This window comes from Clinocottus analis, unplaced genomic scaffold, assembly GCF_023055335.1.
Source record: "Clinocottus analis isolate CAN_PGR_092001 unplaced genomic scaffold, fCliAna1.0.p SCAF_25, whole genome shotgun sequence".
Lineage (NCBI taxonomy): Eukaryota > Metazoa > Chordata > Actinopteri > Perciformes > Cottidae > Clinocottus > Clinocottus analis.
Window position 1 is genome coordinate 1,363,747 of NW_027175987.1, and position 117,118 is coordinate 1,480,864.

Below are 117,118 nucleotides of genomic sequence, written 5' to 3' on the forward strand. Positions count from 1 at the left end.
CAGACAATCACAAGGGCAGGAAGTGCAGAGACGCAGGGGACACAGGACTACAAAATAAAACATAAAACTCAAATCATGACAGTATTTGAAGTGTGTAAATAAATATATAAAATACCGTATATTTTGTTTAGTAGCCTAATCTTGTAGTTGTATAATACAGTTGCCCTCATTATTTTTATTTTAAGCTATTAGTCTGTTTGTACTTTCCTCATTTAACCCACTTCCCATGTAGTTTTCTGTGAATCAATTTACCTTTTGTCTCGTTATGCTGGTTAAACCACTGGTGTGAAGGACTTTACAATGCTCATAGTTAGCTAGCTCAAAACAAACATCCATCATCTTCTTTGTACGACATGTTCTTACTCTCAATGTTTAACAAAACAAAACAAAGTCGTGAACTACTTTTTTTGTCAGTTTTATTTTTGCCTGTCAACTGCTGTGTCTAGAAAGGAGCATATATATATATATATATATATATATATATATATATATATATATATATATATATATATATATATATATATATATATATATATATATATATATACACACACACACACATCCTTCCATGACTTCTTCTTCTTCTATGTTGTTTTTTAGAGGCGGTTTACATACAAGACAACATTCCCGCTCATTACTGGATGAAAAATAAGACTGAAGAGAGTCGCCATAGATGACTTTGGTCGACCTGTCAATCACAAGGTAGCCCGCGCTTAAGCATACCTTGCTTCATTTCATCGTCTGTTGTTCTTTGGTTTAATGGTGCTTGGCATCCCAAATGTTGCATTTCCGGCAACTCCTGAATTTAAACTACATTTCTTTTTAACATTTAACACTTGAAATGATGAAGGAACTTGCAAATGACACATGCAAATTGTGCAAATTGTTAACCGTACTTTGGTGTTCATTTTGACCTCTTAAATTTAAGATTTCAGCATACAATGTGGACCATTGTGAATGGATAATATTAAGATAACATTAATAAAAACTTCTTCTTACCCACTCTGCTATAAATTTGCTATTTTCCAGGTGGTTGGGCAAGCCTTAAAGCTTCTCTCAGCTGCTGCTGCACACCTTCCCCAGAGACCCAGAAATCTTCCAACTGCATTTTTAATTGGGTCATTTTTCTCAGATTCCTTTTTACTTTCACAGTGCGGTTAATTACTGTCACCAAAAAGGTCAAAAATGTCCAACTGAGCCACAAACCTTGCTGACTGATCTGTCCACCTTAACTCTGTGTCTTATCTTATATCTAATAATGATTGTTTGGCCATATGGCCGAGCCATACGTCAAAGATGCATGATTAAAGAAATCACACTCCTTGTAGTAACTTACAAACAAACCTCTTTTTCACTCCTAAAATATCTGCATCCATCAAGTGCACCTTTCTTTGCAGCTTGAAAACATGCCACTGGCTGTGTATCTATCAATCAAGTTTCTCTCTCTTTGACAAACTCACCACGACTATCAAGCCGGATCGTTTTATATCGATCAGTCAAACTTTGACCGCTTCCTTCTTCATCCATCTTGTCAGTTGCCACTGTGGGCGCTTCTTGACAAAGCTGCACACCCAGCCCTGTCTCTCACACCACACATCTTTAACACAATCATGTATGTTTCTCTCTCTCCTGTTCACTCTGACTCCGTTAATCCAGTTGTCCGGCAGCAAGAGATTTAGCACGTTTTCCCCAATCTAGGGTAACAATCTAGACACTATCACCAATTTCACTGCCCCCACTTTCATTAGAAAGACCCTCACGAGACGGCTCGACCTGTTTGTTTGCCGCTTTATATTTTTTTCAAACTAAAAGTGAGGCCCTGCGTAGAGTGTAACTTGAGTAAATGTCTCTGCAATAAAGGTCTCAATATAGATGCTGGTTCGGCTGCTTGAATCTTAATGTTTCAAACATGCTTTCTGTTGTCACAGTTGCATTATAATATGCAATGTAACCAGAGGTGGAAAGAAGAGGCCTACTGCAAATTTGTACTCAAGTAAAAGTACAGTCAATTTGTGTACTTTAAAGAAATGGTACACGTGTAAAAGTAGGCCAGTAAAAATGACATCAGAGTATACATTTTAATAAATGTGTGTGTGTGGAGAGGGAGATGATACATGCAAATACAGATTGCATCAAATGTCAAGTTGTATACGACTGTGGGACAACGTCATCAACAAGACCCTATACGTGCAAACCAACAGACACAACATATTATCAATTATAAATACAACTGTCTTTCTTTCATGTAGCCTCACAAGAATGAACCGGAATAAGTGAAGAAAAAAAAAAGAAAAAAAAAAAAATCACTGAAATTCAGGTATTAGCAGAGCAGTTTGAAACTTTCCCAAAGCATACATAAACAATATAAACTCCACAGCGGCTGCAGCTAAAATGACAGACTATAGTTGTTGAGTTGAAGCAGTGTGTTGTTGAACTCACCTGTCCCAAGTCCTCCAACGTGTTGAGCTGAATGCAGCTCTGACGTGCAGAAAGTCCTCCCTGAGGACCTCGCTGAAGGATGAATGTCTCTCAGTGGACACAGAAGTCATGCTAGGATTTAAGGCTGTGTCCAGACTTGGCGTAAAGCCAACTGTTCGGGTCACGCGCATCATAAGTGTTGTCAACACGTGTCACATAGCATGCTAGCTTGGCTCATTAAAACATTCATTAGGAAAGACGCAACATGTTTTTCTTTAACCATGACGAGCTGCAACGATGCTAATTATAGCCACCAGGTGCAAGCTTTTAATTTGGTCAGGTCATATTTTGTAAACAGCGCAAGCCCGCGCGTGAACGCAATCGTTAACGTCAAATCACTTCCGGGGTGTCTCCTTCTCGCGAGCTCTGCCCACCTGTGGGCGCAGACACACCTGCAGCTTCTTCTCCTGCTGCAGCTGCTGATTGGACTTTTCTCCTCAATCTCTTGTTATGTTGATTTTGACCCCACTTTGTCGAGGTTTCTAATGAAATCATAATGTGAAGTCATGATCCAGTGTTGTTCCCAGTAAACACAGGTATCCACTGACACACATGGACATTAAAGCTCTAAATGGTTATCAAATCTGCAGTTGGCTGTTCGTAGACTGCTTCTCACCTACTTTCAACAAAAACGCTTCAGAGTTCCCGTTTATTCAGACTATTTGTATTTGTTTTAAGACATGACTGGAGGAAAGATCTTTCCGATGTTTTCTTTTGTACATAAAGATTACATAAGAGTTCAAGATGTCATGGATTCCAGGATTGTGTGGCTTTGAAGAGCGAGAATATACCAGTCCAGTACTTGATTCACATATTGTTACAGACCTTTTCAACCTCACCACCCACACGCTGACGTGGCAAAGACGAGTCACCACTGAACCCGCTCACATGAAACTTGTGACTGATAAAGTTCAGAAACCAAAACTAAACTTTGGTTCATGGTCCTCCAAAATCAACAGATGATTTTTGTGACATTCAAGTCATTGAATTGCACACAATGAGACGTAGGTAATGTAAAATACGCCGAGTTAGAGGGTTTGAACGGATTATCATGACCTCAAAAAACAAAGCAGACCTTTAAATGACGACCATTAAATCCTGATGAAAAGATGTGTTCTTTGCTGGTGAGTTGTTTGTTTGGCCTCTGCTAAACCTCTACAGTCCTCGACCACCACGTTTCAACACCATGGTAACATAAAACGTGTGATTACTACACACACACATACACACACACAATTATACATAATTTCAATCACCCATCAATGTTCCCATTGCTTCGCAGGAAATAGTGTGAAGTGTGTCATCATTTCCTCTCTCGGCCAAATGAATCACATACTTGACGGGAGACGTTTCAGTGCTCTGTGCACTTTACTGCTGCCGTCTGCTCCAAGTACACAAGGTAAATTATTAAACAAATTAACAGCAGCAAGGACTCGCGCTAGATGCGACCTCACATGCGTGATGTGGTGTCTGGTTTTCGGTCGATGACACATCTCTCAGTGGCCCGTCAGAGATGCGGGTGACACATGTTGATTCCTCTCCAGAGAGCTGGCCTCCTCCTCTTCTCTTCTACATCATCTCTGAACTGAGAGCGAGTTTGAGGTGTGTAACATTTGAAGAGTGCTCACAAACTGGAAGGCTACATCATTTACAGTGATTTGTAGTCCACAAACATATCAAATAGATCAAATGCCATTTGTACGGAGTTTAACTTGGAGGTGGAACCATGGTGTCCATTTCAGTCTTCACAGGGAAGTAACATTTAAGAGCAGCAACAGCATGATGCGCGTTATACAATAATATATTCATATGCATCATTAACTAAAGTTTACATGGCAATAAAGGGATTCTTCTATAAGCTGGGCACCAGGTCAGCCTCTCAGGGTTTTATTCTTTAAAGCAGCTTTCAGGAGATTCTTTCTCATAAAAGACAAACATTTCTCAGATATTGATTTCAAAATAATGCAGACTTTTTGTTTGTGGTTGTTTGTTTGACCGAGAGGAGCAACAATCTTTTGCCGTCAGCGTGCAGACCTAAAACTTAAATAAATGAGTGGAGAATCATAACAAACATTAGTATGGTATCCATTCCTGGAAACTATACTAACACAAAAGTAACGTCCCATCATGGTGTGACTTTCATGACTTTGATTTTGGATGAAGTCGATAAGAAGTTCAATCAATCAATCAAATTTATTTTGATACATACAGCACCTTTCAAACAAAACTAAGACTAATGCACACCAAATTATTTAAAGTATAAAACACAACACTGAATAATTTGATCTTGGTAAAATAGTTAAATGCAAATAAAGTTAAATTATGGCAAAAATAAAATAAGAAAAAAATATGTATAAATCACGTAAGAAATTGTATTACATCTGAGTTAATGAAAAACAATAATTTAAAAAAAGACAGAATTTTAAAACCTCCGATAAAACCAGATTGAATAAAATCATAATAGTAATATGTTCTGCTACTCTTAAATTCTCTGGAAGGTAAAGGTCGAAGTGACTCATCGCAAAGTCAAACGCTAATTTGAGAGATCAGAGGTGTAAAAAACATTCTCGTCTACAGAGGTGTTGGATTTTAGAAAAAATAGCTATGGTCAAATGAGTCATTCTCGGGTGTGGGTGGTGTGCAAGCGTGACGAACACCCAGAGAGGGGATCAGACGTGAGTGTTGACCTCCACAGTGAGGGTGCCCACCCGTCACTGCGGATCAATACACAGTTACTCCGAGTTGTCGCCTTCATCCTTTGATGAAACTTTATCTGAGAGGTCTGATCCAAGATGGCGTGATGAGTGAATCACATGCCGTGGCCTTCATGGAGAATAACTCAAGCCTTATTGGAGAATTCATGTTGGAAGAATGATTTCCTGAGTTCCTGATGTGTGCAGATCATTGAAGCTTTGTATCTGACAAAACCACTTCTGTAACACAGGACTTCATGGTCCAACTACAAAAGAACGTACTTTAGAGAGCTCTATTCATGTTTTAATACTCATCAAAAATACCCCTCTTATAATTGTTTAATTTGTGTATGTTTTTACAGCTATCTCATTGAAAACCTCAGATCATATTAAAAAAATAAAGTTAAATTTACAGTTCAACTCCAGGACCGTGACACTCCAATGAAAGGTCCTTTCTTTGTTTGCACCCTGGAAGTTTAAGGTTTGCACATCACATGTGAAGTGAGATTTGAAGCATTGTTCTGCACAATACACAGTTTCAAGTGGAGGGGGACTTTTCAAAGTATGTAATTGCATTTAGATTTAGATCAATACAAGTGCATTGTGCGTCTTCCTGTTGCTCTCTACTTCCTCCTGAAGTGCATGCCAGTTTATATTTGTCTTTTCACCTGGTCTGCTACCAGTCAGATTATCACTGTGTGAATACACTTCACCTACTGAATGACAAAGGGGCAGAGTTCAGTTAAATATGTTACAATGATCACATTAAATTTAGTCATTAAGGCGTGGCGATTTGAGAGCCAGGATCAAGAAACACATCAGAACGTGAAGGCAACGCTATTTTTAATCTGCTCACGAATCTCATTTATTAAACTTGTGATGTGATGGATGCATATAAAATGTACAATAATCACTCTCCTCATACAGTATAAGCAGTATAGGTACATCATTAACTTGAGTGAATCATGACATCCTAACGTGTCATGTTGATGGAACATCCAGTAAAAAGGTTAACACGACAAAACCGTGGAAGAAAAACCCCAGATCAAAATATTAAAAATAACTTGCGACACAAAATGTCACAGTGACGAGGTCACAGGTGTAATGTCGGCGCTCAATTACCTTCTCAGACTCCCACCGTAACGGTTGAGTGACCAGATGAAAGAAGAGAGAAAAGAAACAGAACAGGGCAAAGACATCATCAAAGCAGATAACATAGCATGCTTTATAAACAGTGTGCTTCATTTTTTTAAAAATATAAAACAATACAAATACAAAAACGTCTAGCACAATTCCCAGACACAATGGTTTCCAAATTTACAGGATGAATTCAGTTAAGGACAATTAAAAGTATCTCTAGTTGTTTACATTTCCAAAAATGCAGACAGATCATGATGTCAAATCAGTCGCGGAACATATTCACTGTTCATTATTAATAATTCCATTTTATAAGTTTAATCCTTCTTCTATAGATGAACACAAACACCACATGAAGAAATACATGACTCCTCTTTATCTTTATCCCCTCATACCCCCACCGCTCCCTTTATCGTGTCATTTGAGTCATAACTCAAAATTAATTTTTCCCCTCCAACAAAACTGGATCCAGGTCAGCCCTTCAACACACCTTCACAGTTCCCTTTGGGGAAACTGAACGACTCGCTTGCCATTAAGTCTAAAGGTCGGAGAGGTCAAATCGTGTTGTGCTCTAATTAATAGTGAAAAAGTCACAACCATCTGCAGCCAGCAGGGGGCAGCAGAGTAACACTGCCAGATCTGCAGCAGTTAAGTGGACAGGAAGAGTGTATTGGCTCCCAAGTCTTAACCCTCAGATCAAGAGATACAGTCTGAATAGGATCAGTAGGTCACCTGCACTCCCACAATCTCCAAATTAAGTTTGAAGTTATAGTTGAAACCATCACAGATTGCTTTACAAGGCCCAACGATGACACATTTGCATTTACTGTACGTGTCGTGACTACAAATCAAGGTTATGGAACCAAAACATTGAATTACATTTTATTTTATTAAATCTCTGGCTCAGTTTCGTCTCGACCTTTGTTCCACTCTGAAAGTTTGTACTTTTTTTTATTTTTAATCACATTTGCATTCGCCCCCTGCGTGTCTCAAACACACCAAGACCCTGCAGTGAACCCGCTTAACTCCTCCCCCACCCGCTGGTCAGCCAAGCCTCACACTGACACTTACAGACAAAAATAGGCAAGCGAGCTGACCCCTGGTTTAAACGCCCTTCATGGTTTGTCTTGTGAACTTAGGGATCCGACAGCATGAGAAGGTGGACAGCATATCAATTGAAAAAGAGACTTTAAACTGGAGAACAACAGCAGAACAGAAAAACTGTATTAATCACTCAACAGTACTATAAACAACCACACGGTTTTGATTACAAAATATATATAATACATCTTATACAGCATATATCCTACCTATACAGTATGAGCTATTCAACAGCAGGATGAACACATTCACAAATGATGCACGTTTTTCAAAGTAAGAAGCCAACTCTGTACATGCGTTCATCTTTTACACACAGTCCTTTTCAGATCAAGAGTCTAGCTGGAGTCTTTGTACTGAATAAACAATGGAAAACCTAAAAGCAAGTGTGCATCTCCATGTACTGATTTGTCACCACACAAATGTGCATTTGAGTCATTTTAATTGTAGCTTAACCTTTAGTCCTGTTTTTGTTTTTGACCCTCTTTTGGTGGAGTCCAATGAGAAGAAACTTCTCTCCACCACATTACTTGGTGCTTAACGGTCAAATTGGCAGTGTTGCAGAGTCTCTTGGTGTCTTATTGTACTCTGTACAAACTCACCAGAGAGCCTCTATATTTATGTCACAATAGTGCCCTAGAGTCCTGACTTTAAATAAGTCTAAATATGCAGTATATAGCTGGAACTATTCAAATACATATTGGCAAGTCCTTGGCATTCGTTGAGCACCACTGGGTTATAATATAATCCTGGGTTTGGGCCGAAAACAACCTCAGATGGAGCAGAGAGATGAAGTCCTTTAAAGAGTTCCTCGTGGAGAAGAAGGATGGAATTGGCGAGACGTTTGTCGAGGTTAAAGACCTTTTGGTCTTTTAACAGTCTATTCGAGATTTGGAGACATCGTGATACTTTCAAAATCCAAAGTTTGCTCTGCATGACAACGTGAACACACAACAAAAGCAATATAAATATATCAAATTCATGCAGATTTTTTCCCTTTTCTCATATATACAACAGTTTTAATAACAAAACCCTGTCTTAATAAAATGTCCCGTGAATAACTGCATTTCCTGTTTTGCTAGGACAAAGGTCCTTGTCTGCATCTTGTCCCTCGAGCTTGTAAACAGTATCAGGGTAAGAATACTAATGAGAGAAACAGATCCCCCAAAAAATCAAATCATTTTCATGTTGAACTTGCGCGCCCCACCCTGTCCCCCACTGGCAGCGGGTCCATCCACCTTCCTGAAGGAATACTCCACTGAGAAATTGTTCTTGTGCTGCCCTCTCCCTCGACTCCACACAAACAGCAGAATGAAACAGAAGAGAACCACCCCCAGGAACATGATACAGCCCATAGCCGTGGATATGAGGATGGTCTTGAGGTCCAGAGTGAACTTCAAGAAGACCCTGGTGTCATTCAGATTCGTGTCATTCAGGTCCCCTGCGTAGTACGTGCGGTTAGCCATAAGGGCGGCATCGAGTGGCAGCCCGCTAACCGTAAGCGTGGCAAAGTAGGTGTCGTTTCCGCCGGCATTGCTGGCTATGCAGATGTAGGTTCCGCTGTCTGTTACCTGGGCATACCGTATTTCTAATGTGCCCTCTGGTAACACAGTTAGGCGTCCGCTGCTCTTTGTTGTGATGCGGCGGCGCTGAGGCGAGATCCAGAATATCATTGGTGCCGGCTCACCTTCTGCTCTGCAGATGAATGACACAACCTGCCCCTCGCGGGCAGTAACCTGCTGCAGTTTCCTGTTGCGGATTTTGGGCTTCTGGCAAGTGAAGTGATCAAAGAGAGCCGAGTCAGAGAAAGCGTTGAGGGCCCGTCCCTGCACCTCCACGGGCGTCATGCACACTGGGGAGGCGCCGTCAAAATTGAGGGTCTTCCGGCGCTGGAGGATCCAGAGCAAGCGGCAGTCGCAGGCCAGAGGGTTCCCGTCCAAACGCAGCGTCTCCAGAGTGTTGACAGACTGAAAGGCTCCCTCTTCCAGGGACACCAGGCCGTTCGTGGAGAGGTTAAGAAGACTGATTTGCCTGAGACCACCCAGCGCATACGGCTGCACGACCACCAGATTTGTGTTGACCAGATGCAGCTCCTTCAGCCTGACGAGGTCCCGTAAGGCCCAGGACTCCAACACGGAGATAGGGTTGTAGGAGAGGTTGAGGCTGGTGAGGTGAGCCAGACTGCGGAGGGCAGAAGTGGGCACAGAGGTGATGTTAGTGTGAGTTATCGACAGCCAAGATAAGTTAAGCCCCTGCAGACTGTGAGGGGAAATGTGCTCCAAAAAGGGCCAGTGATCGATCTCCAGGCCCTTCAGGTTTCCCAGTTTACGGAAGTTCTGGTCCTCTAAGGTGGAGATACTGAGGTAGCGGAGCCGCAGAGCCACTAGGTTGTGCAGATAAGACAAAGACTGGCCGGACACTGAAGTCAGGTTGCACCGCTCGATGGTCAGCTCCCTCAGCCCCACCAGACCCAGAAAGGCCTTGTTGGAAATATAAACTAAATCATTATCTCCGACTTCCAGGTTTTTCAGACTTTTCAGGTCTTGGAAAGTAAAGTCCAAAAGAATGACAATCTTATTCCCACTGAGGTCCAGCGACGTTAGGTTGGAGAGACGTGAGAAAGCCCCCATGGGGACCAGTTTCAATTGGTTGCCCCTCAGCGAAAGCGACTGGAGGTTCTGGAGACTAGAAAAAGCGTTCGGCTCCAGGACGCTAACCATGTTCTCGCTCAGGTCCAGCTTTTCAAGACGTGAATATGGAAGCAGGTCACCATGCTCCACCCAGCGAAGTTTATTCCCGCTTAGGTCCAGGATCCTGGTGTCGACCGGGATGCCGTCTGGCAGCGCGGACAGGCGTTTACCATAACAGGACACAGTCTTGAGTTTTGCAATGCAGTCACAACGCTGGGGACAGCCTTGGCTCTGGGTGGGTGACACCGTGATCATCAGTAGCAAGAACAGGAAAGGCAGGAGCCAGCCTACGTCCTGGCCCGGGCTCGCCCCCATGGCCCTCCTTTCCACGGCGTCCTCCTGCTCCCGAATCACTGAGCCAGACACCTGAGGAAAGAGAAAGAATGGGAAGAGGAAAAGAGGAGGAGTGGAGCGCAAAGAGGAGGGCAGGAAGAATGAGAGGAAGAGACAAAAAGAGATAGACAGTAAAACAAATTAATTGAACTCAATTCCCCTCCAACAGCAGCTATCAAGCACTCTAAATGAGTGGAATTACTATTATAAACTCTAATTGACCCGACACAGCAGCAAAATTAAAGCTAGAGCTCCAAGATAATCCTCAAAGGAGCCTGTATTCACTTGAAACTATTTCATTTACAACGGGCAACTGGGCCTTTGCAAGCACTCAGGTTAGTAAGAAATCCCCAAATAGCTATGTGTCAATATTATATCTGATGGTTGTTTTGCTCTTTAGTTTCTTCATGCATTGTAAGGGAAACTGGGAAATTGAAAATCTATTGTATTCATAAGACCTCATGTGAGACATCTTAAAATGCATGAAAAAGGAAAACAATGGCCGCCTCTCAAAAGCACAACACAGCACTGCAAAATGCACTCAAATGGTCCAGTGAGGAAGCAGAATATTAACAAATAAACTCTGTAGGGGAACGTACCAGGATGTAAACAGGCTGAATAAAATATGAAAGTGACACAGAACAATTGAAAACAGATTGGATCATATAGCACAGTATAGATGCCTGACAAGGTCAGTTGCCGGAGCAGAAGGCTACGACTCAGTGCATCACAATAGCTCAGTCCATCACATCATCTGCATAAGTCTCTGAAGCATGAGGCTTATCATGAGAGGAGCCTGACCTGCCTATGGGTTTCATGTGACACATACGGACACACACACAATTCCACCCCTCCGTCTGCTGGTGGATGTTGGCAGCAGTTGGTAATCCCTTTGTAAACCCATTGTGAAATACCAACGAGCGGGATGGAAAGTAACTCCAGAAAACATATTCCATAACGTCGCCATTGTGGACCGGTGAGGCTGATAGTGTGTTAAAACATATTGAAAGGCCGCTGTGCACTGTGACTGTAACTGGTTTACACATCAGGAGGTCGCCGACCAACAATGTGTGCAGGTTATGGCTCTAAAGTTACATGAAAAATGAGCTCAGTGGTACATTTGGCCCTAAAACACATAGAAACACTAAACACAGACATCACAAGAAACTCTTTCCTCTCTTCTGTCCTTATGTATCACCTTTTAAAATAAAGGAGAAAGTATTTTTACAATTTTTTAAGCCCACCTGCTACGGTAAGACATCACTTCATAACTCATTTAATGTCCCTAAACTCTCTACCTTTTCTATTTTACAATTCCTCCTGGCTCAGAGATGAATATTTCCATTAGAAAATCTGCCACTGAATGAAATTAACTGTCTGGAAAGTGAGCAGAACTGTCTGATAGCGGACTTAAAATGAGCAGAGCTTTGAGATATGAACATTTTCTACCATTAGACGTATCAAATAAAAAGATGCATGCTGTCAGCGTCCCACACATGCATGTAACTGTCAGACCTCGCAGTCTGACACGGAAGCCCCTCACACACTTTTTGTGTCACTCACTATGGTCTAATAAGGTCCACTAAGAGAAAAGAAACCTCTTCCTGCATCCAAAGACAGTCCTTGAGGTTATGCTCGTGCTTTATGGATGAAAAAACATGGCAACTCCGACATGGCTAAAGTTTGTACTTTGACAATATATAATTGCACTTCGATAACCCTCAAAGTGGCAGCTCCACACAGACACAAAGGTTGTTGTTTTTTTTTTTTTAAGAATCAAAATTGCTACAGCCAGAACCAGAAACGTTGTCTTTTGTATTTTACACATTCTTCTTCCTTGTAAAAAAACCCCAAAAAAACAGGCGCCCACAATACCCAGTGTCTGTCGATAGCTCAGTAACAGAACGTTGAGTTGCCGGCTTCAACCAGAGATAAGGGGCGGGAAAGCTCACTAGTTTCCTCTTTTTTGTGTGACATCAATATAGGCAATTTATCAGACTTTGACCATTTCCCTCTGGAGCCAACCAAGGCTTCATACAACGATTACGTTTACAAGACCTGGAAACTGACTTTACTTTAACTCACGCTAAAATCACTATCTGAGTATGTGCGTGGCATTCAATTAGCCTTAAAGTATCTTAATCATGTTTAGTTGGGTTTTCCCAAAAGTGTGTTCTATCATCGGTGAAAGAGGCACGACTCACATCTTGCATGGAGGAAATTGGCATAAAACTATGGTTACGACTCTCTTACCGCAGAGGAGCTCTCAGGAAGTAACGTTGTAGTTAAATGTTTGTAGAAACATGTTACTGCTTATTTGCACAAACATATGTTGAACCATAGTGCACATATTCACTATGAAGTATGCCATTTCTAACGCAGCATGTGTGTGTGTATCTTCTCTCATTAGGAAATAACTAATAATTACAATTTGTACTGTAAATATTCAACAGCATTTATCTCTATCTTTGTAATGAATGTCATAAAACTGCATGTGCACTCAAAGATTGCAGTGAAGTTTAAACCCCTTTTTTCCCCCATAAATAGCAGGTGGGCAGCGACTGAAAGAGCAACAACAAACCTCCCCCTCCTCCGACCTCCTACCAGCCCACATTTTTAAAATGTCAGTCACACGGGCCTCCTTTCCGAACCCATATCTGGTAGCAGTCGCTCACTAATGAACCCACAGGCCCCCGGCCAGCTGAGGCAACGCAGGTCAACAGCAGGTGGATAGAGCGATGTGCACAATGCAGTGTGCACAATGACACACAGATACACACAGAGCTGCTGCCGTCCAAGAGACTACTTTTACCTGCTGGTGAGCTGCAGTCCAAAAAAAACCAAAAAAACACCCGTTGTGATCTTTGATTACGCAGCAGGAGAACAACCTTCGGCGGCTGCAGGTGACCGAGAGCAGAGGTCCCGCTGACGCCAAGGAGCCGCTTCTCCCGAGAAGAGAGTGACTGAATAACCCCGTCGCTTTGTCCTCCTGCTGCAGCTCTACCTAACTGAACGTGGTTGGTTATGTAAAAGCTCGTCCGTGAAGTCACAGGGTGCTCATCTGGTCGGCATGTCTTGCAGGCAGAATCAATATGCGGCTCTGACATAAACTGCAAAGCTCAGATTGGCTTCAAAAGGAAAATACTGTAGGTGTCTAATGTTGTCATGGAGACGCCTGCACCGTCTCCCCGAACACCCCCCAAAACCCCTTTCCCCGGCTTCCTACTCTCTTCACAGTCTCTTATTTTCCATGCCAGGCTGAAACACACGTGGCCACGAGACTTTCTCGAATGTGTCGGCCATCAGCCACCTGGCAGCACAGCTGCTCATTGCTTTATCTTCCCTTCAGGAAATAGAGGTTGGTATTTTCCCCGCACATGACAGATAGCTAATATTTGCCGTGATTAGTGCCCGTGTGCCTTAATTCAACCGGCTGGGTCTCCGTGTTGAAATTCTCTTTACATGCTGGAAACAATCGATGAATCAAATGCTCTGACGAAAAAAACTGAATTCTGTATCTTCGGCTGCCAGATGACCGTAACATACTAGATGAATATGGTTTAATAACCAAACAGATGCATATGTTAAATCATTATTGTCAGTATATACACTGCACACATCCAGTAGCATTAGGAAAAAGCTCCGTTTTTTTTTATCTTATCATTTGGTTTCCAGGCAACATTTACTCGTCCAGTACTTTCTAATAGAAAATGTGCCTGAAGGCATGTTCTAAATGACTCAGTATGTATACACAGTTGTTGATTTTTGTCAAATAAGTTTGCATATGTTATGACTTAGTAAGGCTAAAAGCCTAAAAAGAGACATGGAGCATCATTGGGTAGTTTGCTGTGGCCTTCAAGTACATGAAAGTTTAACTGATTGTTTTATTTTTTAAAGTTACAGAACCAGGTCCAAATGGCTGATTGACCGTTTTCGCAGCAGACATTTGAACTTAAACACATAAACGATGGCTCCGTTCTATCCACATGTCCAAGTGAGCCACGACAATGTGACAGTGAGCCACCAGCACCCTGATACAGCTAAAATGTATTTTAGTTCATAATTCAAACCTGTGCGGCAATAAGATGACAAAATAGCAACAAAAAATTCTCTAAATGTAACAGTTATAATTTATCAGACGAATATCTCCCCCGGCTCCCAAAAACCGAGGCCCAATATAAATGTGATCTGTTAGTCGTGACATTAAAAAAACATGGATAAGTGAGAGCCAGAAACAACTTCCTGCTGACACGTCGCCAACTCACGGGACGTCCTCCAGAAAGAGACTCTCACTGGGCTGCCGTCACAGACAGCGACAGAACGGAGCGCAGATCAAAGCAGACGGCTTCACGCGGTTGTTGTCGGCTCCTGAGACGCTTACAACTGCGACTCACACTTGCGTTGTGATGCAAACTTTAAGGGCTGACACTTTTGCAACAAGGAACAAATTCATGTAGCCTGAAGCAGTCGAATACTTAAAAGGAGATGCGTCTGGCTTAAAAAGGTGCAGCGTGGAAGATCTGGTTTTTGAACCGACATTATCAACAGGAGGTCAAGAGGTTATCAAGAGGTTATGGTGCTGTAGTTTGTCAAATATCTTTATGTAAAGCGTTGCAGAGATATCTACTGCGACAATTTTCAGTACACCTCCAATGGTAGTGTTATGCAGTGATTGTCGCGGTATTAACAGCGAGCCGTCTTTAGTCACGAGCTGATGGAGACAACCGGGAATATGAGGTTATTACAATTTCATTAAAGAGAGGAGCTGCTGTTGATTTGATGTTTATGCTGCTAACTCACTTCCTGAATGGCCAGTCTCTTCCAGATTAAACGTTCGCAGAGCCAAAAGGACACTCCTGACCTCATAAAACCTCATACACATAATCCAGAAGTGATCAATGGCCACTTTTACAGCCCAAACCAAGATTTAAGGATCCATCCGTTTGGTTCCCCTCTTTTCATAACACCATCATGATGTCAAAATCAAAATTAGTTGTTTATGACCAACTATGTAAGTACGTAATGACATGTTGTGTTCAGCGCTAAATGACAAATGTTAGCATGCTCACACGCTAAACTAAGAGGGTGAACATGGTTATATTAGCATGCTGTTGACGATCACATTTAGCTCAAAGAAATGCTGTAAAGAAAGTCAAATACTGCATCCATTATGAAGAAACCAACATTGAACAGCTGTAAACTATTTGATTTTGCAGACCTAATTTCTTTCAAGCATCGAGAAGATAATTGGCCCTCTTTGTAAAGTCTCTTGACATTTGAATAGTGCTTTTATCAGTGAACTATTTGTGACATGATAGTGCACGCTGATGGCAAAAAAAAGAGACTAGACTGGTTTAATTGACTTGCTTTTACTGATATTGCCATTTTTAGTTAATTGCATGTTCTTTTTGTGACAAAATTAAACATAATAATTGATTGTTGTGTTCTTAATTACAGTTGTGGTCTAATAATGTCATTGCTTAAGTAGTATGCAACCGTGTAAAAATGACCGTCCTCCATTTCTCCCGGGTTGCCGGGTGTCCCCTCTCTGCAGCTGTAGTCAGCATGGCTCGCCCTGAGCTCAGAGACCGTAAAGTACAGACGGCAAAGAGTAAAACCTGGTACTTACAAAGAAGTGTAAAAAAAAAAGCCAGGTGCAAGTTAGAGCCACATTTAGACAGTAAGGTGGGCTGTGAAGATGGAGGGGCAAAGGCCCGGTAAACGTTCTGACATTTCTCTCGCCTCTTCACCACCTCTCCCTGCACACGCTACAGCATTTATCTGCAAGACGACCCTTACTCCAGACCTACTGTCCCTCTGCACTCTTTTTGTTAAAATTAGAGGCTTGAAAAGACAGAAAATTGCACTAATGGGCCTCATGCAAGCGCTGTCCGTCTCGGCTATTCAAAGCAATAGATAGTGAAGCCCCCACATGTTTCAACATGGGGACATTAGGATGGGATCAGACAGAGGGCACTGCGGCTGCTGGGACGAAATTGTACACATTAAACACGCACACATCCTCTAACGTATGCATAACGGTCCTCTAATAAGCTGAAAAGTGCTTGTGTGTGTGTGTGTGTGTGTGTGTGTGTATGTGTGTGTGTGTGTGTGTGTGTGTGTTTGGAGAGAGGAGAGATTTAAAGTCAGCCCAGCAACCCAGCAACTCTGGGCAAGTATGTGTGAAAATGCAGATTCACATATTAAAAAGATTTAGAAGATGATATTCTATACTTTTTAAATTAAAACAATTTAAAAAGACAATAAAGATTTAAAAAACTGTGCAATGTGGTTTTTAACAAATAGCTCAAACAGGAGGGAGTGCATTTTGGGGGGGAATATTTTCAGCCACAGATTAAAACCCATTTGGACTCAAAATAAAACTACAGTCCACTATGGCACTATGTATAGTGCCATAGTGGATACGCAGAAAACTCTTGGTTGTTGGATGTTGTTCATTCATGGCTTGTTGACAATAAGAAAAGTATAGAAGAGATTCACCACGATGTATCGCATCGTTCATAAGCACCTTCATTCCTGGACAGTTCTATTCAAGAACCTCGAAGTACAAGCTTATATATATGTATGTATATCTCTCTCTATAAATACAGCTCTGCACCGTGTACGTGTTACCTATAGCTGGAAAGGGCCGCGGAGAATCAACAGCGGCAGAACACAGGGTGAGACTGCCCGACCCATAATCATACTGCAGGTGTAGGAGACGGCTGACAAATGAGCAGCAGGCGCGTTTGAGAGTGTGTAGGTGTAGCCGAGCGCTCTCCAGAAAGGCACACAGGCTGAGGCATAACATCCACTGAAGCTCCTCAAATGGCTGCTCATTCTGATTTCCACCATGCCCACTCATCGCGCTTTACGTAAGCACAGACTGCGAGTTTGCGTGCATTTGTGTGTGTGTGTTCCCACCAGAAAAAAACATTGCTCGTGTACACCGAGGGAAGCCATTGTCAGTGTCCATCAATCCGTGTTGGGAGACCCTGCAGCCCCTGGCAGTGCACGGTCCAGGGAACACACACACACACATCCTCACACAGGCCATTACACACACTCACGCTCACCTGATGAGAGAGAAAGGCACAGAGAGAGAGAGAAAACACTGAGTTGCTTGTTCCCTTTTATGTCCCTGTAACTTCCACCTTGCATTCTGGTGATGGATGGTCGGTGCTGGCAGCGTCACGCAGCCCACCACGGGCAAGGACACCCAGTCGCTGCATGGAGACGAGACAGCCGGGGTGGCTGGCAGGAAGGATGAGCATATGTGTGCATTAACGTGCCAATATCAGATTGTTTCTTCCCAAAGACGATGTGCTAACCTGCTTCGTGCATCAGCAAACAGGCAAAAAAAACAAAAAAAAACTGAATCTGTGGACATTGAGGTGACACGAGAAGTCAGAAGAAGATGGATGATAACAGTCCACTTATTTAAAGTGGGTTTGTCCTCCGGCCCTGCAGAGTTAAACTGCAGCAGTCAACTGATCAGATATGTTGTAATTTCCATGACACCATAGTACCGCAGAGTCATTCAACACTGTTTTAAAAAGGTGCCAAATGGGATTTTAATTATAATAATGGCTCGCAATGAGATTCTTAAAATGCACTTCTGTCCTATGCGAAGCGTGAGCGGTGAAGCCAAAGGACACAAAGAGGTGATTAAGAATGTGCCCGACCATGTGCCATGAATCTTTAATGAGACAGAACTGTTTAAATGCTCATGGACATAAGGTGTCTATGAAAAGCAGATAAATAATTAAAGACGCAGGGCTGCAGGGTCGAGTCCTGCTGACGTAAAGACTCGAACCTGGAGCAGCAACAGCCACGTGCCCAAAAACATAGAGCGGAAAGCACATGCTACTCTAATGACTGATAAAAAAAAACCACCTCAGTCTTATGACAGTTACTCAAAACATTTGTGTTACATTTAATTTAAACCAAGGTCTAAAAAATAACGATGGATGTGACAAATGGTGACTCTCTGTCGAATTTTTCAAGCGACGACACAGACCTGTGTGTTACAGGTCCTGCATCTTTTGAGACACGGTAATATGCGCGACTACTATGCCGCGTGTCCACAACAGAGCGGCAGTATGAGAGCACTGCAGGGCGGAGGCCGTGAGTTCACCGTGTAATGTAATTTAAATGTAATGTAACCAGTGGGGCTCGCTCAAATACACCAAAAGCTATGTCAACAAAGAGCGGAGAAGCTCGACAACAACACACAGAGGGGCTTCCTCCCTCTCCACACCTCCTCCTAGATATGCTGCTATAGGCCGAGACTGCTGGGGACATCTTAGGATACACTGAGCTCCTCTCCTCCTCCTCTTCTTTCTCATCTCCCTACTCCTTTCTTCTCTTTCTTCTCTCCTTCTGGATAAATTATTGTCTTTCAAGCCACATTACTAACTCTACTCCTTTCCAGGAGCCTCGGTGCTTCCTCGCCTCAAGTTTCCATGGACCGTGGCTATCTGGAGCTGGATTATTGTACTGAAGTATGCATGTTTAATTCTCCTTATTTAGTCAAAAAGTGTTGATATCTGAATCAGTATCAAGCTGATGTTAAATGAAAGTCAGAGAGTTATACACCAGTTTAAATTGCATGTCCACAGATCAATAATCCACCTAATCCCTTTAGAGTAGTGCTTAATTGAATTACACCGGTAGATTTCAGGTTAATAAGAGAACAAGGTGTTTGACACACATTCCAGTATTGACCATACAGAGGCAAATTCATTCCTGAGGATACCAGCGTTGTCAATAACTGTAACCACAATGGACCAGAATGCTGGGTACCACCAGAGATCAATAAAAGAGAAGAAGAAGAAAAACACATCAACATCTGGCTTTGGTCTTTTGTGAGAAACAATCAGCATTCATTCTGGAGAGAAGTGACTCGGCAGTAGTCACAGGTGTTTATCGGTTCCAGCTCCAATCAGCAGGGATGGAAACATGACACCCGGGTGGACATGCTGATATACGGACGAGGCCCTCGTCTTCAAGCAGTGCTTGAACATTGTTCCACATTAGTCTGCACCGGGTTCAACATATATCAAAAAAGAGGTAACCACAGTAACATTTTCACTGGTCTTCGTGCTACTTTCATACTGTTAACTGCCAGTCGGTTTCCAGCGAGTTCGACAGCACTTGACAAGCAAAGAAACCCCTGAAAGACATTATCGTCTACGAGCAATAGGTAAGGAGACTATGGCTTATTTTTCAGCTGTTTTTTTCGGCATAAGAACACATTTTGGTGGAAGAAAAATGGTATATTATTCACACAGCACATGGCTAAATGGGAACAATCAAAAGCAAATTACATTTCATTTAGCTGACGCCTTTATCTAAAGCAACTTGCTCAATACACCGAAGACACAGCAACGGGGAGCACTTCAAGGTTAAGTGTCTTGCTCAAGGACACAACGTCAAGGACTAGCGGAGTCGGGGCTCGAACCACCGAGCCGGGCATGCGAAACACTGAGCCACTGTCGTCCCTTCTAAAATATCAACACAAAAGTGTTTTTTTTTTCTCCTCTCATCTTGTTCCTAAAATAAATCACGTCTCCTCGCGATGGGAATATTCTGTTGCTTGAACTTCCATAAACCACCGTTCTGACTGTATTACATCTGTCCGCGTATGCTGACCACAATGCGAGAGGACAGGTAATGCCACTTACTCACAACAACAGTAACACTAACAGGGTCTGACTTCTTTTTTCTTTTCTTTTTTTCATTTTTGCACTGAGGCATGTTCACAGCAGAAGGTTAAAATAAATGTTTGGGTTCCGACACAAAGCACACCCACAAAACCCAAACCCTCCCCAAGCGCAGTCAGCTTGAGTTAACACAACGGGAGCCGAGGCTCAAAAGAACATTAAGTTCGATGCCACGGCCCGTCACCGTAATGCAGGGTGACACATCTTCCTCCGGTCGCACACACACTCTCAGTGCTGCCAGTCGGGGCTTAAGAACCCTGAGCGGTGAGATCGTATCGACACACAACCTAACACACTTTCATTAGCGACGTTCTGTAACAGGAATGCATTACTGCGCTCCATCAACTTAGGCCTATTACATGGGTGGCAGACTTATTTATCCTGCGCTTGTTTATTTCATCCCTCATGAGAGTTGAGAGCTCACAGTGAAGAGACTAATGATGATTGCAAAAAAAATAAAAAATCCAATTACAGTAATTAATGATTCAGATTAAATATTTGATATTTTGGCACTGAATGCTTTCCATTAAGTCAACAGTCATGTTTCTATCAATACTTGTCCGAAAGTCCTGTTGAGTATTTAATCATTCTGGATGGAGCCAATAGCTTATAGCAAACGCCTGTACAGCCGAGGCTGTTTGGTCACATTCACACAAATGACCCTGCAGAGTAAAGATGTTCTTTCATCGTCTCAACACACCCGACGTGATAGACTAGAATGTAAAACCACTAACATTAACAAAGCCTGGTTCGCTGCTGATGGATGTTTCAAGTCTTTATGCTAAGAGTCTCCAGGTTCGAGCTTCATATTTACCAGACAGACATGAGAGTGGCATCAATCTTCTCATCCAACTCGCAGCAAGTAAGCAAATACCATGAAACTGTAATTAATAGCCTTTTATTTACTTTAACCACTGCACTCGACGGGTCTATATATTCAGGACAGGCTTTTAATTGCTTTCGCACAAACCTCTTGCTCAGCAAAGACGGGACATTATATAAAATTGAATATTCCAATGAATGAATATTACTTACTCACTTGCAAGTCATACATTTGATCTAGTTTTTTTTTTCCACACGGCACCCGAGGATTCAAGTCCCCCGGCATCCCGACACGACACCTCTCTTCATCTGTAACCCTGTTCATTAACGACACGCTGGCAAACTACACAGAGGCGTGTGGGGACGCTTTTATATTAAAGCCAGCGAGGTAACAAAAACCAGCATACCCAACCATATGGTACAGGAATATAAATCATATTGATTCTTTTGATTGGTGGACCCACACAGACTAAAGGACTATGTATAGTGGACACATACTCAGACTTTGTGACCTCAGGGACTTTCCCATGCCAGTAAATCTGAACGCTCTGTAATTTTTTTTTTACTGGTGCCAGTAAAATGAACTGAGCGTTTTAATTGTAGAGAATCTACTGAAACCAATCTAACGATGTGTAGCATGTACAGAGTGAGGGAAGTTATCTGCCGTCTAATTGAGACGTGTTTACTTGTCAAAACGTGTCGCCACATCAGGCGACTAACAGAGACGCTGGGTATTACACTGTATATCAACATCTCCAAAACTCTTCTATACACCAACACTCCTTCACAAAAATCACTTAATAATCACTCATTTGAAATGGCAGCCATGTAATGTTGGACCCAAAAAGAAAAGAAATGCGTGGAGTCATGTGGAGCGCTTGCTTTTGGACGGGGCGGTATGGAGATGTGGGTGTCACGGTGGAACGACAAACACCGGTCAGCCACCCGTTTGACAGCCAGCATGCCATATGGACGGGCTGCCAGTGGCATGTAGCGCATTAAATGTCCATCCTGTCTTTAAGCCCCCGTGATCAGAGAGTGTCCGTCAGCCAGCAGTCTGGCCCTCGCCTCTCGGCCTGCTAACCCGACTTCAGCAGGGATGAGAAGTGACAGACCACCAGGACAGAGAGGGCATAATTGGGGGAACGGACGGATTGTTTGCGCTCGGCGAACAGATCAAAATGTTCATTTGCCCTTGTCCAAATCTTTTGAGGCTATTTTTTTTTAAAGACGGGACATGAAACTGAATTTGCTATTAGGGCGCTGGCCTGATTGTGTCTGGCAGTAACTGATAAATTGATAGAATAACACAATCCCATTTGAAGGTGTCAGGCACTATTTAACGATGAGATTTGTGTCCTTGAAAGCGCAGTGATCAAATGCTGAATGTAATGACTCGGAAAGTACAGCTATTACTTTGTGACTCCCCTAACTTTAGAGTAAATGCTGTTTGTCAGCTCCTCTGCTTCAGTATGCATGGCACCTATTCAAGCTATTACTGTATATACTCGCTGTTATTCCCATTATGCTGCCTGGTGAAACAGAGAAGCAATTTCACACAGAAGAACACTTCCCAATTAGTTCAGACACAGAGCCGAATAATGACATTTCATCGTCTGGCATCAATATTTATGGCCAAATAAACTGCGTACTTTCAGCACAGTTATCCCATATAACAGCAAGTCAGAGGGAATAAAACATGAAGCTATTTCCAGTCTGAAACTAAATTAAACTAGAGATGGGATTTCCCATCCAAGCATGAACACAACCCTGTGTCAAAGGTTAATGAGAATCCTTTTCTGAAGGTCAAATCACCAGCTATGCTACGGCTTTAGCAGCCAACAGAGCCAACAGAGGAGTCCTGAATGTGACCTCATTTGTCTCGTAAACGCACAACTATAGCTGTTTATCGGTATCACAGAGGCACTTTGCAGTCTTCACTTCGATGTATGGGCATCAAGAGGTGGAGGTGAGTGTGATCAGTATCTCTGCTGGCATCCATTTCCTGCCCGCCTGGCCGGTCTGCCGTGTCACCAGCCATCACTTCAGCCCGGGCTCTTTCTCTGCCAACTGGCTCGACTCCACATCACTCACGCACTCCCTGCCACATCCAGAGAGGCAGAGACGGGACATATTCGGCCTGAATCACACATCGCACGCTTTTTATTCCTTCACACGCTCCGACACACACACACACACACTCGCAGATTAACGTGTTCCAATTGACACATGACAACGGATGAATGCACCAAGATACAGAAACAGACAGAGAGGCATGCAAATTCAAACAAACAAACAAAACACACACACACACACACACACTGTCCTCAATCTGCAGAGGAATGTGTGTGAGTTATAAATTGAAAGGTTAGTGTCTTGGGGACAGTGACCTTTCGAGAAAAAAAATCCTTTCGTTGACTAACATCCCTGGATGGAGAGCAGCTAACGATCCAGGTATACCAGAGGGTAATGAGAGCATTGCACATCACATACACTGTAAAAGATGTCAACTCACATTTTATATTTTGACTCCAAACACTTTTTCTTGTCCTTTTTCAGTCCCTCAAGGTTGAGAGACTTGTGGCAGCATCATAAGCCTAAATCTGCTGGAGCCTGCTCTAATCCTTCTTGATGCCCGCAGGCTCTCCGTGTCCTTCTCATTGGCTTCATTAAAAAGATCCCTGTCCTTTCTGCTTCCCTTTCACTGCCTGCCGCCTGCTGCCTGCGCCTCGACCAGGCCAATTACAACCCAGTTATCTGGAGTCAACGAGAATGTGAGAGGGGGCAAACATGCACTGCTCCTTCCTCTTCCTTACAGAGTCGAAGTGAAAAATGTTATCTCCGCACAGGGGGAGTCAAACGCAGGGGCAGCAACCGGAGCGCCCTTTGTGTAACTATATACAGCGCATTGAGCGTCCATAGAGATTCATTTCTCCAACTTTTTACATGATTGGCGGGGTTAGAGTTTCAGGCGGCAATCTAATACTGCCCTTGAGGTCCCTTGAGAAAGAAGTCTGACGAGCGAGGCGAGCCGGCGAGGCAGCAGGGGCAGCGGTGTGCAAATTGAAAGTAATCCTTAGGCCAGGCCGGCGGTGCTGCTGGATTCGCATCTATTCATAATTCATCACTCGACAGCAGCGAGGTGGGGAAAGTTCTGTCCGTGTAATAAACCAGGAAGAGACGTCTTTGAAAGGCACTGATGGAATCAGGCAGATCAGCCTCTGCTGAAGGTCCCAGGTGAGAACAGCACTTGTTAAAAGCAGCGAGACAGAGAGCAGATAGCTGGAGGTCCGCGTATTTCACAACATATTAGATCCTACAGCTGTCCATCCACACTGTTCAAGAGATTAACTGACTGAGCTACTGTCAGTTCGACGGGAACTGTCAAAATCCTAATGAGACAAAGTCCAGGCCTCGCAAGCAAAGACTTTTAGAACTGAGACTCCACATTTCCTCCAGTTGGAGGCATTTAAGCTTTTACCCGCATGGCCGCAAAGGATTTAAAATGCTCGGTCCTCTAGCGAGTGCATTCACCAAACCACATGCTAGAAATTGGGACAACTACAGTTGCGAATACGACACTGACAGATCATCACCGTGAAGGTTGATACAGCCAACTTGTTAGCAGCCAGTTGCCTATTGACACATCCAGCAAACACGTACAGCAACGTTATAGTTATCGTTCATTTATGGTTGAGTTTGTTTCCACTAGACGATTAAGGCCAATATTCACTCTTATTTTAGCTTTGTTTTGTTCTCCACCAATTCCTGAGGAAAGTATTTGCCGCGGCAAATGTTAAGCTATGTTCACCAGCTGGTCTCTGCTGTTGTCTAAAGAAAGATTTTATTTTTATAATAATTAACGAAAAGTGGATGATATATGTAATAAAAACTAGCGCCTCCTGTGCAACAGCTTGTCATTCAGTGATCGTTTACATTCATGACTGCGGTTTGGCTTTTAGTAAATAGCATGATTAGCTTACAGTGTGTTTTTAGGGTGGTAGATATGCCATGAAGCTTAACCTAAACAGTACGTTTTGGGCCAGAAAAACAAAAATCAATGAGCTAAAAAGAAGCTAAAATGCTCCATCAAGTGCAGAGTCGTCATGTGTGACAAATTCAAAGAATGAAACCAATTGACTCATCGTATTTAACGGCACATCTGAAGTCTGAGCATAACTGAAAATGTAACTCGCTCACGGGACACATGAAGTCCTTTAGCAGATCGATACTGACAGTTTTGGTGGACAGCGACAGTCTTCAGAGACGACTTGTGACGGCAGGCCAGATGACGGATCACACTCACTAAGCTCGACTAAAACAGACGTCATGAAAGTTAAAACGACTTCATGAAAGACGGCAAAAGTTGACACACGAAGGAAAAGTGTGTGAAAAGTCTCTGCAGACTCTTTTCACCTTCAGCGCACTTGTTCTGGAGCAGCCGCCCCAAGTTCACTGAAATGCTGAAACACGCACAGCTTGTCTAGTGACAACACATCCTGTCCACTGTGGAGGTGCCTTTCTTTGTCGGGCATGTCGGCCGTAGTTATGACACCAGAGTGACTTGAAGGTGAGCGGGAAACAGTGGAGGTGAAGAAGATTTAAAAGGGAATATTTTTCAAAGGACGGACCCAACGGGTGGCGGAGGGTGAATGTAATTTAATCCTGATGAACAATAAAACAATAAAACACAGGCTCAAACAGAGAGATGTGCACAGACGAACGGCCACTAGGGCCGGAGGCAAACAGGGTTTAAATACACTTGGAAGGTTCAGGTGATTAGACACAGGAGGAAACAATCAGGGACAGGGGAGACAAGCACAGGAAGTGAAGGGAACGGAGGACACAAGAGACAAAGAACTTCAAAATAAAACAGGAAACCAGAAACAAAAACCCAAGACCGTGACATATTTTGATATTTTTGGGAATACACTAATTTGCTTTATTGCTTTTCCGAAAGGATTGAGACCACTCTTGTGTCTGTGTGCCAAATAATCCGTTTGTCAGCAGAAAGGTAGCTTAGCTCGAAGACTGCAAACAATTAGCTTGGGTCTGGCTGAAAAAGATAACTTTAAAGCTCCCTGATTAACATATTTTCTGTTTAATGTTTTAGAAAATCAAAATAAAACATTACACATCGTAGGTTTTTTTAAGTAAATGTATGTGCTGGGCTATTTCTTGGGTTAGACCAGTAACTAGAAAAAAGACAGAATAAGCTTATTACCCAAAATGTTTAATTATTCTATCTCTATTGAGATAGAGAGAGACACTTTCTCGGGGGGCAGTCTTAAAACCAGTGTGAGAATATGATGGAAATGCAAACCTTTGAGTCTGTGAGCGGATGGCCGTGGTCAGAGTCGGGCCGGCAGACATGCTACCTCATGTGAAACAAAGCATCAAGACCCATCAGGAGCAGAAATTTGAAGCCGTCTTTTTCTGTGCCTTTCCCACTGCAACATGATGCCGGCCGGCATTCCTGACCTCTCCTTCGCCCCGCTCGTTTTCATCAGTTCTCACTGACTCTGAGCAGCACGGGCTCATCATATTCACTGAAAGGCAAGGAACCGTAACGCCAGTGTGTGTGTTGTCACCTCGTGTAGTCCGTCTCATTAAATCCCCTCTGCATCTGCAAAAGGAGATGCGTCTCTCCTGCATTTCCATAATGAGCACAAACTAAATCGATTCAAGTTATAAAAATGAATGTAGACGTCAAACTGCTTTCACAACGGGAAGATTATATTGTATTTATTGATAGCATTTCTAGATTCCCATCTGTTTCCTAAAATGCCATCAAACATTGAAATTGGATTTTTCATTTTTCTTCAAAAAGCAAGCTACGTTTTGTAATTCTGCATCAAGGTGAAAAAAGCAATATGTTCCCGGCCGATAACGATCCGTGTCCGACACGCAGCCAGGACGGCGGCCGGCCCGGGATTACAGCCTAATGACATGCTGATGAAATGTGCTGGGCCATCCAGCGCCGTCTATCTTATGTTCTGTTGTCCATATTTCAGGTCAGCCTGCTTGTGTGGCCTACTTCACTGTCACCACCCTCTAATCCGGTTTCCGTTGGGAACGGCCAAACTGCCCGGTCCGCTTCCCGTCCCTCCTCCACTTGACCACGTGTGAGAAAACACGTGGGAAAGCTGAAGTGAAATCTCTTTCTTTTGAACAGAGCGGCAAATAATCAAATCTTGCGACACACACACACTCGTGTGGCATGTGTTCTGTCTGATGATGGGAGAAGAGCGAGGCCGGGGATTCTGGCGTAATTATCCGAGAGTATTCATTAACAACAATGCGGGCACGGCATCTGCTCTCATGGCACAGACAGAGACGCGGAAAGAGTCTCGTTGGCACATCACAGCAGCTAATTGTTGATTCATCTTCAAACATCTCCATCACATTCAGCGCTCTTCACAGAAATGGCTGCTCAAATTCTGCGGGGATAATCATTCATTTGTTAAATCACAAATGTATCCGCTCGTCCCCATTTTCCTTTTTCTGCGGCGGTTAAATAACAAGGAGGGGTGGGGGGGTCTGCTTATAGCTATGAGCTGAAGCAGAAGACGTAGTCCTGTATCTGTGCCACGTCTTCTGAGAGATTAGCTCATACAACAACGAGCTTGTTGTCAAAGAGTCTGAAGAGAGGAAGAGGTGGCAGAGAAGAGCCGCATGAAGGTTCTGACCATCGGAAATGAGACGAAAGAGAAGAGGGACGCCTTCAAACATTTCTTAGACACAAGAAAGCAGGCGGCTATGCAAAATGAAGTTGAAAATGGGAGCGAAGGAAGAACAGAGAGATTCTTTTTAGCAGCGTGACAGATGAAAACAGAGAGAAAGAGATGCGAGATGATTTAGGGAAGGTGAAGAGGGATTATACATCCTGACAGAGCAATGGAAGGAGGAGGACCTTAGAAATGGATTTGTCAAAAGTGAGGCACTTCAGAGGAACATGGACTGTCACTGTGTGTGTGTGTGTGTGTGTGTGTGTGTGTGTATGTGTGTGTGTGTGTGTCGTCAGATGGGTGACAGCCGCACTCTCTTATCTCTCTGGAGTAAACCTCAACTCACGAGAGATTTCATCAATGAGTGAGCTGCTGCTGCTGTCCGTAGCACAACTCTGACTAATAGGAGCGCCTGAAAGGGGACAGGAAAGAAAATCACGAATATGCACACACAAATTCTGCTAAATGCTAAATTTGACATTAAAGCTGAGGCTCAGCAGAGTTAAAAGTGAACCTGGGCCAATGATACAGGGTGTCGACTTCTTTGACGAAGGCTTAGTGAGAGAAAACAGAAGGAAGGTGGTGGAAGGAGGAGCAAGAGCAGATTGAGGATCAAGAGAGGGAGGAGAGAGTGACTCAGCTGCTCTCCCTAAAGGACTCCAGGGGGAAGAGAGGGATGAAGAGGCACCAAAGAGGAGGGGTGTTGACGCTGCCGCTGCTCTTCACACAGAACCTCAAATTCTCTGAAATTAAAAGAGAAACCACGACAGGGACCTTAAATAACTCTTCAGGGGGAAATTTTACCCCCACAGCAAACTGCAAATGTCCACAATACCAGAGTAAGCGATGAACAATCTGTGTCCTTGAAGGGGGGGATCGCCGTACCACGCCATCTCACCAAGGCTGAGGCCGATTACGGCATCATGGCTATCTGACATGCGACGGGGCCTCTTTAAAGTCTCTAGGTACAGCTATGGGCATCGAGTAATTGGGCCCAGCCTGCACATTAAACATAGATCTGTTCTGACACCACACAGGAACTCAGCATCGGATGTGCTGGGATGAAACAGCATGCTGGATGGAGTCAGAAACACACACTGCACCGCACCGAGAAAAAAAAAAGAAAAAACAGAAAAGGCCTCGTGCGTGCAAACAGACACAACCGCAGCTTCATCCTGACGTACAAATTATTCACGGCCCCTTTTGGAACTGTTTACTCTGATGCGCAACGCAGCCTTCGAGATGCCGAGACAGTCGAGAGATGCATTGACAGTGGTTCTGATGAGAAGTTTCAGTGGAGACGAAAGCGAGAGGCAGTGGGAGGGCACAAAGAAGATTCTTTGAAAGAAAACTATGGGTGTACACTGCGGGACGGAGGGAAAGGAGAGCAGGCAGAGTTGTCTTTGGGAGAAACAAGGATAGGTTCTGACGGCGCGCGGCGGGCCGACTGTCACGCAGGCAGGATGATGATCAATGTTTTTCTCATAAAGAAAAAATCGAAAAAGATTAATAATTCATCCCTAACCTATGACGATAGGCATGTTAGCCCCCATGCAACAGCATCCCACCGCGTCGCTACTGGCTCCCATGAGACATGCCGAACCCTGATGTCCGGGAGAAGCTTGTTTTCTTTACATCAGAGAGAGCGGGAAGGAGACCAGTCAAACTGAGGGAATGTGACAGGAGAGCATTGAAAAGACACGGACAGATTTATGCACATGTGGAAAACAGAAAAAGAGGTATTCATAGACACATACTAAAGATCCGCAGATGATGATCTATGCAGACAAGGATAACCCTATGCATCTCGTAAACAGTATGCAGCCCGCCTCCGCAAATAAAAATGGGCCAAGCACGCACTGTGTTGCCACAGTTATTTCACCAGCGTAGCGCATAGCCTCTATAATGCCCCGAACAACAGAATAAAACCTGGCCACAGCTGGGAGTCAGTTCAAAGAAAAGATCCTCAGCAGAGCAGACAACTCTAACGAAACACCTCCGACAGGCAAACCGAATCCATATGCTTCTGCGGAGAGAGAGACAGAGAGAGAGGAAGAGCGCGAAGGAGGAAGAGGTCGGTTAAGTACAATCTCATCACACCCATCTGTCACAGTTGTTCATGGACACACATACAGCTGCAGATTTATTAGTTCAAATGATGGAGAAACAAAGCAAGGGAGAGATTTTCTTCCAGGCTTTGACATCCTTTTCAAAAGAGGAGCTGGAACAAGGCTTTTGTCTTCAAATATGTTTCCCCGTCTCTAGGCTTGCGGGAGACTGACTCACTTCTCACTTGGTGCATGACAGAGATGTGCTCACAAGTCTTTTTTCTCAAGTCCAAGACAAGTTTCATGTCTCTTACGGTTGGGATGAGTGTTCTGTTAACTGCTGCAGCATCGCTGTAAGGAATACAAAGCATGCTGTATCTATGAGCATACAGTACATTGATTAGATGTTTGGTATACTGTCACTTTAAATGGGCTATTTAACTGCAATGTAAAAAAAAAACCACAATAAAAACTGTGTTTTGCCCTTAAAATGTCTATAATATGGAATATAAATGTTACTCATGGAAACAGGAAAATATTGCCAACAGTATTTGGCATGTAATTATAACAACCGTAGTCTCTTTTTTAATTCTAGTTAGGAGTACAACTGTATTGTATACTTATATTAGCTCAAAAATATACTGTAATTCAACAAATCCCTTGAACCTTTTTAAATTTAATGACGCTCACAAGCCATTTTTTGCAACTTCAGACCTAAGTCCAAGTCCCAAATCCAAAGTCTCAATCTCTGCTGCATGAAAAATAAAATGCATCATGATTTTACTGCAATATCAAACCAAGCATATGCCATCTGCTTTCCTTCATTAGTTTGTCATCTTATCATCCAAATGCTCTTTTCAAAAGGTGACTGGTATTGATGAGGCACGCTCTCTAATTGAAATCATTACAGGCATCACCTTTCATTTTAATCAGTATCCACTACCGCCATGTTCAACATTTTCACAAAATATCCAGAGTGAAAAGCCTTTTGTTTCTCGTCAAACTAAAAGGTCACTTGAGAATAGCAACGCCGCTCAAATTAACATCCCAATAATGAGCTAACGTGTCACACCTTTCGTCAACCGGCAGATGGTCTGAACGCCTTCGAGCTACAAGCTCCAGGCGCTAATGAACACAGGAAGTACGACAGTACATTTCTAACCCCAGCGGGACCTCCGCGTCATTGAGACGTAAATTAAGTGGGAGTAAAATGTGACCCCTAAACAGTTTTAAAATGATGACGCAAATTATCTCTTGCATGCATTTAGCGAGTAGCCGTTAGCTCGCAGTAGTTAGTTAGCTACACGTCAGCTGGAGTTGCATGTGTGACGAAAACAACAAATAGCCCAGAACATAACCCGTAAAACAGCGACGTTTCCTTTTCACACTTTGTTGTTTTGTCTTAAACAGGATACAATTTGTGCACCGTAGAGGTGCTGGTGGGCGGATTTTGTTACTTTTGGACAGAGCCAGGCAATCTGTTTTCCCATTTCCAGTCTTTGTGCTAAACTAAGCTGCTAGCTGTAGCCACATATTTACCATATGAGAGTGCTGAGCTTCTCAACTCTCCTCCAGATCACAAATCATCGTAATTCACATAGTGGTGAACTACTCACAGATTGTGGTTAGATCAATGACCACGACTGACAAGTGGAGAGGGCTTACATCGGAGCTCTTAACTCTCCACTTCCATGCCTCCAAGTGACCAAACACCCATGCAAGCGCGCCAAAGAACAAAGACCCGTGGAGCAGCACATCAAGCTACAAACAGAGGGAGCCGATGAAGGGAAGTCAAACGGAAAGAGCCGCCTGACTGAGCGGTTCGCGCTCATCCCTCAGTTCCACGAGTCTCCACTTCAGGAAAATGATTTGATCAACTGATTATCTGATTCATGTTCAGCGGCTGAAAAAGAAGATAAAAGTCGGCTTTAGTTCTGGCGGGGTGATCCAACGAGCAGAAAGATAGAGGAGCATTGGGGGCTATGGGCTGATATGAAGATGCAAAGAAGCATGACTCTTTAATCTTCATTTATACCAACGGCTCACTGGCATATTCAAAATAGGTCCACCGAGTCTAAAGACCAATCTCTTCATGAAGAAGAGAGAGGAAAGGAGACAATACTGGAGAGAACTCCATAAGCAACAAACACAGAGGTTATTTTTGCACAAGGAATCACACTAATCTTGATTTGAATGCATCATCATCATCATCCCCACAAACGTCTGACTGAAAGCGTCAGCTGACGTGAGCACAATGTTAACTGTTCAGGACGACAGGACACATTAGAGGAATGATTAATTAATCATGTGCTTTATACCCTTGCACAGTGTTAAGTGCGTCTGACCACAACACGCAAAGTTCACAGTTGAGTCAGAGTCATCAGGACGTTTCGGGACAGAGGAGACTTTATGAAAAAAAGAAACGCTACTTTTGATCAACCAAGCAAAGCAAACTTAAATTGGGAGAGGCTGCCGATGTGAGGAGTGTGTCAGTGTGTGTGTGTGTGTGTGAGAGAGAGATTGAGAGAGAGTGTGTGCAGCTGCAGGCATTGGGATTTAAATCATATTTCCAATCACAGGATGTTTTTTTTGTCCAAATGCCACAGAGGACATGAGACATTTCAGTGCCGAGTTTAAATGAACCACGGTGAACGCGTGCGTGCCGTAGCTCCGGCGACACAACAAAAACACACCGCATGTCATGTGTTAATCCAATCTTGTAATTACATAATTGAAGAGAGCTGATTAAAGAGCCATCTCGTGTGCGAGGCCCATGGAGAGATGGAATGAAAGATGCATGTAACTTGAGTTAACCACATTGAGCCATACAGTATCTGCTTGGCTCAGCTGCTGCAAATGTGGTTAATAGGAGCTGGAAGGAAGCAAAGTGAATATAATATCTCTGGAATCCGTCCCTTGGTTTATATTAAGTAGAACATTCTTTTAGTGATTGAAAGTTCTTCTAAATTGACGTTTTCCTCCACAAGTGATATTCTTTTTCAAAATGATGGACTATATTTTTGACAAATTATAAATTAAGTTAATGGTGCGAGAGTTACGGGTGAAATAAACGTTTTAAAACATCTTAAGAAGCTCAGCAGCTGTCGCAATCTGGGTAGCTGTTCACTCGAAGCAGCGACACATTTTTCAGACCTGTCTGGAGAAGGAGACAAACAGCTTGAAGGAATTTGTTGAGCGGATGAAAAACAACCTTTCAATGTTTATTTTGAAGCGAGGTAAAGTTATATCTAATTGCATCATTCTATATTGATTCACTGATGCTGCAATGCTTTCGACTGAGGACAACTTTTAAGGCTCAAGAGTTGTTGTTGTGTACATGTGTGTCAGTGACGATAATGATGGTCGCTGCAGGACCACAAGCTAATGGGGCTGCATGTAATATATATATATATATATATATATATATATATATATATATATATATATATATATATATATATATATATATACTGCAGTATGAATGCCCTTTCCTCTGGTCACTTTCCCTGTAGCTTTACCGAGTCTGTTGAGTCATGAGCATCTTTTTTATGAACAGAATTTTAATGTTATTTTTTAAGGACCGCTTCTGCATCAGAGAAGGCATATGCTGTGAGACAATATTTATTTACATTTGCTCTTTAAATTAGCTCTTTAATGGAAGAGTCACATGTTATGGATTTAAACAATGAATCCGTCTCGCATGAAGTATTAAATATATCTTTTAAATCTCAGTATTCTTTAACTTTGGCCTATTTATATACATATTACATATTTGGTGTAGTTTATCTTACTCATTTATGTTGTGTGTTTTAAATGTATAAGTCTCATTGTAAAATATGGACCGTGCAGAATTAAATCATAATTACCTTTCTGGCACTTTAAGTATCTTTATTTAAGTGAAACACTGAAGAAACTTCAGGTCTCAGTTATTTAGTTCCAACCATCTGTTTTATTGAGGACAGTTATGAGTGTAACAATAACCAATTGGCGCTCTTCCAATTTCTCAGTTCGTGAATCCTTGATTCCTTCCCTCACCTTCTCTCCTTCTCAGTCCCTCCTACCTAAGATGTGAATGGAACAGGCGAGGAATGCATACAAGGAGAGAGGAGTCCAGACATTTAACAAGATGAGACATCCGAGCCTCAGAGCAGTCCTTTTAAAGCAACGTTGATTAAATGCGACACAGCTGCATCATCTCTTCACCGTCACACCTCTTTAAGATGTCACAGGCCTCCTCTCCAGGAGATGCATTTTAGGAATTGAGACACTCTTAAAGATGGCGCGCTGAGATCGATTTCCAGGTCACAGGCAGGAGAGAGGAGACAGAGCAAAACAGAGAAATGAAAAGAGCCCATGTGCAACAGTAGAGTCGTCTGACGCGAACCTCTCAGAAGGAGGAGTCGGTTATTTCGCTGTCTTGCCGTGTGGGTGTTGATTGAAGGAGATTATTCATGAGAAACTGCAGCACACTTCAACTTCAGTCAAAGTCAGTCAATCAACTTGTTGTGTCGGCGCTAACAAAGCGACGCAGTGTGTAATCTCTGGAAAGAATGGTACCTTCCTGAAGAGGGCACCGGCCAGAGCCTTGAACCCCATTTTCTCCAGCTCTCTCGGTCTACATGGTCGATCCATACGGGAGAATATTGTTTTACGGATGGACGGTCGCAGCTCTTCAAGCTGCCAGCAGCGATAGAAATACATAAAATGAAATGAGCCGAAGAGAACGACAAGTATATATAAAGTGCCCAAATACCCAGTTCATCCCATAGCTCGGTGTTGAAGACGCTCTGCGTTACATGACTTTAAATATCAGCTCACTCACACCAAAAGCCTGTAATTATGGATCTTTCAGCCGGCTTAAGTGTAGACGAACATAACAAGGACGTTCTCTGCTGCTTCACCTCAAGGAAATCTGAGGAGTCCTGAGGAGTATTGTGCAAACAAAATGACTTCATGCAAAAAGCAAAAGCTGTAGCGTAGTAACCGCTGCCTACCTACACTCATGGGACTCCTTGGCTTCCCTTTTAGTACTTATGTAACGCTCCGGTCATCCCATCACACATTCTTTCATCCAAAGACCTTCAGAAAACATCAAATATGCAGCATCCAAGGATCAAAAACTCCTCTTTCTCACCCCTCTGCTTCCTCTCTGTATCTCATCTCTCCGCGGCTGCAGTCCTCCTGAGCCGGTCCAGTAAAGTCACACGGGACCCATCATCGGCTTAAATGAGCCAATTTAGTTTAGATAAGACTTCTACGAAGCATCGAGGAAGAGTGAACTGAGGAAAAGGCGTTCAGATGGATTAGAAGAGACAGGCATCCTCGTTTCGGTAAAAAGAGCTTGGATGAGTGCTTGTGCTGGATGATACTGTCGCACTATGGCGGCGCATGTAATCTGCCATACAATCTATAAATAGGTTCTGCAACTAGAAATGTATGTACAATTGAGTAATTTTGAATTATAGACGTGCATTTTCTGAGGAGGCACTGGCATGAATTGCATCATCTTCAAACACATTCAGAGGAAGAGAAACGGGCTCCTCAGCACCAGAGCACTTGTATTAGTCTGCTGCATTGTACTGGGTTTGACGTATGGCTTTGGCTTTGATGCTGTTGGTTTTAAAAAAAGCATAAAAGCTCTGTAATTACTCGAGGCTCTGTTAGTGTCATTTAAATGAATGCCACTAATGGAGCCTACATTTCTCACATGTCAAGAGCGTGATTGTGAATACGTCCTTACATGAGGCCCTGCTTAAAATGTGCTGACAGTGATTCTAATTCGGCGAATATCTCGCGTGCGTTGACACACAGCCCTGGTTCTGGGAATGGGAAACAAAGAAAGCCACACAACTTCAGCCAATCAGCAACAGTTCCGTGCTCGTGCAAAAATAAAAATAAAAATCTTTTCAAGAATTGCTGAGTCTAAATTTAAAGCCCCGGAAAAACAGACTTCAATCGACTTTCACTAAGCAATCCTAAACGTCTTTTACAGCCGATTTGAATGTCACGCCGCTAATCGTTCTCTGAGGCAGTGACTGCCAATGAGGGGTTCTTATACCACAGGGTCCACTTCACCATTTGCCGGTGGTTACGTGGCGAGAGTGGAGAGTAGGTCAACTAATTTGATTTCATAGAAACGATGATGGGATTTAAAAAAGCATGTATCCATATTTTGAGTCAGCTATAAACATCTGGACACCACATGGTGCAGGTCAGAGTACGAGGAAGTACGAGTTAGCGGGTGAGCGGAGAAACAGTGAGCTGAAAGTAATGGATAGATGGTTGAAATAGCTAAAAGTACGGTATAAAAGTGGTCGTAATACAAACTTGAATTAACCCAAACATGCCCAGTTTGATTGCATAAAAAAGATATTGTAACATCCGTCTCTTATCCATGTTTAAAAAAAGAATTTCATACTTTAATACAATCTCCATCCATGAACACATTTCTCTCATACCGAGGCTTTCTGACAACAACACAGAGGTTGAACATCCACTGCTCAGGTCAGCCAGACTCTCTCGTCACAAAATGCCAAAGGAAGCAATTATGTTTGGAAATAAAATACTTGTAAGGCTCAAATATTCACTAAGCTCTGGATCGAGCTTACAGCCTCATCTGAATGTTCATAATGGCATTACTGCCGTCCAGGGGCGGGAGGACGGCCAGCGTCCACATCCCCGTGATCGCTCCAGCTGGACGTCCCAAACCAGGACAGCTGACACGGCCGCGGACTCACAGGGGCTCTGGCTCCTCTTCCTCCATCCTCGTCCTCCATCCTGTCCTTCCTCGTTGCTCTGCTCCGCTCCGCCCTTTCCGTAACAGCAGCAATGTCCTCGTACTGCTGACAGCGGCTGCTTCACCGCTTTTACTGCCCTCATAAATACTCCAGAGTTGAAAACAATAAGGCTCGGCGTCGGCGGTGTCGAGCTGAGGTAATGTCACTATTGAGCACGGCTGACAGCTTTATGTGCGGCAGAAAAGCATGGAAATGAGAAGGTAAGTGTAGAGGTGGTGATGGACGCCACTAACAGGCCTGATTGAGCAACGCACTCCGAGGGCCACACAGACCCATCAGCAGACATTTCATTACTGACACATCAATCTGTCAGAAGTGGCATCTCGGGAGCCATTAAGTGCTCTTGTAATTGCATTGACTTCAATGCTGTTTTTCTCTTGTTAATTGTTGGACGGGAGCAGCGACTGCGGCTCTCGACAAGCAGCTGGGAATCCATGAGACGACCACGACACCAGCTCAATCTCACCAGGCACAATCTCACCAGGCACAATGCGAAATGGGAACGAACTTGAAAGCACTTCATGCGCTTTTCATTAATCTACTATTTCATACAACTATGGCGGCCACGTAGACGAGCACAACCGATTTGGGGTTTAGTTGCTCACGAACACTTTAATCGGGCTACCGAGACAACCCGCTCTACCTCCTGAGCAACCTGAGATCCAGCCTCAGTCTTCTGCACACAAGAAGCGAGCAACACAGTGAGGATGCTGAAGTGTTTGGGTTTTAATTCCATAAATGTACAAGAGATGCAAGATTCATGTTTTCTGCATGGCTGTGATTGGTCCGAGCATTAACCAATCATCAGGTGGAGGGAGACCAACCGATTGGAGAGGCAAGTGACAGGATCAAGCGCTGCCGAAACTACCAGACAGCCACCAGGGGGCGGTCAAAGTGTTTTGGCCGCCATTCGCAGAAACATTTTCCTGAAGGTTGCAGCTGCAGCACAGCGTAAAAAGTAAGAAACTATGAATGCAATGTTTGTTTTATTTAAACGTCAACTTGGAGTACAAATATGATGTCCCAAAAATAATCGTGATAAATAATCGTGATCTCAATATTGATCAAAAGTACTCATGATTATCATTTTGGCAGTAATGCCATGCCCATGTCGTGATACTCTAAAAGTACTGCCTGCACTTCATGACATGAAGGGGTTTCCTGGTGGTTGAAGGGTTTAAGGTGTTGACCAAGAATTGCGATGACCCCCGGGGTCAAATCCTGCCAGCGACCTTTGTTGCATGTCACTCCCTGTTAATCTCTCCCTTAATCTCCTGTCACTTCCCTACTGTCAACTTTATCACACTGCACCCAAAATCTCCTCAGGAAAAAAAAAAACATGTGGAGAAGATTTCTATTTCAAATTGTTCTTGGAAACAGAAAGACAGTTGCACAATCACAATTATAATTTACATACAGGTATATTATGCTTTTGTAATGTATGCAAGGATTTGCCGGGACAGCGTTGAACCGTAGTGCTTGACAAACAAGGAACGAGATTAAAGGCAGACGCTTATTCAGACCGTCCTCAGAAAAACCCTGAACAGAGAACCGAACAGAGCCCCAACAGAGACGGAGCGGTGCTGAGCAAACGCAGGCAGAGAGGCTTAGACGTGTCAGGACGACGACAGGCACAGAGCCTCTCACACCGAGACGACTGCAGGGATCGATCAAAGGCTGCCTTCCCCCGATTCGGCTCCACGTTTAGATCATTAAAACCTAATTTGGAGCCGGGAACCAAAAGCACGCGTGCACACGCGCACAGGGTGGCTGCGCCTGCACGGACGCAAAACACCTCAAGGATGACAATGGAAAAGCACGGGCGGCGTGCGATAATGAGACCTGATGTCCGATCGAGTTAGAGAGCAAATCGATCAGCCGGGACTGCACCATGACAGTGTGAGAAGAGAGGCTGAAGGGGCGGAGGGGGGACTATAGTGTCCCGATGATCACAGGGTGAATCTCGTGCTTATCGGGTCATCGGCTTAAGTGAGCCTTGTGATCACTGAGATGTGGATGAGAGGGAAGAAGACACAGGCAGAGGACCACAACACATGAACCCCATGTTCAGGATCTCTTTACGCTCACATCGGCACATCAAGTGGACCACCAGATGATTGTGTGTGTGCGTGTGCGTGCGTGTGTGTGTGTGTGTGTGTGTGTGTGTGTGTGTGTGTGTGTGTGTGTGTGTGTGTGTGAAAGTTGCTCACCCAGGATTAGAACTTGCACTGCGCTCCTTCCACATCTGCCAGCCTGGAGGTGCTCTGATCACTGCTGGCCGTCTTCTCTGACTGGGTCTGTGCTTGGTAATGTTTCTCCTCCAGGCACTGTGCTTCCTCCTCCTTCTTCTTCTCCTCCTCCTCCTCCTCCTCCTGCTCCTCCTCCTCTTCCAGCAACAGCAGCAGTAGTTGCAGCTACAGCAGCTGGACAGGACTGCATTCACTCACCTTCCCTCCACTCGGCACTGCTGCTGAATTATCTACCGCCTCCCCAACGAAGTCTCTGGCTCCCCTCTTCTTTGTGCTAGAAGGCGGCAGCAGGAGCTCCTCTCACAGCCGGCTCCCAGCTCTGTGTCTCGGGGAAGCGTTGAGGGCTGCCACCGGCAGCGGCAGGCAGCTCGGACTGACGGTGCTCTCGTTATTGGATCGCATGTGTATGAGTGTCCTGGCATTTGTGTGTGTGGGATGTGGAGCGCAGTGTGTGTCAGAGTGTGTGTGTGTGTGTGTGTGTGTGTGTGTGTGTGTTGGTTTGAAAGAGGACCCGACTGCTGTGCTGTTCATAGAGGCTCATCTGCGCTGTTGCGCTCTCTCTCTCCCCCCTCTCTTTCTCTCTTTCTCTCTCTCTCTCCTCTCATACTCGGGCTGTTTTGTGCTGCATTCAAGTCCTGTGGAGAGAAAACGGAAGATCAGTTCCCTACTTAAGCTTTCAGGTGGTGGGTATACAATACTCTGCAGAGGCTGTATGGGAGTCCATATGGGGTAAAATGGATTTCATGACAGATTTTAAAATAAATACGTATCAATGTATCATGTGGTAATAGTGCTATAAATATTTTTTATTTAAACAGAATTATTAGGATTAAACATTATTTTCCTGATTCTATTAGTCTATTTCTATTTTTTTCCCATTTTGATTTCTCACTTTTAATCTGTTGACATGATCAGATAACTTTTTGGATAAGCAGGAACCAAAACCATTATCCTCATCTTTGCCTTAATCCCAAAAATCCGGTTGACGTTTAACTCATTACTGATTCATTCCCATTTGACCATCACCGGCAAATAAAGATGAAGGTTTATGAAACGTTAACCCAAAGAGCAAAGATTAACGATGCTGTCGGGTCACGCTGGGATTTTACTTGACTGACTCACACACATAACTCAACTCTCAGGTGTATTTAAACCTGTAGTCATTGATTTTGACCACATGTGAGCAACAAGACAAGTCATTAACACAAAGACATATTAACATCTCGTAAAGTGGCTGTGGTGAATGTTCGCAAACTGTTGCATTATATATCACAGACACAGAGAGACCATGAGTTGTGCTTCAGGGGAATCCATTTGGTCTCTTCCTGAGGGATATATCTGGCTATTTAGCTGCGAAAGGCTCCACTGTTTCCCCCCCCCAGCAGCTAGTCATTACCAACGTCTGTCAGGTAACTAACAGTTGGTTTCTAGATGTGTTTTCCACTGAAGACAGGAGCCTGCAGTGGTGACAGAGGAACATAACAGGTGTGGGCCCGTAAAAGCAAAAACAATGAGCTTGACAGAGCTAGATAATATGTTGAACCAACTTCCTCCTCAACCCACCACTTCAGTTTCTTTCACTCCCCAAAATGCCTTTACGCAACAATCAGAGAGAGAGATGTCTCGACATATGGACTTGATGATGTATCATTCATTTGGGAGAGGTTTTTTAATCTACCTATACGCATGGGGAGCAATTCAAACCACCGACACACTACCAGCTGAGCAACAGCTGCTCTCGTACAGTGAAACTGGAGAGAGGCTGGCGGGGAGCTGTGCCAGCTGGTTAAAACCGTTATAGGCCGTTGACGGGTGGATTGTATTTCATTTCATGGCGAGTGTATAGGGAGAAGCTTGCCCTATATGTTACTGAAGCCAAAACTATTTGTAAAGCCATTAAACATCCACTTTTTACATCCAACATCATAAAACATTCATATTTCAATACAATCTCCTGCATGAACACATTTTCTCACGCAACGAGTGGCGTCGGCACAAGAGTAAGCAGGTCAGCCGGCCTTTATCGTCACAAAACGCCAAAGGAAGCAATCATGTTTGGAAATAAAATACTTGTAAGGCCCAAATATTCCCTAAGCTCTGCGTCGAGGTTACAGCCTCATCTGAACATTCATAATGGCATTACTTGTTGTCCGTGGGCGGGAGGACGGCCAGCGTCCCCATGATCGCTCCAGCTGGACGTCCCAACCAGGACAGCTGACGCGCTCGCGTGCCTGCAGGTATTTGACAGCCAGCGGCTCTCGCTCCTCTCACTAAGCTTTCATAGAGGAAGAAAAAAAAAGTATATGGATGTTTTTTTTATCGAGCACATTAAGCACACCACACAAGAACAGTCAATAGGATCACATTACTGCATCAAGCATGGTATGAAATAAACAGGGTGTAGAGATATGTACAGTGTTAAGAAGCTCTTTTCCCCTCATCCTTGTTCCCTTAAGTGATAGGAAGCGCTTCAATGAAAAGGCTCTTTAGTGGACTTAGATGGCGACAAGGATGGGGAAGACTCACACTTCCTTCAGGCGCCCTCACACATCTTTTACATTTCCACCGCTGCTTTTTTAAGACAGCATAAATCGGTGCCCGGGGCAGTGCAGGAGTGTCGTATCCAGGTGAAAATGGAGGCTGTGCCATGTTTCATCCCATCCGCAGTCTGCGTTGCTGTGCTCAAAAGACACAATGGAGAATATACGGCGTGTGAACGCTACAGTGGCACTCACCAAGTAAAAAAGAAGAAGAAGAAGAAAAAAACGGAGGAAATACACAGTGCGGGATCTGAACGTCGCCGTTGCATTTTTAAGCGCACACTGCTGTGTTGCAATCGCCCGTTAGGTACAATAACCTTCATGAATGTCACACCCAATACCCCCCCCCCCTCCTCCCTGAACCATTTCCAGGTTACGGCTTTGCTGTGAGGTGGAGGATACTCTGTTGCGTTGCTGAGTAGCTCTGTAGCAGCTTAACAATAATACCACAGCACAGTTATCATCACAGCTTCCCTCCATGCTTCATGCTGGAGGGAAGCAGTGAAACCAAGTCCACTCCGGGTTCCAGTTGCTCCTCTGGCTTAATATTTTTCAAGGATTTCTGCAGAAGTATTGAGGGCGTGGGTTTTTAATAAACACACGATACGACATAAAGGCAATGCACTTGCCTACTGTGCAGGTTGAAGAGGCTGTACATCAACTCGAGGGCTCCACAGTCATTTGTCAAATGGAAAGTACTGCTTACCCTCGCGTTCTCTGTGTGGGTGTGAGGGGCCGAGTTAACACACACAAAAAGTCATCATCAGTCATAGTCCTGCGATTCAACGACTGTGGTACTCAGGCTGAGACCCAAAGCACGCAAGTAGGCTCACGTAAGCACTGTCGGTGAGAACAGTTGTGTAGTAACACACAGTACTTTGTGAGATGTACTATGTGTAGTTCACAGCATTGCACAGGGAAATATTGTGAAGGACCCCCCCCCCAAAAAAACCTGCTCATGTCTAAATTCTCATACGCTATAATGCGTGTAGTCCAAACGACTTGGTTTATTCCCACATCATTATATTCATAGATTTTACATTTTGCTGGAGATTTAACACCAAATAGGAAGCTATTTGGTGTTGAAGTCTGCTGTGGATAAAAGGCAGACAAGACAGATGAAAGGATGGAAATATGAAATGTCAGCTTGGCAGAAAGACTGTGTCAATAAAAATGGATATTTCTGAGTCCACGGCAGTTTGTAGTGTTTGAAAAATATCTTCCCTGAACATTATTAATGGTGCAGTGTTTGCAACTGGTGCAGCAGCACTTCAAGCAGCGACGGCAGTAAATCACAAATACAAAAAGGCAACAACGAAAATGAGTCATTAAGTTGAATACTAATTAGCAGTACAAAGTGTGTGTGTGCGTGTGTGTGTGTCAGCAGACATTTAATACACCGCCTCAAACATGCCCATCAATACTTTAACACCATCCACGCATCTAAATAGAACAAACATTATGAGCTTCAGAAAACAGTCATTTACTAAAATATTACAGTTTTAAACGTAAAACATCTCCCCACAGCACTTTGAGCAAAAGCCATTAGTGAAGATTTAACAAACCTCTGCATGTTTCATATCTGGCCCACTCGTACAGACAAAACAACAAGCTAATGGCTTTGGCCAAATTAAAGCAGTTTTGACCATTAACGCACGCCAATTCACTCAGAACACAACACAAAACAATGAGGTAGAGGCGCAGATTTGAGTGAATGGAGGACAAAGAGATGCACTGCAGTGGGATGTGCTGCACGCCTACTTTACATTTCCTGAAAAGTATTTCTGACAGAATTTCGGAGAGCGAGTGGGTGAGTGGGGGAGCGTTTGAGAGTATTTGGAGGAGCAACAGCAGCATATTAATATATGAAACGCTGCTCTCTTGTTGAGTAATTGTGACGCCACGGATTATTGGTTTCATGTTTCTTTTTGTATATCGTAGAAAACATCAAGATATGCGAGTGTTTAGTCTTTTTGGTTTGTAAGTTTTTAAAGTAAAGTGATTGTCACAGTTTTCATACACTTATGAGGTGGAAAGCGGTTCAAGCAAAAAGTGCTGTTCGCTTCTCAAAATGATTCATTTGAGCAACTTTTACAAGTCTGAAGAGGTTGTGTTCATTTCAACAAAAAACAAGGTGAGTTTGTAAGGTTGGACAATGACAACACAAACAATGTTTATTATTATTAATCAAACTTCTCAATACCTGGGCTTCGGGTATCTGCCGATACAGAGTAAGTGATCTGAGACTAGGGTTTAAAAATGAAAATTAATTTGGGAATATTTTGTGTTATTTGTTTATCGGTTTCTGGAAATTTTGCGCGATGGTTCTGGAGGTACTTGATTAAGTTGGTTGTGTTATCTACAAGAGTCTCACCCTCCAGTCATATTCAATTTATGCAAGTCCAAGACCGTTTAGGGATCCCAGAATGCAAAAATATTCAAATAAACCATTTAAGAAGAGGCAAATATAACACATTAATATTGCATGGGGGAAAAAAACTGCTTGTTTTTTGCCCCCAACTGCATTGTATTATCATAAAGTGGGCATGTTTGTAAAGTGGAGACTTGTGGGTACTCATAAAACTCATTTTCATTCAGATACAGTATATTGAGGTGAAAGGTCACGGTAAAGCTCCAAAAATCAGTATGCCTTCTGCAAAATACTGCCTCCCTATAGCTTCAAACCAGCTACAGCCTCTGAAAGACAGTGTGGCAGTCGGGATCGCCGGAAACGCTCAGGTTTCAGAAGTCATGTTCTCTCTAACATCGCACAACATACATCACAAAATCCCTTGGATATCATGGATAGTATTTGGGCTGCAGCGCGTTACAATAAATCAATAATAAGGTTTATTTTACCCTTGTCAACGTGCTAGACAACAAACTATACAAATATAGATTCAGGAACCAATCTCTCTTATAATAAGAGCATCCGTGTGTGTCATACCTGCTTTGCATGCACACCAATGTGTGTTCAGAAGTGTGTCCTGAAGCCTTACACCGGGTGCCGTGCTGGGTCACATCTGGCCTTTAGCTGCTGCTGGACTGGCCAGACCGCTGCGGCGGTGAACCACTGACGAGAAAAGCAATCAGAAGAGTGTGTGTGTCTGTGTGTGTGTCTGTGTGTGAGAGAGAGAGTAGGCATGCGAGCAGAGTGTTAAATCTCCACTGCAGCCGTGAAAAAAAGGCTATGTGAGTAATCACGGCTGCTCAGCTCGTTTCCCTGCTCCGGCCTCCCCGCGGCTGAGGCGAGCTCAGAGGTGGCGCATGTACTTCACTAACGGTGCAGACAGATTCAGGCAGCGAGGTGCATTCATCCCGCCACGGGCACGAAGATGAAGATGGACACAGACGCACACAGAGCAGGCACAGGAAAGTGTTTGTCTCTGCTGGTGTGGTGAGCTGAGGATTCCTCCTCTGTGCCGTCTGTGGTGGGATTAGGAGCACATGCGTCGCGAAGGCAGATATTAAGAGACAATGTCGAGTGTGAAACGCATTACACAGGACTCATCTCGTCTGGATACGAGCCGAAAACCAAATGAGACGTGAAGGAAAGGTTACGTACAAGCTGGAAACATGAGGCAATCAAGTATGGTGGCGACAAACAAATGTTTCATTAAGGTCTCTGCTAAATGTCACCTTTATGTCAAGTAGTTCAAGACAGTCACTCAATGTCCTGATCATCTCAATTTCTCCGTAAATAAATGTCTCTCTTTGTAGGATATGTGTGTGAAGAGGTTTTTTTTTTTTTTTCTTTTGACCTTTCTTCTTCACATGTGGATGTGTTGATTTGAAGCAGGGATGTTCATGCCGTAGCCAGGCAGAGGCAGGATGAGTAATACGCCGGTGTGCCAGTGTTTTCGTGACATATTATTGTGTGTGTGTGTGTGTGTGTGTGTGTGTGTGTGTGTCTGCATGCGTGCGTGTGTAGGCTGGACGGTCCCACATCCGCCGGCTCGGACAAAGGTTGGTGACTCACCGGAGCTCCGCCGAAGCAGGAAGAAAAACAAAGTGATATAGAGGAGGCAAGGGACTGGATTAGTGGTGACTCTTGGAAAGGATGGAGGGATGGAGGGAGGGAGGGATGAAGGTCTACGTGGAGCCCAAAGACCCAAAGGCAGAGGGGAAATGTGTGAGCAGAGAGCTGGAGGTGGAGGCAAAGACGGGACGTCTGCTTGCCGCCTGAGGACTGATCTGTGGGGAGAGAGAAGAGGATGAAGTGTATGAAGAGAGGAAGTGAGCAAAAGGGGAGGCTGGCAGCACCCACTGGGACTCTGAGGAAAGCAGCAAGGAGAAAGAGAGGAGACAGCTCGCAGGAACTCTGGAGACGAAAGACACACAGAATTTATTTGGGATGTGTCCGTAAATACAGAGACCGTGTGTGTGCGTGCGCACGATTACACACTTTCTTTTCTTACAACAGTGTTTACATAAACAGGAACCAAATGCTGCAGTGGGCCTCGAGCAGCTCCTGACCTCTTCCATTATGTCAGGCTGCTTTGCAAATCAGCACAGCCAGAACTAGAAAGGTAGCCCGCTTCTCTGTTTCCACTGGGAGTGAGCACGATGCTGATTAAACAGACTTCTTACCATCGAAACATCCTCCTGAAGGCACCCTGTGGCGTTTCGACTTCTTGCATTACATGAAAAATAGTAAATAAACTGTCGGTGGTTGTAATTTACACGAACGAGAAGGAAGATCAGAGGTCAAGGTAAACAATTAAAACACATGAAAACAAATGATTCATTAAGCAAATAAAACATGGTGCAAACACTTGTTTAGCGTGGCGTGTTTGGCTAATCGCTAACAGGACATTGCACACGCTGCTGTACTTCGCCGCCACGAAGCCGCCGCTCAGCTGCCAGACAGCTTGGCGAGTAAAGTGTGATATACGACAACTTGGACTCCATTGCTTTGTCTAATGTTACAGCACGGCTAGTTTTTGAGTTTGAGTGAATACAACCTGCGCTGTAAAGAGGTGTCAAACTGACTTCATTCACTCACACAATGCAGCGGCGCTCGGTGCAGACACAGCTGGCGGAGAACTGCTTTCTATTGCGAGCACTGAAATCGTTCTTCATGCCCACCGCGGCGCTGAAGCGATACTTCCTGGTCGTCGCATGGAACAAAACACTGGCAAATGTGAGCAACTCAATTTGGCCACCTGCTAAAGCCTCATATTAGCTTCTGCTAACAAATGTGGACGGGGTGGCGGGCTAACGGAAATTCAACATTAAAATGTATTTACATTGGTTACAATAACTGCTACGGACAAGCCTGCAGGGAATACAAATAAAAATGTTAAATTCCTCAAGAATGAAATCTGAACTGTCCACACTTTTTTTTTTTTTTTTACACACACACACACACACAGAGAGAGAGAGACTGCAAGCTGCATGTTTCTGGGTCAATATCCGTCGTGTTACAGTCGGAGGTCGGCTCTGCACTTGAGAGACGGCCCCTAGCCTTTAGTGTTGAGGGTCAAAGCCTCCCAAAGGGGATGTGGAATATCTCTCCAGCTCTGCACACATCACTGCATCATATGAATAACCCCAGCAGCTTCCTGCCACAGTCGGGGACACGCACGAGGCGTTCAAACACCCACAGCGACGAACCGGGCGCGGAACCAAGAGCGACACGAGGACACATTTGTGACAGACTTCTGATTAGACACAGACATTTAAATGGTATTTCCTGTTTCTTTTTTGTTCCCCACCCACCGCATAGGTGCATCAGTCTGTGCAGCCGACGGTGGCGGAGCTCGACAGATCCAGAGTCATGCAGGCAGCCTCAATGAAATGTTAAATAATTGATTGTTGCCTGGCAATAAGAAAGTAGCAGGTGTGAATGCTGTTCGTAGTATATGACGATGGCTCAGGCGGCGTATATGAATTCATTATTCAAGTCAAGGCTTCGGGACTTAACCAAACCCTGAAGATGAGAGTAAATTCCCCTGCTCGGTTAGCTAATTAAATCCCAGCAATTATTTATAACACAGATGTAGTTAAATAAATATTACATTTTAAACCAAGTGTGGTGATGGGTATATATATATATATATGCAATATACGGCAAGGGAAAGCTATACTGGGAAGTGTGAGGGAAAAGAGGAGCTGAAAATGTGTCTGAGGAAAGCCCAAAAACATAAATATAATAGGACACAAAACATGGCTGCACCCCAAGAATAATACAGTTGAGATTATCTGTCGGATAAAGCTTTTAGCCCCTAACGAGCCGAGGCAGCGAGCGAAGGCACAGGTTCAAAATCAGTCACGGATTTGTGTCTCAATGAAGCTGAGGCTGGCAGAAAGGAAGTGAAGGGGCTGCGAAGGAGCAGGAGGAAGAGGAGGAAGCAACATATAGTGAGCTGCAGGAAAGTGAAGATGACGGAAGCAACAGAATAAACAGCCCGAGTAAAGAGCAAAGCAATTTATATTTAATTACACAATGTCACGTCAAAAACTATCCATCCAGTGCTTTGACTGGCAGCTCCAGGTCATCATCATCCTTGTCTCTCTCCTCCTCTCTCTCTCTCTAACAAAAAACAAGTCTGAGCAGACTCCTGTGGCATTTATGAGTTTTAAAAATGGCTCCGCTATGAAAGATCCTCCATCTGCAGAGGGATCTGCATCGCGCAGCCTTCCCACACACCCCACTGACAGCTGCACAGCTGGAGCTTCCTTTACACACTACACGAGATCATGGATCACGTCAAATGAAAAAATGGGAATTCTTTCTTTTGTAATCGTGCAGCTCTTGGAGATGTAAAGCTCGTTTGTACGAAGAGAAGATGGCATGTGGTTGATTCGAAAGGGAAAAGACAACAAAACGCGTATTAGGTTGCGGTGGAGTTGCCTTTAATTACTTCTTTCGATATCTGACGCGCACGTTTGCGTTGTCGGGATGACACAATGGTTGTTTTGCCGGTGGCAACGCGGGCCGGTGTCATTATCAAAGCAACAAGCTTCACATTCTGCTTCGCGGGACTTCAGCGGTGCAGCTTGTGTTTCTCGCTGCCGACATTGATTGAATAATAACATTGTGTTGGCAAAAGAAAACCACCTGTAACATGAACGGAAAATCACGTGTTACTTCCACAATGCATCTCCTATACATCTGATGATGACCTCACTTTCTCAATCATGTGAATTTGAGACGCTTGACCTCAGCCAACACATATTCATCACAGCACGATTAGCACCATCTGCTCTCACTGATACGCATGACGTACACGCCTTCCACTGAGATTTACAGTTCAACACACACAACATTCCCACTGCACAAACACACCAACACACACATGGAAATCTGGCGTTGGTCTTTAGTGGGAAAGGTTACAATCTGCATTCATTTTGGAGACAAATTGGTATCCGTCACATGGATTTATTGGCTCCAGCTCAATGGGGATTTGGACCGATATGGTATTTGTATTTTTTGTTACTTTATATTTACCAGTTTCTATGACATTAAACAAAATCCACAGAAGAACATCCTGGATGACAGAAATAGAAACAATTCAAGAAATACTAAAATAGAAAAGTGTGCGGGTGTGTGTGTGTGTGTTTTGCAGTCTTTGATGCTAACTCTTCAGACCTGCAGGGAACACAAAACATCTCCTTACTTGTCTGTAGTCGACTTTTGTGTAGTTCACGAGTCCCTGCTTTAGTCCTGCGATAAGGGGTCACTTCTTCTATTCAGTATATTTCCTCTACAATGTCCAGTCACTGCCGGTAGTGGAGGGTCACATTTCAACCAGCTCCTGAGATTACAACTGAATTATCTCCATCTTCTAGAGCTGGTGGACGTGTGTCGTGCTCTGCACATAGAAAACCAAACGCTCTTCGACAGTTCAATGTTCAACTCTAATTCCCATTTCAATACTACACGTATTGAATTTCTTCCTAAGTGTGTGTATGCACCTGTCAGCACTTCAATCACTTCATTACCTTTTGCTGAAATTCCTTTTTTTTAAATTGCTGTATTGTAGAAATGTCTTAGCCTTAAGTACAGTTCCCCATTCAACATTTTTTTAAAAAGATTTTCCCTCTACGAGTGCACATAGCTGTTAATCATTTTTCTCTCCACTTCATCAATGTATCATCTATCTCTCCAGGTCTAAAGTTGACTATTTCCTTCCAATTTGTATTGCTTGACCATTTCAATCCATATTGTCAGTGATTCTTCTAAAATGGAATTTCCTTCTATTTCTTTTCTACACTTTACCGCCCAGCTCGGCATGAGGTTGACCCAGATTTAGCTCGATGCGTTTCCATCCAGCGTGCTACTCCCACGGACTCTCCAGTAGACAATGGAGCTCATTTGGCCAGTTAATTGTATTCTCTGAGATTTGGACGTGCTCGGCCTCCATTCTCTTTGTCAATTAGGAGTCTTAAATCTCACCCTGGGCCTTGCTCCCGCAACAGATAAACCGGGATAAACCATTTATCTGTAGACTGAGCCTCTGGGTTTCTAGTGATAAGAGGTACAGCAATCGTGGCAATACTCAAATTAAAGTCCAATACAGTTGTTGACCATTTTGAATGTCTTCCTGTAACCTATTGTTCATTATATTGTAGTTTGTTCCACATATCTTGTTTTATTCCTGAGTGACTAGCACACCTAAGTATTTTATTGGTTTTGCTTGCTGGAACTTCTTCGCATGTCGTTCAGGGAGAGTACTTGTGTTTTTGAGATATTCGACTTATAACCCAACACCAGACCGAAATCTTCCATAATGTTGTGTTTGGATTTTGGAGATAATAATCTCCGTGTTCCCGGAAGCTTGTTGCCACCAGGTGGCCTGTGAATTTTGTAAATCTCCCTTTTTCCATGTCCTCATTCACGACATTTGTTTTGAAGTTCTTTTATCCGATATGTCAAGCCTTCGTCCTCATCTTTCTGTTGTCGTTTCCCCAAAACATCGTACACACCCAACTCCTTACTCAACAAATCGGAATATAATTCTTTTTCAAAACGCAGATTCCCTCAAAAAATCCCTCCATAATCATCTAAATATCTTATTAAAATAATAATAATAATTCCTTCTAATATTACAAATCATATTATACTTGCAATACCAGGCAAAAATAACTGCAATTAGATATCTTTCAAAGCAACCGTGATATCGATTTCACGTTCTATATTTCTTCTATTCTCAATATAATAAGCTATTGATCGCTGGGAGCAATAACTATATGCGAGCACACGCATGCGGACGGGGAGTCCGGCAGTGCATTTAGGAACATCCCATGTTCCTCTTTGTTGGCCGGCCTGTGTGGCACTGGGGCAGCTAATGAGCAATGTGAAGTCCAGCCAAGCGCTCGATCTGCTGCCCACAACATCGTGGCAGAGCGAGTCTGGGCTCAGGGCCAAGACTCAAAGTGCCTGGCTGTCGGGGCCACGCTGTGTGGAGACGCTGTGGCTGCAGGCCGTAGGTGGGATCTCTGCCGTCCATTAAAACAAATAAAAATGGAGGATGTGAATAGACACGAGTGACAGTTGTGTGCCACTTTAAGCTTGAACGTGTGTGTTTAAGCTGGAGTGGACTGGAGGAGGGCGAGAGGTATCGATTACTTTTCAGCTTTTCGGGATTTAGACGTTGGTGCCCTTTAAGGCGTGTGTGTGTGTGTGCGTTTGTGTGTGTGTTCAGACAGAGCCATCTGTTCCAGTCTATATATTTAATGTATTATCCACTCTTACTGTCGGCACTGGAGTCTACAAGTTGAATTATGTGCCACCATGCCGGAAGAACTAACCGAGTTAAATTTAAAAAGGTTGAACCGAGAGAAGTAAATGTGCAGATTTTCGCCAACTCTTTCACAAGGACTCCTGAAAATCTGTATGTGCCTCTTCCTGCAGGCAGTCCTCTGATTAATTTACATCGCTGAAGTACAAACAAGAAGAGAGAGGGTTAGATTTACTCCCATTTTATCAGACGGTAATGACAGAACTGTCTGCAGCTGTCACCCAGAGAAACACACTCGCCTTGATTAATCCACCTCTTCCTCTTCTCTGTTCTTCGAATCCAATCTGTCTTTTTTTTCTTCTTCTTCAGTTTTAACAAATAGACTGTCCAATACAGACAGAGATAGAGAGAGGCTGGAGGACTCACAGAAGAAGAAAAAAAACCATGTCAGGGTCAGCTATTGATGAATCCCTGAAGGAAACAAGGTAGCCCGGGCTGCAGCGAGATGGGGAGGAAAAGAGATATCAGGAGGGTGAGACGGGGAGGGAAACGAGAGGGGGGGGGGGGTCACTTCACCGAGTAAGGCTGGTCGACTCCAAAAGTGAGCGTGGCCGAGGAACAGCGTGGAAAATGTGATCACAGTTTCAATTTGAAGCTGTCAGGAGTAAATAAAGAGTGTGTGGCTGGAAGGCGCAGAGGGCAGGATTACAGAGCCGCGCTCTGCTGCAACTCATTTCAACCTTTGCTACAAAAACACCCAAAGAGTGAGAGACTTTGCAATGCTTAATGCCAGCAGAAGGAAGGATAAGACCCTCAGCAAATATATGGATCCGCTGTATAAAATTCTTAATGCATTGTGGTGAAAAACTCTCGAGCTAAATGTGGATTATTACGCATCCTTTCACTGCTCGCGAATCTGTGTTTCCTCTTTTAGAGAATCAGCTGCAGATGTGATGTCACTCTCTGCAACCTCTTAGCCAAGACAAAAATAACTTCAACTCGGATGTAAAATATGCAGCCTGTGGAACGTGTCAGAGGGGATTATGGGAGCTTGGTTGTAGTAATATTGAGCAGGAAGTTAGAGTCCATCAGAGTGCTTAGTGAGGAGGTGGGAAAGAGAAAGTTGGAGAGAAAAGCCGAATTTTTGTCACAATTTCGGTCTTTCCTCGCAGCATGTTCGTGTCTCATACTCAAATCAGTGAGGCCAAGCGTGATATATAAATGCACATACAAAAGCAGACATTAACGCAGGGTTTGCAGGCCGCTGGAGGCAACAATTGCTCATAAAGACTCCCCTGAGCTTATTGAGGACAGAATGTTGCATCAAAATAAAAAGCTCGCAGAAATGGTGTCCCCAAATTATATTGCAGTACACCAACATCCACACAGAGCATAGTATCTTCAGCCTCTGGCCATATTTGCTCCACATGTGCAACAACCTTTTATTTCCTGTTGGTTTGGAAACATTGAACTGAAATCTTTACCCAGAGAACAATGAACTGCGGGCCGTAAAAACATAATGTAGGCCGTGCAAAAACATGCATTGCAGCAGAAATATCTCCCCGCTCCACTTCATCTGGGCCCTTGATTGCACTTCTGGTACCTTTATTAAATGATAAGTGGTTTACGTGTATGAGGTGTGTGTGTTGCTCATACATTTTGTGGCATCAGATCAGTGAGTTCACACAATAGCCTCCCACATCGTATGCAGATCGAGGCAGAGCAGGGGATAGTGGGTGGATTAGAAAGCTCTGGGGTTATGTTTCTCTTTGCTGTCGTTTCCAGCTGGTTTTTAAACAGCGCAGACAAGAAGAATCCAAATCACTGCACATGATACAAGCGAATGAACCGCGGAGGATACAATAAAAACCAATTAGATGAACTCAAAAGAAGATATTTTCCATGCCCTGGCTTTGCCGAAGTGAATTAAAAATGTTATCAGCAAGTGTACATTTCAGAAATTGGATTTCTTAAATTACTTTAAGAGAGCGGAGAGATCATGTTCTCCCTTTGGCCTCTGAAGTTCTGCTCATAACTTACACAATGTGCTGTTGTGGCGGATTTTTTTATATATATATATATATATATATATGCGCAGCACGTCTTGTGCAAACACACAATGTGCCTTCCCGATTTGCATAACACACGCATGTTACAGCAACTGCAGGGTGAAAATATCTGTGACGGGCAAATTTTTCCTGCTGACCACTGCTCTGTTTTGCTTTAGGCTTGTTAGCCAGGAGGGCAGATTAGGATTGGTGGCCAGTAGAGTTAAGCCGAGCACTGCAATGCTCACGCACACATCGCTGCGAATGTCAGGAAGCGAGGGGGAGAGTGTACAGAGATTACAGGGTGGAAAAAGATCCAAAGTCCACCCCTGTGAATCAAAAGTTATGCAATCACTGAAGGTGTAATAGACGGCATCACAGCAGGGCGCTGAGATAAATTAAACACGGCTTGATGAGTCAACTGGAGATTATTTCCAGCTACTATCAAAGGCGTACCAAAAGGCTACTCTTGGCCCTTGAGTACACGTTACAAGGATCAGAATGAAGACGAAAGACCACAAAAAAAGTGTTCAGATTGTACTCCCACTCTGTCACTACATTGTTTTCATCTCCTGCTTATTTTTAGACTCGTCAAGTGGCCTCTGCTTTGGTGCCTCCAGGTATCAGAGTGCTCCATGCCCGGCAGTTCATCAGTGCTGCTCACATGCCCCTGGCTATATTCTCCTGTTTTTTTTAATGTTACGTAAGTGGGCTGGAGCCAAGTAGCACATCTATTTGCCAGGTTCGGTGGTACAAAGATACTCTGATACCACTCTCCATCGCTGCATCTCTCTCTCTCTCTCTCTCTCTCTCTCGAAGAGACAGTTTTTCAAAGCGCACTCAAACCCTTGACAAGTCTCTGCTCACTCTGGATGCTTTCGTCTTTTTGTCTTTTTGTGTGTCGTGCCTCACTTCAAATTCAAACGCCGAGGCTTCTCTCCTAAAGCTCCGTCAGTGTGGGTGCGCAGGCAATGAAGAGGCCAAACAGGCGATGGCCCTCTGTGGCCTTTCACAGTCAAATCATTCACGCAGCTGAAAAAAACCTTTTGAAGGATCCGAGGTAGAAACTCGCCCTCGCCAATAGCCAGCGGGCAAACAGCCAAGGTGAGGAGAGCGGAAAGTCTAATAAACGATGGGGTATAGTTTCCAAAGAAATATGTGACAGAAAAAGAAGTCATTGGTGTGGAAATGTTATTTTCCGTGGACGAAGGCCCTTTGAGATGCCTCAACCTTGAAGTGCTGGTGAGTCTATGAGGGGTCCATGGTTTAACTGTCTGTTGGCTCCACAACCACCGATATCATCAACACTGACACGAGCCTGAGGAGGTCTGAGGGAAACATTAATACACCTCTTAAATCGATAACACACAGTGTGCACGCACCGGTACCTTTATGTCTCATTCACCATCCATTAGACTCAAAAACCAAGGTTCTCTTTTCTTTGTCTTGCTCCAAATTTTCAATATTGTTTTGAGAAAATCTGCAAAAGAAAGCGTCTTTCCATCCACTATCTTTATGCAAATGTAAGGGCATTGATTCATCCAGATAAGCAATAGGTGGAGGCAACTAGTCCAAAAACATGATGCAATTGCAGAAGTGGACGCGTCAAGATGTCGTAATTAACCAGGGTTCAATCAGACTTTAAACAGTGAAAATTAAGCTGCGTACCACTTCTTCCTTATAACAACGCACCTTGACCTTTAACTGTCTTACTTGTATATCTGCTGCAAACAAGCACTTAGGGTCATAATAACCAGAAAAGCATGCGAGCTTGCATCCTGCAAAACGCAACAGGATGTAGTAGAGCATCCTGGCGTTGCTGCATTTGACATACTTCATCTTTTCCTGGCGTACTATATATATGATGTTAGTATTAGAACACACAGACAATGAAGAAATCCTGCTGGAAAAAGATGACATTCCCGTTTGTTTCATGTACTGATGTGAGACAGGTTACATCAGATCAGTTTGGAGCGATGCGGAGACGGTTTGAGACTCATTTTTCTTCTCTTCATCGGAGCGCAAGCTCGAGTAGACATGGAAAACATGCACTTCATGTACATCATTATTTATTCCCGAAATCTGTTTCTATTGCACTGTGTTGCATTTTGCTTACTTATTCATCCCCAAACTTTTCTACCTCCGTCAAGTGTAGGAAAAAAACAAACTTGAAAATGAAAACAGGCAGATGGGCTATTGTTTGCTCTGCAGCCACGAGGGAAATTCATAATTGAAATGAGCTGAATCACTGATAGGAAGTCATCAGACGAGTTATCAGCACTGCTGCAGCCAGGGAGCACACCTTCTCCTTCAGTGTGTGCGCGTGTGTATCGGTGTATGCGTGTGTGTGTGTGTGTGTGTGTGAGTGCATGTGGGGATACATGCAGACACTGTAATAGGACTGCAGTTATTCTGTCAGAAAAGATGACAAATCCCATTAGTGCCGGTGGGCACATCAAAGATGCAGGTTCAGGATTTGACTTCCTTGCTGTGTCTGTGTGTGTGTGTGTGTGTGTGTGTCTCCCTGTGACTAAGGGGAAGCTTAACATTCTCTGCATGTTATCACTACTGTCACTCAGCTGTGCTTGGCACACACTCAAAAACATAATGGCAAACAAAACGACAGCAGACAGTGAACCACAGAGAACAACATACCGAAACCCCGGCGTCTGGGAGATGCAGAGCTACGAAAAAAAATGTGTAATTTCCGCAAGACACATCATGTTATCTAACCGCAAAATAAATACAGTTTTTTTTCTAAGCCAGAAAATCCGTATAGCTCCAGTAAAATCCTCTGCAGTGCCCCCCACACCCGCACACAGCGGTCTTCACCATCACAGCCCTCCATCCTTTTATTCATCTGTCCCAGATTCTGCCAGCGGCGTCACGAACACACAAAAAAGAAGAAATCTACTCATGTAAGAGAAACGTTTCACCACAACAAGAAAGAGCAACAAGATGTGGGTTAATTGGACAGCTGGTAATTGGAGCGCTTTCGTCTCTTTGCTGCCACAAACAGTAATCAGTGGGAACAGGGAAGTGGAGGATTGGGGGAGAATCTCAATGGCTTAGAAGCACTGGTGTGATGGAAAATTAGTAAGAAGTGTGGCCTTAAAAAAGACCAAAAAAATGCACATCAAAGAACCAGCTGGTCCGCACACTCGACTTTCAGCGTCAAACTGTGTTACACAGCAGACAACAGGGATACACATTATTTGTCACACCTCCGAATGAAGTTCTTTCACTGTTGTCTCAGGATCCCGTAATTTATGCTGATTAAGTCAAGATATTTACACGCTTCACAAAAGCTATTTCTTTTTTTTTTTTGTTTCCCAATGTCATATTTCATATAAAAAAATGTTATTCAAGCTGCTTAGCAGTCTATCACTGCATGTTTTTGTGTGTTTGGCTTTCCCAACAGAATACAGGATTTCCTTTCTCCAATGGTGGGCAGTACAGGGCTTAACTCAGGTAGCTGGTTGAGTTGGAGCTAATTTTTTTACTATTTTATATCATATAAAGTAAAAAATAATCAAAAAGATTACATTTTGTTGGCATATTAGAGTTAGAGGTTTCTTCAGAGGACATTTTAGATATATAGTCATCGTTCCAGAGAAACTGTCAACAGCCATAAAAAAACATTGCGGCCATGTTTTTAGATATAAAATGTTGAATAAACCAGGATATGAATTATATATGAACAAACCCCTCTGTAATCACCTTCAGAATATAGATAGAAATTAAACTGGAGTGTTTTGTGTATGTGAGTGCTACTGCAGATGTGTGGCTCAGAGTATGAGGAACAACTTATTTTGACATTTTGAGAAGATATTTATTTTAAAAATCCATTATATTTTTTAAACACTACAGGTAAACATGTAGAGCGAAATTTAACAGACGCCTGAGGGAGAAGCCTTGATTGTCCTGAGGAAATATTTAATGAGGAGACACAAGTGAAGACGCCTGAGTGGATGGACAGGAGTGGTAATGGTACATGAACCTGTACTTGTATAGCGCTTTTCTCATCTTCTAACCACTCAAAACATCATTCACCCATTCACACACTGATGGGAGGAGCTACCTGCCCACCAGGACTAACTGACATTCACACAATTTTGGGATTAAGTGTCCTAATTGTCTAGAATATTATGTATTAGTGTGTATTTAACTCAACCAGCTGCAACATTACAATAATACTTTAATGCTTAATGCTGGATGTCGTAATTTTACACTTATTGTATAATTATTACCATATAATGGCTGTATGATTGTCTGTCTATGATTTATGAAGAAGATGTATTGAGTGGCCTGTTGCTATTACTTTAAGACTTTTTATTGCCAGTTCACATCACAACATAATCTGCCGTGCTAGTAAAAAATTAAAAAGGTATTTAAATCTGGCGTAATGTTTTCAGTAATTTACTGCATTTGAGAAGCGCTAATAGAGGTCACAGAGCTTTGCTTTACATCGGTGAATGACCTGTGTTAGCGACCTCACGAATTTAACGAAAAAGCGACAGTTCTGTGGTCGCCGTGTGTGAACAGGTGGTTTCCCTGTTGGCCGGGTCAGAGGGAGCAGCTGCCTCCGCAGGGTCACATGAGGAATATGAAGCTGACGGAGAGGCACTCCAGTCACACCGCAGACACCGTGTAGCCTGGAGCGTTTGCACGCGTGGGCCTAAGAGCGTGACCTCGATGCACTGACCCCCAGAAACAACTGAGAAAGCGTTGCATGTTGCGCGATGAAACGGGTTGGTGAAGTGATTGTTTGGGATGAAAAGGCCTGCGGCGGGTTCGAGATTTAGAGGCGATGAGCACGGATGCAGGCACGACCTCCGTTGCAGTCGAAGATAACACGAGGTGGAAAGTGTCAAAGTGTCTTTACTCAAGAGCTGCAGACTGTCAGCACAGTTCTGGGGGGCTGACAGGTTGTTTTTTCCAGATTGAAAGGTTTTTATACTTTTTGAGCTTTGACTTTGAGACTTTTTTTCACTTTTACTTGTGACATGTTCTGCATTTTTATACTTTTAGGTGTTTCATGCTAGCAATGCTTAATCCAAACATATTTTACTTGTGATACTTACTCCTATCCCCCGTATAGAGGAACTTCATCCATAAAAAGAAACACTTCATAACGTAGGAAAGCAATTACTATTGAGAAAGATGGTAATAGCGGAACTTTACGAAACAAAGCTTCTGCCATCTGAAATTGTTCGATAGAAATATTAAATATTTTACTTTACATTTGCAGGATGTGGCAGACGGTCTCATCCAAAGCTGCTTATGCTGCTTAGTATTCATGATTAAGAAAGCAACAGATCAAATGAACACGAGCCCTTTTTCTAGTTTGATTTCAGTGAAAGCTTCTTCAGAAGTTCAACTTGCTCGCTGGACTAAAAAGCTTTCAAGTCATGCTCTTGAGAAAATGTCCATTTCACTTTCTTCAAAGTAAAATCTGGTACCAAAAAAGGTTTAATATCCGTCCATTATAGAAGAACAATTCTCCACACACTGCCATTAAGAAATAATGATCACTTTGTCGCTCCTGTCCGATAAAGTCTGTTTAAACCTGGACTCACATAACTCACAGCATGGCTGCATTTACAGACATTCAAATTTAAAAGCCCAGTATATCTATTACTAATATTGTATTCTTTACTGTTCTATTACTGTTTATTTATATATATATTTTTTTGGTATTTTTTTATTTACCGTATGTGTCTCTTGCTGCCGTAATCCTGCAATTTCCCCACTCGGGTCTAATAAAGGATTATCTTATTTTTTTTCTTAGTTCCAGTGGAGAAGGAACAATGAGTATTCAAATGCTTTATGTAAATTTCATTAATACGATAATAAAAGCGAAAGTATGTAAGAGTAATCAAGAAAATGCACTTAAAAATGATTCAAAGTAAAAGTATTCAATGTCCCCTGTGACTGTTATTCTATTACATGGCATTAATTAGGTTGTAATTAATCATTTCCGAATGAGTAAGAAGTTCTCATAACTCAAGTGACACCTTCACAGTGCTTGTTTTGAGCAAACCTCAAAATGATTCAAGTAATAGCAAATCCACCGATTGGTTTAGCTGGCAACATGAAATGTACAAATACATGTTTTCTCAATCGGCTATCAAGTTAATGTTTCAGTTGCACTCTTGGGTGTTTTAATTTATAACAAAACATCATTTATTTTAAGCTCTTTGTATGTATTTGATGCAAAAAGATGACAAATTTGAATGTAAAAGAGTAAAAAAATACAACATGTGTCGTAGAAGTATGAAGTCACGTGAAAAGAAAACCTCCAATGTGAACTGAGTACTCGATCGTAATCCAATCAATCTTCCTAACCACCACCAGAGGGCAACAACGAGCCAACAGGCTGAATATACACCTAAAGAAGAAACTTTACCTTTTGCTGCCTTGTGTTCAGACCGACATGATTGACATTTGACTTCTCCAACCACTCGTTCCTCCATGTTGTGCCTCCTCCTCTCTTCCAGCCTGTGACCCAGAAATCGCCCTCAGCGCGTCATGAAGGACGTCTCAATTCCTAAAATGTGTCTCGAGGAGAGAGGAGTCTTGCCCGAGGACGGAGCTATGAGCGAGGATGCACAGGTGTGTCCTTTTGAGGAAGTCTTTTCGGCACCTATGATGTCGAAAAGAGACGGGACACATTAGATGGAGAAGTGAATTGAATTAAAAGTAAATATGTATATATACATTGTCATGAACACTTTCAATATGAAAGCCAATTAAACGCTTTCATATTTAATTGGCTTCGCTTTAAAACGGCGGCTCCAAAGGCACGAAGGTTTATTTTTATTAAATGCCTGTTGCCTCGACTCCTCTTTCCTCTCCTCGACTCGCTTCCTTGCCATCCTCGGCTTGCATATCAGGTAGGAGGCACTAACACGACAGGAAAGGAGACGAGGAAAGGAATCGAGGAGGACTCACAAACTGAGAAATGAGGAGAGCGCCACGTCTGTCACATTCGGAGCGGCTTGTGTCAGAATTCCTCCAGCTGGTGCGAACAAATTGAACAAGAGACAGAAAAAAAGAAGAAGAAAAAAATGGTTCAGAGAAATCAGAAGCGCTGCGGCTCCTGAGTGTGAATAAAGGTTTACCAGCGACGTCGCAGAATATCTCAGGGCCGCGTCTGAGAATCAGCATCGTAAACGTGTGAATGGATTTGCTAGTCGGCATCAGCGGGAGCTGACTTTCTCACACTCACACACAGACACACACACAGACACACACACACACTGAGAGCGCTGCACAGCCTTATGTGAGTCGGCGACCTTCGCACAGACAAGGACAAACACAACCACAGATAGCAGCAAAGCCCTTAAATCCGGCTGGATTGATCAAGGAGCGCAGTGAGACGTAAAATACACTCATCCAGATGAGAAGCTGAGGTGATGACGCCGGGTAGCTCAGAGGGGACTCTGCGGATAAGCTGGCCCGTGATAGTTCAGGGCAACAGATTATTATATAAAACTATTTAAAAGGGCCTAAAACAAACATTAAGGAAACAAAGAGAAAAATAAATCACTGCTGTGTCAAAGCAAATTTATTTGAATCTGCCTCGAGGCACAGGTAGCAGTCGCTCATCCGCCAACAGCGCTGAAATCTACATCGATTACACAAGATCTGACTTCCTCGCCCGCTTCCTTTACTTCCGAAAACTTTTTTTTTTTTTCGACAGGCCTCACTGTCCTCTGCATCAAAGTGTGTGACTAACTGAGGGCTCCCATCTGTCCGCTTCACTTTTCACACCTCTTTTCCTGCTCTGTACCTCTCTGAACATGATGGATGCTCTTGAAAGCATCGGGGACAGCTGGTCGTTTAGTCTGGAGGTAAAGACAAAAAACACGCCGCGCGACTGTCGAGAGGGGCGCAGAGGGGGAAATGTGAGGCGGGGGTGGGAGGGGTGGGGGGGGTGGAGGGGGTTGGGGAAGTTTGAACGTTTTTTTTTGTTGGCTGACGATTACAGAGCCGCATTGAAATGCTGCAGATAATAGCCTGCGGGTCAAACTGGTGGCCCGGGGAGCATCCGACACCTGCTGCCATTCATTCAAGGTGACAATAAGCCGATGTCAAGTCCGAGTTGTGGTTCTGCAGCGTGTCCAGCCTCTGTGTGTGTGTGTGTGTGTGTGTGTCAGAGAGGATTTATAACAAGCTGTGCTGCATAGAGTTGCCTACATGGATTAGGTAAAATGTAATTTACAACAACAACAAAAGGCGGTGACATAATATGAAAGCCCCTGCTGCCTGCAGCATAACCCACCCAGCATCTGAACTGATCACCTCAACAAATCACTCCGCATGCAGCCAATCTGTTGCAGAACAACAAGACTTCCACCACATTCACCTCGAGAGGCAGGCGGCAGCGGCCTTTGTTCTGCAGCACACTTGGGACCGTGCATGGATATTTACCGCCACTTTCTCAGACACCGCGTTTCACCTTGCTTGTTCAAAAAGAAAGGAAAAAAAGGCAAAGACGGAGCTTGCTGAGGTTTAAAAAGCGGTCTCCAGCTGGCAACAAACACCAGAGATGGAGGTCGATGCTCTCCATCGCTGAGCAGCCTATACCCTTCAAACGCTCAGACAGCCATGAGAGCCCCAAGAGACCATCAGTTCCTGTTCTGTATCCAGCTCTCACTGCTGCTGCCCTTCCCACTCACTCACACACACACAAAGAGCATTTAATTCATACCAAAGGGCGCTCTGCTGCTTCAGTAAGGTGGCGGCTGCCTTTGCACCTGGGCGTCAGGGGGTGAAAAAACATCTGAGAGGGGAAGAAAGAAAGGAAAGACTCAAAGTTCACTGTCAAAGCAACTTCCAAGAGTTTTCAGGAATTAATTGAACGGAAAGGCCGCTGGATCTCGGCAGCAACAACTGAATCACTTCCCCGGATCTGCTCTTTTGAACTCTCCACGTGCCGTACAGAGCAACGCGGTTCGATGAAGCACATGTGTGTTGGTACTCAGAGGTGTTGACTTTGTTTTTTGCTTAACGTTGCCCTCATTTTTTAACACTTTCCCCTATGTGGCTTTGCTGTGGTTGCAACACACGCCAGCAATTCAAACACATTTAAAGTACACATATCAAACCAAACGCATATGATCCAGCGGGGTTATCGAAAGGCTTTTAAACAACTCTTTTTAAAAAGCCAGGATTACACACGTTTTAATTTTCATGCCCTGTTGTGCATGAGGTTCGTATAATGTGTATTAATTATTACTCTCCAGTATTTTGTATCGCTCTACAAGTGAGCCCACTTGATAATTAGATCTTAATCTCGATGGGACGTTTAACTATGGAAATTAAGAATTATCCTATTAAATATGTATTAATGTGCATACATTTCCAGAACAGAACATTTAATAAAGTCGTGCTCAAGTCTCAATTTGTTGACATGTTACAGATGGATCATGTTGGATATCTCTTTTCATCAATTCATAAATCAGAAAATACTATCAGATATAACATGTTGCATAAATCAGGATTTGAATGATAAATCAAACATCAGGAAAATATGGGGGGAAAAATAGTTGAGAAAAATGCCTTTAAAAGATATACTTATTGTAAAGTTTGTTACATTTTGCAACTACAGGTTAATATGGTAAAAATAAAGCGGAAGAAATATTCCCCTAGTGCCTAATATGGGTCTGAATCCATTTTTTTCCCTCAATTTGCAACGTAGGTCTTCCGTCTCCAAACGTAGAACCCGTGGTGATGTCACCGGGGTTAACGGACAAGAAGCAATTTTTTGTACTCATAACTTAGATATTAATTTGGAGTTCTAAGCTCCTTGATGCCAGCAACAGCTCAACACAATGTTAGTTTGATGCTACATCCTCAAGTGTACAATTTGCATCTAAACGGAGGAACAGATTAAACCGAGCGCAACGTTGGCTCATCTCTCACCACAATCTGTTCTGCTCCATCCACCGCGTTGCAGAGTGTGAGCCGATTGTTGGACGAGGACGAGTTCAAGCGCGCTCAAGAGGTTCACGGGGATCTTCACAGTAATCAGCCACCCACTCCTATAAACACGGATCAGACACTGGCTGCGTGTGTGTCAGGTGGACAGAAGAGGTGCGACTGGGCAGCACAAAAATGACACTGCACATCCTCTCCACTCTGCCCTCACCTGCAGCAGAGCCGGTGATGACACTCGTTTTCGGCTTGGATGAACTCGGGTCAAATAGCTGGAAGTCACATGCGCGAGTCAAAGATAGCCCCGGGGCCTTCACTGTGACAGCAATATAGGTGAATGTAAAAACTGTCACACAAATAGTATTAAAGCATGATGAGGTTTTTTTTTTAGCATGTCAAACTCAGAAATTTTACCATTATGAGGTCAGTCATTAAGGTTTGAATGATTTGTGCTCATTTCTCTTCAGATGAGCAACTCTTAACAAGTCACTTTTAATGTACACTGTTTTTGGCAAACAGCTTCAAAGCCAGCTAGCATTCTTGGTCAAGTACCAAAGTAAAAGTTTGAGAAACAAACTTGTAATCTTTAATGTCGCCATTTGCGTATTCTTTAGTCAAATATACAGAGGTGAAATTTAAGTCTGTAGCTCACAAAACTTGATGTTACCATTATATTTAGTTTATTGAGCCACGTTTAGCTTTTTTTTTAAATATATACTTGGCAGTGATCACGAGCCGCGTAAGCATATCGACACTAAACAAATCACACAAGCATTTATCAATTTCAGCGCACCATAAACTTTTATTCACAGGTTGGTGTCAAACTGCAAAACACATTTTAGAGCAACCTGAAGCAAGGCTTTAAGTTGAGCAATTTGTAAATGAACACTGGTTTTAAAAATTGTGACAAGGCACTGTAGCTCCAGCTGCATTTCAACAAACATACAAAAAAAAACTGATTATATTAACATTTATTCTTCACGCATCTGCTCAGTTGTGGAATAGAAAACTAGTTACTGCCATCTAGTGGGAGGTCACAGTAAAGGACATTACAAAAACACTGGGAAACAATTTCAATGACACATTAAACAGCAAGGCAAGAGATTCAAGACACCTCAACACCCTAAAAAAAAAAAAAGAAAAAAAAAGTTAGCCACCACATCTATTATCCCCATTATCTAAACAGAAGTTCTCTTTAAAACCATGTGCCTCAGTGGATCTTACCGTGTTCACGTCTTCAAAGACAAAGCTTTTCCCCTCGGTGGCCATGTCTTTGTCGGCAGGGTCACAGTGCTCTCCCGCGTCACTCTCAGTAGTACCGGACTGAGAGATGGTTGGCATCAGGAGACAGACGGTGTGATTTATAAGGTTTTAGTCAAATGATTTTGGATTAAAGTTGTATATAGCAAGTAGTCAGTATTATTAAGTGTCACATCAATCTCCATAATTCAAACAGATTCTCTTTAAAACCATGCGTCTGTCGATCTTACCGTGTTCACGTCTCCAACGGCGAGGCATTTCACCTCGAACTCCATGTCGCTCTCCGTGTTGTTTTGCGAGCAGTACTCTTCACTCTCAGTCTCGACAGTACTGGGCTGAGAGATGGTCATCATTAGGAGCACGACGACGTGCATAAATACGGTTTTATGCAAAGGCTTTTTAATTATAGTACATTGCAAGTGTTGAGTATTTTTTTAAGCGTGTACATATTCATTAGGAACTGAATATGTGGTCATGTACAGAAGATGAACCCTGAGTCGATGCTCATTTCCCTTTCAGATTAGAGACACAGGAGAGAGCGCGTCCTTGTACATTTAAAAAGAAAGTTAATTTTCAGCGCAGTGCGAAGTGGAGCAAACCGCGTACAAAGTCGGCTCAACCTGAGCACCTACCTCAAAATCGGGATCTTCCTCAAGGCCTTCGTCCTCAGCGAGCTCCTGATTGAGGAATGCCTGCACCCAGGTCTGAGTCTCCTCTTCGTCATCCTCATCATCATCTAACTCATCCTGCTTTCTCTTGCTGCCCTTTCCACAAGGTTTTGTAGGAGAGACTCTAATTTCTGTTGGGAAACAAAGCTCATTTCTAAATTACTACAATCACAATTCTGTACAAAGAGTATTGCTATGCTCCATGTTTATAAAAAAAAAGGTAAAGTTGTACTTTATTTTGTTGCATTTTAGTATTCAAGTTGGCAAACTTACAAGTTGGTTTCGGCACAAATTGATAAGAGCGACACAGTAGAGATTTTTGAATCTTTTTCAACCTACTGCATGGGCTGAGCAACAAGTGAAGTTTGTTTTACCCCTAGTCAGAAGTTGCTGCACTATACAATCTTTGACACGCCTATTGGGCTAAAGTTGGACTTTACCGTCACCTGAAAACAGATCATCCTCACCTAGAAAAGTTTAAGGAGATATGCATAGTGAACATCTTTGGCCCTTAGATTTTAGACCAACTTTGAAGTAGCCAGTGATTATTTCAAAACATCTGAAAACTGTTACCATAAGAATTTCTCTTTTTTTTTTTTTTTAAATCATAGACTTCTATAATACCTGGTGAGAGGGAGCACCCGATGCTGCTGGACATCGGGTAGCCCATGCTGCTCTGCACCCAGCGGGGCAGGACGGACAGCAGAATGCGGGTGATCTTGTGCAGGCGCTTGCGGCCGGAGAGGCTCTGGCGTGCGGGGCTGCAGACCGCGGGGCTGACGGTGACCCGCTCCTGAGGCTGCCGGAAGCCCAGCACCCACCAAAACCCGCGGTACGTGCGCATCTGTGAGCGAGAGACACGTCAGGCTGGCAGTAAAGCCAACAAGTTATATGCAAAAATATAAAAAACATTAAGCTAGCTGCTGCTCGTACCACGAGGCCGAAGGGCCAGAAGAGGCCGCGCAGCACGGCGCGAAACACACCGCCTCTCTTCACAACCACGGCGGCTTCCTACAGGGGGAGGACACGACGCAGGTGAAGACGAGCAGGGTCACTGTTGAGCATTTACGCGCCTTTGTGTTACTGCAGAAGACCCATCAGTCTTACCTCGGTGTTTTCTGGCTGCTCCAGCTCCACGATGTCTTGGCAGATTTCAGAAGTCATCCTGCTGCGGGTCAAAGCCTCGTGAACCGGCCGGCCGAGGGGTGAGGAAGTGAGGAAGTGAGGTGAGGAAGCGAAGTTGAGGGACTACACCAGTGCGCGCGTATGTATGTGTGTGTGTGCGGGTTTTGGTGGGTGAGATGTACCCTGAAGTCGCTACGGTTTAGCCAACCAGGAGGGACAGACGCACCTGGCGCAATTAGAGCGGAACAATTAACAAATCCCGCCAATCAACCGGCTGGAAGCCGCGAGTTGGTGGTCACGTGACCGTTTTTTTTTTTGTTTTAACATCAGAAGGTCAAATACAATCATATCATAAACTTCTGCAAACCACTGCTAATGCTGTGAGGCTACAGACCTCCTACCCATGTATTTATTGCAGATTTTCCACGGTGATGAGCGAGTGTCCTGCTGCACATCAGAGCAGTGAATGAACCATTAACAGAATATGTATGTACTATTTTAAAACAACAAAGCAAAATATATTTCCTTGTTCTAGTCTTTTTTGATGGTAAAATAATAATCTACTATCTAAATACTAATGCAAGATACCTTTTTTGCATTGCTCATAGCTTTTGCAAACTCCACGTTGCACCAATCAGAGCACTGCGTTAGACATTTTTTATTTGCCATGTTTTACATACTAAAATTGCTATAAAATCAGGCTATGAATGAAATATGAACTAACCCCTCCGTAAAAATCATTCAGAATATATACAGGAATTAAATTGGAAAGTTTATGTGATACATTTTATGACCTTTTAACTAGATATTGCCACAACTCTTTCAGAATTAATTTCTTACACCCATGGACGGATTAAGAAGCCACGACACAAAAAAAATCGTACGACATGTTCAGGTTGATGACCACATGACGGCGTGCGTTGGATATCTTCGGACTGTTAGACACACAATTGTGTGATAGGCTTTATTCACAATTATTTGACATTTTTTCAACCCAATTAATTAAGAACTAAAAATAATCAGCAGCTTCATTGCTCGTGAAAATATAATTAGCAACACGCCTGATGTTCTGAGAGGCCGGGAGATGCTGCGCCTCCGCTCCTTAGCATATGAAGAGGTTTAAGAGAGAGGCCCATCATTATGCTTCCATACTTGACAAGCTCCTTAATTGGGAACTATTTCCGGCCCTGGCTTTCGTCACATTTACGCATCCGTTGATGCGTTTGCACCAAAAAGTGGGAAGTGGCGCTGTATAAAAGCAGCCTCTCCTTCATCCTCTTGCTAATCTACAACCCAGCCTGTGTGCCACAGACAGTCAAGGACAGTCAGTGATGGCCAAGGACGCAGTCACGCGGACGTTCAGCATTGGATCTATTTGCAGTGGAACGGAAGCCTCCGCTGATTTCTCCACAGCAAGGAGACACAGCAGCGCAGGAGTCCGTGCACTCCTGTGGGCGACCAGCAGCGCGAGGTCCTTCGGGTGCTCTCTAGGATCGGATTTCCAGACGAGCCGGGAGAGCCTTTATCCGAATATCCTGACACCTGAAAGCATCCCTCAGTTCACTATACCAACTCTGTCTGTGCAGAGCAGCTCAAGATCATTGGACAAGGAGACGGGGGAGGATTCAGAAGAAGGCTTAGGGAGTTCTGGGACCGAGCGGGAGTCGTCTCTGTCTCCTTCATCTACCTCATCCTCACGCTTCAGTGTGCTTGTGTCAGACCGAAGGGCCGAGCGGAGCGTCTCAGACCCCTTCGCCCGGAGGCGAGCTCTTCAGAGGGAGGTGTCCTATCCTTGCACCGACGCCGAGGCCCAGCACTGCCTGGACCCTGCCAGCAAAGCCGCCCTCTCCCTGCCACACCTGACCAAAGTCACGACCTCGTACGGCTTCATCACCTTGAGCCAGAGCCCGCAGATGGCGAGCGAGGGGGCACTTCTCTACCAAGCCGGGCTGCGGCGCCTAAACAAGGACGAGGACGCCGCATGCTGCCTGAAAGACAAGAGGAAGTTGCCTCAAAAGTTAACGGACTCACAGAATCAAGAAACGTCAGTAAAGGCAGAGATGAAAGCTTCTCCTACCTCCCGCATCGGCGCTATAGTCTCATCACCTCCTCCCATGCCCAGGAAACCAGATGGCAAGCACAAACATCGCTTCTACCAGGTCATAAGGAAACACTTCACCGCCCGCCGTTAGGATCAAAATCAACTGCTTTAATACACCTTAAATTGTGCATTTATTATTTCAAAAACATGCAAATTGTCTTTCATGTCCTTTTGTCTTGTCAGTAGACAGAAATGTCAGATCAAGCTGTAAAAACTCATGAAAAATGTACCAATTGTCACTTAAAAAAATAAACCAACACAAACAGGCCGCTGCAATATTATGTGTATTATGTTTGAGTTTTTCTCCATCCCATTTTACTTCAAAGTTCCCGTTTCGGGAGAAGCTGTTCATTTTTTGGCAAAGAAGTCAAACTGCTGAGGAGCATGGAAGGTCATCTTTACAATAACGTCCAGAAAGTGAATATTTATAGTGGTGTTTAAGGTTAATTAATTCACCCAACGCTTTCAGGATCTTAAATGTCACTCGCTTTCAAGCTGTCTGTATTTAGCCCCCCGGTTGAAAACGTCTGTACGGCTTCCACTATTAGCCAGAAAGGCGGACCTGCATGAGTGTGAGCCCAATTTGCCCCTCAGGCTGAGAAACCAAGGCGTTCTTCCTCCTTAGCATATGAAGAGCTTCGGTGGAGAGGCCCTTAATGACGGTGGACTAATGCGTCCTCGCAGCCCGCGTCTTCAACTCTCCCACACACTGCGATCTAGTGGCTAAATATCATTGTGATGCAGAGTGCTTCTGCTCAAAGTGAATGAAAATACAACAACGAGTCCCACAAGAATAGATGGTCCCAGGTCATCTGAAATTATAATCACTCGCCGTGTTGTTTGTTTATGTGCATGACGTAGGTCATTTCACGTGAATGCTTTAAGCCAAATAAGGGTTTCCGCTTTCATTTTAGTCACTGACACAGTGGTTCACAACCTTTTTCTTTAAGGGACCAGTTTTCTCTCATTGAGTAAACTGAATAACCCTGAGTAAGTGACATATTTTATAGATATTTTATGTTACATTCAACGCATAACAATAACGGTGCAGAACAACTGATACATTGTACAGTGACAGTAACAGTGTGTAAAGATTTATGGGGTTTTATTGGCATAGATGTATTTTCATTGGAGTATAAAAAGCCTGAAAATAAGAATCGAAAGCATGAAACTCGTGAGCCATTTGTTTCTACACAAGGAGCTGGTCCTCTTCACAGTCCGCTTTGATGCACCGCCATGTTTCTACGGTAGCCCAGAATGGACAAACCAAAGCACTTTTTTTTATCTGAAAGATCTTAGTTCCCGACACATTTGTAAAAAAAAATAATAATAATTAAAAGGGTGAGCTGCGAAGTTTTCAGTTTAGTGCAATCTGCAACTCCACCACTAGATGCCGCTACAGGTCAACGTGAGGCGTTTGTGCGAAACGAATGAGTTAGTGTGAATATTGCATCAAAGATGAGTTCTCCTGTTATTTTTTTGGAACTTTCAAATATATTTTCCCCCCTCAAAGTCAACAAACAGCTCAGACTCTCTTTGAAAAGAGATGCATGTGATGTTAAAACATTCATGTTTGTAATTTTAGAACACACAGCAACATGCAGTGTCCATTAATTAAATCCATTAAAAATAAAGCAGGTAACATACTTTATTTCACTGTTTCTCAGTGTAATTCAACTTTAGTGACTGAAGAAATAACATGAGTCAAAATCCTGACTTTCACAATGAAAGGCTTTAAGACAAAGTAATATATATATGATGACTAATTGAGGCACAATTTCCTTGTATGACATATTTTAGAAGAAGAAAAAGTCCCTCTGCGGTGTTGTATTGACAGAGAGCTCAAACACAATGACAGGCTTCTTCATTACAATGAGCATCTGATTCATAACTCGCAGATGATTTTTAAAAAAAATGTCTTTGCCTTATTAGGCTGTTTAAGATTTGGAAGTACAGTTTGGTTCTCGTCACCGTCTGTCACAACACGACAACACTTGTCGTGTCATTGTGGTTTACAAAGAGATGGTGAGTCACAGGATGAGAGTCCTTCAGCAGCTTCCCCTCAAGAATAGACTCCACGTCGCCTGACAGCACACAAAAGGACTGAAATAAGGAATATTATAATATTACATTATAGACGCATTTGTTGGAGTTTTCTTTGTATCACTGACATCGCAGCTATCAGGATCTCCCAAAACGGTCACTTGGATCGTTCGTTGCCGTCATGTTATGAGTTCTTTGTTGATGATGAATTCAAGATGCTTCATAGGCTGTGTTTACACACATATTATATTGTTGTTTAGTTCTGATTGCCTTCCTGCAAAATTAAAGATCGTGATATTGATGATAATGTCTTCTTAATTACAGTTGGAGTCATTCAATTATTAAAGTGGGACGCAATCAACCAAGTCATTGCTTATTCTGACTTTTCGGCATCAAACCAATTCTCATCAGCAATACTGACCTCTGACCTCTCAGCTAAAGAGGCAGCCTGGGCAGAGATCGACGAAGCGTTTTTCATGATTGCAAAGCAAGTTATTATATAGTTGTCAACAATCCCCCACCCCACACACACTTGTGCAAAATATTGCCGCGTTAAATCATCTCGGTCTTTATCTGCTGAAATATGTGACCTTTCTTTTCAAGTCAGTGAAAAGCAAACACTCCCACACGCGAGCCCCTCTGGAAAGGGCGTTGCATGTGTAAAGGCTGAAACTGCATCATCCAAAAGAGAGAAGTTCATGCTGAGGCTACACACGGCGAATGTAGATCAACTGAGAAAAGAAGGAAACCAGAGTGCAAATTGAAGGGGCTTTGCTGTATAACTGCTCTTCCCCATCTCTGTCAAGTTGAGGTTAGCTCAGAGAGCAGCTCCTGCCCCCAGAACAGAAACCACTTTTCCGGTACCAACCTCAAAGCTCAGACTGAAAACAATTGGCGCAAAAGATAACGAGGGCAGAAAAAAACCCACTTTGAAACTGCACGCACACACACACACACACACACAAGAGAGAGAGAGAGAGAGACGCAGAGAGAAAAGGCGGCCGAGGGAGTAACTGAGACAAAAAGGAAGTATTTTGGAGAGGCACTGCGGTAGCCACCTGTGAGCTCCAGACACACACACACACTCATGCGCACACGCTCACACACACACACACACGGCGTTCAGTGACAGCAGTTAACTGCGAGAGACGTGGAGGAACAGGTTAGGAGCTTGAATCTTTGTCGGTTCCTGATGGCGTCGGGTCCGGGCAGCAGAGGGGAGGAACGGCCGCCAGCGCTGCCCGTCAAGCAGCACAGGTAAGACGCACAAACTGTCCCCTCGAGAAGTTCAGGATTATTCAGCAATATCTCCGATTCTCGGAATATTAATCCATCGTCACATGAGGCCGGATCAAAAAAGAAAAGATCATACTTCATTGGAATAAAAGTAGATTTCATGTGAATATAATCTATTTTGTAACGTCTCGAATCCCGCAGTGCATGTTTTTTTTTCGTAATTTTGTGCGTCTTTTCTGTCCTCCAGACTCTCCAGTGTGGAGTCGGACTGTGCGATGCTCAGCCCCGCTGGACTCCGGCATGAAAACTACGCGTCCGACGACGTCTTCCCCGAACCCACAGATTGCCAGGCAGCCCAGTGCCCCATCCACCAGCGCTACGGTGGGCTCACGGGAGAGGGGACGAGGGGAGGTTACGTCAAAAGCAAAACTGCTCGCGGCCTCTAAAATGTCACTGTGGAAAAAACAATTCCATTCAAATGTCATGTCGGCTAACGGTATCGTTTACTGTTCCCAATTCTGGAAACAACGTGTGAGCGGCGTCTTACTGCATAATGTGTGATTCTGCCTTCTCAGTTCGTCTTTCTTGTGAGAACTGAAAGAGAGGAAGTGACCATGTGAAACGTTTACTTTCACTCACACACATGTGATATTCAGACAGATTACAACTCCGTTGTGGATGCGGACTCCCCAAACTGTTGCACGCTCGTTCCTCATTCCTCGCATCTGACCTGAATCTCTTCCCCCTTGTGTTTGCTCAGATCCCTCCCGACACCAGGTGAGATTTTTCTCCGATGGCACCCCGCCGCCCGTCCCAAAGAAGAGGTTCGCTCGCGCCCTCTCCCTCCCCGGCAGCAAAGCGCCTCAACTCTCCCCCTTGTCTCCAGTGCCAAGACACCCTCAAAACTTTGACAACCCCCTGTACATGCTGGCACCCATACCCGACACCTATTTCCCCGATGAGCCAGAAGACTTTCAAGCAGTGAGCAGGAGCCCCGCCCCCTTACTGTCCTTCTCCCAGCTGTCCTTCGACACCCCGGACGAACACCTGTCCTACCTCTTCGGCGGCTTTGACGACCAGAGGGTGGTTTCTCAGGGGATTCAGCATCGACATCTTCTCTTTCTGAGGAGCACGGCGCAGAGCGTGGCGGCTGGGATCCTGCTGCAGGGGGAGGCCACGGAGAGGCACGCCGTCTCATACCAGCCTCAGGATTTCCTGCTGTGTGAGGGCAGCGAGCCAAAGCAGATCGCAGACACGGTTTACTACAGCCTGCACAGCCCCAAGCTCCCAGGAAGGACGCTCGGCTTAAGGGTGATGTAGAAGCTCCTCTAATCAGTCGACAGTGTTTTCCGCGTGATAATGCATGAGCTCAACATGTTCTGTGTCGTGTGCTACAGTCACTTGCAGCCCCTTGCGGGCAACAACAAAGTGGGCCGCGCTGTGCACATTGCACACAATGCAAACTTGATCTACATCAAGATTGGCAACCGTCAGACTGACTTGCGGTACCAGAAACACTTCCTCTAAACTGTCATCAGGTGTCACAAGTGCAACAGGAAGGCCCAAATAGTTATCTTGTTCCCCTCCTCCCTCTTCACATTTACCATGAAACACTGTTGCAACACAAGTGTCTTCATTATGACTTTAATTGTGTATGTTTCTGTTTTCCGTCCTTCTGCGCAGGTCCACACACAGCCTGATGGCGCTTCCTCAGCTCACACCAAACACCCGCCTTTGCATGTCAATGTGCAAGAAGTTATCGCTCATTTCCAGGGAAGCGGCACCCTGAGGAGTACCTTCGGCGTCTCGCAAACTCAAGGGCCCTCTCGTCAGTTTAAGTCAGACTGCACCGCTGCCAAACTGAACGGTGGGGGTCTTGTGAGCATTAATCCGACCTCTGTCCAGGCCTTCCTCCAGAAGGGGCTCTCGGTGAGCGTTGAGAGAGACCCGCCCTGCGCCACTCTCGAGGACTTCGTTCAGGACGGCGACGGAGATTGTCTGGATTACGACAGACGGGTGTGTGTTCTGTTGCTGCAGGTATTGACGGGCTCGCTGCACCTGTACAACCTCAGCGCCGCTGCAGCTGAGCTGCGACCTCGGGGGATCTTTTTAGTGTGGCCCGACAGGGAGCGCGACGAGGGAGAAAAGCAGCTGGAACATGGCGCCTCTGAAGAGAAGAGAGGGCACAAGACCAGCAGACGGAGAGAGGAAACGGAGTGGGGAAAGAAAAGAGGAAAGATCCAGACGTCATGGAGGACGCACGGTTCCCCCCGTGTGGTGCTAACCCCGCTGGCGTCTGTGCCTCACCCCCTCGCCTACATCAAAACCCAGGTAGGAGCCTTGATTCAATACTGCCTCCGCTCGCAGGAGAGCCCGACGCCTCTGGACTCGGGACCAAACCCGGCCTCGTCCTCACACCGAATGGGGCTTCTTTACCTGGCCTCCCGGCTGCAGAGCGAGAGCAGCGGGCCCCAGGTGGCCGACATGGTGGCCATGCTTCAGGCGCTCCTCTGGGGGCCACGGGTCCCACTCTTCAATCACGGCGGCTCTACGGCCGCCGCCGTACACAACTGGCTGACGGTCAAGCGAGCCCTGCTGGTGATGCGGTTGGCAGAGAGGGGGCTGATCCAGGACCAGTCCGCTCTGGGTTGGGAGGACTGCATGTGCCTGCAGTACCTGTCGTTTATGGACCCCGAGGCAGTTGTGAGCGCGATGAGTCAGCTGTGGCTCACGCAGAATATGGACAGTGCATGATGAAATTAAAAAGTCGCAGTCCAACACAGCAAGTTAACATCCCAGTATTATGTACAAAAATACAAGAATGTGAATTTGATTTGTTTCCATCCTTTCTTTTCTACAATTAGGGCATCATACTGCTCCTCAATGAAACATGTATCCAACAAAATGCTGCATAATCATGGTCTCTAAAAAAGTATTTTCTCAATTATCTTTTTACTTTAAGTGATGGAATTGTACACGAACAAGCTACTCTTGTATTTTGATTTTTTTTCTCTACTATTTAAATAATTGTGCAAAAGTTGTCTTGCTTGTTCTCAGCAACTCCATTGTACAATTTCCCTAAATAAATCATGAAGATGAAAACAGCATACAGGTCTCCGTATGCACCCAAAGAAAGATCTTTTTTTGGACTTCACGCAGCAGACGGGACAGGTGTGCAGCGGTGTCAAACTTAAACTTTAAAGAATTATCCGCCAATATAATCTTCATGCACAGCTACTCACTATTGATAGTTTGGGATGCACCCGATGAATGAAAACAAGGAAGTCAGTCTGGTTATAAATTTAAAAAAAACGAATGCATGTCATTTCAGTTTCAGTCACTAGGGGGCGCTATTGAATAAGGAACTGTTGAAACGATACAAAGCCCACAACAGGACTGCCATAAAGTCGCCCAATGTCATTACTCACCTTCTCCTTTGCTTCGGCTGTCAGCTGCACCTACAATTAAAACTCATACACACTTCTTACATACACACACACACACACACACACACACACCTCTCTTTGTCATGGAGGATGATCACAAAGACGAGGGTGGCCTCAACACCCCTTCCATGCGCGACTCTTTTTATATAACCGGCTTTTCTGTGCTCAATTTCACAACCTAAACGCTGTGAATGTATCTAGTTATTTATACCGTCTGGTATTCACAGGGAAGCGACTACTTCCCTGTACAGACGAGTGTAAACACCATGAAGGCAGCCTGGGGGACGCCGTGTGACAGCAGGCGACTTCCCGAGTGGCCCTTTGAACAAGGTGTGTACTCTTCTTCCTCGAGACACGATCAGATAACACAACGGGCGACCGAGTTTAACTCTCACGTGTCCGGATGATTACGCAACACCACAGACTCCATTCACTTAGGTGCACTTTTATTTAGTAGTTACTACATGCAGATTTCTATCAAGTGACTCATAGCAACAAATGAAAATCATGCACACGTAAAAAGTAAAAATAATTAACAGGAGGATCAACTGATACTATGAAAACACATCAACTTACAAGAGTAAGATGAATTCAAATTTATCATAAATATTACAGCGGGGAGATGATCGTCGCGGTGTTTCATGGGAGGGGGAATAGGAGGTCGGCACTACACATCATGAAGAGTAATACAGTGGCGAGGACACAATGCCCGGATATTATGAGGGCGCTTGTTCTATATTCCTGGTAGATTAACATCTTACACTAGTGCAAATATCATTGAAACACAGCACATGTAGCTAAAAAGGTAGAACCAACGAAAAGGGGAGACCTCAACCATACAGAACTTGGATAATATATTCATTTCTCCAAAAAAAAAAAAAAAATCATAAAGCTCTGCGTGGGTATGGATTGAGAGGAGAGCCACTTCTGCAACCGCTCAGCGTCATTTAATCGTCATCGGAGGAGTCTCGCTCGATGCTGTAAGCCATGAAGAAAGCGTCGGGGCGGGAGGGGACGAGGGGATGACCCGGTCTCACAATCTCAAAGCCCAGGAAACTGAACGTACGCAGCAGGGATGCTGGAGGGGAAATGAAGAGAGAACCAGTGTCAATATTTATTCACACATTATTATTTACTAAAAGAAGACATTTGGTTTTTTTATGCATGAAAAAATCTCAGTTGTAAAATTGTCAAACGCCCCTTTGATGGTTTTTGTGTTGATTTAGTCTGAAAACATAAATTTTCCACTGAATAAGTACAAATAAATTCATGAAAAACAGGAATGAGAAAAGTGACACATTGACGACAATCTATTCTGAGCTGGAGTTGTGCTTGTTTCATCTGCCCCAAACTAGCTGCTACTTTATGTTCATGCTCAGGTTTAGCTCCTGAAATAGCCCAAATGAAGCAGAACAAGGACAGCGAGTCCCAAGAAACTATTTCCTGAACCGGAGTTTGAAAACTGGACTCAAATAGCTCAAGCCAGTGTTTTTTTTAATACCGTAAATGGTTCAAATTTTAAATTGCCGGTGCTATACCAGAGTTTGTATATTAGGAATGGAACAGTTCAGGAAACCCAGACAAAAAATGTCTCACCTCTATCGTCACGGCTCTTGTGAAAGCAGATGAACACGTGACCAACCTGCAGCTGCTCTTCTGCAAACTCCAGCAGAAGGGCAAAACTGTGGAGAAACACAGCAAACAAAAATGTTAATGAATTATAGGACGGACGTGACTGAATGTCAGAGGGAAATTGTTATTCATGATGGTCTCAGCACATTTCCATCAGTGGGGAGATATATAAATTGTACAAATAAATATAAATCTTTCCGTTTCTGCCGACTGACCTGTCTTTGCTGCCCTCGGGCAAAGCTCCGGGAGGGATTTCCACGTAAAGGTTCCCTCCTTTCAGCGCCGCCCTCCAGACGCAGAGCTTGCCCTCAGAGCGCCGGGGCTCGAAGAGCAAGAAGCGCACTCTGCCATTGGCGGGCGCAGGCTCCTCAAGAACCAGCAACTGAGTATCCTGGAGGACAGAGAGGACAAGTGGGACAAGGCATTTCAGAGGACATCTTGAATAATCTTCTGTTGGCAGGGAAGACTACACGAAAATCGGTTATAACCGAGAGCTATAAAATTAGACTGTGAGGTTGGGACATCCTGCTCATTATCAAACAGGTTTTTAATCAGTTGAGTATGATAAGTAGAGTGACGATCAGATATTACAAATACACAGAATTTTATGTCTTTTGTATTATCTGGATCTTGAGTCTGTAATAAAGTTTTGATTGATTGATTACAATTATCTGCAGATGTATTACGTAAAACTATTCTATCAGTAGCTTTACTGAGGTCCAAGAGTGATAAGATTCAAAATTGCAGTATTGCAAACAACACTCTGTGTTTCATTCTCCCTCTTATCAAAAAAAAAAAAAAAAACACTCCCACTCAGAGAAAAGAACACCTGCTGTAAAAACCAGTAAAAAGACGGTTCAACTTACAGAATAGAATAGTTTAGCTGAAAGATTGCGATCCCGCTGGTCATTCCCTCGCCCACCTGGGATCTTCAGGGGTGGGTGAGGGGCATCAGGAGCACCACAGAGGCCCCGGACACGGGTTACTGCAACAGCGGGAGCACCTCCTGGGACTGGAGATACTGGAGTGCGAAACAAACGCACACACAGACGGAGCCATTGTGAGTCAAGTGTCCACTGAAGCTTCTGCAGCTAAACACAAACCAAGCCCCCGATATAAACAGAGCGCTCGGCACACGGTGTACTGTTGAGTGACTCATCACTGAAACTAAAGTAAAACAGTTGTGAACAATGTGTGAGTGCTGAGGAACTGATCCGTACGAAGCCGGTGGGCATAGTTTAATCGATAACTGTCCTCATCTTAGGCGCAGAGCCATGGTGAAAATTAACTTATTTTGAACACCTGACGCACACATTTGCATGATGTGTTGATTTGTCCACATGAAATTAACAAGCTGAGAAGCAGGAGAGGTTTAGATCACAAATGATCGATGATGTCCCATTTAAATGTTACGTCAGACAAATAATTAATACAACCTCAAGGCCGTTAATGTTTTCATATCTCACAAAATGCCGATCCTGCCGCTGTCACCCCTATGGAGACATTTCGCTGTTCACCCAAGAACCGTAGCACTGAACTTCCTAAAAACGGATTGGCGTGCCTTGCTGTTTCTATGAGGTAACTTTAAGCTTGTCACATGATTCTCAGCGGAAGGTGGCCGGAGGATCAGCCTCTGTTTGTTTAACTATTAGCCTGCCTGAGGGTACAGCTGCACTAACTGCGTCCCAATATAAGGAACACAACCCTTCGAAAGCATCGCAAACGCCCTCAGACACTCACAGATGCCCTCTTACGCAGATGCCACCGCTGCGCTATATGTGGAGCAGATGTGTGAAAAAAACAAACGGGAACCATTGTCCCTCCCATAACTCTGGCTAACCAGGTCAATGTGCAAGGCCCCATCCTTTCGCAAGGCATTGCACACAAACTCTCGCTAAATCCTTATTATCGGATTATGTAAAACAGCCAATTATCATCTTTACATAACACCGGCAATGCCGCCTCTTTCCTCCTGCATCAAAAAACGGACACGCAGCACCCGTTCGCTAGATCAACGTCTCCCTTCAGCGAACAGCCGTCTCTGAGGATCTCCGCGCCTCCATTAGAAAGCGCCACACATTCACGTCCCCGGTCGTCTTGGCAGAGACGGACGCTCTGGTAACATGAGCGGCGAGTCTCGCAAGCTGCTTGCACAAGAGCACCTTTGTCACATGTGAATATCATGTAAAAGACATTTCAGAGGAATATCATTACCTCAAGTATTATGCAAATGTTTTTGCTTCAGGCGGACAAAATGATGTTTTACTACCCTCATCTCAAAGAAGACAAACCGGATCAGTAGCTGTGACGGTTAAAAATAAAATGCATGGCTTAAAGAGAAAACTGTTTAATTATTGTGATATATTTTACAATATATCACGGTCATCATAGGGGTGTTAAATAGCATATATGCCATTGTTGCAGTAAATGCCGAAAGTAAGTATATCTATTGAATAAGAAGGAGCTTCTGTGTACAATATGTCATCACTGGACTCAAAATTACCCCTCACCCCTCCCCTCCTGCTTCGCAGTGCAGTGGAAATTTCCTATGAGTCCTTCACGACGCTATAGAGCTTCACAAACAACCTCGACAAGAATCTGATCAGGATCAGAATGAAGGGGAAAAACACCCCAAAAGGCAAATCGCTCTCAAGTCGTTTAAAAATCCTGATACATCAAACCCCAACGGTGTTTTTACAGGTTTTTAATTTCCAGTAAAATCACTCACGTTACATTAAAGCACACGGAATCCACCCACCAGTTATTTACATAATACTACTTAGGTTTGAGGGGACAAAGGTTATTTGAAAATATGTATTTATTTTAACTATTTCGACTGTGAACCCAATTAGTTCATCGAGCGGAAATCATTTCCGTTGATTCATATTGATAAACACGAGTGTCACGTTCAAGCAAAATTGAAAAAAACAAGCCATGAAGCCTCAAATTATCAGCTACGTCGGTTAGCAACAAGCTAACGTTACATAACCTTAAATAAACACGTCCGATGCGCCGTGGGGTCTGATAAGTCTAGCGTCAGATACTGGATGAAATACGATCACAATGTCCATGTTGTTATTGTCATCGACTGTTTTCACTGCAACGCCGAAAACATGAAACACGTGATGATATTTAACTGTAACGCTAGTTAGACATTAGCTAACGCAGCTAGCGACTCGACGATACATATTAAAATTAAGCAAACGCGCTTATAATAACGCAAAAATAATATATGTATTTATTTAATAAATACACACATACACCGTTATTATAGCAATTAACGGAAGGTGTGCTTACATATAAGAGGGGCTGTATAAAATACCAACGTCCGAGTCTAATCTAGTGTTAGCTAGCTAGCGTTTAACATTAGCTAACTAGCTAATGATGCGTTGAAAAGCATTACATGACAGTGTTAGCTTAGCGTAGCCGTCAACAGCTCTGTCGATTATTATTTTGCCCCTTTGCTGAATAACAACGCTAAGAAACGTTACATGTTAAATGCTGATCGGGGAACAGTTTTTGTAATTTAGGGGGCATTTTGTCATGGCGTAAAATTAAAGAGGCGTCAAAAGCCCCAACATTTTTTTAAGCCTGTCAACTGGAACCTATTGAGATGTGATGTAAACAAGAAACACGGCGCTGCCTCTGGAAGTATACACACGTCTCCCAGCTAGGCCGCGGGTTTTTAAATGCAGCTTAGCCCGTGAGCTAATTTAGCTAATAACAGTCCACAGCAACGTACCTTTCACGTTCGGGTTTATTACTGGATTGCTCAATAACAGGCATCTCGGATAAGTTTCTCTCTTTTTCTCTAACAAAACAATGACTATTCAAAATCGTCTGTAGGTTAGATTTAACCATCCGGCCAGCGTCAACACCAGCGACTCGCTCTGTCCTCTCCCCTCGTCTTATGCCCGAGTCAGAGCTGGCAGGCTGCAGTATTTGAGGGGGGCGTGTCCTGACCGCCATGACGTTTACTGTGAAACTTTGACGCACTTCACGAGCCCTCCTGAGCTGAGACATATGATTAACTCTCTGGCTCTAAATATTTAATTGAATGGTGAGAATAGACTACTTTAAATCAATGTAGGATGAGATAACAATGTAAAAAAAAGTACACTCTTTAAAAATGATATTTGAAAAATCTAACATCAAAGTGGCAAATAACCTTTGTTTTTTTATTACTTTTTATTATGACTGAAACATTAATAATCATTCGAACAGCATACATTGTGTTTATTGTCGTGCTCCAATCACATGTCAAAATCCTTAAAAGTGGCAATACATCGTTTCTGATTCTGATATTGAGAGCCGAAGTGTAACATACTGAAAGAAACCACAATGAAAATGTGGAATGATAGAATAAAGCACTTAAGATTTGATTAAAAGTGTACCTCTGGGGTCAGCAGGGACCTCAGCTTGGTAGCATGTTATATACGGCCTCCAAATTTCTCTCAAAATGGCGACAGCTGAGCCAGCGGCTTGCAGCTAACAGTGCAAACATCTGCAACAATGCCAAAGGAGCTAACCGTGTTTACCAGAGAAAGAATGCGACCACCAGTCGGTGGGATGGCATTATCAGTCGTACACTAATGGTACTAAACTAGGATAATGTAATAGAGTCACTCTTTTTTGTTCTTCCCCAACAGGGCAAGATTAATAATTTCACTATTTCCTCCCATCCGGCATCATTTTTGTTCTGTTATCAGTGGAACACAGACTAAAGCTGGTTGCACTTGTCAACCTACAGCCTCACTGCTGGTCAGGAGCAACAGTGTCAGTCCACACCATGAGTGTCATTTTCCTTTCCTTTTTTTTTTTTTTAAACTACTCTCATCTGTGCCTGTCAATCAAGAAGCAAAGGAGCAGGGTGCAGGGAGCAGGGTGTGGAAGACACCGTCTCTGGTGAAATCACCATCAAAACAACCACATTGACTTCAATGCTGAGACACGACAGAAGGTTCAACTCAGGTAAGTTAATTTTTTTCTTCTTCTCCTGTTCAGATGTTAATATGAAACTAAACTCTTATGATCATGTTTATCTTCTGCAATGAGCTGCAGGCGACTATTTTAAGCCGCCTTATGTTTGACTATGACACACAGGACCGTTTGAAAGACTGTGCACACACAGCAACACAGTCAAAAACATTGTAAAAACACTTTCAATTGGTTTTAAACTGGACTGGCACTTAATTTATCATCTTAACTTACAGCCTAATTACGGATCCAGCTTTGAATCTAAACCTCCACCTACAGGACTGGAGAGTTGGCACATCTGAACCCATCACAAGTAAGACATTATGTCCACACACCGAGTCAATTCTATGGCAACAAGCATCTGACTCGTTGGTGTCTGTCCACAGTGTCTTACGAGCGCATTCTGTCCATCGAAAGTTTGAGTGATGTTCCAAATCCATGGAAAGGATTCACCATGAACCGCTGCTTAGTGCTGGCACTGGTCGTCCTGGTTGTGAGCTCAGGGGTCAGCGAAGTGCACGGTGAGTACCGCAACCATGTCACACAAAGATGTATTCAGTTTGTGCCTGCATCAGTGACATGCAACATGTATGAAACTGTACTGCTGCTTTGGTGTATTCTTCTATTCATGTCAATACCACACTGGCTGTCAGATGCTGTGTCATACACTGTATTGCATTTTCTTTATTATTTAATTTTCTTAAATGAATATATTCTGCTATTTTACTGTATTATCAAGTATATACATTGAGTGTATATACTTGATATTTGTATGTTTAATTGCTTGCCTGCTGCTGCCACAAACAAATTTACCCCTGAATAAAGTATCTATCTATCTATCTATCTATCTATCTATCTATCTATCTATCTATCTCTCTATCTATCTATCCTAAACTCTTTATCTTCCTTTGTTTTCTAGACGCAATGGATTCTTTAGTTGAGGAGACGGGGTCTTTCTTTGGAAGTCTACAGGATGGTTCGATATTTCAGGTATTGTCTATCTCTGTAACACAGCTAAAGTGGTAGTTGAATTTTTTGTGTGTCTGTGTGCTGTTCTGCTGTTTAATTGCGTGATACAGATCAGCTGAGGCTTTTGTTTATGTTAAGTTTAAAGCTTTACACTAAATGGTGAGATTATTAGCTTTTTAATTGCGGCAAGTAAAGTCATGAACCAGCAGCTAATATATTGAGTTGCAAAACCATTTTCTCATTCTAAGCTCATGGGGGGTTTGGAGAAAACATTTTTTTCAATATATGGAAATTAAGACACCCTGAGGGATCAATTTGTTAGGCGGAGAGTTTAGTGCAGTGATGAGCACCAATTCCATGCTCCATTTTCATTTATTTGTTATTTTATGTTTTTAAACATTTCCTTCTGGGCCTTCAAATAATAGCATTATGGGTTTGGTTATGCAAGATTAATGCTAGGCTAATTAGTTAAATGCATTAGCATTGCACGACACACATTCGCGCAGAGCTGGTACTTGTTTCTTTATGGATTTTGGGGCGGGATTAAATCTGGATGATCGTCGGGAACCAGTAAAACAGCTCTGTGAACGATGACAGGTGTTACAGATGTTTTTTGTCTCATTGGAAGCTGTTTCCAAAAGGCATCGAGTCTCGAGCAGTGCCTTTGATTACAGATCAAGCAATATTAAAAAAAACAACCACAATGCCTCGCAAGTATGATTTCCTTGCATTGCATCATTTTACAAGGTCACAACTGATTATGATAATGAAACATCTTTCATACAGTGAAGCAACTCCAGGATCCGTTTCTTTGCTGTTCACTTGATTGTCAGACTCAAATAATTCAAGAATTAGAAACGGAACTATAAAATAATCACTATATTTAAGGGTATATTTCTCTTTAAATATAGCTGAATACTGGCAGACGTCATAAAATCTAATCCATGAAGTGACTGTTTTTGTAAAGTATATTGAAATATTTTCTGTTTTCATGTCGTTGTGTAATATGAGTGTTTGAGGCATCACTTTTTCAACTGTTTCCTGCTGTCCGTCTCCAGATTTCCATATGGGACAATTTCATGTGGTGGTGGGGATCCGAAGAAGTCGGAGCGATAAGAAGAAGAAAGAAGCCGATTGGCAACAGAGCAATCCTGAAGCCCAAGCCGAACGTATGATATGATGTCATCAACTGTCACACAACAACAGGTTATTAAATAAAGAGCACAAACAACCTTTCATATACTTTTCATTTAATAATATAAAAATACAGAACGTTACATTTATTAATCCATATCTGTTTGTTTTGTAGAGAATGTGTCAGGCTAACTAGAAATGTTCATCACATTAAACACACGTCTTTAAAACATTTAATCCAATCTATCTTTTAGTATCACTTATTCAGAAGTGTCACTTACCGACACATTGTAACACAATCTTATATTTTCATCAGATGTCACAAAGTTCTTCACAATTTTCAAACAATAATAAAATAATAATATCTTAATCAAAGCACAAAAAGCTGTATATATATATATATATATATATATATATATATATATATATATATATATATATATATATATATATATATATATATATGCCCGTAACAATTGCATGACACAAGTTTCAGTGTTATATGTAAAATATCACTTGATCCCACACCCAGTAGTAAAACATTTTAGCGGCATCCGCACTCCCTGGCCACCACATCTTTTTTGGTGGAGAGGAAGGTCCCGTGCTCGTTCAAGTCCACCACATCCAGGGCGTCGTAGGCCACGGGCACGCAGCACGGCGCCCGCTCGTCCACATTCTCGCCCTCGATGTGGAAGTTGAGCAGGACGGCGTGGTTGTTGCCGTTGCTCATGGGGAAAGCGCAAGAGCCGTGGCAGTTGTTGATGTTGACCGAGTTTGGGAGCCCGATGCGCTTTTCCAGGGACACGGTGAGGCTCCTCAGCCCGCAGATGTTGGCCCTCACTGGGTTGTCTGAACCGGCTCTGGTGGCCCGCAGTCCTCTCTGCACCTCGTAGGCCCGGGCCACCGTCTGCAGGGCCTTCAGCAGAATAAATGCACGGTACTGGCTCGCTCCTGTTCTAGAGGTAACAGAAGCAGCAGTTAAAAAAGGAATCCAGGATCATGATATACATTTTTTTTGAATGTCGGATGGGCTCATTTATAATAATAATTTATAACCGTGATTATACTGTGACTCACGAGCAGAGGCATCTTCTGTGTGTGTGTGTGTGTGTGTGTGTGTGTGTGTAGACTGTGAGGTAGCTCAACTTATCTTGATAATGAAAATGTGACAGAGAAGGATACAAGCTTCTTTTTTTTAACAGTAAATGAACAAAACACTTTATAGTTTTGTGATTATCTGATACTTTACAGAATTGTAAAGAGCTGTCTTAATTCTTGTTTGCTGTTTGCAATATTTCCAGCTTTGATATATAACTTCAAGTAGGGGATAAACAATTTAAATAATTAGCTGAAACTAATGAATGAATGGTTGAACCCTCAACCTTCTGCTTCTTCAAAAGGCCGTAGTACGAATGTAAACTTAAACCGATCTAAACAGACCAATTGGACGATCCACTTATATATTGTTAACAGTTCAATAAAATGCGCTTTAAATCAGTTCAAGTGAACACACGCTTTAGGAGACAGTTTTCTTTTGGACACATCACCTGCTGCCGGTTCCGTCAACGGAAACGCACTGAGGTCCTTGAGCCTCTCCAGCCTCTCCGTGGCCCTCTGACCCGCCTGCTCGTCCCGGATGACCTGCGTTATCTTCCCCGCGGTCTCCTCCAACCTCTGCTTGAGCTCCTCCAGCAGCGCGGGGGGAAAGGACAATTCTCCGCGGTGCACCTGAAACACGGAGCTCCAGCTGCTGAAGGAGAAGATGGTGATGGAGGAGGAGTTGATCAGTCCCGCCAGCAGGGCGTCGCTGGAGGATAAGTCCAGCATCAGGGGGGGCAGGGACTGCAAGGAGTCCAGCAGGAGCGGAGAGAGCTCACGGTGGTCCTGAGGCAGGACGTCACTCAGGAACCGCTTCAGCTCACAGAGGAAGGAGGTCTGGGAAGAGGCCAGGGGTGAACTATGAGGATAGAGAAAGAGAATATTAAAAAAAAAAGAACTTCTGACAGGAGTCAATAGGAAACATAAAAGCCATAACCACCTTGTGTCAGTTCCTCTCTCCCCAGAGAAAAGCAGAAGCGGAACTACGCTGATGTCAGTTCCTGATCTTCCACCAATAAGGATGTCTTTGAGGCTTCGACCTGCAAAGGGAGGAAAATGTGAGGAGGGTGCTCATGAAACCAGAAATCACACCGTTCTCGTATCTTACTCATATCGGGGGACTTCGTCTCAACAGAAATGCTCCATTTCTGGTAAACGTTGGCCTCTGTTGCTTTCCCCGTCAGCAGCATGTACCGCGTTTCTCCCGAGATGCACACAGTCTAGAAAAGACACGGAAAACCACAGCAGCATGCGTGACCAAAACCATACGCAACAGATTCAGGAACTTCAGGACAGACTTCCCTTCATGTATCATCTTTACCTGCGCGTGAGGATGCAGCGACTGACTGGTGAATGTGACGTCCACGATTCCTCCAGTGGGCGGGCTTTCAAACGCCAGGAGCAGCGCAGGGCTCCGCTTGAGCAAATGAGACGGCGGGAGGTCAAAGGTCAACATAAGCGTTCCTTTCTGTTCTTCCTCTGCCAAGAGCACTGATGGAGAAAACAAGACATCGCTTTTGTAGAAAAGCATCCAAATGATGCATTTGCCGTGATCAGACAGCGCTCATACCTCCAGTCGGGTGCAGCGCCTCCAATCCGTGTCTCTGGTTTCTGCTCGCTTCCTTTGCCAGCTCTAACAAGACTGAGCCCGACGAGCTGTCGGACGCAGTGCAGACCCCAAACTGAGACAAACTGTCGTTTGTGAGTTCACCGTCGGGAGCGACGGCGTCACGCAACACCTCGAAAATGTCATCCACGAAACAGGCTGCAGTTTGAGGGCCGTGATGAGAGACTTTGGAGGCCGATGAGGTTTCTGTTGATGGGAAGGTATAAAAATAAAAAAAAAATGACAGAATGTACTAAAAAAACAGATAAAAGCTAGAAGCAGGAACCGCATGCAAACAATCCAAAACACACACAGAATAAACAAAGAGCACCAAAGCCAAAAATGAAGACACGGCACATTAATGCACACGTTTGAAAGGGTTTTAATCTTGTCTGACCTGTCACTGCGGGGTCGTGGCCCGGGATCAGACGTCGTCCATGTGAGGCCGGCAGAGCCCCACAGAGCCTGGTGCAGCAGAGCATCAACGCTCCACAGCAGAAGAAATCCAAACACAACATCCTTCAGTGTCTGCGCGCGCGCCTGTGTGGTCAGACCTTTCTCAGTCGCTTGTTTTGAATGGGTCAAGCTCATGAGGAAGGGAGTTATATCCTCCCACCTTCCCCGGAAAACACACCGTCAGAGTAGGAATATCAGGTGTCCTTGATGAAACTGGATTCGATTTCAGTTGTTTACCGCACAGAAATGTGCTTTTTTTTTTTCCACTTCAAGATTATTTGTTTAAGTCAGATAACGCAAGAGAATGAAAGGCACGTAAAAGACACACGCTGAACCTCCCTGTCTGTGGGCTAAGACGAATGGAGGTGATGAGGACACATATTGAAGGAGGAACTTCTTGTAACTTTCTCATGAATAGCTCACTGTTGAAAGCAAAAGAGATAAGAGGTGTTTTTAATCCTTCATGGTTGCATGTAGAAAGGATAAGTTGCAATGCTATCGTTGAAAAGAACAACAGAGCTCCTGAGTGAAAAAATAACAGACTGTAAAAAACTAAATATGATATATTGTCTTTGCATTGCAATTAAAACACACAGTAAGTGCAAAACTAAAACTATACAAGAGTGTATTACAGATAGTTTTGTTAAGGACTGCTTTATTGCCAGTTATGAGAAGAATATGAAGTACTCCATTTGACAGTTAGCGTAGTTTAGCATAAAGACTGGAAACGGGGAAGCAGCTAGCTGGGCTAACAAACAGTCCACCAGGACAGCAAACACAGATAAGGACATATTACTTTTGGGAATAAAACTATTCTGCATTAAAAAAAATGCAGCTTAATCTTTTGCAAACTTAAACAACTTTCTATGGTGTGAGATTGCTACGAAACATTTGCTTTCGGAAATCTTCTTGTTGTCACTGTGAGGAAGTAACTGTGCCCTGCTCATGACCAACATTTGAACCACAACATTCTTACAATTTAATATTTTTGTTTTTTTTTGGTTTAACAAATAAGAAATAACATTTTCATTCGTGAGCTTTAGAGGTGCTGGCAGGCTGATTGTTACTTTTGGACCGAGCCAAGCTAGCTGTTTCTAACGGCTAGTTTGGCTATGCTAACAGGTAGCAACCTAGCAATTAACTCTAGCTTAATTTATACCATAAGTGGAATCAATGTAAAGAAAGCAAATATGCGTACTTCTCAAAATATGGACAAAATAGTGATTCCCAAAATTCTTGATTGAGTTGGCATGTTTGCACTTCCTGTTCCATTTCCTTAAATTCAATGGGTTTAATAAAAATCAGTTTGATGCCTGTAAGTAAATTCTGTCGTTGAAGACACTTTAAAAAAATTGTAATATTTTGTAATACGATTTACAATACTACAGTAAATACCCCTCTCGTGTGTCAAAAAAAACAAACAAACCCACCAACATTCCTGCAGCTTTCTATTCTCTCATCCCGGCTGCGGCGAGCCGTGCAGCGTTTGTGAATGCGCCGAGAGGAGCTGAATGAAACGGTATCTCCCCGCAAAGGTCATCCTAATGAATGTGTACAATGTAATTGCTCTCAGGGGGAGGACCGGAGAACAAAGTCCGGCTCCCAGAGAGGAACGTCGACATGGGATCTGCTTCCCTTCAAAGAGCCGTCACTCCCATCGCCACTCTCGCAGCTGCGCTCTTGTTTTGCAGACGGTCAAGGTCTCCATGCTGTTTAGTAGCCGCGTATCCCGAGAGATAAAGCCAAGGCTCATTCTTGTACACTACAAATCTTCAGTGCGGAATGACAAGAACGGTTCATTATTCTCTAATGGCTGCCGCGCGTTATCTGTGCAGTACGTGTGGAACATTTCTTGGCAGGTATCACATCCTCCTGTAAGGCTACAAGTCTGTACTGTGGGAATCAGGGCTCGTACTAAAAGAGCAGTTTAATAGAAATTTAGGAAAGAGCTTTGGAGGTTTCATCCGACATATAGACCACCAATACAGCAATACTCATTAAAAACAATAACTGAATGTCTGGCAGAAATAACATCTATATAATATGCATATGGTGGGAATAGATTAAAGCTCATTGTGATGATCATGTTCTGTATTTTTGGTTCCCCTGCATTGCAGATATTCATGCATTAATGTAAAAATGAAACATGTTTTTGGTTAAAACTATGTGTAAACTTCTGCAATCTGGTGAGAAAAAGTAATGGATCAGACAAATGCCACTACACACAAGAACATTAATTCAAATATTATATGAAACATTTTTTTATTAATAATCATAAAATGCAGGAAAAAACAAAAAACAAAAAAAAACAGGAATTCCATTTGTTTCATTATAACATCTTAGGATAAAAGCACCAACACCGAACAGTAACAAGTCATGAAAACCCCCAGGGCTTTTTGGAAAGTACGTTTGCCATTATTGCACCTCAAACCTGCCCTGGCTTCACCGATCAGAGATCACTAGACACACTCTGGAGGTCACCATGTGTCCTGTGTGTTTAAACCCCCCTACACGCCCCCAAATAAAGGGGAGAATCCCAACAAAAGCACCATCTTGGAGATGCAAATCTAGACAGAGGCATTTGTGAGATGAGGAAGATGCTGAAAGTCGTAGCCATTTCACAGCTTCTGGAGGTCAGACAGACTCGTAAAGCTTCATAAAGCTGGATTTCACTGGAGACGCTGGATGTATGTGACAGTTGAGAATGAATCTGTGGAGACCTGACTTTTTTGAATTTCACCTCAAAATACACTTACTGAGGAGTTGTCCTGGTCCTGAGTTGGGTTAAAAAGGGACTTAATCGCGCCACAAGATGGTGAATAAGTCTGTGACATGCAGTAGTTTTTAAGAAAATGGTTTACATCATTTCAAGCCATCTGGGAAGTTCCTGAGTGAAGACCTTTGGCAGGATTCAGAGTAAACGACCTCGACTGCAAACGCTCTCGCAGATTATCAATAATGTACCAGGAAGGAGAACTGCATAGAAGCTTGAATTCAAATCACGCTCTTATACCAAAGGGCTCGAATAACAGCACCTCATCCCTTTGACTGATTATGTATATAAGTAGCTATAAAACTGGTTTGAAATCCATAATGCTGATCGTTTTTGTCCATTCCCAACGACTATTCTCACTTGCACATACACCGCGCAGCCCCTCCAGACAGGATACAGTTCCGTAGGTTAAACCAGACCGTCAAAAAGCCGCCGGGCAAGCTCGTGTTGCAGATTATCAAACCATAAAACCCCGCAGCACCACAGGAGAAGAGTAGTATTTATCAATAGCTGCAATTTCCTTGTTTTAAGTGAAGGAGAGCACCGTGCTGTCTGTCTGACTAGTAGTATTAAAAAACGGACAGGAATCTGAGGACACCAATAAAAGCATAACATGAAACTGCAATTGTATCAAACACCAAGAATAAGAAAATCAAAACAGCATCAACAATAATTACAAAAGACCTCTCAGTGCTGGTAACAAAACGGACTACGGTCTCTAATCGTGTTCTAAAATGACGGTCTTGCAGGTGAGAAACACGTGTGTGAGTGCACAGGACAGGAGTTTTACAATAAAGCTTTGATTATTAGTCTAATCTTCCCTTGGATATGCACCGGCAAGTGAAAAAACTAAATAAAAAAAAGCACTGGCACACACACACGGAGCTGAAGTGTTTTCCCACTATCAGAGGACAAAAATAAAAAGGATGCTTGGCGGCTCTCACTCTCAACAAAGTGATGCACACAAACACCTTTGAGAGTTTCACATCAGTTTGTCTCTGCAATGATACAGTGTGCTCACATCACAAGGTAAGAGCCTTGTCAGCAAGACATCTGAAGACAGTGTGTGTTTTTATGCACCAGTGAAGATTTTGTTTGTAAAGAAGTGACTTCCCATTGTTTGGAAGAAGGAGAAAAAAAGAAGAAGCACCATTTTTTTTTCCTGCAGAATCTTGTTTGATACGAGAGAGAGAGAGAAAGAAAGATGTGGAAGTATCTGATGAAAGCGATGCAGTCTTGGTTGTGTTCGAGCCACAGCACCGTCGTTGTTGCACGTGTTGAACGCGCGCGGATTTTGAGTTTTCTGGTTCTTTCACGAGGAGTCACGTGTTGTTCGGCGCCATCTGTTAAGGTCCTGTGTCGGCATTGCTTCGCTCTCCTTGGCTTCAAGCCTCCTGTTTAACAGGCTGAGAGCAAGATCACAAGGCCAGCGCCAAAACACCTCCCTTCAATATATATTCATATATTTATATACTTATATATAGACTGTATATAGATACTTATTTTATATACCTTTCTGTTCATGGTGGAGAGACAAACAAAGGAAAAACAAAAACGTATGTACAAAAACAGTGTGTCTTGTTCACTAAAAAGATAAGCAGCTGGCTTCTGAGATCAAAGCGGGATGACGGCGGCGTGAGAAACACGAGCAGAGCTCCTCATACCGGTGAGCTCAGAGCGAGCAGACTTCTGGAAAGGTGGCGTCTACAGTTGAACACTCAGCATTTAAAGAACTAGGTAATAGCACATTAAATATGAGAAAAGGAAACGCCAACGAGATGGCTTTACAATTGTCTCCGTGTACAGCACCATGTATTGGATTTGATGTTTTCACCATAGAATAAATAAGATCAGGTAAAGTCCTAATTTAGCACCATTGTTTTCAGACTGCGAGTCAAGTGCACACACTATTGCGTCCTACGATGTCCACACATTTCAGGATTTAAAAAAAACAAATACAGGAAGAAAAACAAATACCAAAGGCGAATGGAGAGACAGACAGCATAAATATAATCATCTAAATTATACACAACTATACAGTCGGAGAATGAATCACATTCACAGTACAAACATTGTTTACAAAATAAAAATTACATAATAAAAAAAACAAAAAAAAGCAAACAAATAGGTGTGAAGAGAGTCCAGTAGTTTGTTGTGGTTTGTTGTTTTCTCAGTGTGAGGATTTGCATGCGTGTGTGCGTGTGTGTATCATCTAAAATATGTGGTGTGATTACACTCACACACACACACACACACGTGTGTCTACGTTTTATGTTCTTAACATTTGATAGCAGAGATAAATACGAATAGGTTTAGCTTAAGTTAAAAATTCCTGCTTATGCTTAAGTTCCTGCTTATGCTTGAGTATTTTCGGCTACGTTCCCTCACAGTAGTGTGATTTGACAAATTGACCGAAGGAAAGGGAAATGAAGAAAGTGACTGATAACGTCTAAATAGCACCATCTCATTCAACTCATTTTATCTGTTTGTTTTTTTTAAAAATGAAAATGTACTCGCCGTCATCGGCACATGTTGAAATGTCGCTAATTCGTCACATTTTCCGGACGAGGCCGACATCCTAACGCTACTGTGTTCGGCCTTCAAACGTACACGGACTTACATATTGTTAAGTTCATTTATTTAGAGAATTTAAAAATGTGATTACGGTCAGAAAAATACAAAATAAAATATCCTCTTTAGAAGTACACTAACAAACTTTCACTGATATGTTCAATATTTCCACGTGAACGTCGTTGGTTTTGCTCAAGTTAGGAGCAAAGAAAGGAAATATGAGATTTGTGTGCCGAAGGGGCATTTTTACGATTATTTTTTTTTTAAGGAAAGAGCCTTAAAATGAAGTAACCCACATTTTTGATTTAGTTAAACATGAAAATATTGCAAATCATCAACATAAGCAGAGCTTAGCGCGTGTCAACAAACCAGCCGGGCACATGTGCTGCTACATGAGTAACTATATCTGAGTATCCAGTGTGACGTTAGACCAAAAGTTCCTCATCTTGTTTCACACGTACGTGTTGCAACAAATATTGAATTTCATCGTAGAAAGTAAACAGACGTGAGAGCTTTGCTGGGAGAAAGGCCAAACTGCATGACATCTGAGCAGAGTTCAACGAACTGGTCTGCGTGTGCAAAGACACGCACGCACAATATGAAGTGAAACTTTGGAGGGAACGTGGTGGGATTCAGATCACAAAAGGCGGACTATGTGCTTCAATCTGTTCTTAAATGTGACAATAAATCATTCAAACAGATTGTTTCGATAGTGACAAGGACAAAACAAAAAAAAACATCTTACTATTGAGCACCTTTAATTTAAAGCAGACATCAGTTCATTCAGTGCTGAGCAGCAGCAAGTACTGATTTCCTTATTGTAAAAATCCTTTAACACCCTACACACAAACATGACCAGTACCTATGAATTCTGCTCAAGGCGACTATAGTGGTCGTTAGTGTGAGAGTGTGTGTGTGTTTGTGTGTGTGTTGCATCTCAGAATTCCCAGTACAGAAGCCGGTCTTGGAGGCGGTTGGGTAGTGCAGACGGTTTGAAGCACCAGTGAGTGAGGAGAGTGCCTTGGTCCACACCTGGACATTTGCATAGTTTATTTAATTTTTGAGGTAGTTTTCAACAATTACCTGAAACGTCAAAGAGGAAAGAAAGAAAAACAAGATGTTGATGAGTCTCTCTGGTGTTTCTATGGATTCTTTCTGGCAATAAACAAAAACAGTATCAAATCTTCTGTCACTTTGATAATTATTACCCAGCACTCTTTTTAATTTAGATCTACAACCCAGGAATTGACTCACCTTGTTCACTCAGAACAACCGCTTGTTTGGAGCACAGGAAATACAGGTATCCTGTCTCTCTCACTCCCTACTAGTCTCTCCCTCTTTCCACCTTCTGATTGCCCTTCGCCCTTTCCCTCTCCATTCTCCCCTCCCTACCCCCAAACCCTATCTAGGTCGGGAGCCAGGGAACTGGGAGGTCGTGTAGGTGCCATGCGTGCCCTGAGTCCTCCACATGCTCCCACCACCACCTGAGCTGCTGACATGTGGTGGAGGGGGCAGCCGAGGGGAGTAGTGCCCTGCGTATGGAGAGGAGGAGGTTGACAGAGGGGAAGGGGAGGAGGACGAGGAGGAGAGGGAAGCGGTAGCGGCGGCAGCAGCAGAGACAGAAGCAGAGGAGGCAGAGGTGGAGGAGGCGATGGGGAGCGAGAGGGATGACTGAGCTCTCTGGTGGAGGAGAGACGAGTGGGACTGACGGGACGAGTGGAGGGAGTCTGAACGAGAGGACGGCTGGGCGTCAGAGTGTGTGGGTGCCGAGGTGGAGCTGCTGTGCAGCGGGGGAGGGAGGGGCAGGGGCAGCGTGGGGGGAGAGGGGCTATGCAGGACTGACTGGGTGCGGCTGTGCTGGGACAGGGAGACGGGGAGAGGCGAGGGCGCGGAGGCCAGGCGCGTGGAAGTTGGTTGGGGGTTGCTGTGCTGCTGGGTTTGGGAGGAGGTAGAGGAGGAGGAGGAGAGACCGAGCAGAGAGCTGAGGCCTCCAGAGGTGGGCAGTGCAACCCCAAACTGATGGGAGGGCACGGTGGGAACCACATGGTGAAATATACCTGCAAATCATACAGCAGAAATGGAGGGAGGGGGGAGAGAGTGGAGACAAGGGGGGGGGGGAAGCAAAAGTGCCAAAGAGAGCGAGAAGGAGGGGGGGACAAAAAGAGAAGCGAGGACTGAGCCAGGTTGTGCATAGCGCCAAGCGAGTCCGAGACAAGCACACAGAAAGCCAACAGAGTCAGTCCACTGGGACTAAAACAAACCAGTGGGCCAATTTAGGATGGCTCCAAACGGTTATTGTCGTAGCTAAAATTATTATTATTATTGCTTACAAGTGAAATGACTCTGACACACGACTGACAGATACACCCACAGAAAATGACGAATTAGTAATTATGTAAAACATTTCAGTAATTGATGGTCAATCAGTTACCGTTGGGTTCAAATTTTTGAAATTTCTTTTGAAACATTTTTGTGAAGCATTCATTCTGTTAAAAAACATTTTCCAAGGGTGTTTCCAACGGCAGCACTCAAACAGCACGTCCACGTCACAGCGAGGCAGCAGTCAGTCAGTCGGGCTGCACAATTACTCAATTATTAGTCGCCATCACAATTTTGGCATCGCACAATTACATGATGGACTGTGATATTGATGTTGTAAAATGCACGCTGCGCTTCAGAACTCGAGCGCTTGCTCGACTACCGGACAGCCACCATGGGGGGATCGAGGAGTTTTGTTGCAGCTTCAGTTCAGAGTAGAAGAGAAATACTCATTAAAAAAATGGAATTTATATGAAGAAAACCCTTATTTGAAGTCTTATTGAGATTCCTTAAAAAAACAGGAATGTAGCCTTGCACAACACAAAAGTTCAATCAGTGCTCTGCTAGTCAAATTATGTGTAAAAAGTGAAAGTATTGTGCCGAGTATTTAAATCTGCAATCAAATATTTCTCAATTAATAATTGTGATAAATAATCATAATGTATTTTGGCCATAATTGTGCAGCCCCAGTCAGTCAAACTGTCGTTTATGCAGATAGCAGCGTTGGACCTCCACTTACCTGGCTCTATGAGCAGGCCCACTCCCTTTGAACTCATTCTATTTTTCATCACGATGACCCCAGACTAAGACTATGACCTCAACATCCCCTCGGGACCTCAACATCCCGAGGGAAAGCTTTACCCGATCAGTTTGTCGCTATGATGCTCACCTCCAGCCGCTCCCCCTGTCAGCCCGGCACTGGAGAAGCTTCCCAGGCCTGAGTGTCCGTTGACGAGCCTCGGGGTCCCACTCACCGTGGACCCGCCCGTCTGGGCCCCGAACAAGGACTGTAAGACCGAGGCCCCTCCGAGTGGGAACTGCGACCCCAAGTACTGCCCCACTGAGGATCCTGTGGTGGAGGAAACTGCTACAGGACCGCCCCCGACCTTCCCACTCAGAATGCCCCCGCCACTGCTGGCAGCGGCAGATATGAAGAGGTTCTGACTGGCCGTGCCGCTGCTCGTCTTCATCTCCCAGTCGCGAGGGGCCTTCTGTTTCTGGAGAGGCTGGCGCTGGTCTGAACCGCTGCCACCCTGGGCGCCGCCGCAACCACCGGCACCGCCGCAACCGCCGCCGCCGCACCCGCCCCGCGGCCCGGCGTCCTGACTGAGGAAGGGGTTGGGGTTCGTGTAGCTGGACGACTCTCCGTCACTCCCTTTCCTCACCTGCTGATGCTGCTGTTTGTGGTCCGAATCTGAGTCTGTGCCCCGGCAGGACCCCCCCATGCCAAAGGGAGAGCCGACCTGTCTCAGGTCAGAGTTGGGCTGCTTGGGGTCGGAAATGGGTGAAAAGGTGGATTTCCACTTGCAGTTAGAGGACAAGGAGGACGAAGAGGAGGTCTCACTGCCTGTGCTGTTTCCACTGCTGCTACCAGACTTCCTGACTAGTGGAAGAGAGAAGACAGACGGCTTGGCATCAAGTCGCAGAAGTGCGAGTTTGTATTAAAAGTGACATTTTCTTTCCTTACCTCTCTCACCGTCCCCGTGTCTACCAGGTCCGTTCTCCAAGGATATAGTGGCAATTTTTCTTTCAATTCTAAAAAAAACAACAGTCACAAAATGAGGCGGAGCCCCTATAATATCTGCAACAGAGCTGATCAAAAAGGCATGAGGTCACATTTGTATCACTAGCTTCAGATTAAAAGTAGAAAAGGAGGAAAATGTTGGAAATGGTCAACTGGTTACTAAGCAACAACCTAAAAGACTTCATAAAACTGGAAAACGCAGCCTCCAGCGGGAGTGGAGATGAGCGCAGCAATCTTGCAGGAAAAGTCAGCTGTGCGCGCACATTGTTGTGACTCTCCTCTTCTAGTAATAACATTATAATGACTATATTACCGTGAACTGGAGCTGTCGGCGGGGTATCCCGAGTCCTCGTCGTCGGAGCTTGGGGCGGAGGAGTAACGGCCCGTGCCGTTGAGCTCCAGAGGTCGCTCCCTCTTCAAGACGGGAGGCTGGTCCAGGTCAGGCCCAATGGGGCTGCGGCTTGATTGTTCTGGGGAGGAGATGGCAGAGATCTCCAGAGGCTGGTTGATGTTGCTCACCTGTTGACGGGCAAATGACAACTTCAGGGTTCATACACATTTTGACCAACGGATTTCCATGACTTTAAACCACATTTCCATGACCGAACTTTTTGTGAAATCTTGTTGAATACATGAAAAAGTGAGAAATAAAGTGTGAGAGTAAAAATAAAGATTTATATAGATGCCTGTATGTATGCCTGCTTATATTTTGAGCGTCTTTTTTAAAATGATTTCAAACTAAGTGTAAATGAACGTCATGAACATATGAATCTAACACATTTCTAAAACTTTTGGGACTTTTCCAGGTTTTTAATGACTGTAAGAACCCTAAAAACAGGTCTTGAACTCATTGCTTTCATCCACAGAGAAATAATTGTGGACAGACTTAAGACTGCAGGACTTCATGAACACATGTTCCTCACCATGGAGCTGATGTTGAGCGGCGACCCCGAGGAGGGGTTGTTGGAGCCCAGCCCGGGGAACGACCTCCTCTTTGGGGATCCGCTGGCTCCGACGGCCACGGTGGAGCCGCGTTTCCTTCTCCCCCGCTTGCGGCCCTCCTGAGGGCCGAGGCCGTGGGAGGCGTGCGATGACGAGGTGTGCGTGGGCGTGTGGGTGTGCTGCTGCGTGCCGGGGGACTGATGGTGGTGGTTTCCATGGTTACTGTGGTATCCCTGCTTGTTGCCGGTGTGATGGTGGGGGCGCGCTCCTCCGGCCACGCTGCCTCCGCTGCCTGACGAAGAGGAAGACGAGGAGGAAGAGGAGGAGGAAGAGAAGAAGATTCTCCTCCGCAGCTCACCGTCCTGGGGCTCCGTGTCGGACTCTGCTCCCTGGCGGTCCTGTCCGTCTTCTGGAAGAATCCTTGGGGGTCCGTCTGCATACTGAAGCACCCCTCCGGTGCCGGGAGGCGGGCTCTGGATGGGACCTCCTCTGCCCATCGGTCCTGTCAAAGAAGTGTTGGGGTGCGGTGGAGGTGATGAAGAAGCACCATTGTGGTCCTCGGGATGGGGACCTCCATTCATCATCCCTGAGCTGGATGAATATCCTAAACAGAGAGAGTTAAGCAGCACAGGAAGAGTATGAAAACACAAAATATAGATTGCACTTTATCAGCAGTAAGTAAGCAACGAATCACATTTTGTTTTATAAGAAATAGTGAAATGAATGCGTGACCAAAGATAATCCTTACCATTGGTCTGACCTGACTGAGATACAGGACTCGGAGTACTTCTCTGTAATGATGAATGGAGACCAGGATTAGTATTATTATTAATAATATAAGCAGTAAACAATTTGTCACAGACTGTTTAGTTTTGTATTATGGTCATTACTATACAGTTCTCCTACGTCCAATCCCCTTCTAAAAATAACTAAAACTACGGTAAAAAAAATATTAAGCAAAGTTAGCAAACCCATTCTGAAAACAAGCCAAGACTAAATTAGAATGTATTAAAACTAATTGAAAATACTATACTAATATAATATTGATCAAAATGTGAAATCCAAAGAAACAATATAAAAAAAAATCAATTTTGATCCACTTAAATCTGTGGTTACCCAGGGGAAACGACTCGAGTTTGATCCAACATATGTGTAACCTGTTCATCTTACTGCCAACACTTCTTCAATATAATTCTAAACAAGTTAACTTTTCATTTATTAGATCAGCACTAATGTAGAAGGGCTTCATGACGACGCCTACATTACAGCGCTGCACTCACCAGTCTCTCAGCGCGGCTGGGCAGCACCACGCTCGCCAGAGGGATGCTGACTGGTAGTTTACATGGGTGGACTGTGCTCAGGGGGATACTTATTGGAAGGCTTGTAATGCTGTTGTCACCCTGAACAGATGGGCTCCTCTCCTTGCCCGCCTGTACGAGAGAACAAAGGGAACACTACTGTTAACAGTGAGACAGCTGCAAGGAAGGTAGAAAACTTGCGCACATATCATTAATGCAAGTGCACAGACAGCAAAGAAAGACAAAATTTACCCTCTCGAAACCTTTATTTTGGACATCAGATGGATGAGGAGAGGGGCAGTTCAGTTTGGCTCCAAGCGGGGAATTAACGAATCCAAATTCCCTAAAAAAAATAAAAAAATAAAAAACAGAAAATGACAAATGTAGCTTCAACTAGTTTGGTGTCCGTTGCCTTGGGAAGAAACATGGGAGGCGGTGATCATAAAAAAAACTCACGATGAAAAAATTGGAAGCTTTTTGTGACAACCAACCTGTGTGTGGTCATCCCCGGACCTCTCAAGTGAGCAGAGGCATTTGGGTCCTGGTTCAGGTGCCTACGCAAGGCGATCTTAGCGGGGGAGAAGCGTGTGTAATCCGGAAGAGCGTAGGAGGAGATTTGCTGCCTCTGCCGTGCATCGGGGATGGCGGGTACGATCTCATGGTCCGGAGAGATGGGCAGGTAGCGAGAAAGAAGCTCCCCCTTGGCGTTGGACCGGTCGAAACAGTGTGAGCTCGTGCCGTTGATGGACAGCTCCGGGCAGACGCCGTTGAGGACTGGGCCCGAGGACAGGCCGAGCTTAGAGGGGTCCATGTCGGTGGAAGCGCGCGAGTCTAGGCTCTTTCTGTACGGGGAGCCGTCACAGGGGCTGTAGGATTTGAGCTGAAGCAGCTCCTGCTGCCTTTGACTTTTCTCCAGCTCCACAATGCTGATCTACAAACACACACCAGGGGGAGCCATGACATTAGAAAACAGGCATTCTACGACAACACTAACATGTCTAGGGAAATGTTTGTGCAACTCTTTCTAAAATGCTACATTTTATTCAGTTTAGGAGACGTGGCTAATTCTTTTGACGGTCTCTCAAAGGAAAGAATGAAAGGAGGGGCCAGAGAACACACAGCAAGTAAGGAGGAGAAAACAAAAGGAGGAGGAGGAGAAGAGAGAGAGAGAGATACAAGTATTTGGTGTTGAATACAACAAATTGAGGAGGCAGACTGTGTACCTGCAGCTCCAAACAGTGTCTCTGTTTCTCAGAGATTTGTCTGCGCAGCGCCTGCTTCTCCTTCAACAAGCTCTCCAGACACAAAGAGCCCCAATCCAGCTTTAGCTCCTCGCATCGAGACTTGAGCTGGAAAACAAAAAACAAACACACACACACACACCTGCTGTTATTTATTCGCTCGGAGAATGCTCAAGCGACCTGAAATATCAATTTATATTGCCTTATCTACAGCTGAACTGGGACTTCAACAAACATTCCACAAATGCATAGCAGCAGGAATGATGACCTGCTGGGTATGATGCCATTGTAACAGGTTACAACAACAAGCCCTGAGGTCTCACCAGTAGCAGGCTGTGGTCTCTCAGCAAAGCCATGTCTCTCTCCAGCTGCTTGGTCTGCTCTTTCAGCTGACGATTGTGGGCCGATATCTCCTTCTGGGCTTGCAGCAGGTCCTCCACAGTCAAGGCCTTCACTCCCAGCTGATCCACACAGACACACAGTGCTATACATCAGCTAAAAATACATAACGCCTAAACAGTAATTTAACATCAGTGAAAACATGTCTTCGCCAACCTCCAATGGTCAAAGTTTTCACCCTATTACAGTGATGTAGATTAGTAGGTTTTAGCTTGTGTTCTTTCCTTACGATCTCAGACTGTCAGGAATATTGTCTTTTTCGGAAACTGCAATATGTTTGCCGTGTGTGTAATTACAGCATTACACATTTCACATGACTGACCAACCACAAAAGAGATGCTGCGTGTGTCCCTCAAATATCTGTGTTCAAGCACCAATATTAATACACATGCTGTGCTTTGAATTTATGTATAACCGTAATCTTATACATTATTTCAAATTTAAATAACTTCAGGACGGCTGAGTCAAGAAGCAATGATGGAAAACAATACAACAATGTTATTGTGTCCGTACAGCTGCATAATGGAGAGAAATTAAGAAGCCGTTCCTACCTCATCTAGTTTGGTCTGAAAGAGACCTTTAATCTTGTCCTTGTGGGTCTGACAGACAGAGTGCAGCTGCTCCGCCTGCCCCGACAGGTCCCTGTGTTTTTGCTGGGGACAGAAAGTAAAGATTACAGGTAAGAGTTTGGGCAAAACTGCAAAAACATGAACAGTTTTTTTGGGGTTGTTTTAGGTAAAGGCCACTAAATGTGTTTTAGCAGAGAAATGGCCACTGTAGGAAATCAATAATGTCTGCAATGGCATTAATCATTACCTTCTCCTGCTCTAAAAGCTGCTGCAGGTTGGATCGATACTGAGGAGTCTTCATGTAGGTCATGAACTGGAGGTATTGGACTTTGATGTTATCTGTAAAAGAGGGTTAGGGGACACAAAGGGAGCAAGAGAGCAAAAAACACAGGGTATACGTGTATTAGTGGAGTTGTCTCAGACATTCAACCCATTCACATGCAAAGACTCTTCTGACCTCTCATTTGTACATTCTGCTCATCTCCCTATTGCATCAACTTTTCATATGGCTCAAAATGCCTGGTGTAATAAGAACGACTACTTAGAACAAGACAGATAAAACGTGTGTCCGGGTCTTTGTCGGCTCACCCAGCAGTTGTTGCAGACCAGGAGGAGTCGGGCTCAAAAGCAGTTGATTCGAGGGATAGTGCTGGACCTTGGGAGGTAGCTGGTAGAAGGGACTCAGAGGCGGTCGGTATGCATCTGGACACACAAGAAGTATATTCACGTAAGCCATTTTGTGTAGCTGTAAAGAGAGTGTCTGGTCATTTCTGTAATATGAGGTGTCATCTGTGTGTGTGCTCTCACCCTGAGGGGGCGCCGCAGAAAGGGTCTTGGCGTGCAGCAGATCCAACGCACTCTGATTCTTCTTGTTTTTCTTCTCAGTAGCCGGGGCGGCTTTCTTGGGACGACCACGTTTCTTGTTGTTCAACTTGCGAGCTTTGGGCAGGAGTCGGGCTCTTCGGGGTTTAGCAGAGGGCTTGACCACCGTCACCAAGCTAGGACGCTCCTCCTCACCGCAGGAGTCCTGCTGTAAAACACATGGAGAAACACACGTAGATATTCATACAGAGAGCGTAGGGAGCTAGAGCTGCACGTTGATTAATGTGTATATAAACCAAGAAAGAACGATTTCAGGGTCAAAATGGCACACAATATGGAAAAAGGTCATGCACTTTAGGGGTCGAAAAACCACGTGGACACAAGTTTGAGCTTTAAAAAGGCACGAGTGCATGTAACTGTTTAGAAAACATGTTGTGCAGGGCTGCCGCCAACAACAATGAAACACAATTTATACTATACACACACACACACACTCTTGCACCACACTTCCATTTTCTCGCATTGAAAAACGATGACAGTACACAGATGTGCTGTGGTAAGCAGGTCTTTCCAGGTCGGTCAAAGTCATCTCTTTCAGGATGACTAGAAGATATTTTTCTGTACAGTTTGAAAAAATCTAAAGGGAAGGTCAGCTGAAATTACTTGACGACATTCTTTTCGGCCACGGTGCACAAAAAGTAAAAAATGGTGCAAGAAAAAAAAAGAAAAAAGAATTGAGTTGTGCACTAAAGTTAATTTATATTTAACACCCATCTAACTGTTCACGTAACATACATCTGTTGATATCTTACCTTGTTTAGTTCTCTAGGTTTGGTTGGCGTGGTGCTATTGCTCTTACTATCCTTCGTATCCTTCTGCAGACGTCGCCGAGCTATCTCTTGCTCCTCCTGATACAAGATGGACCAATTTAATTGTTTGATACGGGAAATGACTCGGGTCAATACACTGAGGAAGAAGAAGATCACTTACCCTGAGTTTAGGATTTTTGAGACTAGCAAAATAGTTTTCAAGCTGAAAAAAAGGACAAGAAAAATAAAATAATTAGTGCCAACAGTCTTTCTAAGTTGGTGTTTACATCAACATTGGCTGTTAAGATGTTTTCTAAATCCCTGCACAGTCTGTACGGTGTACATAAAATGTGGTACGTGTGTCATTAAAGGTTATGTCTCATTACATCTAAACATATACTCGTTACAATTTAAAGCAAACAATGAATATGATATGATAATGCAGACTACTGACACGTCATCTGCTTTGATGCGGACATAACCTCCATGCACGAGGTCCGCTGGCTGTTGGTTGTAGCGTTTGCAGTTTGCGTAACTTTCAACAGAAGCTTTCGACCAGTCGCCCTTTGACACAGCCAGTTCTTTGAGGTTGATTTGCCTTTACTCATTTGCTTAACCAACAAAAACCCATCCTCCCAAATTAATGAGACAAAAAGACAAATCCATCTTGTGACATGTACACCATGAGCAGCCACACTTTCATCAGGCGATCTGTCAGCTCTCCCGCTGGGAGTCCCACTGATAACCAGGGTTTGTGGTAAGCAGTTACCAGAGTGACACATACACATCAGTGTTATCTCATGCCGCTGATGTACTCTCTGTGTCCTGTCCTCACTCAGACTGCTTACTTCTGGGACCGACTACTCATTCATTCTGTTGTTACGACAGTCTTTCTCTGGAGTTTAGGTTACTCTTTGTCTCCCATGTATATTGTGTTTATTACTACCTCAGGAACATTTAGTGTTGTATTGGTTTGTCAAGGTCTCCTCTAATAAACATTATAGCCTCTGCCCTCTTCAAAACATCTTCAGTACTTACTATAGTGCGGTCTATGGTATGCAGGTAGTAGGAAACTGGCTTTCCAGTCCAGGACACGGAGCCCCTCAATGGAGAAAGCTCCACCACGCGCATTATTGTGCCAATATCTACAGGACAGAGAGGAAGAAAAAAAAATCACGACACTGCACGTCAGATACACGTCAAAGGAAGCAGGAGATGTTGAAATGTGCTTTTCCATTAATTGTGGTACTTACCACTTAAGTTTCGACTGTTTATTCTAAAATTTAAAGGTGCAAAAGGTTTGGAGGATACAATTTTTCCACCTGTGGAAATAAAAAAAACAACAAAAAATAGAACTATGTCAATAAATATGTTTTCTTCAGATACTAGATTCTACATTTGACAGAGTAGAGGCAAACTTATGATGAAAAACAATTACTTCCCCCAATTAGAGCCAGTAATCCATAGAAACCTTCAGCATACCATCAGCCAGTTAATCACCAATAAATACATTCCCATTGAAAAATTGGTGCGAAAATAGCCCATTAGTATCTGCTATTAAAAGCCTTATTTGTCAACCTCTGATCAGATTACTCCAGAGGCCTATTAAACGTTTCAATTTGTTGCGGCTCATCAACCATCTGCTCTGCCATACAACTCATTTAGAGACATTTAAAAAGATAAATGAACATGCAGCGCACTGTAGAGATTAACCCACTCCTGGAATGAGAATCCCATATTTTTATCTCATTGTCACGAAACAATTTTGAGGTTCGCTGAAGAATACTAACCTTCCTTCATGTTAGCAAAGCGCTCCTTCAGCTGGTGATCTACCTCTGGACCAAAGGCAAAGTTATTCACAAAAATAATACTGCAAGACAGATGGAGAAAGAAAGATTTTAGATCTACAGTTGGAAGTAAATGCAAGATAGATATTTTTGGCAAAGTTCTGCAGACACACATTTATTGAAGAATGGTTCACTATCCTCTAAACCTTTTCTGCTTAGAACATATTATTTGGATACCAGGTCATCTGTAAATAAGTTTTATAATGGTAGCTTATATTACAGGACTGAACCGTTCTATTAAAATGGTTTCTATTTTCCTTGTGCCTCAGTGTATAAATTCAGCTAATAAATGGTCTTGTTGGAAAATGGAATGGAAATCGCTTCTCTCAGACAGTAACGGTGACCCGGCTTGGTTTAACACCTTGTGTTGGCGATCCTTTCCTTCCATTCTTCAGACAAAAAGTCACCTCTCTCTAGCTGAAAGAAACAAAGCACACAGGGTTTAAAAACCCTGAATAACCTTGGCTCTGCAAAACAATATTTGAAAGTTCTTTCAAGGATGCATTACGATAGTCAACTTACTGTGTACTCCCCATGTTTCTTCCCATACCATTTCATCCACTTTTTAAACTCTTTATCCATGCTCTGAGAGAGGGAGAGAATGTGAATATTAACATCCAAACAAAAATGCTGATGTGGTGTGTTGCTACAGGGTAATAATAAGAAGAAGATGGAACATGAACCGGGAAATCCACTTTGAAGACTGATCGGAGACAAAGATACCACACAGCGGAAAAACGTCTGACTTCTGTTTAATTGCCAGCGGTGGTTTGCACTACAATGGCCGAGGAAGCCGTGATTCTTTTTTGACACAGTGGTCTCGCTTTTCTCTGATCTCTTTGTGAAATAGCACTCTGGTCCTACGATTTATGTGGTTACCTCTGCATAGGTAGCTGGAATGTCTGCTTTCTCTACACCGTAGTAGTGTTTACAGGTGGTTGCTGCTGCAACCTGCAGCACTACCTGCCCCACTCCTGCAAATAAGAAGACAAATCGGTTGACTCTTGCACCAAACGGACAAAGACGCAAAGCATTGCAGCTCGTTCATTGTCAGCCGCCTGCAGCGTTCGTTAAACACTCGATCAATTTCAAAGAAGTAGAAACGAAAACATCGGAAGGTAGGGTTCAGGTTAAAAAAACAAAATGTAACCTTTGAACAACATTGACGATAACCATTTATTCGTTCACCCGGACTGGCATCCTGACTTACTCCTACAACTTCATTGCACTTTTTTTTTTTCATTGTAAAATAAAAAAAAATATATATTATTTGTTTATCAAAAAACGTTCCCACGACATGATATGTAAACTGTCTATAAATAACATATTCGATCTGGGGATACACTACTACGTCCCGAAATAGCAGCACACTAACCACTGCCGAGATCAACAAAGGTGTCATCTTCCATCATTTCCATCTCGCCGATGATCTGAGCAACAAGGTCGAAAGAGGTCTCCCCGTACACCTCGGGGGAGAAGGGCTCATAGTTGTTCAGCTTCTCCGGGTCGGTAACTGAGTGGTTGTACACTTGCTGTAGGATGTGTCTCAGCAGCCCGTTGGAAGGACGCTTGTTCAGCTTCATGGGCTGGGTCGTCCCTTTCCACTATAGGGCGGGGATTATATTTTTATTCACACAAAAACTCTCAAAGTACAGCATAGAGGCTTTCCCCACATCAGTGTGCAGATATTATCCAGCGATGCTTGCCTTTCAAAGAGAAGGACAAAACAACACAATAATTATGTTGTTTAATACCGGTAATATTTTCCCAGGAAAACTATTTATAATTTCTGAATAAGCGCCATTAATTATAAGCCTTTTGGACACAACTGTGTAAGATCATGTGTGGCATTGATGTCGTAACACTGTGATAAGACTCACAGGACACTGACACAGTGTTGCTCACATTTAGTGATTCATGTTTCTACATTCACTTCCGACAGAGCACTAAAAACCCTCCACACACACACACGCACACACACACACTTACCAGCTGGTGGATGCTGTCGATGGCCCTGTTGTACTTATCACAAAGTCTCTGCATACTCTCGAAGCTGTGAGACAGAAAATGAAAACAATCATTTAGTACAAGATGAAACACCTATTTTACTGTTAGCAATTTTGAACATTACATCCATTTTCATCTTCATGTAACTCTGAAAATACTCAACTAAAATATCTGTGTCTATGGTGACATATTTACTGTGACTGACCAAACTCAGACAAATTAGAAAACAAAGACTTATTAAATACAAACAGTTTGTGACGTGACACTCGGCTCACCTCTTGGTGTCATAGTCAATGAGTACGTAGTTTTCCATTGCAAGTTTGAGGTCTGGGATCTCCTCACACACCCACCTAGAGACAGCGCACACATAACGTCACTCGATCACACACCCGACACATTCGCTTACAGTCACTTGTTGAGTAAAATGTCACTTACCGAATGGTCTCGATGATTTCATGAGCAGCATCATGGTGTTTATCCTGAAAACAGAAAGAGGTAACAAAATATGAAATACCTCTCAATGTGATCCAATAAATTCAACAGCACCACCAACTGCAGCTTCCAAAATGACCATAAAGTTTAATCATCACCTCTTAAAAACAGGCTTAAAAAAAACCTGAACATTATATAGCCTTCGTGACTGTCGAGTTTATTGCAGGACTGTTTTATTACACTGCATTGGGTTAAGCTCTGTGCACCTAATTAAACCGGCAGCTGACTTTCGAAAGCCCAAACAGTCTAAAAAATATTTTAAAAAGTCCATAAACCAGGTAGCACAATAATGAATGGATAAAAGTATATATTCATCAAAAACACAGACCCTTACTGAAATAAGTCAATTCTAGCTTCATGTTAACACGTTGCAATAAATGCTACAAATATGTCTGATTCATCCTCTTGGGGAAGAAACGTCTCGCAGACACAACGGCCAAAGAGCACACGTCACTGGATACTGTTTAGACTATTAAACTAAATGTTTACAACACATACACTCTGAAATTTATGTGCGACGATGTCATTCCTCCTAGTAGCCATTTCACTGCAGTCAGACCAGTTTGTGAAAGTTGACCTCACTGTATAAAATGACTTGTTTTGACCTTTAGGACAGTGACAGCCTTATGGAACCACAAACTACAGACATTGGACATTCAAAGGATGTATGGCTTTCCCATGTACCTTCAAAGAATGGTGGGTTTGTGAGGAATTGTCAGAACACAGGTGCTCAACATTGTGGTGGATAAATGCAACTCTCGCAGAAATCTGCAGATGCCAAAAGGCTTTGTGACAAAATCAGAGCACGGATTTATCCGTATGGTCTTAATGTGGTATTTGGAGGGCCAAATCTGTGAAGCAACTAAACAATGCTGCAACAAATGACATAATCGAGCATGGGAATGGCATCATGAATCCTTCTATCATAACGTTCTTCTCCCTTATACACTTTCAAAATCTGCGTAGGCGTCTACCATAACATGTGTATTACAGATATACAATAAGAAAAACAGTGCTGAGCTGATGTTGCATAATCTGTTGACATGCAGAGAGGAATTGGTTGACGGCGTGGAGGAGTGAAAGAGGCAATATGAAGTCCAACCTGCCTCCTAGTTCTAACTTTAAGTCTCGTTTAATTTGGAAACATTCAGGAAATTAGTTTTGTGAATTAAAAAAATGCATCTTAAATCAGACTATTAAGAACCATGTGTGAGATTGAAGTTAATCTGATTCAAAAAGTCACTTGAGCCTAGAACAAAGACTCATAAAATAAGATTGTAAAGATATTGATCCCATGCAGGGAGTCTATAGTTAGCCATTTTAGCTGGAGTGTGTTCAGCAGCTCTGTGGGAGTAATAGGAGTCGAGTTACACCCAGAGCGCAGCCAGCCTGCGCCTGTTGCCTGAGCTGACCCACTGACCCACTTTCTGTCTCCGGCTCTAGCACACTGCCAAGAAGAGCCTCTGGTGGAGGGAAAGAAAAGAGGGGAACATGACAGCGGAGGAGGAGAAATCAGAGGGTAAAAGGAAAGAAAGTTAAAGTGAGAAGAGCTAGAAAGTGGGGAAAGTGGAAGAGAGGCGGGAAAGCCTGGTATTTGTCAGCTGTTTGGAGGCCTGGCACAGCGACCACAGCTAACAGCCCACAGCCGGGAGCGCCTGGCTTCCCGCGCAAAACTACCCGCCACTAATACACAAACTTCCGCCAAAGCTCAAACAGTCATAGTGACGCAGGAAATCCACTGCTATTTCTGCTGCTACGGCTGTACTACCAAGCTAGCCGCCAGCTGTGTTGCTAATAAGGAGCATGACCTACAAATCTTCAGCAGATTCAACACACTGTGTTCCACTAAATAAGGAAGGTGTACAAGTTGTGAGTGTATATGAAAGAGACTCTGTGAGTGAGCGACTGAGATGCTGAAGGGGGGAGGTCACCTGCTCACACAAAGACGGCACACAGCAACACCAGCAAAGGGCTGCTGCTAAAAATAAACACCGCCTGAAAGCTAGTCAGACAAAAAAAGAACAGGAGACCCTCCTCTCTCTCTCTCTCCCCGCTGTGGGTATGCTGACGCGTGTACGACTCCTCCTTTCCTCACCACCGCTTCAGTCAATCTCTCCTTACGTTGGTGTGACCCGTGGTGGGTGTAGGGTTTTTACGCTACGCGCCGCTCCACTACACGTACCTCACGGCTTACGAGAACAAATGACACACGCTTACACCCTTGTGCTACTCTTGATCACCACGGAATAATAATTATCTTCAACTAACACAGCATCAGCAGTTAAAACGAGATACCTGTGCTAGCTTTCTGTCTATTAAAACAGAGAGGATTTGTGAAAAACACGCATGTTAACTGGCGGATGACAACGCACATACTGCTAACCAAGAGAAGCTGTCTCGACAAGTTATCTGTAAATAATAATAGGTGAAGTTCACAGGTGAGAACCAAACAAAAGACGTTCAGCGGTATTTGAGCAGCATGTCTTTTAAAGGCTTTGTAGATCCGGTTAGTGCTCGGACCCAGAACCAGATGGACAAAGTGCAGCACCCCACCAGAAGTGCTCTTCATATGGAAGCATTTACAGATGCACAGATGTGGGGATTTAGTGAGAGACAGGGAACAACACTGAACGAATGAAAGTATTTTTATGGGCTTTATTCTGGTGGCTGGATTGGAGTAAAAGCACGCATTATATTGCAGCGGCATTTCCAACAGACACATTGTGTGTATCACAACACACACAGCACTGTCTTCATGCTCTGTGGGTGAGATCAGTGATCTCAATGCTCTGTGGGTGTGAAGAATGAATCTTGATGGAGTGGGCTCTGTTGTTAACAGCAAGCGGTTAAAACATGACTGGGGAAGATGAGAAAAAACACACACTGGCATCTGTTTCTGTATTTTATTAATACAGCATTGCTGAAGAGAAGCAGTCCTGCTATCCTCCCTGTAGTGTAGACCATATGGACATGAGGCGACGGGAGAAAAGAGAGGAAGTCTTTCGCCTTTGAAAACAGGAGGAGTGCACCGCCACATGTATAGGCTCCATATTGCAAAACTCCACATGCAGGACCATCAGCTGTTTCTAATTCAATGGAGGACAGCTAGTCCCCCTGTATAAATAGATATTTGCTGATCAACAGTATATTCTACATTCCTGACATGCCTGCTCTTGTATTTATCCTTACACACCATAACTTGGGTGAGGCAACAAATTCAGCAGGGAGGAACGGATAGTGTCATCAGATTGTGGCTTGGTGTAAAAGGGAGCGTCAACTTTGTCAGCCAAAGCAGAGAGGAGCGGCTGATTACATCAGCAAGTAACTCTGGCTCATTGACTTGTAACCCATTCAGTACAAGATTCAACGAACAACAAACAAACCAAGAGCTGGAACTGAAACAAGCAGATTGCCAGGCTAGATACAGCGTGGGTGGAGATGAGAAGCACCGAAAGACCCCACTCAGACATTCTGAGAAACTCAGCTTTTTTTTCTTCTTTCCTTTTTCTGTCAGCACTGACTGTCTCGCCACAATTACTATAAAGGAGAAACACAACTTAACGTTAACTACACACGACTTGAAAAGACCACAGAACTTTCAAAAAGCTTCCCTTTCCGTTTGTCTTCAATGAGTCAACGACAACCACTCACTGATGTGCAGACAGCAGTGTATGTGGAAACAAGAGTACAGTACATGTAAGAGAGAAGCAGTCACGGGCTGGTACTGCCCCAAAAACTGACTAAGCAGCGACTAGATGAATGCGAGGAACTCAAACAAGCAAACACAACCAGCTGGTCTCAACCACAGAAATGCCATTAGATTAAACAAAAAACACACACACACAAAGCACAAGCACTAAGCGCGCACGCACACACACACACGCACACACACTAAGCACTCAAGGAATGCCATACAACACATTTCACATGCCTACAGCATCTAGAAACAGACAACACAGAGTTCACACGAACATATTTTAGATAATCTTGTAGTTATATGTTCTTTATAAATGTTTGTTTGCAACAAATGGCAACATTAGTTGCAGATCGGAGTAAAAAAAACTGACTTAGATGTGTTACAGTAAAAAAACGAGACTCTTTGGACAAATAAAAACAAAGTTAGTGAGAGACTGGCATCAGTTGAAGTGGCACCAATTTCACAACAGTTCGATACTGGCTGTCAACGTGCGTCCTGGTTGTACTTGTCACGACTGGTAACGTTAACGTGTTTAATCTGCTCACGTGAACCGTAGTCTGCGTGTTTATATTCTCTGAGTATATTACTTTTGGTGGTGACCGAAGTGGAGGAAAAACAATCTAAAATGTCACCGCTGTTGGCGGACACACACGTGACCGTCTGTCACCCTCCCGACCAGTACGACCTGATCCCCCGGACGAGCCATGGCTCCTTCAGCTAGCCCGTGTTAGCAACAAGCTAACGTTAGCTAACAAAGACACACAGAAAACAGACGCAATATGTACATGTGGCCGGTGAATTTTGAGGTTTAACACTCACGTATACTGGTAACGGCCACGGGTAGCCTGCGGGTTCTGCTCCAACCGGCGATTTGAGCTTCAGCTCCAGCTTTTCGCCCATCCTACACTTCGCGGCGGCTCGGCTCTGGCGGCTCGCTAGTGACTGCTCTCTGTTAGCCAGCTGGTCGGTTAGCGAGCGAGCTACAACGTGAACATTTTGGTATGAAAACAAATACGTGGAAACGCGCGAAATAAAACAGACGTCGACGCTCGCGCGGTAAACACCCACACGCCGCGGTCGCGCGTGTAAATGTGTCCGACTGGGTTTTGTGTTTAGAAGAAAAAAAAGCCTGGTTATGTCCACTGGCAATAACACATCGTCTGTAACGCCGCCATCTTGCCCGGCATGAATAAATATGGCAGGGGCCACTGGGAGCAGAGGGGACACAGACGTCACCGGGGGACCGCGAGCCAGCGCGTGGGCCCAGCGACACGCAAGCACGAGCGAGCACCCGTCCCCGCGGCGCGTGACAGCATAGTGCACGTCACGACTTCCTCCAGCTCACTCGATACAGAAGTAATTACGGAGATGTGGACAATAATACTTACATTACTTATAATATATCTTATAATTATATCTGATTTAAGCCATGATGAAATGGGTTAGCCTATTTGTTTAAACAAAGCAATTACTCACCTGCCTGAAGTAAATATTAGATTTTAATGGACCCGCATGAACTTTTTATAACTAATTCAGGGATATTAAGATTGCACATTATCAGACAAGCTGCACTCTACTGTTGACTTCCACTTTAACATTAAATTACATAATTAGGGAATTGTACACACATTTTCAGAAAATTTAATTTGAATTGTCTTTTATTTAATTAATATATACAGTTATTCTAAAAAAAAAAATACAATATTGTCAGAAGCACTAGTTCTTACACACACACACACACACACACACACACACACACACACACACACACACACACACACACACACACACACACACACACACACACACACACACACACACACACACTTTTGCTCAACACCTGGGTCCTAGAACTAGCAGGTCTTTATGAAATGCACATGGTTATTGATGCTAATTACACTTATATGTGATGATTAAGAATGTCAGCTGTGAGAAAGGTAGACATCTATATATGAGCTGCACTGCGGCTCACAGCTCCCTCAGACTGCTCCAGTTTCAGATATTAATTAGGACTTCTTTAAATACAAAAAAAAAAAAAATACTCAGATAAATGCATTTGGTTTTAGAAAATGTTGACAGCTGAAATGTTGCTGAAAAAACTGGAGCTGAAATGTAAAAGTGGAAGAGCTGGAAGGTATAGTAAAATAATGCCAAAGCTGGAAGTTCAAACTGATTGCCACAGAATGCTGAAAGAAAAATTCTTGCTATTCTTATCAGACATGAACTGCATTGCTAAACACCATAAAATGCATTTCCCTGAAGAGCCGAGAACTGAAATGTATTGTATGACAAGAAAAGGGCAGAACCGCATTACACTGGAAAAGATCCAATGACTCAATAACAAGCAGATTCATATATAAATGAAATGAATATGGAAGGTAACAAAGAAAAAACTAACATTCAACTTAAACATGCAATCATTCAAAAGTTGTAAATGATTTGAATAAGGTCTGACTGAATGTATGCTAGAGTAATCAACCCAAAAGTGAAAACAGAGTGAGTGCTGCTGAATCAACTTTCAGAAACACATTAACCTGTGTATCAGAGACAGTAGCTGAACTTTGATTTTGATAGGCAAATAAACACACACTGAAAAGAGAGACAGATAACGAGGCGCGTGATGCTGGTAGACCTGAATCTGGATCAAAGGACCTGGTGATCAAAGTCCTAAATGAGGACAACTCTCTCAGAGTTAAAAATAAAAACATTGCTGTTCAAAAGTCCTCAATTTTGTCCCATTGCCTCAATTTGAACAGAGTTATGAAGGCAAAAGTCTTCACATGAAATCCCAAACTATAAATGTTCCATGTGTGCTGAACAGTATCATATAGATATTGTTCAAATTAAAACAAGGTAGTTTGTCAAGAAACAGGTTTATGTCATAAAACACATGTTTGTTGTTTGATAGCCCGACTGAACTGATGGAAATTACCAAATTAAATACAATTAAACCAAAATCTGGTAGCACCTGGTATTTCCCCGTGTTCAAGACCACAGAACTCAAACTCACAATGTTACAGACATCAGAGTCACACAATCAATGGCTAGTCCTGCTGTTGAAAGTACTTTCTATTATACTGCATCAGCAGTGGGGGAAGAAGTACTCAGACCCTTTACTTAAGTTAATGTACAAATATATAATTCATTACAAGGAAAGGTCCTGCATTCAAAATCCCACTTGATTACATGCTATCAGCTTTATGTAGTTAAAGTATCAGCAGTATAAGTACATCAATATCATCAGCTTTCTGATAAAGTATCAGCAGTAAAAGTACTATAGTATGTTTAGCTTCACAGTTGAAGTATTAGCAGCAAAAGTACATGCGTATTATCAGCTTTATCATTAAAGTATCAGCAATATAAGTACATGAATATTATCAGCATCATGGTATAGTATCAGCAGTAAAAGTACGAAAGTATTATCAGCTTCATGCAGTTAACGTATCAGCAACAAAAGTACATAAGTATTACCAGCTATATAATAAAGCATACATACATCAATATCAGCAGCTTCCTGGTAAAGTATCTGCAGTATAAGTACATACGTTAGAAAATCAATGGGGCGTCCTGCTGTTGCACTGTCCACACACACATAACACAAGTACTTTCTATTATACTGCATCAGCAGTGGGGGAAGGAGTACTCAGGCCCTTTACTTAAGTCAATGTACAAATACATAGATTATTATAAGGAAAGGTCCTGCATTGAAAATCCTTCTTGATTACATGCGCTATCAGTAGTTTAAGTATCAGCAGTAGAAGTACATACTTTTTATCAGCTTCTTGTAGTAACAGTACATGTTGTGCAGTAAAAGGTGTGAATAAGATCTGATTGACATTAGCTGCATGTTACTGTTGTAGCGTTTACATAGTTTAGGCAAGTAGTTACCAAAATAAGGGTCGCCAGATAATTCTGAGGGGTCACAAGATGGTTCGTGAGAGAGGAAAGAAGTACTACTGATACAGACCGTAGTACTTCTTACTTGTTTTTTAAGTTTCCAAACTGCTCTGTCATCTTTGATTGCTTTTGTGCATTTTATTTAAAGTGATAAATAGTTTTCCTCCTTTGGAAACTCATACAAACTCATACGAAAGTGAAACGAGGCCCCCAACCAGACCCTGCTTCCACGTGAGGGGGCAAGCGCTGACATTCATTGTGCGTTTTTATATTTGTAAAGTAACTCGTAGCTAAAGCTGTCAGATAAATGTAGTCGAGTAAATGTAAAGTGCCCTAAAATAGACACTAAAGCCCTCAAATGTGTTGTTTACTTGCGTAAACGAGCTGTTACTCTCCAACTTTATGTGCTAGTTATCACTTTGAATATTTTTTACACTTACAACCCTCCCCCACTCTACTCGCTCTTTGAACTCATCGTGTTTGTTTTCCACAGTGACCACAAATAACTAACCTTTAGTCAATTTTAGTTTGGTCTCACATGTGCTCCTTGCAGGTTGCCAAGCTGCCCACAGATCAGATGCCAGGAGTCAGAAATGCTTTTCTCTCCATCACTCCAACCTACATATATGACACCAGCATTAGCTCATTTTGTTTTTCCTTCTCGTCTTCGTAAGCAGAGATGTGCCGATCACAGAGAGAAATTAACCATTTTACTTGAATCTACTATGACATGCCCTCACGTCTGATACATACGGCAATTACCTCGCATAATTGTCTGACCTTTATTTCAACCGTGGCCTTCGTTCAGATTCTAAAAACAGACCTAGACCCCTCTCTGCATTTCGGTGCAGACAAAGGAGGAGGGGCTCTCGGTCTCTCAATGCTGTGTGTGTGTATGTATATGTACATCTATATGCGGCTGTGTGTGAGAAGAGATGGCAGCATGCCACAGTGAACTCTCTGACCCCCACCACCACCACCACAGTGGTGCTGCTGAGGCCCACCTCGGGATGGGAGCCAGCAGCAGCAAAGCTCAGCTCAGCCCGGCCAAGTGGAACACTGTCTCTGGGATCTTTCACGGTGTGTCAGATTACAGCAGGGCCCCGTCCTCCCCGCTCGCATTGCTGGAGCATCTTTGCTTGCCGTGCCAGGGCCTTTTATTTGATTTTATTTTTGAATCCACGTTTCAGTGCATGGCACAGACTTGGCTGTAAATAACAGTCACGGGTTACGATAAGAGGATGTCGATTAGACGCAGGCCCAAAACAACCTAAATACTGAGTGGTTGAACTAACCTTTACGCGCCTTCCCCCCCCTCTCCATCATTCCCTTTGCTGTCACACTGATTCCTGAGAGTGTCTCTGACCCGTGTGCAGCGCTTTAGCTCTCAGCAGAAATAATGCAAACTGGGGTGAACAGGGGGTTTCAAATGTCTCTATTGAATTTGTTGCTTTTGTTCAACAAAAACAAGGTGTGCCAGTAGCCAGCGGCAGCTTTGGGAACGACCCGCGTGAAAGTGCTGCCATCTGCAGGACAACCTCTTCAACACAGGACTCAGGAAGTGGAGACAAATGTTAGGCCTATAAACAGTTCAAAAAAGTACACTTACATCACATCAGCTTCTCATCTATAATAACTTAATGGAATATGCAGACTCCACTGATGTCTGATATGCATGCATGCTCTGTGGGCTTTCCTAAAGATTTTTTTTTCTGCTTTTGACTCGCCAGAATGTCAAGATGTGATCCTATAAAAAAAAAATGGTTAAACACAAATCAAACATCAACTGTATGTCACTTTCATGGCATAATAAGTAGAGGCTGTCTAGACATCAGGTAACTACAGAGTTATTGAGGTCAAGAAAATTCACAACATCCATATTACTGCAATATCTAACTAAAAAAAGTTAAAAACTGTTTATCGTGTGTTTTGGCAAATCAATTATACATAAAATACAAGTGGTGGTGAATTATTTAAACAATATAATTTGTATTAACATATTTATATTTAATAAATACCCAACCACACCCTCTAAAAAGTACAAAAATAAATCAAAATATCGTCTTCAATGCACCAACTAATATCCTAAAATCCAACATCATTACAAAATCGGACGGCGACAACTGGCTCAGAATCTCCACAAATAAGGATTTCAAAGAATTTTATTGAAACAAAGATCAATTTCAGTCCCAGTCCCTCATGGTTTTCAAAAAGCGTGCTTTGGGTTTTAGCGCCAACATTTCATGACTCTTTTCCAAAGCCCTCTTTGCTTATACAGCAGCATGTATATACTCAAGAGAAAAAGAAAAGAAAAACCTATACAACAGGTCATTTTGGCACAATCAACTCATACAACGGTAGTCCTGTGCTGGCATATCGTTTACGTTCAAACAGTTTGCTCTCCGTCGGAGCAACGCGCGTTTGCTGATGAGCACATTCACAATGGATATTCGACCGCAATAGAAGTGTTATACAAGAATTATGTCAGAATGCTTCTAGAAAACAAGATACAGTGAGTGGAAACAGGTTGCAGTACTGGGCGATGCCGACCCTGGTAACAAGAGGTTCACCTTCACGTTCCTCCAGACCCAGACCTTAGCTTAGACCCAGACCTCAGCCTAGACCCAGACCTCAGCCTAGAGTCCGGGAGCATTGGACCTCAATGTAGTGTTTGCATTACGAGAGTTACATAATCTGAAATCTGGCATTACACATTGACGACACTTGAGCCCAGTCATGCAAATCCCATCTGGAGCAAAAAAAAAAGGAGCCTCCTCTGACTTCTCACAAGAAAACACTGGGAAAGTTTCCACTAGGGTGATAAATTATGACTTATGAAATGATAACAGGAAGAAGAGAATACTGTGACATGTTCCTTTGTCATTTGGTAGAGCGTTTCGTTTCATCCCACTCGGTAAGCACTTTG

At 43.6% G+C, this 117,118-nt stretch overlaps 6 protein-coding genes and 1 long non-coding RNA gene across 13 annotated transcripts; 2 read left to right on the forward strand and 5 right to left on the reverse strand.

Moving 5' to 3' along the window:
* Nucleotides 1-6,009: 6,009 nt before the first annotated feature.
* Nucleotides 6,010-59,518, reverse strand: lingo3a (leucine rich repeat and Ig domain containing 3a). Of its 4 annotated transcripts, none has more exons than XM_068591599.1 (2): nucleotides 59,482-59,518; nucleotides 6,010-10,462 (listed from the first exon to the last, which is right to left on the reverse strand). In XM_068591599.1, the coding sequence occupies exon 2, from the start codon at nucleotides 10,409-10,411 to the stop codon at nucleotides 8,579-8,581; it is 1,833 nt and encodes a 610-aa protein (XP_068447700.1). In that variant the 5' UTR covers nucleotides 10,412-10,462; nucleotides 59,482-59,518; the 3' UTR covers nucleotides 6,010-8,578. The 4 variants fall into 4 exon arrangements, with proteins under 4 accessions (XP_068447700.1, XP_068447699.1, XP_068447701.1 ...); XM_068591598.1 differs by lacking the exon at nucleotides 59,482-59,518 and adding an exon at nucleotides 38,760-39,349; XM_068591600.1 differs by lacking the exon at nucleotides 59,482-59,518 and adding an exon at nucleotides 36,490-36,524.
* Nucleotides 59,519-63,796: 4,278 nt separating this feature from the next.
* org (oogenesis-related gene) lies at nucleotides 63,797-66,155 on the reverse strand. The gene is made up of 7 exons (XM_068591628.1): nucleotides 66,050-66,155; nucleotides 65,876-65,953; nucleotides 65,567-65,786; nucleotides 64,907-65,073; nucleotides 64,505-64,609; nucleotides 64,239-64,337; nucleotides 63,797-64,137 (listed from the first exon to the last, which is right to left on the reverse strand). The coding sequence occupies exons 1-7, from the start codon at nucleotides 66,104-66,106 to the stop codon at nucleotides 64,120-64,122; spliced, it is 744 nt and encodes a 247-aa protein (XP_068447729.1). The 5' UTR covers nucleotides 66,107-66,155; the 3' UTR covers nucleotides 63,797-64,119.
* A 5,322-nt stretch (nucleotides 66,156-71,477) lies between these two features.
* Nucleotides 71,478-74,375, forward strand: LOC137794674 (inactive tyrosine-protein kinase PEAK1-like). Its single transcript, XM_068591605.1, has 3 exons — nucleotides 71,478-71,828; nucleotides 72,208-72,758; nucleotides 73,131-74,375. Exons 1-3 carry the CDS (start codon nucleotides 71,723-71,725, stop codon nucleotides 74,199-74,201), a joined length of 1,728 nt encoding a protein of 575 aa, XP_068447706.1. The 5' UTR covers nucleotides 71,478-71,722; the 3' UTR covers nucleotides 74,202-74,375.
* Nucleotides 74,376-75,322: 947 nt separating this feature from the next.
* oaz1a (ornithine decarboxylase antizyme 1a) lies at nucleotides 75,323-80,449 on the reverse strand. Its single transcript, XM_068591596.1, is given in 6 exon segments — nucleotides 75,323-75,971; nucleotides 76,490-76,575; nucleotides 76,741-76,916; nucleotides 77,392-77,478; nucleotides 77,480-77,546; nucleotides 80,268-80,449. Coding segments are annotated over 6 exon segments (666 nt in total). The 5' UTR covers nucleotides 80,387-80,449; the 3' UTR covers nucleotides 75,323-75,840.
* Nucleotides 80,450-81,375: 926 nt separating this feature from the next.
* On the forward strand, nucleotides 81,376-83,704 carry LOC137794677 (uncharacterized). Its single transcript, XR_011078325.1, has 5 exons — nucleotides 81,376-81,496; nucleotides 81,739-81,815; nucleotides 81,889-82,023; nucleotides 82,422-82,492; nucleotides 83,530-83,704. It is a non-coding gene; the product is annotated as an uncharacterized lncRNA (long non-coding RNA).
* A 372-nt stretch (nucleotides 83,705-84,076) lies between these two features.
* amh (anti-Mullerian hormone) lies at nucleotides 84,077-88,301 on the reverse strand. The gene is given in 9 exon segments (XM_068591592.1): nucleotides 84,077-84,561; nucleotides 85,153-85,181; nucleotides 85,184-85,562; nucleotides 85,644-85,743; nucleotides 85,812-85,923; nucleotides 86,025-86,194; nucleotides 86,274-86,516; nucleotides 86,707-87,187; nucleotides 88,196-88,301. Coding segments are annotated over 8 exon segments (1,566 nt in total). The 5' UTR covers nucleotides 86,828-87,187; nucleotides 88,196-88,301; the 3' UTR covers nucleotides 84,077-84,149.
* A 709-nt stretch (nucleotides 88,302-89,010) lies between these two features.
* On the reverse strand, nucleotides 89,011-111,499 carry dot1l (DOT1-like histone H3K79 methyltransferase). Of its 4 annotated transcripts, none has more exons than XR_011078302.1 (29): nucleotides 111,115-111,499; nucleotides 106,542-106,585; nucleotides 106,382-106,456; nucleotides 106,089-106,152; nucleotides 105,475-105,703; nucleotides 104,979-105,073; nucleotides 104,622-104,684; nucleotides 104,461-104,516; nucleotides 104,043-104,122; nucleotides 103,506-103,574; nucleotides 103,291-103,397; nucleotides 102,434-102,475; nucleotides 102,256-102,351; nucleotides 101,429-101,651; nucleotides 101,210-101,323; nucleotides 100,869-100,960; nucleotides 100,604-100,705; nucleotides 99,977-100,114; nucleotides 99,636-99,761; nucleotides 98,904-99,343; nucleotides 98,665-98,755; nucleotides 98,395-98,544; nucleotides 97,863-97,905; nucleotides 97,096-97,718; nucleotides 96,486-96,691; nucleotides 96,116-96,183; nucleotides 95,318-96,031; nucleotides 93,364-94,166; nucleotides 89,011-93,192 (listed from the first exon to the last, which is right to left on the reverse strand). XR_011078302.1 is itself a non-coding variant. In XM_068591200.1 (28 exons), exons 1-28 carry the CDS (start codon nucleotides 111,193-111,195, stop codon nucleotides 93,511-93,513), a joined length of 4,887 nt encoding a protein of 1,628 aa, XP_068447301.1. In that variant the 5' UTR covers nucleotides 111,196-111,499; the 3' UTR covers nucleotides 89,011-93,510. The 4 variants fall into 4 exon arrangements, 2 of the variants coding, with proteins under 2 accessions (XP_068447301.1, XP_068447302.1); XR_011078301.1 differs by having other exon boundaries at nucleotides 89,011-93,264; XM_068591200.1 differs by having other exon boundaries at nucleotides 89,011-94,166.
* Between the last annotated feature and the right edge of the window lie 5,619 nt (nucleotides 111,500-117,118).

Bases quoted from the DNA above. Each gene is read 5' to 3' on its own strand.
- org (XM_068591628.1), bottom strand. From the start codon at position 66,106: ATGACTTCTGAAATCTGCCAAGACATCGTGGAGCTGGAGCAGCCAGAA. The intron at 65,787-65,875 runs GTACGAGCAGCA...TCTCGCTCACAG, and splicing joins TCTGGCCCTTCGGCCTCGTG to ATGCGCACGTACCGCGGGTT. The intron at 64,610-64,906 runs GTAGGTGCTCAG...ACCATCTCTCAG, and splicing joins AGGAAGATCCCGATTTTGAG to CCCAGTACTGTCGAGACTGA.
- LOC137794674 (XM_068591605.1), top strand. From the start codon at position 71,723: ATGCTCAGCCCCGCTGGACTCCGGCATGAAAACTACGCGTCCGACGAC. The intron at 71,829-72,207 runs GTGGGCTCACGG...GTGTTTGCTCAG, and splicing joins CCCCATCCACCAGCGCTACG to ATCCCTCCCGACACCAGGTG. The intron at 72,759-73,130 runs GTGATGTAGAAG...CCTTCTGCGCAG, and splicing joins GAAGGACGCTCGGCTTAAGG to GTCCACACACAGCCTGATGG.
- dot1l (XM_068591200.1), bottom strand. From the start codon at position 111,195: ATGGGCGAAAAGCTGGAGCTGAAGCTCAAATCGCCGGTTGGAGCAGAA. The intron at 103,398-103,505 runs GTAAGTACCACA...TCTGTCCTGTAG, and splicing joins AAACAGTCGAAACTTAAGTG to ATATTGGCACAATAATGCGC. The intron at 100,706-100,868 runs GTAATGATTAAT...TTCTGTCCCCAG, and splicing joins AGCTTTTAGAGCAGGAGAAG to CAAAAACACAGGGACCTGTC.